Source organism: Agelaius tricolor, unplaced genomic scaffold (assembly GCF_023055355.1).
Source record: "Agelaius tricolor isolate 1412-34295 unplaced genomic scaffold, bAgeTri1.0.p SCAF_5, whole genome shotgun sequence".
NCBI classification, from domain to species: Eukaryota; Metazoa; Chordata; class Aves; order Passeriformes; family Icteridae; genus Agelaius; species Agelaius tricolor.
In genome coordinates this window covers 20622449-20766627 of record NW_027269265.1, presented here as the reverse complement: position 1 = coordinate 20766627, position 144179 = coordinate 20622449, and the positions used below count along the sequence as shown (strand labels likewise).

General features: G+C 36.1%; 1 protein-coding gene across 2 annotated transcripts; it reads right to left on the bottom strand.

Moving 5' to 3' along the window:
* Positions 1 to 33674: 33674 nt before the first annotated feature.
* On the bottom strand, positions 33675 to 136051 carry CEP128 (centrosomal protein 128). Of its 2 annotated transcripts, XM_071426688.1 has the most exons (26): positions 135878 to 136050; positions 134715 to 134754; positions 133141 to 133298; positions 131702 to 131788; positions 130148 to 130274; positions 129057 to 129178; positions 125874 to 125965; positions 125102 to 125174; positions 118058 to 118174; positions 110971 to 111057; positions 109403 to 109477; positions 108058 to 108190; positions 106176 to 106336; positions 101190 to 101540; positions 98322 to 98972; positions 94344 to 94508; positions 91339 to 91512; positions 89719 to 89778; positions 87850 to 88042; positions 66371 to 66420; positions 63654 to 63677; positions 52453 to 52530; positions 50500 to 50613; positions 46780 to 46885; positions 42560 to 42700; positions 33675 to 41390 (listed from the first exon to the last, which is right to left on the bottom strand). In XM_071426688.1, exons 1-25 carry the CDS (start codon positions 135962 to 135964, stop codon positions 42594 to 42596), a joined length of 3432 nt encoding a protein of 1143 aa, XP_071282789.1. In that variant the 5' UTR covers positions 135965 to 136050; the 3' UTR covers positions 33675 to 41390; positions 42560 to 42593. The 2 variants fall into 2 exon arrangements, with proteins under 2 accessions (XP_071282789.1, XP_071282790.1); XM_071426689.1 differs by lacking the exon at positions 131702 to 131788 and having other exon boundaries at positions 33675 to 42700; positions 135878 to 136051.
* Between the last annotated feature and the right edge of the window lie 8128 nt (positions 136052 to 144179).

Genomic DNA, 144179 nt, shown 5'->3' with positions numbered 1-144179 from the left:
TTATTACTGGAATGAAACATCAGCTTCATTCTATCACTCTCTTTGTTCCTCAAGTGTAAAATTACAAGTCAACTGAGGGTCATACATTACCATAACGCCAAAGAACAGGAAGCCTGATAAGAGCCAGAAGAACGACTCATACACATTTTAAAGGATTTTGCCTCAAACCTTCAACAACTCTCACACTGGAAAAGTAGATGCAGTCCACAAGGTTAAATCAAAGGAGGAGAAAACAGGAGAGTGGCTGCAACTTGGACATAATTTAGCAAACAGTGGTTGGTGTTTCAGTCTCCATAAGAACCATGGAGGAGACATACTGGGTACTTCAGCGAGTTTGTGCTGCTCAAAGTATTAAGGACAGCAAGAGCAGATCCCCTTGAGGGTCCTCCCCTTCAGCTTTTCTTTCAGGTGTGACATTAAGTTCTAAAACATCACTGCAGTCACACTTAGTCTTTATTAAAGGCCTCAGTTTGGACAGCAGTACATCTTCTTGGAGACCAGCTACTTTAAAACAGCTCTAACATGGTCTTAGACCACAGGGGAAACATCAGGGAGAGGCTACCCTCTCTATCATAAAATCTAAAAGCATTAGAAAGGGACTCCTCAGCCATTCAAAACCAGTCAGAAAACTAGTAAGTCAGCAAAAGAATGCATTACAGCACATATGATTTATTTGTGGCTATCTATAGATATAGGATTAGCTTTTACTATGTGTATAAGAATTTTAAACCACAGTGGTGATTGAATTTTCCCAACAACACCTTTAAGACTAGATAACACTGAACTGCAGTAGAGGTAAATTAGGGTCTAAAATTACTTGTGTCACTGAAGTTCATGCTTGGTGCTAGTGTATATGCACATGTTTGCAAATGTACATCCTAATCCTTCTATGTTGTCTGGTACTCCCTATCACCCTGAAGCCAGTATTTCATTTAGACATCGTGATCTTGGTATCCAGTATGATTTGCAAGCTTCTGAGGAAAGTTCTCAACTTCAGTTCTCCACATTACCTTGCCTTCCAAACATTAAAAAAATAATAATTTTAAAGCAGGAGGTTGAAGGTGTAATCTTCTCACTGGCCTAACTACAAATTAAAATGAGAAAGCACTGGAAAATCATGCTTTATACCAAGCCATGGGAAACAGATGAAGGTCAAATCATATCTGGAAATTCTTTCAGACATCCTGCAAATGCCTTGCATGACAATATTGTTGTTTCTGGCTGGCTTTTTCACTCTGGAAAGAGATGTGACCAGACCTGGGTGTACATGAACAGGAAAAGGTAATATAGTTCTGCACTGGCATTCAGCCAGTGATGTGCTCACATGCCCTTACTTAAAATTACACTAGATATTTAAGCTGATCCAATGGGATATGGATGCTGAAAGAAGCAATACTACATTTCACTCCCTACTATCACCTGCATGGTACCACCCAGTCTCTTGTCTCTGGAGTGTTTCTGATGCTTTTCAGAGATGTTCTGAAAAAACATCTTCAAAAATAAGCACGTGTGTTTGCTGTACCCCCTTTTGGCTTGTGGTCCTTCTCATGAAATCTCACCCTCTTTGTGTCCTTCCTCTTTTCAAATGCATCCATCCTGTGACTTTCTTTAAGGCTTTCTGCTCCATAGCCCTATACTGCTGATTATTGATAGGTTACATAAAATCTCTGTGTGCCAGTTGGACAGAGGGAAAAATGTAACATAAAAAGCTGAAGGGCCTCAGGGCAAAACTGAGTTAACCCCATGAATTGTTACACTTAACTTCCCTACACATACCCAAATCTCTGCCTTCCTCTTTTTTCTCTCTTTACTAAGGGCATTTTATTAGACTAGAATAACCTTCATGACTGCAAAAGATGGAGTAATATTTGGCACTATTCATATTTAGTAAATATTCAAGACATTGTGTTTGTTCTTTTGTGCATCTTTTGTGAACATAAGTATTTTGTCACACCTAGGAGTGGGAGCATCCAATTCTACACTATACATGCTAAAGAAAATACTATATTTGCATTACCAGACCAACTGGCAAAGTCATTCTAAAGAAAGAAACTTCAGGGATGGACACCAAATTAAATTATCATAAATAAATTCTTGCTTATCCAGTAAAAGAAATACAAATATGCAAACCTGCTATGCCTGAACAAGGTGTCATAATCAAGTAACAGCATTTGTCAGTGCCACTTCAGTATTGCAGAACCAGCTCAGCCAGTTCAGAAAAGCTGTGGGAAACACAATGAGGTCTGAGCAGTTGCAGTTACTGTGGACAATAAATGGTAAACAGCTGGTAATCTCCTAAAAACAGGTGCCAGGAACCACTAAGTTAGCTCTGGTGGCCAAATTCCTAGTAATTCAAGAAATATTTTAAATACATAATGTAAGCATTAAAATTAAAAACACATAAAAATAACATCACATACTTTCTTTCAAATAACATCACATATATACTTTCGTTCCAGATACTTGACACTTGACTGGAAGAACCACACCTAAATGTACTCAGATTCCATTAGGGCATCTGTTACAATCAGTGCCCCTGGTATACCATCAGACAGGGAAATCAAATTCATTTCATGGTGTCCCAAACATTCCAGCTGCTGGACGTGGTTTGTTTGTTTATTTTCTCAACTCGCACAAAGGAAATCCATGAAATTCTCTATTGAAGGGAAATCTTTCCCAAGATCTAGTTACAAAAAGAAACTCTCCAAGCTGTGTGTGGCCACATTCCCAGCTGTACCATTGTTCGTTAGATGTAACTAAGGAGGAGGCTGAGGATGAGATCCATGAAAAACCAATGCATTTCTCCTATCCTGGGGGCAGTTTTTCACCAGCCCTGCCCTTCCATAGATGAAAGCAATCCAAGGGCTCTTCTAATCTACACCAGCTGCTTCACCAAAGCCCCATGTTGGTCAGGACTTGCTGCAGCACAGCAAGGTCAGGTTCCCTTCTCCCTCTCCCCTGCTGCAATCTCTACATGTAAGGTTGGTATAAAGCATGAGGCAGGAAAACATCCAGCATGGGAGGTGTGCACAGAGAGCATCACTATGCCAGAGAAACCTGGCTGCTTCCCCTACTTCTCTTAACACAGCAGCAGTGAAGAGGGAATGAAAGGGAGACCAGTCTCTAGTCTCTGTGCCTATCAGATCTGTTTATTCTTACCCATGGCCCCAGCTCACAGTGGTCTTCAACACAAGTCTGCAGAAATGACCACTCCAAGACTAATAAGAATATCACCCATGAAAATTTATCAAAATTCATAGGCCACAACTCTCCCCTGGGGATTTTACTTTCTGAATATCTCAGGATTTATGAGAATCATGAGTTCATAATACACATTAAAAGCAAAATTTTAAAAAAGTATGCTAACTTAACACAATTAAACAAATATAAATGGTGCAATGGTTGAAAGGCTGGTTTTGTTCTGCAGCTATGAGGTAATCAAATGCTGCAAACCAAAGTTCACCTTGGAAATAGAGGACAGGGTGGGATGGGCAAAGTCTCTCTGGTAGCCTGACGCCAAGATTTTGTAACTCCAGTGACAGTAAAGTCATTGCTGCCTGCTTAACAGATCAGAGCCTGCAAATCCACACAGCATTAAGCATTTTTAACTCCCTGTCCCTGCAATCTACCACATCAACACAGCAACATATTTGTTACAAGGGGGGGTAAAAAAAAAAAAGGAAAGAATAAAATTAAAATGCCACCAAAGGCACTGAACTTCTAGTGAGAAAAAAATACTTCTGTGCAGAAAGTTTCCAAAGATGAAAGAGTGGGAACAAAGCCCAGTGGACCCTTGAATACCAGCAAATGATTTATCATCAAATGGTCACTACTGCTTCTTCTAAGACAGGATCAAAAGTTGTGGACATTACAAAGGCTTAGAAAAAGGCTTACAGCTCATTGTGAGATCTTCTTTAGAGTACTCAACCATATAAACTCCATCAGGAAAGTTAGCACACATGGTAAACAGAAAAGAAATTTTAAAAGGTGGGGAGAGTTAAGATTAAAGTAATTTTAAAACTGTGCAGATTTACTTTTTTTTTTTTTGCTTTCTGATGCTGTATTGAATGTGCTGTTGTATCCAGTAAAGCCCAATATTCCTATCTTTAACTATACAATAGAGAAATGCTGTTTTTCCAAAAAGTGGGAAAATCATAAACGCTACATGGTACAAGAAAATAATTCTTGCTCTTATTTGGTCATTTATATCTGTGAGGGAACAAAACAAAACATCCAGACTGGTGAATTTATGCTTACACTAAATGCAGATTAAAAGAGAAATAACAACAATAAAAAAAATTGCCACTGAAATTATATTTCCACAAAAAGTAATCTCTGGTATCAACATTTTCTGTGTTTTGCTCAAAAAAACCCCAGACTCCCAAAATACACAAACATTGAAAATTTTCATAAAGCTCTCTGGTGAAAAATTGTTGATTATCAAACCTTTGACAAATTCAAGCTTTCCTTTTCTGATTTATTTAGCTTAGTTGTTAAAAACCTTCTTCGTGGAAAATTAATATATTCACTACTACTCTGCATATGTAGCTGCTCCTTAGAGTAAAAACAGATTCTTATCAGCTTCCTAGGCTGATAGAAATCCTATGGGTGTAAGAGTCTCCAGCACTGGTCATCTCATGGCCTACCTCAAAGGTTAGGCTCCGTAGTGACATTTAGCCTAAAAGGTTTTGCTTAGAGATAGAAGAGGCAAGCCCAGATTGCATATTTAAACACTGTTCATTCCATCAGAAAATTTCCTGCCAGCATCCAAAAATAAATCAAAACCCAATCTTTATTGGATGGAATACAAGACACATCCCTTTGTATCTCCATGAGAAAGCAAAAATGCTGGATGGCCAAACTCAAGTACCAAGTTCTCATTATTCAAGAGCAGAAAGTACACTCAAGTAGGGAGGTACTGGGAGTATGATGAAATATACTGAAATTTGGACGATTTTTTTTCTAAATGGCTGTGAACTACCATAATAAGTGAAGAATAAGTCATATCTTTGAAAAAGTGCCCAAGTGAATTCCATTTTATCCAAACTGTACTGAAAAGACACAGATGCAGATTGATTCCAAATACACGATTAATATTTTTTTATTAGTTTTAATAAGGGAGAAAAATAAACTATTTCTTATTTCTATCGTTATCTGCAATAGCCTGAAGTGAATGAACACCATGGCTCCTGCCCAGGATCCCTGTTAGTCCATTTGTATATTTAAAAGTCAGTACAAGGGGGAAACGTGACAAAGCCTGAAATGTGAAACATCAAACTTTCTGCTTTAACTATTCAGATCTGGCACACATACATGCAGCTTTTACACTCCAGCTTATCCCCAGAATGCATCATAGCAGCCAAAAGATTGTTCCAATTAACACCTGCTACTATTGGTCCCAAAGGGTCATTCTGAGATCTGAGGATCTCACAGCAAAGAACAGCTTCAGCAGCTGTAAAGAAAAGGGGACTGGACCTTTCTACACAATTCTTGCTGTGAGAGGGGAGAGGTCTTCCAGTGTTTGGAAGAACCGGGCTAAAGGAAGTCTTGAGACAAAGGAAGGTCACAAAATACATTTTGCAGCACTGGAAAAGTCAAGTCTGTGATATATGTTTTGCTGCACATAATCAAAACAATTGTAAAACCTTTCAATATTAGTCAGCTTCTCCAAGTGATCCAGTCTTTGCAAGTGAAATTACTTTTTGGAGACAGAAAAAGGGCTAATTTTCCCCAAAATTTCTAAGCAGAAAAAGATGAAAATTGATCAGCCCATCTGAGACAAGATAGATGAATTTTGTTGTCCTCACAAGAGCAAAAAGAACCTTTCTCATAGCAATCCAGCTCTCTGGAAGTTCCCTAAAGTAAGCCTTCTATCTTCCCATGCTATACAACCACCAACCTGGGGAGCAACATATTTCCATTTAACACTCCCAATGCCCCCAGTCCTCCTCTCCCCTCATGGCATTCATCCTGTGGACTTTTAGTCTGCCTTATCCCACTGCTCAGTGCTTGGCAAGAAATCAGTGAGGGGCAGGGGAACAGCAGGACAGTCATGTGCCATCTGTCCATGGTATTATTTTGTCTCCTATTGATTAATGAGTCTCACGGAAGTTCCCATCCACTGACCTCCTTCAGCTTTGGTAATCTTACTTGGAGTACTTTTATGAGAATTTTCAAGCATTTCTTTTATCTTAAGGAAAATCTAGAAAATTAAATGAAAAAAAGCCATCGTGAACGCACTGTTATGTTCTTGCAGACATTTATCTAATGACTAATGTTATCCAAGTATATACAAAGTTATACAGAGGCATAAATGTTTCAAAATCTGATCCAAGTCTGGTAAACCACTTTCAAAATCAGGAAATTCCAATGGAAAGGTTAGCTACATTTGCATCTGTATTATTTTCTGTTCTTACTTCCATTTTTGGTGAAAATTTTAATATAACCATAGTCCCTTAGTCTAAAGTATAAAATAAACAGCAGATTTAAGCTGTCATGGAGTCTAAGGCTAATGATGCCACTCAAGCAAGTAAGAGACCATGGAGAGGAATTTTGTTTGTTCATACTGAGAATATTTTTAAAAAGCTGAAGGAATAAAAAAATGCTTTATAGTACAAGGAAATCAGACTCAAGTTTTGCAGAACAGCTGTGGTAAAGACCTCAGATCTGGGAAATTTCTGACTAAGAACCTTTCATCTTAAAAGTCCATTTATAACAGTGGACAAGTCTGTCTCTTTGAGCCTGCCTCAGCAGAGATGAGCTTCAGCACAATAAAGGAAACAAACAAAAAACCCAGAAGAAAATCAGACAGCAATGAACTATTCTTCAAGCATAACTGATCCTCAGAGTACATCCAGGAACCTGTCAGAACTGAACACCAAACACTGGCTTACACATTCAAGCAGGATGTCTTTACAGACATAATTCATAATTTTTAGCATATTATCAGCACTGATATACATGAGAGTACTCACTGTACTTGAAATTTGGCTCAAATACTATACTACATATGAAAAGGGTAAAGAAGAAAAGGACAAAGGGGAATAGAAGGAACATATACTACAGAGCAGTTTGTACTTAACTACAGCCACTCTACGTTTAGTGTTCAGAGCCATTTTCCAGATGCACGTGTGCCTGCAAGCAAGAGGAACTTGTCTGGTACACATGAGTACACCAGACTAGCTCCTTCTGCTGCTACACATGCAGCAACAGCCAAACCATAAATGAGACCTTGACCGATTAAAAATTTACCCCACTCAGTATTCTTAAACCACCAGTCATTTAAGTTAGATACTAATGTTCTTTAAAGGCCTGGTAAAGATTAAAAAAAAAAAAATCCAGCAAGTTACTTGCATGTCATACCTTATGTGGTACATGAACCAGCATCATCACAACTTCACGTTTTTCTCAAGGATTAATTCTCTCAGCTAAGGAAAGAAAACTATTCTTTTCCTCCACTAGTGATGTACTTGGTTACTAATGAAGCAAATGCAAAGCTAATCGAGAAGAGTGTTAAATTAAAGACAATTTGAAAGATTAACAGCATTCAGCTGTGCTGCTGAAGGGGGGGGATTATCTGCTTAGTGCCACACCCCAGCTGTGCTAATTGAAGTGAAGATCAGGAGGGAAAGACCAAGCCTAAAAAGGCAAGTCCAGGCTCTTATAACGCTTCCCTTCAACATCATCTGTTCTACAGACCTTAAAAAAAAAACAAAATCCAAACACTAGGACCAGTCTCAAATAAATTCACTCAATGAAAGTTGTCAGCCTAAACCAGTGAGGCTTTATTTATTCATAGAACATGTACAGTGTAAGAAGCTGAACTGAAAGCTTACTCCATGCCTTCTTGCCAACGGGCCTGCTCCCTGCCCTGGAAGAATGCTGGATATTTTCAGAAATAAGAACACAATTAGAAATATGAGGCATACATACATTTTCAGCATATTTATTCACCACCACCTCTCAAAACTGAGCAAGAGTCATCAACATACAGCCTGGATTGCTGTTTACACCTTCTTTTCCAAGCACTGGTATTGTTCACTCTCTCAGAGACCATTGCCAGGGGCAGGGGCAGTGGGCAGAGGGAGGGGTTGGGTAAGGCCCATTCCAAGCAATCATATGTCAATCCTTTGTCTGCCTTGTACACTTTGTTATTAGCATTTTTGCTCTTACTGTTCATTTTTTTATCTCGTTGTTTCCAGTAAATTGTCCTTATCCCAACCTGTGATCTTTACCTTTTGTGCCTCCAATCTTCCTCTCTGGCCTCCGGAAGGGGAGAGGATCAGGGGAAAGGGGGGCTGAGCAGTTGAGTGGCAGCTTGGTTTGGAGAATCTCTGTGGAAGCACTAAATGGGGAAGTACCATTCCTAAACCACAACAGACTTCTTTGATGGATTATGAATACAACAACCTGATACAGTTTACCATGATCTGATCTCAAAACTATTTTTTCTATAATTCTCTTTCTAATTATTCATTCCTTTTGCCTTCTTCCAAATTGTACTGTGAAGTCTCTAGAGGAGGACCACTATTTACATGTCTTTCCAGTTTTTTAAAAATTATTAACAAACATGCACAGCTTTTCTGAAGACATCATAACATGTCCTTTCCCTCTGCAGATTTCCTAGGCTTTGAACTCACTTCATGAAGGATATTAGTGCCTATATGACCTCTGTGGTCTTTCAGTAGTAAAACAGCTTTATCTAACCAGTGATCAAGTGGCCTAGATCAGAAGAAATTTTCCATCCAGAATTAATGAAGTTTGACGTATTCCACCTCCACCACTCACTGCTAGAAAGAGGTATAGTATTTCCTCACCACTGATGGCTCAACTGTTTGTTAGTATCTCATTCTAAACTGAAAAAGGGAAATGGTCCTGCTTCAAAATAACCCATCAGAAAAGAAGGGTGTTTTTTTCAGCCCTTGATCCAGTTTATTAAATTGTCTCAGAAAGATTTGTGCCAACAAACCTGAGAGGGAAGTGCCAATGATAGCAACAAAGTAGGGCAGCGGGTCCTCTGGTTTTTGTCCCATAGGGCATGGCCTTCTAGAATGAACTACGCTTTTTAGAAACCGATTTTAACATTTGGACAGCACTCAAGTTTCAGTGAGAGCAACCACTGAGCTTTTTTAAGCACCTGGAAGCAGCAGACAAATGATGCAACACATTCTCCTGTTACATAGCTAAAGACAAGACTAAATATTAGGTTGGGGTTGTTTTGGCCTTTTTTTTTCTGTTGGGAGCTCATCCAAAAAGAAAGCAGCAAAATACTTTTAAACTCACGGCCTTTATGTTAGATGTTTTGTTCTATGTCTTAATTTGTCTCTTTTTTCACTTTCATTCCATTTAAAAGTTTCTATGTTATAGTAGGTCCATTGTCTATCTAATCCAAGAGGCTGGTGTGCAGAGCTTTGAAGAAAAAATAACATGCTGGTGTACTCTGTCTGTCAGAAGCAGCAGCACCCTCAGAGAGTTTCAAGGCCACATAGCTGTGCTTCTCCTGCTTCCAAGTCCCATATTGTCAGGGTTTCAGTGTGCAGAATAGCACAGTCCATTAGAGAGGCTTGTGAAATTACCATTGGCATTTACTCCATTTCATTCAGGACAGTATATCAGTTCCTGATACTATTTTCACTGGAAATTCATGACACAGGAAAGCCTTTACAGAGGTGAAAGGATTTCACACATGGGAAGCTTATCTTATCTCTGCTGCTCTTCCAAACTTTGTACTATATTCCAGGAAGTATTGATTTTTTATTTATTTTTACATTTCTGGAATAGATTCAAGAGAGTCCTATTCTGAACATTGAAAGAGGTGAAGGTCCTGTATTTTATCTGGGAAAACTTGGAAGGTCCCAACATTTCACAGTATTACCTTATCACTTTGCTAAGGCCAGGGGCATATTTAACAAATGTTTCATGTTTAAAAGTTTCAGGGTAAGAAAATTATGGAAGCTAAACTGAATACATGATGTTGCCAGGTACTGTAAAATTTTTTTCTTTGCTTCTGATGGCTTGAGGATTGGCAACTTTTAAAGAGGATTGTAACTACAAATGCACTGCACTAAAGTTGGTAGCACGTAGAATGTCAAATAAATCTCCAAAAACAGGAATAAACTCATTTTTAGAAAGGTGCTTCTGAGATCTGAGTTGTAAAGAAAAATATCTAGCTCAGCTGTCTTCAATACAAAATAAATGTTAATTTACAACTGACTAATCATTTTCAAGTTATGGCAACAACTAAAAATGGTATTCATATTTGTAGTGCAAAAGTGCATATATTTAAATTACCTGAAGTACCTTCTTTTTTTTCTCTTTCATCTTCCTTTCTCCTCTAAAGAGTCTTATGCAGAGGCAGAGATGGCACAAGCAACAAGAGTTTAAAGACAATTCTGTATATCTGAGAGTTGTATCTAAACTTCTTATCCATTCCTACCTTGTACTTCAGCAGGGTCCAAGGCAAGGTAGATCCAAAATTGAAAATTGAGTATGAGACATTTTTAAATGTTTTATATTAAAACTAAATGTTTAATGTGTATAACTTCAAAACACTTATAATAGCATACAATTCTAAAGTCCTTTTTTTCAACTTTTAATTAAATGCTTTTAGAAGTAAGTATATGACCCATAGTATTTAAGCTGTAATTAACAGAAATGTAAATATGAAACTGCTTTGAATACAAAATAGTAATTGGTAGTTTCCAGTTCCTGGAGAAATGGGCCACAAAAGTCAAAGTGGGTCCAGATAGCTTATCTTCATATAGACTCACTACTGAAAAAGAGGAAACTAAAAATACACAACATATACTGAAATCTGATCATGCTGAGGACTTACAACACCAATCATCTAATGTAAGATGGTTACAAGCACATACAGTAAAAATATTTCACATTGTATTATAAGTTCCAATTATTTCTACAGCTGGGACATACAAAGTAACATGCCAGAGGTTACAAACTAATCAGAGCCTGAAGCAGGAGCAGAAGAAAAGGATCAAATTCTGCACCCCATTTTTAATCAGCAGATAGAATAACCACAGGTAAGAACCATGCATAGAACCATAGGTAAGAACAAGTACATCTCCCAGTAAACATTTTTCATTAGTTGATTTTTTAAAATGCTCCATAATTTCACATACAGAAATAGTGTTCTTAAATTCCATTGAAATAAAATTAATTCTTTAGATGAGCATGTTGACATTTTGTTCCCTTCATTTTATGTCTGTTTTTCTACTATTTGCATCTAGCAAAATTAAATCTCAGAATAAACAAAAATATTGACATGGGCCTTTTTACTTTGACATTGTAAGCTGGCAGAATAAAGCATTTTTTCTTCCCAAATATTTCCATGCATTTTTTTCAGTTTTCTTTCTCAAGGGAAGCTGTACACATCCCAGTTGCATGTCTTATACTTCCCCTATTTAATCCCCTTTTCCCACAGCTGCTTCTTGAAGCAACCAGCTAAATGTTTAAGAAAAGAAGCATGCTTCTTGAAAGCCACTGGTCCTGATCTCTCTGCTTTTATTTTCCTTTCTTTATAGTTCATTTGTAATAATATTCAAGCCACTGTTCTAGTGAAAATGCTGACTTGCTAACAGGACTAAGATCGTCCCAGCAATGGCACTTACTAAAAGAGCAAGAGAGATCCATCTGGTGCTTTGGCTGTGTGACAGTCCTGGACCTTAAAGATCTGAGTTCAACTTTCTACTCTACAGTAAACATCCTGTATGTCTTTTAGCAATACCATGAGTCTATCCAAACTCCATTGCTGGAGCATAGGTAACATTTTCCTGCTGTCCGATAGAGCCACATCAAGATGCTTGGTCACTAGAAATATATTCCTTTCCCCTTCACTGCTTCTTTCTTTTTACTTTGGTCTGCTCTACAGCCACTCCTCCTATCAGCAGCTTCCAACCACAGCTTGGAACAGCCACCATCTATTGGATTCTCGGGACAAAGTAGTACTGCACATAAAGAAAGTCTCAGAAAGCACCAGAAGAAAGCAGAATAAAATCAGCTTTTAAAGTGTGAAAGCATCCCTTCAGAAAATTTCAGTGGAGGCATGATAAGTGAAAAAATAGCACAGTAAGGTGAGTCAAAAAGAAGAAGGAAAAAAAACCATGGTAAGAAACTTGCAAAGGGCATAAGAAATTAATTATAAGCTATCATCAACTTCTGTTCACCCTAAAGCCCTAAGGTAACTCAAGATGAAGAAGGGAGGCACTAATTGTGGTATATTGCATCTTGTACCTAAAACTGCTTTGGTGCTAGGGGATGGCCAACAGGACACTGATTATTTTCCAGAAGTTTCAGAGACACCCAAGGAAGATCTCACCAATGACCCTCCCAGCCCTCTGAAATGTTAGTGGAATTTATCCTACATATTAAAATTAATGGACATGTGGATAAATACGAATAGAGAAGAGTCAACACTGTTTCTTGTGGGTTTTTTTACAGAAAATTTGTGCCTTGCAAATTTATTTAATTTCTCTGAAGAAGCAATTAAGAATGTGGACAAGGAGTATCCCTTTGATATGGTCTATTTGTATTTTCAAAAGGCATTCAGTAATGTTCCTCACCCAAAGACACTTAAATAATCTAAACAACATGGGAATGTCCTTGGATGGATAAAGAACTGCTTAGGAGATCAGAAACAGAGCCAAAGAACAAAAAGACAGTGGAGTCCCACAGGGTCTTGTGCTGGGACCTGAGGTCCTCAGTGTATTCATAAATGAATTAAAGGGGGAAGAATACTGAGGTGACAAGGAATGGTGCTGACACTAAACTATTCAAGGCAATAAAGAAGAGAGACAGTTTCAGAAAAGCCTTATGATAATGAGTGGCTTGGCAAAGAAATGGCAGTTGAAACTCAGCTTAGATAAATGCCTATGGGGAAAAACAACCTGAACTTCACATATAAACTCTTGCTCTGGGCTGACTAATTCAAGGCAGGATGAAAATGTTGAGGATTTACTAAATAGTTTGATGAAAACATAATCTGAATAATTTGTAACAGTCAGAAAAAGACTGTAGAACACCAGCAGTCATAAGAACAGGATTATCCCACTCTATAACTCCCTGACTCATTGGTATTGTGAAAACTGTAAGTAGGTCTGACCTCTCTTCCCCAAAAGAAGGAAAATTGGAAGAGATATCAAAAAAGGACATGTAGTAGTATTGTAGGGAGCCCAAACCAGAAAAACACTAATTAACTAAGGTTCCACAATCTGAAACTGAGACCATTTAATCTGAAATATAGTAGTGGTTTAAAAGATAAAGAATAAAATGTGGAAGAATTTTTAGTAAACTTTTCAATATAATAACTAGAGAACAGCAAGATGATAAGGGCTAGATTCAAGAGTATCAGAAGGAGGTACTTCTTGATCACTGTGCTGTTTAACCTATGGCCATAGAAGACAAAGGTCATGCAGGTTCAAAAAGGGAATGTACAACCCACAGAAAAAAAAAATTCATCAAAGTCTTAGAGGGATGTGTAGACTCCTGATTACTGGGAGAATATTCTGGGGAAATATCAGTATGGAATTGCCTATACTTACCTTCTCTTGTCATTGTCTACATGTACTATTTCTGGTTTGGTTTTAAGACATTCATTGGTGCAGTCATGCTACAAATTTAGAACTGCAGATTCTGGGATAAATTCTTGTTCTTATATTTCCTTCAAATCTTACCCCAGCTTCATGCTTGGCATCACAAATTAGTATTCAATGTCTGAATGCACTTTTATTGACAGCAGTGTTATACAAGGGAGCATCAACATAAGAGGGGTGGGCATAAGGTTGTTGTAGTTATAAATCTTAATAGAATATTTCATCTGGAACTTTCTCTACCTTCTCCTGCCCATTGCAGCTTCTTGCTTCCCTGAGTAGCAGTCAATACTTGTCATCTTGGAGTTTATATTCTGCACTAATTGTGGTCCCGTGCAGAGAGCAGCAGGTGGTTTCTGAACATCCCTGTCTCAGAGATCCTGGTGCAATAAGGTTCATACGAGGGAACCACTTCTCTGCTGACCATTCACATTTTGACTCTTTTGCATAACTTCTGCTTCTTTTCCTGATATGAATCCAAGCAGGAAATGTGTAAAGTAGCTGAAGAAAGTTGAGTAAAAGTGGGAGGATGGTGAACAAGGGTATTTCCCAGCCATCTGTCTAGGTAGCAGCAGCAATAATTGTGACTTTCCAGCTTTTTCCAAACAGACAGAAAGAATAAGAACCCTGTTTTTTCATTATTCCACTTTGGCAGCTTCTTCTGTTTAGAGTTTCAATTCTTAGCATTGTACTCTCTCTCAGAAGTCTGTATCACTGCTAGCACAAAGGGGCCTTGACACTTGCAAGTGATATTGCAATGCATGAAGTCTGGTAGTCATGGCTGTTCTTGGTGTCTTGACCTTCTGTCCCTCTGCTAATGGGATCTGGATAGGATCCTTCAGATCCTGTTCTGCTGCTCTTCATAGCTTTCCAGGCTAGGGAAGTAAAATGGGTGATCTGGCAGAAGGTTTTAATGCAAAAAACAAGGAACCACTTTTCACTCAACAAGTCATTACAATGGGGAATCCATTACAATTTGAATTGAGCACTAAATAAATAAATAAAAAAGGGTTCAGGAATCAGAATAATGGAAAGTATTATCATAGCTGGAAGTGTTCTGGATGCAGTTTCTAAACCACTGCTTAAGGGAAACTGAACACAGAGTTCACTCAATACATTCATTCCTCTCCAGGCCTTTTCCGCTGGGCAGTGCCACGGACAGGCTGATAAATTACATAGATCACTCCTCAGACAGGGAATGGCTGTTCACATGTTCTTACACCGTAATTTCTGTAATTGACTGATGTCTTTAACTCCTTGTCAGGTGTTAAAGAGATGAAGGACAGATTGACTAGTAAAGTAATCTTTGGCAGAAGACAGTTTGAAATCCTTGGATGCCATTATAAAAGTCAGTCATTAACGTTTTATCAGACTGGGCACTAGTAGCACACAGCAGTTAAGCTGACTGATTGATACTGAACCTAATAATATCTGCAGGGTGAAAGTGAAAGCCAGGAAGCTAAGATAACTTTATCAAACAATCTGACTGCATTAGTAAGAAAAGGTGTTTCCTACTTAAAAGAGCTAAAGGTTCTAAATATAAACATATCTGTATTTCTTCACCTAAATTTGAAATAATACACTAAACTATTTGTTCCTTTATGAACAAATTTAGGCTAAATAGTAGGGGAAAAATATTCCTAGCTATCAACATATTGCTATATTAGTATTTAGTATATGGATGTAAAATCCTTCTGAGGTCTCTGCCAGTACCAGGACTGACTGTATTCACAACATGACACAGATCTTTCCTAGGGCAGTATTGCACGACAAAAGTTTTAGCCTAAAAAAGCATGTACTGCACAGAAGATGAGAAGACAGAGAAGCAGCCAGACAAAATATTTTTGTGAACTTCATATTTAAAGTCAATTACTCCCACTGGGGCAGCTGTGCACTATTGCTCCCTGTGAACATTCAGGAAGAAATGAATAGTGATATTCAAAAATGAACTGTGATCAGTCATGTCAAGGTCTGGATAAACATCAATAGCGGCTGCAGGTACATGACGTTAAAGGCATGTGCTAAATCTGAGATATTTAGCATAAGTTCTTCTTCCCTCAACAGAAATTCATCAGTGAGCACAATCAGATCCCTTCCTACAGCATATATAATTATGTATGTGAAATTCGTGTGTTGCTGGAGACCCTACACCATGTCTTAAATGAGAGTGAAAACTTCAAAACAGAGACATGCTGAAGATTTTTGTTAGCATCAGAAAACAGTTATCCATTAGGGAAGCCAAGGGAAACCCAGAAAAAAAAGAACTCAAAGGAAATTGGCATCTTGCTTTTTAGATGGAAGGCGTTCAAAAATAAGCTTCAGACAATGGCTCTAACACCTCCTTACTGATTTTTACCAGCCAAGTAACAATTTGCAGTCACAGCTCAAAACTGTGCCTGCAGCTCTAAAATGTCATTATGGAGAACTGTTTAATACTAAAGCAAAGATGACAACTGCATTTGTCTCCACAGGACTGAATTCTACAACAATGGAAGCAGACACTGTGGTCCAGATTCCAGAATCTTATAGACTCCTTTCCATTACAGGGTATGAAACAATGCAAATTAAACACAATGCTCATAAGCAGGATATGTTCTACCAGCTACTCAGTAAAAGCTATTTTCAGCTTCAGAGTTTCAACTATTGTTTCAGCCTTGATCTTAGGTAGTATATAAGGTAATGAAGGTTGGCCTACAAGTTACAGAAAGCAGGCTGTAATTTCATTTAAATCTTCTCCACACAAAGAAAATTAAGAGGAGAGACTGGTCCAGACTCTTGTTCATTAGAAACACATCTGGATAGCAAAAGTTGTAATACCAAGTTCTTCTGCAGAATGCAAACAAAACTATCCAGATTCTGCCATACTAATATTAGTCTCCTTGACTCAGAGTTTGCACTTTTTCTGTTACAAAATTACTGAAGTAAATTTTTCTGATCTTAAAAGTAGATTGTACTAGAAGAAAGTAGAAAAGTACTACTGAAAGTACTTAGGACATGATCTGCATGAAATATAAAACAACAAATATCTCTGCACCCTGCCAATACCTCTTCATCTTAGTTGAGAGTTATCAGCGATGATTTTTCGTTCTACTTAATTGTCCTATTCAGCCTACAACCTTTAATGTGGCACAATCAGTCAAATATCAAAATTTTTATTAGCTCTATTAATGCAAACCTGAGGATGTTGAGTATAACTTGCTCAGGCAAGGCCATTGGCCATGATGACAGCTCTAGTTCCCAAATTTGTGCTGAAAAGCACAAATGCACAGAGGAAGTATGCCTTTAATCAGAGCTAGTTAGAAGCTGTAACAGTTCCATAAACTTTCTGGTAAAGAAAGTAAATGCAATTTAGAAAAAAGGTACACTAGAAGGGAAATGTACCGTATTTTCAGATTATAACTAATAAGAAATTATAATAATGGGAAAGGAACATTTGCTTCTTAACTTAGAACCTTTTCATGTTCAGTGGTGACTTCATAATGTTCAGAAGGTGGCCTGATTTTTACAGCAATCCATATCAGGGATTTTGATGCAGAGCTGGTAAAGTACTCAAGCTTTCAAAAGTGGGTTGGGTATAGAAATCAAAAGTGCTCACCAGTTATTTTTTCAAGGTTAAAGAAATATTTAAAGTCTTTCTTTTCTGTATTTGTAGCTTGAAGCAAAGCTCTTTCTTTCCTATAAATATGGAGTTGCATCACTTATGAACTGTAAATGACAGATCAGCCCTTTGAAAGAAGTGCCAGTTGCTGCCTCAATAGTAACAACTGATCCTGTTTGCAAGGGCCAGCTCTGGACTTGAACACACTCCATGTCTATAGAATGGATATCACACTTCTGACTCCGGTCCTATGTTTGGACATACAATCCACAAATGGTTAATGGGGGAGTGATTAAGGATCCCACAACAGAAGATGCCCTTCAGTTGTTGCTGAGTAGTGCTCAGAACCATGTTTAAAATCTTTATAATTAAACAATTGTAGCGTCAGCCTTAAAATCTTAAATTCAGTATCCATGAAACAGAAAAAAACACCCATCAAGAAAACACAAGAAAACAAATTCAAAAAATCTACACAATTGCATTCTCTTTCAAAAGCAAAAAATACAAAAGACCAAGAATTTTTCTTTTAAAAACAGCTGGAAGGAACATCTAAGAGAGGTAGAACCTTTCAAGCAGTAGTGTCTATCCAAAGGTGCCTAAAGAGGCACGTGGTGAATGCACATTGACTATTAGGAAGCCTTATGACAAAGCAAAATTACACCAACATGGCAAAGTAGAAAGCTGATACACATAATATGTAAATTCAGAAAAATAAAATGTTATCCAAAAACCCCAACCAACCAAGCAAAATCATCAACTCATATAAGTTAAAAAATACCATGAAAACTGGCATGCTGAAGACATCAGTGTTGGAAACAATTTTCAAAAACTAAAAAAACTTGGAGCAAAATTGCTACATATGTAGTGTAGCCTCTTGTTTCATATGAGCTTTGTCCCTTAGAATGGGAAAGTGACATGTTTTAAGCCAATTTTAAACTAATATTGCCGTGGAGACTGCCCATCTTGTGGAAGTGCCAGCCATCTGAAAGGCTGCTTGGCTGCTCAAGTACAGACATGTATTGTTTGCCCTATTCAACCATGTTCCAGGGAGCCAAACTTCTCAGAACACCACTTAAATTTGTTTCCTGCCCCAAGGGACCTTGGTTTGCTCTCCAGAAAAAATAGGACTGGCAGAATCCTCCATTAAAAATCTGTCTCAGAAAGAGTTAATATCTCACTAAAACAGAGTTGCTAACCTGAGATCATTTAAGGAAGAGTATGGATCAGAAAACATTCCAGTTTCACAGAGAGAAGCTTTCAATTTTCACTCTGAAGCCTCTAGTGTTCTGTTCCAATATCCAACCTGTTCTGTTTCTCATCAAAACCAGCAAAACCAGACATTGTTTTCATCTAGATGGTCTCAATTTTAAGAAGATTGAAAATTTCTTTTGCATTCAAGTGCAATTCGGACCATGAAAGACCAGGTATCCTCAGTTGGCATGGCCTGAGTACATGCAGGATCCTCACACCATCTGTCAGGCTTTGAATGTCATACTCATTTCCCAGATGCTTTGGGGCACTGGGAGGGCACTTCTGTGCCAAAGATTTAGCAGGAATTATATTCTGTTGTTTAGCTGGCTGGCTGATTTGCTTATTACTTCTCCCTTCAGATGGCTGTTTCTGATTCAAACCATATGCAGACATTTTTTCAACCACCTTCAGTGTCCTTCTCAAAACTAATTACTCCATAAGGCAAAAAATCCCTGCCATTTATACTGCAGTCCAAACATAAAACAGAACTGATAACAATATTCAGAATACCTCAAGCTATGAATAATGAATTAAAGTTTTGCTAATATTATGTGAAGGCATCTGAAGTCAACTACACCAATTCTGCAAACTGAGTCAGTCATCCTAAAGGATTGACTATTCCACTATAGCTATTATGTACTTAGAGCTGTGAATTTTTTTACAGAGCTTTTGAAAAAACATAAACCCAAGATGTATATTAATATTACAGAGTGATCAGCAAGAGTGGAACTGGGATGATATGTATGAATTTTAGAAGGTTTCAGGGTCAATAATAGTGAAGGTTTTAAGATAGCCAAAATTTGAAGAGAAGAAAATCTCATAATTTGAGAATAGCTTCTAGGTTGCAGCATGAAAAACTGAATTTATTGCTACTGTTGTGAGACTTCCAAAATCCTGCCTGTATGGTCAAAGAAAGATGGAACCTGGTGCACTAGATCCTGCACATGAGAACTGTCAAGGTTCCATTCTTATTGACTTACACAAATCAAAAACTGAGATTGAAAGGCTCCTCAATGGCTCAAGCAGGTATAGTCAAGATAAAGAAAGGGAATCCTAGTTATTTGTCCTTTCTGAAACTGATGATAATTTTGGAATGTACTTTACTGTGATGAGATTTCACCCTAATGTGACATCCATAAACTGAACTTTGATGCCTATCTTGCTTTCCTTTTGATTGCAGAGGGTTTACATTTCTAACTCATTTAATTTCTAATTTTGTTGAAGAGTGGAAGTTTTGCTTCCTACCTAGATTTCCTAGACTTTTCTCCCTTCTTTTCAAATGTCAATTATTATCCAGCATCTCAGAAACAAACTAGTGGATATCTAAAACATTTGCCAACAGAAACACCTTAATAAAGAAGTCACACAAAGTACAAGCTCAAGCACTGCCTAATCAGTTTGGATTAAGCACATCAGGTTTTATTCACTCAACTGGAAAACTAACATTTGTTCAGCTTGGAAATTCTAATTCTTTGTGCTTACTGGTGCTAAAAATGTGCAGTTATCTCCAGCACAGTGTTTATTCAGTACCTGTGCAAGCATCCACTGCTTGGTTAGATTAAGCTGACAGAATTCCAAAGGTATTAGAAATTCCCAAAGAAAATGTTTAAACAAATAAATCTTTAATGCTTCAGAGGATACTGTTTTCTTCTCTTCCACATTCTCTTGCTATGAATATTGGTATGCTTCTACTGTCAGTAAAGTTTTGACCCAGTCCTATTTTTTCCTTAAAATATGCCATCAAAGATGAACAATTAATTCAGTTAATAAATGCTGCTCTTCTTTTACCAGCAACACAGCAGCTGTGGGCAAGGCTGTTCTACTCAGAAAGGAAACTAAGACAAGCTTTAAGTTACCTTGCTTGGGAGGAAGTCCTGCTGCAGAAGTACAGATTATATATACCCTGTATTAGTTGAAAATCCTGTCATGCTGGTTAGCAAAGTATTGTCCTTCATTAAGAGTGTTTCTGAAGAGGGTTGGCTTGTTCAGGAGCATGAGAGAAGGTATTTTAGTGTGTAAAACAGTTAGGTTCTCATTCCCAGGACAACTCTGGTTGTTGTTTCTCGCAAAGCTTTCCATAAACAGCAAACTGTTTTGATCTATTAGTCATAATCTTGTGTTATCACTTACCTGTTTGCCAATAAACAAAATCATGTTTGCAGTGTTTTTTTTATATCTCAGCATACTTGACTTTTCACTCTTTTAGGAAGATAAAAAATAATCTAATTGTTCTTTTTCCTCTTCCTAATAAAATCAATATTTCTTCCTTAAGTAATGTCATTGATTTCAGCATGCTCTGTTTGGTTTTTGACTGAGATACTGTATTGGGTCATGTATTATATTAGGTCTTAAATCTCTTCCTTCTTTTTTCTCTGCATCTTACTCAACTTCAATTTTCACTCTTATTTTTTCAGGTCTGTTACTCTTATTCCCTTTTCTATCACTGATAATGTGAAGTTTTTTCTACCTGTTGTCTCACATATATTTTCTTGGCATTAGCAAGGACTTCTCACTTTGGTATCGTTGTTTTCATCTCTAAATTTCTTTCTGAGAACTCCCAACTGGCTCCAATTTCCTTAGCAAAAAGCACAGCTTCTAGAACTTCTGCACAAACACAAGACAATGGATGTATGCAGAGCAGACATTCTTAGGTGATCAAGATGAATTTCTGTCCTCACAAATCCTCTGTCTTTTCTCATTTAGCATCATATTCTCACTTTGCATTTGATGAATTCTTATTTCACTGTCTCTTCAATTAGACTTTTGCAGCCATCTTGCCAACAGTTCCACTGTTGACAAGTCTCTGACCTTCCTAATTATTTCCACTCTGTTTCATGCAGATTCCTATATGCATTCCTCAGTGTTTGATAGCTTTATTCTGCTTGCTGGATGTCCATCCATCCATCCATCCATCCATCCATCCATCCATCCATCCATCCATCCATCCATCCCTTCCTTTGTCAATTTTTGCTCATGCCTTCCTTACTAGCAACGGCTTCAGGATGGCAGGTTCCCATGATTTTAACTGCATTCCTCTACTCTCTTCATACAGAGAGAGTAAAGCAGATAAGACTGACTGTATTGAATAAGGCAGGATGAGAACCCATTCCAGCCCAAATCAGTGAGTGTTCTGCTTAAGAACCTGGCTCTTTACCAGTTTCTTTTTTGGCTCAGCTAAACTACAAGGCAGAAATCCCAGAGATACGTGGTACTGACCTTTTTTTCCTCTGTACGTTGTATAATCTATCATGAGATTCAAATAGTACTGTCTTAAACTGCAGAATAATCTGAAATTTTAATGGAAAATACTAGACATACTGTGATAATGGAAATGTAGCATGAATCTTCAGTACAATAAAAGTAGTATGTCCACAGAATTGCAACAAGCAGATAAGGAATATAGTAACTGATTTGTATTATGGTCTCTACACACACAGTTTCAAACTTCTGAAGTTCATTATTTTATCAGAACCACAGAATCACTGAATATTCTGAGTTGGAAGAGATGCACAAGTGTCACTGAGGAAAACTCCTGGTCCAGCACAGCACCAGCCCCAAGAATCACATCACATGCCCAAGTCCAAATGTCTCTTGAGCTCTTTCAGGCTTGGTGCTGTGACCACTTCCCTGAGGAGCCTCTTCCAGTGCCCAACCACCCTCCAGGAGAAGAACCTTTTCTCTATATCCAACCTAAACCTCCCTCATCAGTGCAGCTTCAGGCCATTCCCTCCTGTCCTGTCACTGGTCACCAGAACAGAGATCAGTGCCTGCCCCTCCTCTTCCCTGTGTGAGGGAGTTGTAACTGCAATGTTTCCCCTCAGTATCCTCTAGGCTGAACAGATCAAGTGACCTCAGCCACTCCTCATACAGCTTCCTCTCAAGGAAGCTCTCTTCACCATCATCACACTCTTTTGGATGCTCCCTAAATAGTTCAATGTCTTTCTTATATTGTGGCACCCAAAACTGCCCCCAGCACTGGAGGTGCGGCCACCCTACCCCACCCCAGTACAGAGCAGAGCAGAGCAGGACAATCCCCTCCCTTGCCTGGCTGGTGATGCTGTGCCTGATGCACCCCAGGGCAGGGCTGGCCCTCCTGGCTGCCAGGGCACTGCTGGCTCAGGTTCACTTGTCAGTGACCAGGATCCATAGTGCTGTTCTCCAGTCTCTCATTCCCCAGTCTGTCTGTACATCCAGGGTTGCCCCATCCCAGATGCAGAATCTTTCCCTTGCTGAACTCCATTTAATTTTGGTGACTGCCCAGCCCTCTAATTTGTTGAGTTCTCTCTGCAGAGCCTTCTTGCCTTCGAGGGAGTCAACAACTCCACCTAGTTTTGTATCATCTACAAACTTGCTTAGCATCTCCTCCAGTTGTGCATCCAAGTCATTTATGAAGATGTTGAAGAGTACAGGGCTGAGGATGGAGCCCTGTGGAACCCCACTAGTGACAGGTTACCGGTCTGATGTCACTCTAGTCACTGTAATCCTTTGTGCTCAACCTCTGATCCAGCTGCTCACACATCATATGATGTGTTTATCCAGCTATTTTCCTTCAGATAGTTTGTATGTAACTGTGGAGGTGAAAGTGATATTCAAGAAAACAGTAAATACTGCCAACTGCTTTAAAAAAAGTGCTCACAGAAAGCAGAAACTTCACAAAGTCACAAAGGCTGTCTGCATTAGCAAACAATACAAGTGGATCTGTAGATCAAAACAGTATGTTCTGAACATCCCACATCTCAGCTTTCTGCTTTTTATGGAATTTCATGTCAGGCTAGGTTCATTTTGGTCACTTAGAATGAAAGTGGTCATGAATATGGTTGGAAGTTGTCTCAAGGCTCAGTTCCTGCTGCTTGTGTCTCTCAGAGGCTGCTTTGCATTTGGCATGTGGAATGAAACTTCTAATTTAATTTCCATTGAATGGAGCCTTGTTCTTATACACCAAAACTGATAACTGAACTAATATTTAACACATTTATTTTAATATCTAGAAAACTATATTCACTTTACTTTGACTAGTGGAGTTTTGATCTAAGTTGTGGTAAGGTACAATTATCTTAAAAGAAATCATCAATCTCTCCAGTTCAGTATCTAGACAAGCACCTGGAAAATACTAAGAGAACCATTTGCAATTCTGACAACTGAAATTAGGGAGGGGTGGGCTGGTGGTGTTTGTTTTATTTGAAAGATTGGTGTAAATTAGTTGACTGAATTCAAGAAGTTTGTAAAGTGTCTAAAACTTTTTTCACTTTAAAAACCCACAAAAAATTAAAGGAAGCAGTAATGCTAGCTAGCATCTTGTTAAATCCTCATCTCTGAGCTCTGATGCTGTTTGTCTTTCATGCGCTCCAAAGTCTCGCCCTGAGTAGATATTTATCCTCCTTCATTCACAGATGATAGTCCACTTTGAGACACATGAGGTGATTTATAAATGAATACAGAAAAACTCAGAATGACACTTAACAGCAATAGCTCCATTTACACAGTCCCTGCAGCAAAAAAAATTTGGAAACAGCATGGGAAAGCCAATGCAATCATTGTGGTATTTTAAATTATTCACAATATTGTGCAACACAAGCATGTTACACTATATTGGAAAATAAATGGTTTTATAAAGCAGACAAAGGTGGATAAAAAGGTTTTATGCAAGATCAAGATTACAACTGGAACTACCAGTTATTCCCTGGAACTATCAGTTATTCCCTGATTTTGTGTTTTTGAACCAGCAGAAATTGTATTTCTTCTTGCAGCCTTCTTTTTTTTTTTTCCCTTTGGCCAGGATATGTGCCAATGGAAAGTCTGATCAACTTTAAAAAACAAATAGTTTTGTGTGGCTGCTAGTGATATTCACTGGCCAATTTTTAAGAGAGGTTAGTGAAATTCTGGGAGCCAAAAGGTAATCATTATTTTTTAAAAGTTCTAATTAAGATGTCAGACTGGGCAGTGGAATGTATTTAGAATCCCATGTAATTTGACTGTGTTGGCCTATTTAGATAAATTGCTTTGGAAAGACAAATAAACCAGCTACTTAAAATGTCCAAGAGGGCCAGGCTTCATTCCAGTGTTTCAAGCAAAGACTGAAGCAATAGCCTTTTGTAACTATCAGCCAGCCCAACAACAGACATACAAGTGTCAAACTCTGATAGAAAGAACGATACAAGCATGTGGATCACTATCACTAATAGAATAAACAATACAAAGTGTCATTTAACTGCAAATGCTCAGCTTTTTTTTTTTTTTTTGCCTTTGAACTGCAAACCTTTGGAGACCATATTAAAGGAAATGAACACTCAGAGTTTGAAGCACCTGAAGCTGAGACATCATCCCACATAAACCCATGGGATTATTTGGGTTTGTTTAGTTCCATTCACTAGATGTGCTACATCTGTATGACAGACCCAAGATTTAGAACATATTAATACTGTGCTATGAGTACCCTGAAGCTCTAAAATCCATACTACTATCCTTGAAAACCAACATAGAATTTGACCCAGTAATGTAGCCTTTTCATTACTTTGCACCACAAAGAACTTTACACACACTCCGTTGCCTTTTCCTTTCATCAACAGGGAGAGGCAAGGGTAGAAAGGGTTGGAAAAGGGTTTTGTTTTCTAGAAGCAGTAGCTTTCTAGCTTCTTGTCCTTGCCTGCATCATTGCAGGGTAGGTTTAGGCATGGACAGCTTTCCCAGGAGGAGGCCAATGGACCTCTTGGTAGCTTATCCCAATGGCACACTTTTGGTGCTCTTGGAGCAGCTTTTCTTTTCTGACTGCTGATTTTCATCCGCTGCACCTATGCAAAGGGCAGAATTTTTTCCAATCTTCATGATCCTATGATTTAAATGCTTGGTTGATTCACTTGTGTTTTCAGATTTTTGTGCTGTTGATCCCAACCCAGTTTCCCCTGCCCTTTGCATCTCATGTGACACAACCACAGCTCAGTTTCAGGAGCTTACAAAGGAAACTGTGAAGTTGCCAGAACAGATGAAACAAAACTTCCTCTCTGAGCTGGGGGCACAGCAAACACAGTAGTGCTCTGTAGCACTTTGGCATAGCAGCAGGGGCGTGCTGCTGCCCCAGGCACCCTTCCTGTTCTCAGGCTGTACCAGGGTAGTGGGACACTTGATTACTGTCATGCCAGGCAGCCCCAAGGAGGAAGGAAAAAGTATTTGCTCTTACTTGGGCAGACCTTGATCATTCCCTTGATTTTTTTTGTTTGTTTGTATTTTTTTGCTGCTGCTGTTGTTAAGTGGGGAGAGAACGTCTTCCTAGCTGGAAGGTGAACAAAAGAGAAGCAATTTTGCATGTCTTTGCAGCTGAAGTACCTGTTCCAACACTGCCTGGAAATTTTTTTGGGAGGGGTAATTTACACTCAATTTCTGTCCCTTCATTGGCATCTGATTTTCCACAGCTTAATGAAACAGTTATATTGAATTTTAACCTACTGCTCTTCTCTGCCTTTCTTCAACAACAACAGGAAGAATAAGGCAATATTTACTGAAAAAAAAAAAAAAACCTCAACAAGTTTCTGCAACCATTAATTTTATGCTGGAACCTGAAGTACTAAATCAACTCAACTTCCAATTCATTAATCAGGTTTAAAGCAATAGCAGCAGAGTGCTATGGCACAAACCTGAATAATCCCAAAGCCTTGGGGAACTGCAGTTCACATGACAGGCATGTATAGCAGATCTGAGCCAGGACAGCAAGCAAATTATGTGAAATATTAGATGCAGAGTAGGCCCTGGCATGGCCTACTTCCCTGGCATGTTATTTTACATAATTAAAATTAAATTCTTCATATTTCTTTTCTTTCCTTAAATAGCAAAGAAGGTTGGGAGCAGTATCGATGTTTCCTGACAGCTGTAAACAATCACAGGCTCCTGCCTTTTGAAGAGTATTTTTTTTTTCTTTCATAACTCATGCATTTGCTTCCAAGGTCTTCCTGTGTTGATTTATTCCCTCAACTGATATCTAATTCTCCTCTGTGCTTGACATGGCTGTTACTGCCAATTGCTCACTTATACAAACTGAGCAAAGCAAAATCTACAGACACAATTCAAGGCTCCTGCCAGCTTCAAAAAATTCAAAACTGGATAGTAGAATGATATCTTTCATTTTGTGATGAAAAAAGCACCACCGTGCTCTTTGTCTGTTTAGCCTACTAACAAAGACAACTTGTTAAATTATTTAATGTCATTTTTAGTGCAGATAAAGACCTTTACCCATAAATACCTAAATAGATGACTGCAGAGTCTTTCAGATAATGCAATTATCTGAAAAATAACTGGGGACCAGGACTCTTTCTGGTTTAGCCACAAGTTTGCAGCTTTGGCCAAGACACTCTTCATACCTGGAAATTAAACTGAAAATTCAAAGTAGATATAACTCCTTATCTACCATAAGAAACAAGAAGGAAGGTTTCATTACAGACTTGGCACGTAGGAAGAAAAGGTACAGAATGACTGTGAATAGTAAAACTATGAATAGTAAAAAAAAATAGTTTTGCAGAAGTACCAGCTCACTCATGCCATTCACTGTGCAAGGGGCCATTATTCTCGAGCATAATACTAATTATTTTATTTACCAACCATCTTCATTGCATCCCCAGTGTTTGGCATGTAGCATTAACAATATAATAAATAATAATTAAAACTTCATCAAATACACAATAGAGAAGGCAAGCAAACACTAAATAGAGTAATGGAGCATTGAAAAGGAGGCTTTTACATCTCATCCCCCATGTAGCTTCCAGCATCCTGCTGTGGCATTGTTTCAGTACTGAAACAAATGGAACAACCCCTGTTGAGTCACCCACATCAGTCCCTGTGGCACCGTGGCAGACACCGCTGTCAGCACCGACTTCACTGCAGAAAAGCCCCTCCCTGCCATAATCTCTCTGCTGCCTGTGGCACATGCATGGATAGAAGTAGGTCAAGACTCCAGTGGTCATAGGAATTGTTAAGGAGAAACCCTCCTCTATTCCACAAAACAATGGACTTCCCCAGAACCATTAAGTTTGAAGAAACATGGATCCTTCCAGAAAACACTTCCAGATAGGCAGAGATGAGAACTGATTTAACAGCTCGGTTGTGCGAAGCAGTGGCTGCTATTATGCAGATTAAGTTTTGTGTGTGCCTGAAAAAAAATTTAGGTTTGCATGAACTCTGTGCTGTCTCACAAAGGGCAATTCCTTTCACGCATCTAACAGGGAAGAAGTTTCCTTCCTAGCTGCAGAAAAGCAGCAGTCTCCCCACACATGCCTAACCAGAAAAACCGAACAAAATTGCCAACTGTATCTCAGAGACCTCCTTTTATTTAGGAGGTTTCTGAGATACAGTTTGCCAGAAGCTGGGAGAATAGTTTGAGGAGGCAGTGCCAGATACTTGCCTAAACTCTTGCCTAGCAATTTATTCCTTACCCATGTTGGAGGCAGGACACTGAGCTAGATGGCCTTTTGCTGTAGAGCAATATGGAGTGACACACACTTGCTCCCAGCTTTGAAATTAGTCAATTAGCTCTGAAAAGCTGTGAATTAAACTTTCTATCTTAAATCAAAGTAAATATGATATTTAATGTCTAGGAGACTGCAGAAACACCTTGTAACATGGTACATTCTGAGTAGGATTGGACAAGGTTGGGCTTGATGATCTTGGAGATCTTTTCCAACTTTAATAATTCTATGATTCTTAATGATCCTGTGTTAGAGCAGTCTGCTGAGATCCAACAAAAGATTATATGGGCTTTGAATTTCAGTAGAAAAAACCAATCCAATATGAAACTGTGAGATAAAGAGACACAGTTACAGTTATTAGTCTATACCTAATTAGTCTAGGCTATGTGAGGGAACAGGGAACATCGATTCTTCCCAACTTCATTCAGAAACTCCACTTTCAAGAAAGCAGTTTTGCTATGCCCCAGGTATCTTCTGTCCATCCATCCCCTTTGACCATCAAAATGAGCTAGTCTCATTTATTTTATTAGCCAGTCTTATCTGTTCAGAACAGCCTTGGTTTCTCAGAAAAAAAAAAGGTGTTCTCTTGAAACTAGGTTGTACCTAAGGAACATACCCTCCATCAAAGTTCATTGAATCTGTTTCATGTTGTCTTAAAAATGCTGTAGAATACAATCAGAAAATTCCAACCTCTGTTGAGTAGCTAACAACTCCAACAGATCTTTCTTCCTTGTTAAAAAATTCCCAATCCAGATGGGATCCTTGCTGCTAAAGCACTTGCAACATACTAGGCAGCCACAGGAGAAATTGACGATGAAAGAAACAACTTAAATCTCTGATTTTCCACATTATTTTTGAAGAGTGCTTTTCATGATAAAGGAAGGGTCTTCAGAAGACATAATTCTTTATTGCACTAAGAATTAGGTCACTTGAATTGGAAATTTGCAGGAGGCATAGTCAGAAAGCTAACCACATCCACACTGCATGATTATGTCACCAAACTCTGCTAAAGAATCTTACAGATGATAAAACTCATACAAGTTCTAAAAGTATCAGAACAAATTCATGGCAGCAAAAAGAAACCTCAAGGCTATCATTAACTAGGAGACTATCACCACAGGTTCAGGAATTCCATGAAATGAAAATTGTTACATGTTGGAAATGTACCCCTAAAAACCCACATCATATATTATCAAAATTCTAAATATTTTCTTGATGACTGGAGACAATTCTAGATTAGATGAAATTTTGCTTGAAATGGTAACACTCTTCCTGGGTTTACACACCCCAAAAATATTGCCTTAATTTGCATTCAGGTACTTTTCTTTTTTAAGAGAGCATTTGCATGTTAGGCAGTTTCCTCTGAGCTCTGTTCTTGCCAATAAAGTATGGGGAAAGTTGGCTAAATCAGGGGTGACTGCCAGCCAGTGACATCTGCAGCCATAGCCTCAAGATACTTCAACTCGGCAGTAATGGAATATGTGGAATGGCTGGAAATGAGCAAGAAAGGTTAACCTTTTAAGACTCACTTCGTGAGTCTTAACTGGAAAGATCCCAAAGGAGATGGAAGATATAATTTGCCCTAGGAAGGACTAGGAAGAAGCTTCCTTACTGGACAATTATGTGCATGTTAAGTAAGGACGTGATATCAAGAAGAAGAAAAATCTCCAGCCAAATTGTGACTAATTAACAGCCTTCTGGTAGAAGACCAGAGTAGCTGCTTCCTCCAAGGACAGAGGCTGGGGCTAGAAACAGGAAACAGGAAGGAGAATTAGGGGACAAACTAGAATAGCTGCCAGGGAATGAACAGGAACAAAAAATAAGTGGACAGGTGCATGTACATAGTCCTGCTGAGCAGAAGGCTTCTGTAATTGTGAGACAAATGTTAAAGGTTAAAAGACTTAAACAATTGGATGTTTGCAAAAGCAGCAGGTGCTTTGCTAAGGCCAGATTTGCACCCCCCAACCAAATGGGAGCAGAGTTTTTGTGTGTTGTGGCAAAACCTCAGATCTGCAAAGGAACAGCCCAGGTGCAGAGAGGGTGCACTCCCACCAGAGGATGATCAAAACAAACCTTAATCTTTGTTTAGCAACAATCTGGGATTTGAGCCAGGTAAGTGAAAAGGTAGATAAGCAGCAGATCCTCCGAGGTGGGAAAATGCTTTTTATCATGCCAACGTCCTCCTCCCCCCATGGGGCTCAGGTGTAAAATTTCCCTCTCCCCACCTCCCTGGAGGCACTGGGACATCTACACAGAAGTCTGAAGGTGTTCATCCCTTCTGACAAGGCACAACTGGCTCAACTATGCAGGTGTGAGAAACAGCCATCATGTCTTAGAAGGGATCATCAACCACCAAAGACCTCTCAAGTGCCCCTAACTCATTTCTGGGGCTTTCCACAAGAGAATTAAGCATGATCCATAGTGCTGCTATGCACAGTGTAAAACAGTGTAAAACTCCCCTACCAAGGCAGGTACCTAGGTGTTTCTACCTGAACCTGAATGTACTGAACTTTAGAACCCATTGAACTTCTTGTTTTACAGGCTCTCCCCACTCCCAACGGGTCAAGACAGTGACCATCACTTCAACCTATAGATATCTAAATTGCATGAACCAAGTATTGTTGGTGGACCCAGGGGTTCCTCTCACACTCTACTCTTGTCCTTTCTTTCTACTTTTCTCTTTTCCTTATGTGCTATCTTTATACTTTTATATTGTTATAGTCCTATAGACAATAACCAAAACGGCTACATACCTCCTTTCCACTGAAACCAAATTGTCCCAAAATATATAGATACAGATATATGGATAAAGATATAGATATATGCACATACACACACTGGTTATTCAGTGTTGTTTCACTCTAATGCAGCCCAGTGGATCTATTAACAAAAACCTCAGTTACCCTGCCTCAGGGGCGGGTCCTAACAAATGTTTAAGCAAAACAAAGGAAGATTGAAAGTATCCGTAAAAAAATTTTCTCCTGCTCACAAATGAGTCCTTTCTTTCAGGCTTGGTCTTAGATCAACAATATGACAGTTTTCTGAGATGCAGCCAATGATGCACAGTGCCTCCCAGATCCCCAGTAAGTATAATTTCAATCACTGCTCAGGTATGGTCTTGTTATCTCTTCTCTCATCTCTGCAATGTCCTATTTTCACCTAATGCTGAGTTCTTCCTGTCCAAGCGCCTCATCTCACATATTGAAAATTTTTCTGCCTAAGCACATTCAGTTACTCCTTGGGGAGAAGTCATCTTCCTGCCTTTTTTCAAAGGTTCCTGACCCCATCAGTCTCAAACAAACAAAGCAAATGTGACTCATGGCATGGGGATTACAAGACAAAAGGATTTGAGAAATGGAAGGTTGCATATGCCCTGAGGGTAAGATCAACAGAAGGGATGTCAAGAGAACAACTCTCAGGAACTTTGATAAAATTACTAAAAACCTGGCTACAAAGTCCAAAAATATATTCTCCTAGCCTACGTTATGCTAGCAAATTTTATTTTTTTGGTGTATGTCTGTATCCACCCGTATTTGGTGCATGTCTTAAAAGTTGAGTTTATTCTATTTCTACCACAAATATAGTTTACACTGTATTTCTACGTGGGATATATGTGGGAGAATTTTTGGGACCATCTCTTAGTAAGTCATAGTATAGTTTTTTCCAAGGGATGGTAAGGAAATCATAAGCTGCCCTCTATCACTGTTGTTGGTTGCAGGTCTATGCTAGATTCAATGTTAGATGTATCATTGCCTGTTTGGAAGTTTTGTCACAAAATTGACTATTGAAAATTACTATATAAAATTGAGAAATTTGACTGTGCTTGCATTTCGCTATACACAGACCGTTTCAAAATTCGCAGCTCCTGAGATAAAATCAAAATCGAAATTTTCAGCATTGTCTGTTGCTCTTATTCACCAGTTTTGGGGAATCTTTTGTAGACCCAATCCTGTACTCTGGTTTAGTTCCTATTGGAATTTGACTCACCAGGAGGTACACAGGGTCAGGCCAGGAAGAACCATTAGTTGATAGTTCAGTGGGCTCCTGGCTTATAAAACAAGCATAAGTTAAGGTCCACACTAACTGAGGGCCAGCTGGGACTTTCATCTGAAGTCACAGCATTTTTCTGAGACTACAACTAAAATTCCTATTAAACCAATTTGTCCACTCTTTTTATCAACCTTCTTTCCTTACCCATTGAGAAGTGCTGTTTGAGCTGTAGTGGTGTCCATTGCCAAGAGCATTAGAGATGTTGACTGACCTGTCCTCATAGGTATCCTGTCTCCTGTAGAACCATTGATGCTTCCAGCAGTAGTTTTCAGGCAGTTTTCCAGACAGTAGTATGTTCTGCTTTTAAAATTCTACTTAAGGATCACATTCAGAAGGCATCCAAAAGGAAACCAGAATAAACTACTTGTTTTCACTTGTAAAGGAGCCTGTAGGGTATTTACATCACAAGAGCTCAATTGTCAGGGCCAAGGCGATGGTGGTAGAGCCTCTGGAATTGCAGATTTAAGAAGGAGGCAAAAGTGTTGTGCAACAGCTGCTGGAAGAGAGGAATAATCATGTGTGACAGAAACAACTCTGTTATCATCAGTGAAAACAATGGTCCAAAGAAAAGTAAGTTTGTCATAATAACATAATAACTGCAGATCAAAAAACAATGGTAAATACATGCAAAACCTCTTAATTTCCAAAGGGAAGGGAATATGTAATTGAGGAAAATGAAATTAGTAAAATAATTACAGGTTTTCAGTAACTGATTTCTCAGTATATAAAGAAACTATATTTTGGCCAGCTTGTTGTGAGAAACCAGAATAAGAAAACTTCATTATATGCAATTATGCAATACCTTTTGGTTTGGTTTTACTTTGTATTTTAAAATACAAGGCTTTGTTTTCCATTAAATGCTTCAATAGAAATTTAGCTGTGTGGAACCTCCCAGCAACAATGATTTTTGTTTCATTAAACACTGTCATGGCTCAATCTCTTTGCTTGTTTAACTGCATCCCATTTCACTGCCTCCAGGGGTGTCTCTTATTTAAGGTAATAAAGAACTTACCCTGGAGTCCAGATAAAGCACACATGGATAGACCCCACTCTATGGGTGGACATGGTTCCTATACTGCAAGCAATAAGCATCTAAGGCAGATGCATGATTCTCCTTTTTACTAAAAGGAGATTTAAATTATATAGTTAGAGCAGTTCACTGCAATTTGATCAAACCCTGACTGCTTACTTTGGTCTGAGATGAAGGATGCTACAGATCCCATTGACTACAAAGCAGGATCATTTAGATGGAGGCATGTGTTCTGTCCACACTCAAGTTCAATCAGATTAATCTTGTTCAAACTCCCTAAGACACTATAGGCACAACAGCCTCTCCTAATTAAGGGCACCTCTGGAAACACAGTCAGTAATGGCCAACGTAAAGACCCAATCCAACTGTAACACCACAATACATTGCCAGATTTTTGGGTCCTAAATGGGATACAAATCTTTGACCCAAATAAGTATTTTGAATACAAACGTTTGAAGAAAACTATTTATTCTCATAATGAAACTATCATCTTAGTTTTTAAACAAATATTACAGTAGGAGAAAGAAAACAAAATAAAAAATCCAATTGCTCCTAGAGACAAGAAGAAAACTGGGCAACGTAATTCCATATCACACATCAATACTTCCACAAAACTAAAAAAGATCAATTACATAAAACAAGCCTTTACATAAGTTTGGCAATGTTAGGTAAATAAATACAGATGCCATGCATTGCTTGGAAAAATAATTTATTATGTTAGCTTAGAAAAATGACAAATTTTTATGTTATACTTTAAGTTACAAGTACAGCTAGCAACTTTGATCCTGCAAAGGTACCAGCTATCTCCTGAGATGCAATGAAGACTTGCAACCCTGCCTTCAGGAATTGCTTGGACTAAGCCCCAAGTCAGCAGAAGTGCAATGTAGTTTGATATTTTTGTTACTGCCTCATTGGCTAACATTTTACAGTCTAATTGCAGAAAGTAGGTACAAATGTTGACGTTAAATTAACATATGAACTTTCCTAGTAGAGCCTTAACCAAACTTAAACATACCTGCAGACTGTGCCAAGATTTCAGCTTGCAGCAACATACTCAGAGCACAAAAGACAGCTTTCATATACTTCGTACTGCAGTCACTTGACAAGATCTCAGCACTTATACTTTGACTGGTACTTAGGCTTTATGCATGAGATTTCATTCTGGTTTCATATTGGTATAAATCAGGCACAGATGTTCTGAAGTCAGAGAAGCAACTCAACAATAAAACTGGTGCTCTGGTGTGACATGAGGCACAGCTCATGTGTAACCAAGTATCTCAAATTTCACAGGTTGGTAAGGACTTGTGCATCAAACCAACATGGTAACAGTTCGTCCTTATACTTCTACAATGTATTGTTCCTTAACCTGCATGAGGTGTTCTGAAAATCCAGCCTGTAGACTTACTTTTATGTGTATCCATGCAATTTACAGGAAGTAATAGTCAAGAAGTAGTTTGGCTGAACTTGATCAAAAGGATCTTTTTTTAACCTAAATGATTCTAAGATTCTAGATTTTTTTAAAATTCATTACATACTTCTCAAGATAGTCAAGCTGAACTTTCTTCCTCCTTGAAGATGACACATAATGGAAAAAGTGGACTGCAAATAACTTGTGAAGCTATCTTGGAACTAAAATATCATATGACAAAAAAGTCAAAACTGGTTTTATTTTGTGAGTCTTTTGCTAAGAAAGAATACCAACAGTACTGGAATTTAGATGTAAGATGTAATTAGCTTCTCCCTACACTCATAAAAATCCCCATTTTGGGTACTCATTAAATTACTAGATCAGTTGAAAAACTGATACAAACCAAAACATTTAGTCATGACTGTGAAATACAATTGATACATATTAACAGAAGAACCATCTCTCCTTGGAGATGGCTTCATTACTTTGAAAATACTGTAGTAGACCACATAGAAGTGGATCAAAGAGCTGCTTCAGAATTTTTCAAATTTCATAAGCTTGGATTGATGTTATTCAGAAGTACTATGGTTTTCATTATATAACTAACTTTGATTTAATCTTGAAAAAAATATAGTAACCTAAATGAACTCAAAATCTCATTTCTTAGATTCTGAAAAAAATTAAAATATAAAAATGAGATAGCGTCAAATTATTCCAAGTGTTTTGGAGTTTGCTACCATATGATTTTTATAAGATCCTGTATTTTTCGGCAAGCATTTGTTGTTCAGCAAACCAACACATATTGCAGACTTGCAGACCTTCAGAATGCAATGAAAAAACAAAGAAAATATTTCTCTCCCCTTTTCTAAAACTCAGCACAAAATTGTAACTCCACTGATACTAATGGCAAGGCCTCTGCTAGCTTTACTGCAGTCAGGATTTCCAAGCATAAAAGGCAATCTTTCTTTTTGAGCAGTAAAACTTTACACTGCATGAATGTGTTTATATATATCAATGTCTATAAGAAAGAGATGTAATTATGTGGACAGGATGTACCTGATGCCTACACAGCTATTAGAAGTCTGAACACATCTTTACGTTTCAGAAATCAAGTCTGAAGGAAACTGCAATAGTTCCGGTTACTACATTAAGGTGAACCTCAACAGGTACAAAGAGCTGGACTCCTTGCTCAACACTCAAGGACTTTATCTCAAGAAATAATTCAGTATTGACGAATTTCATTCCACTATGGCTATTTCTATCAGTTAACCAATACAATAAGGTTTAGAAGTATTAAATAGACCTTTCTAAATTCATATCAGCACAGAAACATTTCTCATCCATATTATTTGTTGAAATTCTGCAGATTCTTTGTTGTTACTTTATACTATACTGCAGTGACAATAGTTGACTGGGAAATATGATGTAATATATTCAGTGTCACATGTATGAACTGCCTGGGAAATCTTAGTTTTGGAATGTCCCAACCAAAATGCTAGTTCACAAGAATAATTCTGCTCCAGTTTTAGGACACTAACTGCAAAAAACCACTGTATTTCATTCAAATGAAAAGAAAACAAAAGATTGGAGGAAAGTGACTCATGTATCAACTAACTTAATTAGGAGTCCTTGTAATGAAGTATCAGAATTAGATGGTTGAATTTTTCAGCTAACACCAAATTAAATAGAAATTGACAGCATGAGATGGCAAAACATGTTCCAGAAATCAAAACCAAATAACATATTTTCTTCTCATATGCCCCAAGGGAAAAAGAAATTAAAATCAAGTATCAGCATTTGCTAATAAGCACATATAGAAATGTCAGCCTTAAAAGTGATACACCTTCAAAACTTAAGTAATACACTGTTATTGTATTGACACCCTCACCTACAATTCAAGTATTTTTCTATTTGTTGCTTTCTTCTGGTAACGTAATACCACAGCAGAAATGTGAACATTTGAGCTATTTGTTAAAATACACTGCAAGAGCCAGTATTCCTTCTGTAGCATATCAGCTGCATCCAGTGGAATTATTTCCACTTTGCTACTCAGTGCACAGCACACGTAAGAGACCCTAAGTATGGAACATAGCTAAGTCTAAATCAAAGTCTGCAAGTCTCACATGTTAAGAGATGATATGAAGTGGGTTGATGTCTGTTGATAAACATATTCAGGAGCTTCATTTTAGTCTGTCACTCTACTGAAATTAAGCAATTACTCGCATTCTGGAAAAATTAAGTGTTTCTTGACTTTGGTACTTCATTTTTTCATATTTGCAGATATTGTTTGACTACCATATAAGAATAATTTGTCCCACTTTTAAAAACTTTTTAGATTAGTTTTTTGTTTATTTGTAGACCTCTAATTGATCAATGGACAATATACTAATGCATTCACATTCCATGGCCAGTGAGCCTCCCTGCTGATGTAGCTCACACTAAACAAAGTTTTCTGCATCCTCCAGCTCTATGACTGCACTGGAGACTGCTCCAGTGAAGACAAAACAAACAACTCCAAGGTTTCTGATGGACTTCTGACTGACATTCTGTTAGTCAAAACATGTAACAAAAGTTCTGCCAGCTCCATGATGTCTTCATGGTTGCAGCTGTTTGAGTGAAATGGTGCTGTCAGTGCTGCACAAGGCAGGGAGAGCCTCAATAAAAATGGGGCACGCACTGAGCTCCCTACACCAAAAAGCCACAGATACAAACTGTTCTCTTGGCCACCAGCAAAACACAGCTCATCCTCATCATTTTCCACATTAAATACAAAACTGTACCACTGGTGGTTACTGTGAAGAGCCTCATGCCAGAAACATAAATTGGGCCGCTTCCCAGTTCCATGCTTGTTTAACAGTGTGATACAGAAATCCTTTTGATCACATTTAGCAAATTTCAGTGGCGCTTCTCAAAAATATTTTAGGTGTCAGCAACTGTTTATAAGGAAGATGATTTGATATTAACACACTGAAGAAATACACTTTTTAATATGAGTATTTTAGGTTCTAGACTAAGCACTTAGACAGATGTCCTAAATTTTTTGTAGTCTCTTTTTTTGCCTCAAATCAATAATATTTCAGGGTTATTGCGGGAAAGTCTATCCTTTACCATTTCCTTCTACAAACTGATAGTAGAATCAATGCTGGCAATCAGAAAATCTAGATGAATGTAGTAAGAGATATTTACTTTGGCCTGTAGAATAATCTTTAAAATTAGACAGCATGTGACCTGATGTTAGTCCATTTACTATGTAGCTTTTATTTTAGTAAACAAATAAGAGTGTCAGAGTTCATATGAAAAGAGCTTATAAGAAACAACTGCCATCAATACTAATGTAATTCCATGGGAACATTAACTACCAAAATTATTGGGTAGGTGAAGAAATTATGGTATGTCTTCTGACACACTAGTGCACTTTAGATGGCAGATGAGAAAAGCAGTCTAACATCAAAACAACTCTGGTCTGAAGAAAATAACAAAGTACTCAAGAACAACTGTTGTACTTACTCCCATAAAACACCTATCAAGGAGCCATGTCCCTAAAAACAGACAGCAAAATTATCCTAAAAGAGGTATCTCTATGGAGTTTGTGTTTTTAAATGTAATAATTTAACAAAAACATGTTAACAACTGTGTTCCAAAAACATTCCGTTCCAAACAGCACCTGGTAGATTCCCAAATAAAAACACTAGAAATTTAAAAATATATTCACTGCATATTCTCACACTACAAATTTTGCCATTATTAGGGGAAAAGGAAAAAAAAAAAATCTCACTGTTTCAGCCAGAAAAATGACAGAAGTGCAACTTCAGCTTTAGAAACAGGAGAGCTATTGTTGTTAGCACATATGATAAAAGTTGGATATTGCTGGATTTTAACCACAGCAATGTCCTTCATTTTTGCCGACAACATTCCCAGAAGCATTGCAGATTTTTGAATGACTTGGTTATTGGATTCTGCCATGTTGTACTCTTGTACAGAGCACAAAAATATTGTTCAGATTTAAAATCTAATTTAGTTATTTACATAGAAAAGCAAATAAGTTCATATTCACAGCAGCCCAGACATGCTTACAGTAAAGAGTTGAGTTGTGCTAGAGTAGAAAGTACTTAAGCATGAAAAAGAAATTATCCAAGATGGAATTTGGTTTAGGGAATCACTTTCATTCAGATGTAAATACTAGCTATAAGACAGTTTTTAAGCTAAGGTAACAAGAATAAAAGTGTTCTTAAATTTTAATTTAATCATGAATTGCTTTCCATCCCTTCTACTGTTAAGTTTTCCTCTACAGCTGCTTCAAAATTCTACAATTACATCAAAATCACAGGACTTTGCATGATCTCCTCCAGCACATCCATTTTTGAGAAGGCTGTGTCATCAGCTATTGACCTGCAGCTCACATTAACTGCAGTATCAATTACTTCTGTGGGGTGACAAGGGCTTAGACAGATAAATTTGTTACTAACACACTGCAGACACAAGGAGTTTAACATAGATACTGTCAAATTCTACTGTAATAAGCCGTGCCACAAAAATTTATGAAAAAGTTTTCCTGCATGTTATAGATATGAGAATGCATCCAAGATGCAGACTTCTCATATTTAGCCATAAAAATAACAATCACCGTAACAAAAATACCTACTGATCTCCTTTCAGAGTAACACCGGCATTTTCATTCATGAAAAACCATTCAGTGCTACCCAGTGCAAAGACTATGCCTTGCAAGCCAGAGATGAACTGATATGTAGATTCCTTAGCTGAGAAATTGATTTGAGAATTGTAGTTTCTTTGTTGTATGGATTTTTCATGTATTTTCTTTATCTACTTTGCTGTAATATTCAGTAAAAATGTGGTTGAGCTTTGAATATCCAAGGAGTACTTTCACCATCACTGAAGACCAGTTTCCATCAAAAATTTGGGAAGTAAATGTAAGAAATTGCTTTTTTTTGCACCATAAAATTTTATTTTTTATTTTAATTTTGACATTTCTTCTTAGGCTGACATAATTACACAATAAAAATAAATTATTTTGTCTGTTTAGTAAATATAGTCTCAAAAGTAATTAAGTACTCTCAAGTCTGCTATAAAACATTAGAAACTGAAGGGCATAAGATTTCTAGCTTATTCATGTGACAGCTATTTGATGCTAAAATAGAGGGCCAATACATTTTTGAAAGCACAGTACTGAAGCACTGTATTTCACTGCAGCATTAAAAAAAAAGAGTGCCTGATACTGGCTTATAAAATCTGTATGTACTTAGTACATATATAAAAAATTGCCTGATTTACCAAATGCTAAACGGAACAAAGATTTAAACCATCATTTTTTGTGTGTACAATACCACATTTTTGATTATTGAAAACAACTGCTTTGGGTAAGTAATAGGTCATTAAAGGGTTAAAGTACAAAAACATCTGGCTACCAGAAGGGACAGCAATTTTTAAGATGCGAAATATACAAAAGGTTAAATTTAAAAATTTCTGCTTTTCTACTTTAAGAACTGAAATTGTGCAGAAGAATATTATTTCAGACTAATATGGAAAAAATATTATTTCTTAAACCACAAAGGGACAGTTTCACATAATGTCATGAATGGAACTTTAGCCTTCAGTAAAGAGGAAACAAAATTCACTTTGTAATATGAACCTCTATCAAAGGTGGAAGAGAGACAAATATTACATGCTATCTAGACTGCCATGCCAAGAGGGTAAACTTAAGAAAGAACTTCCTGGCTTTGGAATCCCTAAGTCTACTCAGTAAGAATTTTTTGTGAGTGTGTATGTGTGCATGGTTTGACGTCTCTTCTGTTCTTCCACTCCTTTTAGAAAATTTTATAAAAGGATATAAAACTGATCAAAACCCAGTCACATGGGCAAAGGCAAATATACTAAGCACTGAACATACCTAAAGTTTTAAAGCCAAAATTGTTCACCCAGTAGTAATTTCTGTCCTATGTAGTACAGAAGTCGATTCAATATTTGATGTAATAGTGAGGGAGATCAGACTGCTTGTCCTTAGTTTCCTAACAATATAAAGCAGTAGTGATCCTGTTTTAAGAACACATACTTCAGATTTCTAAGTTACAAGTCAGGAAAAAATGTATAAATACATAAAATGGTACGATTTTTACAAATTTTTTAGGAAAAAGAGAGGACATTATATTTCTGGTATTGCTTCTCAGCTAAGACTCTCAAAGGTCCCTTTATTTACCTACTTTCATGTCACAAAATCATTTAAACTTGGGTAAAACAGTTAGGGTATACATTTATCCATCAGCAATCCATACACCAGACCTCACTACCACATAAGGTGTTTTGAGAACATGATTTATTGCTTAATAATATATTTTAAAGTGACCTTTCTATGTTTTGGCCATAATTTGTAGGTACCATAGAGTCTGCAAGCTGCTAACATTTTGTTTTGCAATTTTTTAAGTTTCAGCAGACCAAACCAGTTAAAGTATTTTAAATGCCATATTTCCACCTCTGCTCTGATCTAATAAAAAAAAATAAATTACAAATGTTGGATCCACTTAAAGTAAGTTTAGTTTATAGTAGCTGTGGCTTGAGCTAAACACTGTTTCATGACATCCACACTCTTTGTAGAGAGCAGTTTATTTGTTGATTTTTTTTTTCTTGTTCCTGTCGTGGCCATTGAGATCAGAACAGATGGATGTGCCTGTTTTGTTTTCTTGACCCTCTGAATGAGGAGATGTGCCAGAAGTTTGCAAAAAGCCAGTGCCAGCACTACCATGCACAGCATAATGCACAACAAAAGATTAAGAAAACTTTTAACCATGTCAGATTTTTTTTTTTTAGTTTTAAGCAATTTAAGTTCATGGAAAATGAACAGAGAATAAACTCAATCTTTTTCTCATTTCTGTGTCTGATTTTGATGTTCTCAGTGTGTTGTTCTGTTTGAAATAGGATGAACACAAGGTGATTGTCAAGAAGTGCACGGTCCAGAGCACCCACTGGGTCTACAGAACACTTCATCAGACTATTGGAAAAAAAAAAAAAGTCCTCTTTTGAGATGTCACATCATGGCCTATGAATTATACCTGAGACACCTACAGTGCTAAAAATAACAGTGTTTCAGAGAAGAAATAGACTTCCTAAATATGACAGAAGTCTGCAAAACAAAATTGTTTGAATGGTGTTAATGTTGCTACAGTACCCTGGTAGCTTTGGCAAATCTTTTAAGGCACACTAGCAGTGATCCAGCCAGAAGTAGCTGAGAGAAAAATGAAACAAGAACCATCAGAAACACTTGCATTTCTTTAGACAGCAGAATTCTTAGACAGAAAATTCTTTGATTTGCTCTTTGAGACCATTGTAACGCAAAATTGTGTCTAATTTGTTTAGAATAGTGATATCTGAACCAATACAAATGAGCAATATTCTCTTTCCATAGTATTTTACAATCAATATAACACATCTTCTCCAATAGAGAACAAAACAGAATAAATAAATGAACATTAAACATTGCTTTTAAAATTTTCACAGCCACAAAGAAGTGCCGTTCAACACTCTTGATACAGAAGGGTGAGATTCAGATTCTTTGAAGTGCCTAATTGAGGCCATCTAATAAAAATGTGCTGGCCAAAAGAATAATTCTAGACAACTTATAATACATATATGCTGAACCCAAAACCAAGCTGGGTTTTTATTTGCTTTGAGAAAATTTTGTTTTATCACTTCTTTCTTAAACGATTTTTTCAAACTGAGGGACCTAAAATCACAAATGTGTCTGTACAACAGTGTATAATTATTCTCTATCATAGTAATAGGCAACTTCTGAATGTTTTTTCATTATTAATAATGTTATTAAACATAATTAAAAAACAAGTGTCAGAACAATTCCTGTATAGGGGTAAATAAGCTCATAGCAAAGATTAATGTCACAGGTATTTCATTTCACAGTATTTCAGGAATACAATAAATATAGTCTAAGTGGATTGCAGAAACAAATACAAGAGAATAGCAAAATCTCAGAAAGCCTTTGGTGTGCAAGTCACCTAAATTATCAAAAGAGTTCATTAGAGTTAGTCTTGGTGCTCTTTCATTTGAGTGTTTGGCAATTGTTGAATCATTAAGGGTGCATCACTCCTACAGCAGATGGAATTACTACTGTTCAAAACCAAATAAAAAAAGTGGAATGGAATTTACCACAGAGAAAACTGATGTGGTTTCATAACATATTCTATAGCTTTCCTCCTTCTGCTTGCAGCTTCTTTTCACTAACAGCAACATTAGTAGCATCTTCCTTGGTGCCACTTGTATCCAAAGGAACCATCCCTTTCGTAAGTGCTAGAAATAAGTCACACAAAAAAGGTGATTAAGCATTTTCAGAATCATATATTAAGTCAGACTCAATGATCTTAGAGGCCTTTTCAAACCTATGATTCTTGGATTTGGTTGACTGGCCATTAGTTTTTATTTAAAACATGTATTTCATTATATGATATTATAATTTATTCAGCAAGTAATATATTCAATATTTATAACTGAGAATATAATATTTTCTTTGTTTTCTAGAGAAATTGATTTTAATACTCTATAATACAGGCATAGCCATGAGCTTTCTTATACACAAGAAATGTAGATTCTGTTTAAAAAAAAATTGATTCTTACACTAAGAAATATTTTCCATTTATTTTTCCAGAGTTTTTGTTTAAATAAGACAAACCTCTCAAAAAATTTGTGAAGGAATATCTTTACCAAAAAAATGGACTTAAGTCACCAAGTGGCACTGAACAGGTGCTCATACAATGCCATACTGTGTATATACCTTCACAGAAGAGTACACATATAATGCTTATTTCTAAAAATATATTGCATCAAAATCCAAACAATATGAATTGACAAAACATCTTTTCATATAATGCTGAAGAAAAAAAAATCAAATACCCAAACATTTAGCAAAAGGCAGAAATTAAGGGAAGGAAAGTGGCTAGCAGCTTATACATATCCTTCTTCTAATGGCCTTCTTTATAGCACAAGCATGGAAGAAAAGTCATCCTACTGAATATCCAGAGTGCAATTTCTAACAATCTAGTAAAGTTGTAGCAATACATAACCAAAAGTTATTTAACAAGGAGCAAGACTTCACAGTTTGGTTAGGAGGGGTGAGATGTTTCCACTTTCAGAAGAATGAAATCACTGTGTTTGGGACATTGGTATAACAGTGAGTTCTAAGTATTCAGCATAAAATTTTCAGAATTGGTTCAAAGCTCTGCTGCTGTATGCTATGTCAGTGGTACCTCCTGTGGACAGTATTCCAAGTAAGGCATAAAATCATAAAGTTATTGCTTAACTAATTCAATTTGCATTTTTCTAAGTGATGATGTCAAGTGTCCAGTCATTCCAAGTTCTTATGCTTAAGCAGCCCTAGGTTTTGTTCTAGAAGGGTGTCCACAGCATAGTCATGTTGCAATGTCTTTTTACTTGTAAGTACATTACATTATTTATAAATGCCAATAAAAATAGTCTTAAGAATTTATGAAAAAGTATACATAGAGGGATAAAGACAGGCACCAGCAATACAGTGCAGAAGTTAATTGTTCTGACAATAAAGCCTACATTCAGGATAGCTTGGTTTTATTCAGCTGTGGTATCAGTCCTACTACATACCATGTTGACACAAGAGTGTTGTCCATCACAACTTATGAAGCCCTGGAATATAAATTCCCAACAACAATAGAAAACCTCTAAGACATATGGTTTCTGGGAAACCATCCAGGTTAAAGCCTCAAAGTGATGAAATGTGCAAAGAGAAAGGCAGGACTCAATGCACAAAGTTAATGCAAAGCATGTGTAACCCAAGGGACTTTCGTAATCAAAATTTCAGGAAAATACAGTGGCCTTAAAAACAGTTTCTGAGGATTATTCTTTAGATAACAACTAGTAGTGACCGGCTGGACCAACCATTTTGGTCTGATAATAATATGGACTGCAAACCACATCTAGTGAATGTTTCCTTGAATAAATTACTTTCTCATTTCAACTTCTTAATTTCTAAGAAAATGGGTACAGAAATAAAAGCGCATTCCCTCAACATATTTTAAAATATGTTTATAATGGAAAAGCTGTTATAATTGCAGAAATTATACCAGAAACAAAACACAATGTTGATGTTAATTACTTTCCTTTTAACTGCTTGTTGCATTGGCAAATTTTTGGTAAACATATTTGTATATATATGGAAATAGATTGTTGTTCCCTTATTTATATTCCCATACTATTTGTCCTTCTTTCCTCAACCAATTTTAAACTTAAATCCCACAATCTCCCTCACAAATAAGTTAAATTATAAAAAATGAGTCTGCTCTCCTTCTGGGTACTCTCCACAAGTCATAGGAAACCCACATTGGGAAGGAAGCTTCTACTATTAGTTATTGAATCTATAGTCTGTAAGGCTTCATGAGTTGAAGAGAGATGGAATGGGGAAATATAAATCACAAAGGCTTGCAAACCGCTCCAAAAGGCAAATGAAGGAAAAAAATTTCCATCCTTCTGTTTCTGAAGAAGGAGACAATTAATCACAGAAAATAGATGATGACATGTATAGGAAGATTTATTAAAAGCTACAGCAGGTTTTGGAGCAAAGATGTCAAATTATACTTCACTGTCAAAGTCTCAAATGATAATTAATTAATACCATTTCTGAAATTTAAAGTTCATTATGTTTTTGTGACTATCATGAGTGAAGTAGCAATTTTTTTATTTGCCACTCACTGAAAAATCTCCTTAATGCTAATACCACAGCAGAATTTTCACTGTCCTCAAGAACTATACCAACAACTTCAAAATACACATTTGAGTGGTGGAAATCAGTTTCAGCATAAAGAGACAATCAGTCAAAAACCAAAGTCTGTGGAATAATCCACATGTTTCAGTGCCATAAGGACTAAGTAGTGAATTGAATCACCACTGTCTTTTGTTAATCATTTAATTTTTTATTTCCAGAAAATTTAGTACTTAGTGCTGGTAAAAAACAGTTGAATCAGAGAATGAACATGCACAACTGTTTCATCAGATTGGTATTCAGATCACATGGATCCTACTTCTCTTAGAACTCCCTAAAATTTATTAAAAAGTTTTAAAGCAACAAAGTCCTAGCTTGTTTAATTCAGGTTAAGCAGCAGAAAGACATTGAAATAGTTTAGGAACACTTATGCTGTATTTTTAAGTTTCAGTAAATTTTTGCAGTGACCAGTTTTGGAATTCTTGGGACTGGAAGGGACTGCTGGAGGCCATTTATCTGAACATTCTGTGAGGCATCGGTTACTTCTTTTCTATACCCAAAACAGGTTCAGCTGTACTTTTTATTTGCAAGACTTTGACTGGGATGAGGTTTGGGAAAACAGAAAAATCAACTTTGAGTCAAGGTAAAGTGTTCCTGCATTACAGATGATACAGAGGTATTATCTCCTGTGCTTTATTCCCACTACTGTTATTCAGTATGCTCTGCAAAAAGATACTAACCCCAACCCATCGATTCTGAAAGGAAGAGAAACCAATTACCTTTAACCTCATCAGATCAGCTCAAGACTTACTGGTGAGCAGAAATGTACCACAGCACTCATAGAAAGATGCAACATTTCAAAGTGCAATGAAGCCTGAAATAGGCTTCAAGAGAATGCAACTTTCTAAATAGGTTCCCAGTACACAAACTGGCTATACTGAAAATAAATGGAAGATGATACCCTTCTGAAGAAAAGTATTTTGATATCCTTGTACTGATATGCTTAAAAACACCCTTAAAAACCTGGGGTTTAAGTTACTTTTGACACTCATGCAAAGGCGTGCCTACATACCCAATCAAGACCTAATACGCCCTATGTTTTATTGAGCATTTCTCAGCTGAATCAGAGATCCCATGACTTCACATGAACACAAGTTGTACATGCACATGGAGGTAGAGAAAAAACAGTTAAAAACACTATTGAAGTAGAATTAGTGAATTCAACTTTCAGTGAGAAAATGCTACATAAGCATGGGACTAACTAGCACACATGAAAGATCTTGGAAAGAATCCATGTTTGAGGATATCTCTGTGGTCCCTCAGAAGACCAGAGGGTCTACACAGCTTACAGAGGTATGACTTGTTAAGCAGAGATTCAGAATTCAACAGCAGCCCTTTTCTTTGCAATAGATAAACAAAATATACTTCATGTCCCAGCCAAAAAAACCCAAACAACTGTCAGTGGGATGTAATGAAGTACTTCCTAGGCAAAGACATCCATCCAGCATCTAAAACTAAAACTCAGTAGGATACTTAAGATGGTTCCAGCACTTCTGAAAAGCAGCATCTCACTCATCAAGGAAAAAAATTTTTAGAAGAAAACAATGCGTTACCACTTTTTTTTCTGTGATATAATACTTACAACCTGAACTTGAAAGCGGTGAGCTGCACAAAAAGCTGTTTTGAGTTCGCCAACTAGAATGAGCAGCCACTTCTACATCAGAAATTTCAGCATCCATTTTCACATCCTATGGGAACCAGATAAAAATAATTTTATCTGTTACTATCAAGCAGCTGCAAACTTTAACAAAAACTAGTAGCACACAGACAGGCACATGCTGTGATTTCAGACACACTCTGGAAAAGACTGATTTGAATTCTCTGAATTCTCAGTATTGCACTTAGGTTCAAATTAATTTGCTTACGAGTTTTATCCCCACTTCACCACTATAAAATGTCTTCGAAAAACTGCTTTGCCTTGAGAAGAGCACTGGCATCACTGCAAGTCTTTGCCAGTACAGCATGTTGTAAAAATGCTCTTTCCTATTCACATCACATGCACAGCTCAGCATACACCATATCAGCAGGGCAGACATCAGTGAATAATGACTTCCTCATCAATGAATGGTTCATACTAATTCCACAAGTAGTAATAAATATCAATCTAATTTCTCTGCCACTGAGGAAACTTAAAGTTCCTAGATTTCTCATGTCGAAATACTTAAAGGTGCTTTTGAATGTTTTTGTTAAACCATTACATAAAGTCTTAAGTACAATGTTACTATTTATGGCTAAACCCATACAGCATAGCTTTTTGGTGAGGAAAGTCATTTGGTCTATAAGTTAAAAAGAGAAGATAAATTTAAAGATGTCATTTAAACAAAAATCCCTGAAAAATCTCTATTAGCTCTGCAGCAAGTAGTCCCCAGTTACAATACAATCCAAAATGAGATTAAAAGCTTGGCTTGGTATCCAAATTACTCAGTTTCTTGAAATGAGAAGAAGTCATAATGAATAAATGCATCAATTCATAAAACAAACAATATTACTGCTGAATTCTTATCATAAAAAGCATTAAGGAATTTTCTTAAAACATCTTGCAATTTATCATTTATGTTGATACTTAATTTTACATTGATACATAAGATTTGAAAACTAAACAAAAAAAAATTTACATTAACTTAGAGATACAATAAGCTTTTGTTCCATCACTGAAGAAGGATTTACTCCTGTTAAGACTAATGGGAATTATACATATTAATCCCCTTATGTGCTGATGAGAGACTTAATACCTAAAGCGTTCATAACACAATAACAATTTTTAAAGAATAAAAAACGTTTTTGTCTTTCCATTCTGCTTCCAGAAATGCTTTAAAAGAAGAGTTTTTAAATAAGAAAGGTGCTTCTACCAGTACCTGCAATACAAAATGGCTTTCTTTTTACAGAAATATTAATGTATAGAATGTGCCTTTTGTCATGTGCTTCATGGACAATTACATCTGCTGTGTTTGAGTAGATGGTCAATCATCTGTGGCAGGGAAACTCCCCTAAAATATTTATATCTCTACATGAAAATATTTATCTCTAGTTTTCCTCTGGCTTTCTGCTTTGATTTTGCTGCTGTTGCTATTTTCTTTTAATATGTTATATTTATGAAGTTTTCCCCCAATTTCATCTTCATCTACTATTATTTGGCCCTTTCTTTGTTGAAAAATCAAGACTGTTGTACCTGATGGTATCCTCCCAAGCCTATGGCCTACTTTTGTTACTGGAAATCTTCCATTTTAAAACATACAAATAGAAATCATGATTTTTCTGGACTTCCAAGCAGCAGGTATTTTAAAGTCATCTGACAAGACTACAGAAGAGTAGGAAGATTGAGTAGGGACAAAAGAAATCATAAGAAAGAAAGAAAAAGATCTGCTTTTTTTTCAACTTTGGTTTAATTTTTCCTCCTTAAAATGAAAAGACTGGGACGCAAGATTAGATAATGCCTGTCTGAGATCAATGTTGGCAAGCAAGCTGAAACAAGTGTAATATAAGAAAGGCTAGAAAGAAAAACATAACAGAGGAAGAAGATTCATTTCAGAAGTAATTCCATCTAAAATGATCAATGTAAAAATTTTATAAGAAACATGGATTTTCTTATCACCTATTAAGTATCTGTCTACTTTGTATAGCAGGGGCAGTATGTATACAGTGTGAACCAAAAATATCAGAAAGAATCAACTTTGGTGTCCTCAAACCTACACTCTTCCAGCAATCAATTTTAGAGACTCCCAACTGACAAACAGAAAAATAAATAAATAAATGGCATTTGAGTTAGTTTCAAAGGAGGGTAAGAAAGGCAAGCATTAAAAAGGTTTTTTTTAGTCTAAGCTAGCCTGATCACTGAAATCAGATTAGCACCCGTCTGTTACTTGGTTTTGAACATTCTGTTCTATTTGCAGCAGCCGTGACAGCAAAGAGTACTGTATGTCATGCAAAAACCCAATTAGGCCTGACTAAATGGAAACCATTAAATGCTCTCAGTTGTCTAAAGAAAGAGAATTGTTTTGGAATCAGCTTTGTACTGGATTCTGATTATTGAGTTCAAATCACACAAGCTCAGTAAGTTCAGTCAGCTTAGTGCAATGTTATGTTCCACCGTCAGCTGATTGCATTCCACTTAGCTTTTCAATGTTTTCCAAATTTCAGTAGCTACTGACTTAGTAATGCTTGTGTGGAGGGAAAAGAAATTCAAAATACTGAAGATTATCACCAGCAACATACTGATTGTGCCTGTTTCCTCCTTTCAATTCTTTCTTACAGAAGAGCAAGATAGCTTTTTCAAGTAACTTAGTACCTTCTCACAACAGCAACTTCCTAAGCTAAAACATTCTGTATTTATTTTACCTTTTCCACTTTTTAAAAGACATGCTTTAAGTATGTCCTCATTTTACAGAAGGAAGACTGTTACATATAAGTTGGGGAACACAAACATCTTTCTATCTTTTTCATAGAGTGTGTGATCCTCAATTTGAGCTCAATTGCTTAGGGACACAGGTTTGATGCATTGCCAAAGAAACTGATTTGACTGAGTCATGTAGCAGAAATACTAGTATGATTCTTCAGGTCAGATCACTTATTTCAAACACTTGCATAAGAAATCGTAGTTCTGCTGAAGTAAGCTGCTATTATAATGACAGTGACATGACAATGAACAAGCTACTAAGGGAAAGAAAGCATGTTAATAATTGGAAAGTTGAACTCATTACAGGCAAAGTTTCTAAAGAAGAGCACTGGATTTGTATTGTAGTGAGTTAGTTATTCATGCTTAGCACTGCTGTAAGTCCAGTGAGTGACCTTTAGCAAATCACTTCCCTTCTGTTCGCCTGGATTTCATTTATGTATGAAAGAGACATCACACAGAATTGCTTCCAATAAATGCAAATATCAACTACTGAAGAATTACTACATGTAATTTATAAATTAGTCAACTTTTTTATAGGGGAAACAGTTTCTATCTATACCTTTTACTTGAAAGGACGAGAGAAAATTGAACAATTAAAAATTGCTGTAGACAGCAATTTGACAAAGCAGGTAAACACTTCAGAGTAGTAAGACACAGTAAGATACCTTTTTGTGAAAGCTGAAAGATTTTTTGGAAAGTATCCATGGCATGGGTACAATGAAAGCAACCTTTAATTCATCAAATTTCATGCCATGTCAATATACCTGCCATGCCATCAGCCATGGCAGCTATATGAAACAGAAACATTCATGCATGATTTCAGTCTGTGTTTGTACTAGGAGTTAAAAAGGTAAGGTTATTTACTGATTGAAAATAATTGGGACACAGAAGTGGAGTACACACACATACCTTGACTTGCCCAACTCTTTGCTTTGAATCTTCCAGCTGTTGCTGCAAAGAAGTCACTATGTCTTTATACCTCATATACCTCTCCTCAATCATCTCCCTTCGGCAATGGGACTCCTAGAAATTAATTTAAAGATTTAGATGATTTCATAATGTAAAAAGTAGCTAGAAGTTCTAACTATTGTAAACACAGATATCATCAAGGATTTTCACCACAGCAAGAACGAATTAAGAACTAACTTTCAGAGGCTGAACTACAGGCATCATACAAAAGCATAATGCTATGTACAGAAAAATAATGTTAAAATACATGCAGATCAAAATGAAAATGGCCTTATCCTTAATTGTCGAATGATTTCTTGTAACACTTTCCAAACTTCAGCAATAACATACCTTCTAAGAAAAATTCTGCAATGGTGGAAAATTAATTTCAACACTACGGAAACAAGCACTTGAAGAAAAAAACAGTTCTAAGGATATGGCCAAAACAGTATTTTCAACAAGACAACATAATTCACTTGAATTAACAAACCTCCTAGACAACCCGGGAGGTTTACCAAAACTTACTTCCTCTTGCCTTCTCCCTTCCTATGAAAACATTGAAGGAAGACCTTGCTAGCTATTGTACAAAAAAATCCAATATGTTATTTGCAAACAGTAACAAAGCTCCAAACTGACACCCTTCTCAAAGCTAAGGCATAAAGCTTAGCCCTCTTGAATAATAAATTATTTCTTAAACAAAACACTGTGTTGGTAGGGGCTCATCTTCAGAAAACCATATTTAAAAAATTAAGCATGATGGAGAAGGACAAAGCCCGACTGAAACCAAAGATTTTGCATTCCAATCTCACAAATATTGGCTGTTATAACTACAGCAAACCAGAAAATTACAGTGTAATTTCAGAGCAGTGTTAAGTGTGAGAGGGCAAGCGTGAAGGAGATTGCAGATGCATGCTGAGAACAAAATTTTTCTTTTAGTAGAAACAGAAGGTAAACATAAACCTCTGTCAGAGCAAAAAAGCTCTTCTGGGGATACGTGGAATGTGAAATTAAAACTATACATCTCAACAATATTGTTCATAAAAAACCCAAATATTTTAACCGGTACTTGCATTACCAAATCTGTTGATGATGACAGCAATAAAATGGTGTAGAATTATTATCTGATGACCTCGTGCAGGAACACAAAATAAATAATGCTCCAAACAAGTATGCTTTGAAATATTTATGACAACCACAGGTTAAGAAATTTTACATATCAAATAAAATGCAAATCATTATGTATTTGTTGATCTGTGGTTTAATACTGATTTAAAATTTATTTTGTGCAAGGAAGCTACAGATTTTTTTCTATTAAACCACCCATCTCATAAATGGAAAGTAACTATGGTACAGGGGTTTAGCCACTTAGCCACTGAAAATCTAGCCTGAGCCTTATCACTCTTGACAGTATGTCACTGCTACTGTCAATATACCCTACTGTGTCCAAACACATCTTGATTGGATAATGGTGCTGCAAAAATAAGTAACAAGTATTGTAATTATGTCAAAACAAAACAAAAAAGTTATAAAGATCATCTATTTCACTCATTAGGTTAAATATTGAAACAACTGGCATAATTCATTAAATTATAAAACTTTCATTTTTTAACATGTAATATCAGAATTTACCGCTCCATAAAAATATTCTGAAACAGTAATTAACACATGACCTGTTATGCCCAGTTATCATGTTTGCCTACATTATGGAGCAGTATTAATAATTAGAACTAAATTTATAACTTCAAAAAGATCCATATAAACATGAAAATAAATTTCAGTATGTTTCTGTCTATATAATACATACATATGCAACTGTAAATATCTTATTAAACAACTTATCTGTACATCATAGATATTATTAATTAACCAAAATATTTTAGAAGCACTGAGAGAGTCAAATGAAATCTTTCTCACCCCAGTATCTCTGCACTCTTCTAACAGGCTCAGTTTCTCAGGCACAGACTCCAGGTGGTTTAAAGCCACTCGGGTACTCTAAAGAACAGAACACAAGTTAAAACATTAAAAACAAAACCATTTTTTCAGCCATCTCACATATTACAAACCCCAGTCTTATTAGCATTATAGTTCAAGCTTCCTTAGTTAGGGTGTTGACTCGCCCTAAAGTTCAATCACAAGCAGCTGTGGGACTCACTGAAGCAGCCATGCCAGAGGCTCCAGCCAGCCATCCAGACCTGCTGATGGGAGATGGAGCTCTCCAGGTCAGAGGCTGCCACACGTGCCTGGTACCTCTTCATGAGGCTGGGGCTCACAATTCTTTTGCAGAAGGTGAGCTCTGCTTAAGGAGCTGATCGCCAGCTACAGGAGGAAGTGAACAGGCTACATACTGTTTGAGCAAACAAGCAAAAGACAAACTGTTATTTTCAGTGTCTCACAGTCTCAAGACTCTCAGGAGTCATGAACCTCCTCTATAGTGGAGAAGCAGATGCATCAGAACCCTGCAGGGTAATTAGTCAAAGGACTGTTAGCCAAAGGTCTGTTAGAAGGTGAAGGCTGGAAGCAGGTCACAGCATGTACGAGGAGGAAGGCTCCTCCACCTCCTCACCTTCTCTGTTAACAGGAAAATGAAGGGTAGTTGTAATAGGAAACACCCTTCTAAAGCAAATGGAGGGCCTCCTTATGCAGACTGGAGCCAGCTCACAGGGAAGTCTGCTGTCTCCAGGGACTAGAATAAGAGACATTACTGATATGGGAAGAACACAGAGTCACTGTACAGCTTGTCACTGCAGGGAGAAAATTCATGGAGCCAAAGCTCTACTGGAATTGAAGCTGGCCAGAAATGTGGAGGACAATAAAAAGAGTTTTTAAAAATATATTCATGGCAATAGGCAGTGCAAGAAAACCCTCATCCCTTTACAGGATGAGGATGGTCAAACAAGGACAGAGGCAATGGCATTTAATGCATTCTTTGCCTCTGTCCTCTAATAGAGGATGATCGACCAAGGGGATCACAGTGCACTGAGCAGAAGGACCACGACTGTGAGATGATCAACTCCCAGTCGACCCTGAACTTGTGTGGGATTTGCTGCTTCAGTTGCATCCCTACAAGTCTATGGGGCATGAAGGCATTCATTCAAGATTTCTTCAAGAGCCAGTTGATGTCATCACAAAACCTCTCTTGATATTTTTTGAGTGGCCTTGGGAATCCGGAGCAGTTCCAGATTACTGGAAGCTGGCGAACCTTGTCACAATTTTAAAGAAGGGCAAGAAAGAGGAATCCCAGGAATTACAAGACTGTCAGTTTCCCTTTACTGCCTGGTAAAGTTATGGAATAGATTATGCTAGGAGGTATTGAAAAACACCTGAGAGACAACATCATCATTGCTCACATCCGTCTTCATTTCATGACAGGAAAATCCTCTTATTATCAAACCTGATTTCCTTTTATGACCCCCTTGAGTCCTGTGTGCAGTTTTGGTTACCACACACACATATGGTATGTACTACTGAAAAATTAGGCATACCATATTAGGCATATGGTATGTACTACTGAATTACCACTCTAGGAAGAGTTAGGTTTGGCCTTAACATTAAGATTTCACATTCACACCCACCAGACAAAAAATGCAGCCTATTGCAAACTGCAAAGAACTGAAGAAGATAAATATAATGGTTTTGGTTTTGTGTGCAGAGGAAGTTCATGCACAAAGAACAGTCATGTCCCACAGGTCAGATGCCTCTGCATCTTCTCAAAGGCTGCCCTTCTATTATTTGCCAAAGAGCAAGTAAAACCAGAACTGTTTGTACTTTCTGAACAACAGTTAGTATTTCCTCCATAATTCTCAAAATCACATTTCTATTGATAAGGTTCTGCTAGTCTGGTATTCAGTCTACCAGTAATGGGGTTCATTCATCATATTACTGCCTTGGTACTTTAAAGCAAAATCTTAAAACAAATAAAATCCATCAATCCTGAAATCTAATATTATGCTGTAAGTCCTGTGCAAACCAAGTTAACTTGCTCTTAACTACAAAAGCTCCATTACTAGTTCTGGAAAATCTCAGTCTGACCACCATGAAAAACATTCCATTTAGATCCCAGAGACTAAAAGTTTCAGCCACAACAGGAGAAGAAAACTCAATGGGAGCTTCTCTGCACAAGTGCCATCAACTTTAAAAAGATGGAGGCTAGGAGTGAGGAGTGTAGAATCAGAAATGAACAAGGTAACCTAAATGAAGACACACCATCTGTTTAAAAGCAGTGATGTCAACCTCATTGTTAGTTCCTAACATTCTGGTTTTTAGGTTTTAAGAACTACTCATAACAAAAAAAGGTCAAATTTTATAAACAATGGGATTAATTTGCAGCTAACTTGGACTGAACTTGTAGTCAATATTCAGTACCAATAAACTAAATTAGATAGAGAATATGAGACTCGTTCTTTTGTTTCTGCAATTACATGTATGCAAAGATATGTATATAGATATCTATCTATCCATTTACCCACCTTGTTTTAATACAGATGACCTCTGATCTGTTCTCATAAAAAAGAACTCAGGCCCTAGGTGTAAGCCTATGCCTTAAGCCATTAATTTTTCAATTCCTTCTCTAATTTCAATGCCAAGACCTCATGTCAACATTGTCTGTAAATGAATTTAAGGAAGATGTTAATCGTCTGTTCTTCCAAAGTGTCTCCTAAATATATCCCCTGTATTTCATGCACTTTTTTGTAGTGGAAAAAAAATTAGCTGTTTCTCTGCTAATCCTTATTAGTTATGTCATTAAATATAATCCTGAAAGCAAAAGAAGACCAGCCTTTGGGTTAGATGCATGTTCAGCCTTTGTTTTTTTGGTTTTGTTAAGAATCATGTGGATAAAGAATGGTACAAGCTACTTGGATTTCTGAAAGGTGTTTTACACTCCTAAAGTTTAAATCTAACTTCACATTCAAAATGATGGGCTCTAAGGTAACCATTGCTGCTCAGGAAGCAGATCATGGGTAGTGATGCATATTACCAAGAATCTGCTAATGCAGTGCTCAGTATCAATCAGAAAACCAAAATCAACACTCAATATAATCAGGAAAGGATAAAAAAAGCCAGAAAACATAACTGTCCCAAATCATTAATCCAATTGCATCTTGACTGCTGAGTGCAGATGTAGATTTTTATTTCAAAAGGGAAAATGGGAAAGGTCAGAGAAGTTGAACAAGAATTATCAAAGCCATGGCGTCCTGTCTCCAAGTGAGAAATTATAAACACAATACTCTAAAGAATAGGACTCTTCAGCCAGTAAGAGAGATGCCTGCGAAGACTAATTACCAATTTGTGTAAAATCAGAAGTCACATAAAGATAGAAAATTTTATATGGCTTTAAGCAGAAAACTGGGCAAGTTCATCAATGAGGAAGACCATAGAATGGTTCCAAATTCACAGAAACTACATTAAGTCTGGAAGCCTTTGAACTTTGAACAGCTGGAATCAGAATGAATGAATGGGAAACAAAATACATGTTAGTCCTACTCATACAGTCTTCCCTGAGGATTTTACATGGGCCATTGTTGTAATGTCAATAGCTGGGCTAGATTGACCTTTGGTCTTGACCAGAACGGTTCTTTTTATATTGTAAAATTCTCACAGTCTTCTGAGCAGTCTTGAGGGACTTGAATAGGATAACTCACACACTAACATTTTCAGGGACAGAAATGTGTCTTTTCCATAAAACAAATGAAAATAAAATAAAATAAAATAATAATGTGCAAATAAAAACAGAAAAAAAGCAACTTTTGTTGTTAGGAGAGGTTCAGTAAGGAAGGTGGCAACGAAGAAATACATTGAAGAATGTGAGGGAAAGATGATGAAAGAGCTTTTAGCTGGACCATAGAAGTGGCCTGGTAATTATTGAAAATCACAGCAACCTCCTCAAGATGGCTCAAATGCCATACTTGTATCATTAATGACTACACTCTATTCTATTAAAAAGACAGATTTAGCCACAGATAAAACATGGACAAGGATGCTAGAAACACCTGATATAGAGGCCAATTAAGTACTGGTAAATTTTTTCCCAGAAATCAGAGAGCTGTATGCCATAATGCATAAAAATAATCCTAAAGACAGCAATCACATCTGTCTACTTCTGTATAATAAGCAACAGCAGGTACTTACCCAGTGCACTGATGGTACTGATAAGAGGAAAAAACACCCATTGTACTGAGGCAGTATTAATGGAATTTTACTTAACAGCAGTGCTCTTCGATAGACTGAGTGCTACTAATCTTTCTGTTTTTAAAATAAAGACTATTTACTTTTAAAAGGGGCATTCTATTTTTCACAGAGAATGACAAAACAAATTACTTATTTTCCATGACTTCATACAAACACTTTGATGTTTAAACTGCATGTGAACAGTTAAACCTCCTATACTGATGTGTTCTTGGTAATAGACGGTTTCACACTGTCTCAAGGGACAGATCTAAACCAAAATCAGACACATTTTATTTTTAGTCTCAAAGCTGCAATGCTAAATGCAAATAAATCAAAGCAGGTTTGTATATAGTACTCCTGAGGTTTGCCTTTATAGTCAATATATTGAAAACAGATAAACATAAACCAGAAACCAAACTTCATTGACTTTCAAGTACAGTGCTCCTTTCTTTTCTGAAGTAGGTAAAAACAAATGGCTATCTGTATTGCACAGATATTTTTCTTAAAATAAGAGTTGATTTAAGTACCAGTTAGCTAATCCCCAAAGAATAACCATAAAAAGATTAAATGCAACATCATTTTAACTGGCTGCAATGCATGTCAGCAGGCAGTTACAATTCAAACAAAAAATACAGTGTTAGAGGTGACCTAAAATGACTTATTTTTAAATGACCTTAATGTATTGAATACCAAAATAGCAAGAACAGGATGCACACAGCATGTTTAAAAGTATTCTTTGCTTTCCCTGTTAAGATCTGTAAAACTATGCACTATCAGCTTCAATCTCTAGCTCTCCACTGATAAATCAAATACTTTTCTTTTAAGCAGGTGGTTCTGCTTGAGAGGCCTGAGGTGCTCTGCTGACTTTTATACACCAGGCAAACTCCACAATAGCTGGAACATTCTGTGAATAGTACATCATATGTTGAGAGGGAAAGTTCAGAGAAAACAGAAAAATGTATTTTATATCTTTATATTCCACATATATCATGATTCCAAATATACCACTGTTTTGATGATTTCAGCACATCAAGAAGTCAAATTACCTATACAAAGGTAGGCAACACATGTAACTTTATCAAATTACAATTTCAATGCTCAATTGGCTTTTTTTTCTGTATTACATTGTTTCATGAGAGTTTCAACAAGTAAATTTTTTTTAAGCAAAAACTACACTAATGGAAAACAAATGACCTTGCTAACAATGCATTGCCAATGTCAAACTACTTGAACATTCTATTTAGATTCCAGATGTTTTTGCATGGGGTGGACCACATTTTAATTAAAGGAACTTCATGAATGCTTCCTTTCCTGTTTGCAATGACATGGACTGTCTTTTCTCTCATTCATAAGCACATGACATCCCTGTGCTAACTAGGGGAATGTTTACATGGGAAAATATTAGGAAACTATTTTATGAATTTGCAGTTGTTTGATGCATGCTAGCAGCTGGAAACATGGAGGACACTGTTGTCTTTTGGCAAGCTAGCTTTCTGTGAATCATCAGTCAGTGTTCCAAGTACTCTGGGGGTCCATAGCAGTAGTTTTTGAGAATCCATTCTTTATCGTTTACTAAGATTTTGATCAGAGACATCCAGATATAATTCCTAGGAACTAAAAGAAATATGACACAAGAAGTAGAGTGTGCAAAGTAATGCAATGTTAGTGAGAACACATTCTCAAAAGGGGTAAAGACTTCCTTGTTGCTCATCTTTAACATTATGAAGCATTGCAGGCTAAAAACCATTACATGGAATTTATGTTAAAGTTTTTTAGGCCAACAGTATTTCATCAAGCCTTCCAGAAAGCATTGCAAAAATTAAATTAACACAGCCTTCATGGGAAAGAAGAAATATCATTCAGTTTTTCAGGTGAGAAAAATTAAAGTAGAAAGAGAAGTGATTTAAACAAGGATTCACAGCAAATCAGTGTCAGAGTAGGAAAAGAATTAGGAGTTTTCCTTATGGATTTCCCTATTTTAATGAAAAGCTTCCCAGTAGTGAAAGAAAAATAGGTGTAATAGGTGTAACTGATGCCTGTGCTCCTATGGTTATACCTAGATCAAATTGGAAGCATTTAAATCTAAAATGAAGGACTTAGCAGCACTTAAGAAACATCTAGTCAATAGTCTGCTGTCAAACAAAATTTAACTTATTTTATGATATACAAACCAAACCAAGAAAAATAAAGCACAAATCTATGTCTTATCAAGTTATGTTCTGTGGAAGAACTCAGATACATATTCCACAGACTAAAGGCCAACATAATTCATATAAGAAGCAGCTGAGGGAGCTGGGTTGTTTATCATGGAGAAAAGGAGACTTGGGGGACATTATCACTCTTTACAACTGACTGAGAGGAGGCTGTAGCCAGGTGGGGGTTGGTCTCTTTCCCCAGGCAAGTGACGGGACAAGAAATTGGTCTCAAGCTGCTTAAAATGGACATTAGGAAGAATTTCTTCACTGAAAGGGCACTAGAACGGGCTGCCTAGGGAGGGGGTGGAGGGTGATCCCTGGAAGTGTTCAAGAAATGACTGGACATGGCACTTGGTGCTATAGTTTAGTTGACAAGGTGGTGTTCGGTCAAAGATTGGACATGAGGTTTTTCCAACCTCAGTGATTCTCTGATTTCTCATGAGGATCCTGTGGAAGGAACTCATAGAATCTCTCTTTAAAATTACAGTTACATGCATATACCCACTACTTTAAAAAAAAAAATGAGAACGCTGTATACTACTACTCCTAGTTCAACTGAAATAAATAATTTTAGATAACTTAAGTCTTTTGCAATAAGCATTTTCCCTGAGATTTTTACTTTCTCTAATTAAAAAAACGAAGCATTTTGGTTTATTAAACTTTGGCAAAAATGTTCTATATTTGCAACATGGGGAACACATTTTCCTAATTTTGAAAGGAACACAGATAGACCATGTAGGGGTTTCACTAGGAGCATTGCCAGCAAGTCAAGTGAAGTGATCCCTCTCCTCTAGTCAGCCAACATTTGGAGTGCTGGCTTTAGTTCAGGGTTCTTCTGTACAAAAGAGATGTACAAGAGCCAGTCCAGCAAAGGACAACAAATTTTTAAGGGACTGGAGCATCTCTCCTGTGAGGAAAAGTTGAGAAAGCTGGGATTGTTTAGTGTGGAGAAAAAAAGGCTCTGGGAGGTCTCATCAATGTGCACACGGATCTGAAGGAAAGGTGTAAAGAAGAGGGAGCCAGGCTCTTGTCAGTGCTGCCCAGTGACAAGCAGTGGGCACAAACTGAAACACAGGAGGTTCCATCTGAACACAGGAAATGCTTTTCACTCTGAGGGCTAGAAAACTAGGGGTGATTGCATTAGAAAAAACCTGAAAGAACAAGATAAACGCCAAATAGTAGGGGGCAGAGGGTGGACAAGTAGCTGGGTATTAAACAAGAGCAATAAATACGTATGCTGAGAAGATAACATCAAGGAAGAAGGGAAGAGAAAGCTGAGCATTAGGAGGAAAGAAACAGTGGGCTGCCAGCCCACAGCACACAGAAGTCACTTGGTGGTAATGAGCAGAGGAAAGGCTCTGGGAAGCCCAGCAACGGGAAGTGACACACTGGCTCCCCGATGAAAGGAAAGGAAGGGGCGAGGCAGGCAGGACAGAGGATCTCAAACTGCTCCTGGTCATTTTTTTAAGATCAAAGAATGGCTGTGTCCTGGGAGGACCAGAAAGCCTTTGATGTAATAGTAGTTTTGGCAAGACACTACAGAATCAAAGAAGAAAAGAAAGTATTAACCCTTCCGTTCAGTATTTCCTCAACATTCATACAAGCTAAGTATGAAAATCATGAAATAATCTCAAGAGCTGACAGCAAGACTTACTTATTGATGGAAGGCACACAGAGAGAGACAGAAATGAAGAACAAGCACATAAAAATGGATAGTGTCAGGCAGTCACATAATCTCTCTACAAAATGCATTTGGTATTGTTATCCTTCCAATTCTTCTTTTAAATTGGATGATAAACCATAAAACTGATGCAAATTTGAGCCGGCTACTACAAGAGAATAATCTAATAGCTTTTACATTGCTGAGCGGATGCAGACAGAAATTTGTTTTACTGGTATTCAAAACCTTACTTTCTTGAACATAAAAATGCATTACAACAAAATGCATAAATGTTCATACTGAACCGAAAATTCATATTAAGATAACAATTTTGCTGAATACTTACAGCATTACCAACATTAACCTAGATTTATGGATATTGTAACAAAAAGCTGAATTGTGTCCAGAAAAGTCTGATCCAAGTATTCTTAGAAAAGTGGTAACCTCACTCTGGGTTCTCTATTGAAAGCAACAAGCTGTTTTATTGATCAAAGGATATAGAATGCATATGTTCACTGGAATAACTTCAGGATGTGGTTAATTTCAAATTAAATTTTGCAGTCTTCTATGTCAGACTAGTACTAGTAAGGCAGAGGAACATGACTTGCAGCTTATGCAAACAAAGAACAGAATACTTTATAGAAAACCACTAAAATCCCAAGCACTGCACAGTAGCAGTGTACACCTACAAAATTCATCCTGACATCTTTATGAGAAATAAATATGCTTTCCACTGTAGCCTCATCTGAGAATACAATGCAGATTTTTTTTTCCAAAAAATCATACACCTTCCTCTACAAATAGAGCCAAATCCTGTATGTAACAACTAAACTATACTCAAGAATAACTCATTTAATTGAAAGTTTAATCATATTCATTCTCTCAAAATGTCAGACTAAATAATTGATTGCTAAAGTAATTAGGATATTTACTTGTTAATAGCTATTAAATAATTAAATTCACTTTAATTAACAGCATTAAACCAAATAAAAAAGCCAAATAAAACACATAATCTCTAGATACGCAAAATCTCAGTTTGCCTGTATCTGTTAGTTCTCTGGCACTTCTCAAGAGCTGAAGGATTATTCCAGAAAACATCTAGGTTCTTCAGCTCCTTTTATATCCACTAGTGAGTCTGTCTAACAAACCTTGTTCTTCCTCACCTTCCAGCTTCTGCTCCTGACTTGCACAACTCACTGGAGCAAGAAGCGGTATACCTATCGAATCATACAGCAAAATTGATCTGATTGCAAAAAAGAACCAAAATATCCAAAAGCTTCTTCTAAATGGGTACTATTTGTTCTCAGGCTCCTTAAGGGAGTGATTGGACCATGTGTAGTATCTTGAAGGAGGTTCATAATAACAGCACTTTCCTCTGGAAACAGGAGCTGGCTAAGGAAATAGAAGACCCAAGAAACTGCCAAGTACTGTAGACAGGAGATGGAGCTTCCAGCTCAAAGAGAATGCTGAGAGGAGAAGGAGCTGACAGGGCTCAGAGAGAGGGAAGGGACCTCCTCATTTGCTGCAACTCACAAAACCACTGAATTAAATTAAGCTATGCCTGGAAGGTTAATTCACCCAGAGCTCTGAATGGAATCTGAAAGGTTCATGTAACATTTCTTTCCCAACATTTTTTTTATTATCAAAGTTGGCAAGTTTATCTCATGGCCACTACAACAATTTTACTAGCAAGTGCAGGAGTTGGAAGTGAGTAGATTGTAGAGAAAGGGAGAACAGTGGGATAGTATGATAAACAGGTCATCCTTTTCTTCTATCTGAACAATAATTTACAAATCTTCCTTTCTAAAGTCGGAGCCATTGGAAGTATAAAGAAAGAGAAAAGTTCTAGAAAAAATAGAAAAATTTGTCACAAAAGAGAGACAGAATTTGCAAGACATTGGGGTACTTGCAAGCAACTGTCCTCTGCCTGTGTCAAAATAGCTCTGGAAGCAGAAAGGACAAGGAATTTGCAGGCAATTTAACTCATGGTTTGTGAGAAATGGATGTCAGTGGATACATGCCTGACTGGTTGTCATGTAAGCAAACCATGAATAAGAGAAGGTCCTGAACAGAATTAATGTCCTGTCAACACCTGACACAGCACCATGTGAAATGCCAGGACACTGAACATCAGCATTAGCTTCCTGCTTCCACATGCAGCACAGCACTCTAATTTCCAAAGGGCCTTTCATGACTTGAATGAAAGATGTTTTTAACAGATTGAATACATTTAAAATACATTTTTGAAATTGGAAACTGTTTTCAGAGATGCAGAGACTATCAGAAAGAATAAAGTAGTAATTTGCACAAGTAAATTTTAGAATTTATACTTGCAGCATTGATATTGTCTCAGTAGTGGTTTCTTTAGATGAAGTTTTCTAGATTTCTCGGAAAAGGAACTGTGGGCCTGATACATACAATTTGTGATATTTTATTGGACATTCCTACATGAAGGGAAAGAAGAATGGTTCCAAATTCATAGGGCAAGCTAAAACTCATTCCAGCTATTCCACCTGACAGACTGACTACCTGGGACATCTGGAAAATGCATTCACAGCATGTACAAGCATAAGGTTTTGTTCTTCCAACTTAATGTCACATTAAATTATATTAATTAGTGGTTAAAATTACGTTCCTTTACTCTTTTAGTTGCAGTGTGGATATGAGCAGATGAACTGATTCTGTCCTGCACCTCTCTGACCAAACAAGTAAGCACACAGAGTAGTCACAGAAATAATTAGATCTATCACATGGACCTCAAACATTAGAAGTGTTAGAAAAATAACATCTTTTGTATGGTAAAATCTACAACATTTCTCTTCCCAGGGATGGGATGAGGACTGAACTGTATAGAAAAATAACAACACTGAAATACATTGTATTTCATATAATGAGTACAAAAATACTGCAGTAAAGATCTACGCAGAGAGCTGCAATGCAAAATTATCCCATCTTCTCTTAAAAGTAAAATGACAGTTAAAAACTCAGAACTGCAACTTTTTAAAAAGTATATATATAAATAATGCTCTCATAATTTAGACAAATTATCAGCAATGTAATTGGGATTGGTTTGGAAATTAATTTAAGAAACTTACCATTTCTAAGGCCATAATACGTTCCTAAAAACAAAATACAAGATGCCATTAGAAAGCGAAAAATATAAACACAGTGTAAGTCAAAGAATGATGAATAGGATTAATTTTGGGGTTTTGGTGGTCTCATACATAGAGTTTTTTGTAAAACACTCACTGAGTAGGAACTGTTGTACTTCACTGGATGTCTTTATCATACTATTCCACTTAGAAAATTGCCCCAAAAATAAGAAACCATCCAGAAACAAGGTGAGAAAGGATTTTACAAAAATTACTCCACAATATATTTTTTAATTAGTGCATTAGGTTTTCAATATAGCTGATTTTACTCCTACATACCCCAAAAAATTATTTCTTTTTTTGATCATCTCTGACTGTAAATCTAGCATGATTTAGAATTCATATCATCTTAGCATCAGGCTTAGTTTTCTTTTATGCATTTCCTTAGAAAACTAAAAAGTAAATTCTATATCATTATTCTTTCATCCAGAAATAGCTCTGAATAATGTTTTATTAATAACAGGATGACATTAGTCAAACAAATAAAACAAACTTGTGTCAGTTGTAATCCAGCACAAAATACAGAGAACCCAGAATTAACTAATTTTCTGTATATATTTCAACATACTTTTCCCTTTTTGAAGTATTTTTAAGAAAAATATGAAGTTAGTAAAATCAAGATAGTACTATATCCTGACTAAGTATGGTATTTAAAGTTATTTGACAAAACATATATTCCAGTGTTTAGGTGAGTCCCCATTTAGAGTACGTGACCATTAAGACATTACAGGAACTCTTACCTTACTCAAATATTACTCAATTTTTTCTTAGGGAAGGTAGTCTATCACCTGCTAAAGTCTTTATTCTTCCTCAGAAGTAGGTCTGAGATACAGATTATTTCCATGCATCAGAACAAACTTATGACAAAAAGTATTATATTGAAAACTCAGAAATTTTTATTCTGAGATGTTTGTTCCTCCACAAAATTGCAGTGGCAAACACTCGTATTTATTTAAAGATTCTGCAATGAAGTACATACTCATTACCATAAAAAAGATGGTATTTACAGAGCTCATAAACTTCTGGTGATAATGAACATCAATTCAAATAATTTTTTTTCATTTAAAATAATTTTTTTTTCATTGAAAAAAAGGTCTTAGAGTGAGGATGTTTCCAATGATAGAATAAAGAGTGTTTTCAAAATGACTCATGCGTTAAATAAAGTGCATGATATAGTTGCCAAATTCTAAAAGTATAATAAACTCTTACAATCTCAGCAGATAATTTTCTGGACTAGCATCTAATGTATTAGGAAATTTACCATGGATAATTTATACACCACTTGACTGTGAAAGCATGGATATCTGAAGGGAGAAAAAACTGTTATCAAGCATTTGAATATGAAAGAACAGCAGCCAGAGCACTATAATTCACACACTTAAACAGAACTGCCAGCTAGGGAAAGGAATAAAGCAATTTAATCAGGAACATGACAGGCAGGCAGGCACATAGAGCCATGCAAGACACTACTATGATGCAACTTCCTGCAGTCTAAAATTACTCCTCATTCAATCAGAAGTAATATCATTAGAACAATTTGTCAACCATGAAACTTCACATGAAAGCAGATGCAGAATTGCTTCACATGAAAGGAGATCTTTTTACATTGATGTAATTAGATATGCACCTGTGTAAACTGCTTACGCAGACAAGCTCTCAGCCTTGTTGAACTTGAGCTGCCAGAAAGCCAGGCCAAGATTTTTGTTACAACAGGAAACAGCTGGATTGGTGTGTTGTGCAACTTCTGGGTCTTGCAACTTGTCTCTTCTTACTGGATCAAACTGTTTGTACACTAACTTCTTTGATACCTCTAGCCCTCAAAATGCTTTCTATTTATTATATGAGAAGAGAAGGCTTATCTTCAAACAAAATCCTATGGTCAAAACTGAGGTCAATACATAATGTCATTTTCCTTATGAGCCTTATCTTCATCAATTCACTCACAAATGTCCTGCTTTCAATACACTTACAGAACGCTGACTCATTGATACTCTTCATATTGCATGTAAACTTTTTTAATGTTCATATTGGGTATTGTTTGTAGCAATTTGTTGTTAAAAATTAGGTTTTTTGCTTTCTGTATTCTGAAGAATACACACATTACCCTCCCTCATAGCCTCCTGAGCCTCACAATTCAGACATTCCAGCCTGTTTTTGCTTTCTTAGTCATTTTAAATTGAAAGGAGTATGGTTTCTTTGACTGCAATGCTTAAATACTATTCCAAAGCTGAGCTTAGGGTAAAAGTTTTTAAGCACAAATTTAAAGTGCTTAGCACAAACAACTTTACTGCTAGATGACATACAATAAGGATTTATAATATTGTATCAGGTCCTAGCAAATACTGACTGGTCCATTCTTCCTCAGAAAGGTGACTATGAACATTTAGTGCTTCAGAGGCTTTAAATACTTACTTGGAATACTTTACTTTCAGTTTTATTCAGTTTTACAAAAGAAAGTAACACAGCCCAGAGAATTTAACCCAACCAATGAAAAAACTCAGCAGTGAGTATTACCAGCTATTAGGTCTGTATTTGTCTGCATATATTTCCAAATCTGAATTTAAGCTATAAGGCGGTTCAGAAAATCATAATGCTGTAATACAATATGTTTAAAGAAATTTAACAAAAAACGTAGCTAGTTAATTGAGCAGAAAATATACCTGGAGAGCTCCCATTTCTTCTTCTCTTCTGTGTGTCTTCTCTAGTAGCTCTGCAAAATGAAAAATGCAACTTGTAAATTCAAATTCCTGTCTCATGGCCTGATCAAAAAAGTATTGTGTAAAACAGTCATTGAGTTTTTTATTTTACAGATTTCACAACACCTCTTTTCAGCTGATCAAATAATAGATTAAAAGTGTCAGTGATACGATTGTTTTCAAGCATGGGCTGTTGAAGTGACTAAAAAACAGCCTCAAGAACACAGTTTGACTGAGGGGAAAAGAGCTTTAAGATTTACAGATAAACTTTTCTATCCTGAAATAAATCTTCTGGTGCATTTTTAGAACTGAATGAAAAAATTAAAGATATTCTGCCTAAAAATTAACTAAAACTGACTGTCAAAGCAATGCAATTGTATATGAAAAGTTACTGTAGAACACTGCAGACTATTTGGACTCACAATAATTACCTCCTCTCACTAAAATGGAACAATTTTGCTAAGGAAAATAATTCACTGTGACAAAATATTAGAAAAGTTTCTTACAGTCTCTACAAGATAAAATCCTAATATCTTGTATCATCATGTGTGACAATTATAGACATTGGCACGTATATGCACATACGTAATTTTTCATATTAGAAAATATTTTTTTGGAATTCTGTGGCTTATGTCATGAGTTGCTTTTCCTTTTTACTTCATTCACATAGTTTTATGATTAAAATCATGTTTTTGATAAATTGTAACATATTTAGAATTCTGGGACCTTGAAGTTATAACCTCATAAAGAGCAGGAAAAACAAAAAAACATGCTGCAGGCTTATGGCTATTTCAGCTATCAGAAGTTCACTCATAAGTTTTGCATGAGAAGAGCATTGCTTTATCTAAGCCAGAGACTGACTTTGAATTCAGATATGCTCCAGTTTGGTAGCAATTAGGAGAGTTATGAGACAATGAAATTGCCTTGACAACGTCAGAGGACTGAATTCTGACTGTCAATTTCCTCAGCATCCTAGTACAGAACTGCTAACTGAAAGTATCTGTGTTTGCCTCCATAAGAAATAAACTTTACTGATACTTGCATAGTTCATAAAGATAAGCTTCAATGATTTACAATAGTAACTACAGAAAATATTCTGATATTAATTTGTCATTTTTCCTTTGTATCTCTGATCTTTTCTTCTTCTCTTGTTATGAAACCTTCCTGTGAGCACTCCAACCCTCTTTTTTCATAGCTTATTATTAATTTCTGATTGCATGTGGATTGAGACTTATTTCCAAGCACCAGTCCTTTAAGAGATGTAGATACCATGTAAAAAATTTTACTTAGTTCTTTCACACACTGAGAGATTGACCCGCTATTATTTCTTCTTAACTTCCATGACACTTTTTCCAAATCCTTTTTTAAAATTAGTAAAATTATAATTTCTTCACTTTGTTTGGGTGCATCTATGTTTTTCTGGATTGTTCTTTGGTATGCTTTTTCAGTCCAGTGATCCAACTGCCACATAAATTACTGTAGCCAAATGCACTGCCATCAACATTAAACAAAAATTTGGGTTGAAAAAGTAGCTGCCCTGTATGTTTACTTTGGGTATATTCCAGTATTAGATGTAAGTTGATAAAAATTTGTATTATAATACAAGCTTTAAAAAAAATTAGGAGCAGTGAGTAAGTTATAAGAAAAGGGTGGGAAATGAAAAATTCATCCCCATGTCCCCTCTGACCAAAAACCCTCAATTATTATTACTTTGCTTTATTTTCATTCTAATGTAGTAATTAAAATGTTACTGTATAGGCATGATTGTCCTAAGTGAAAAGGTTGCTATTACAAGGTTCCCTTCAAACATCTTCCACAAATGTAAAATAAGTTGAACTGATTTCTGCTAACAGTCTCTAGATTTGAAAGCTCTGCATCTCAAATTAGGGTTATCTAGAATCCATTTACTTTATCCTACTCCTGCCCAAATCAGTTGTCCTGCAGGACGCTTCACAAAACTCTGTCCCTGGAAAGGCAGTTCAAGTTGTGTTAACTGACAAAATATACACCTGTACAGAGGCATCCTTTATGAACATATATTTAAAAATCAAGTTCTGCATTTCAACTGATGATTCCATTTAGTATTCCATGTAAAATAATGACATGTTTTCTCCAAAGCTGAAGTAAAAAAAAAAAAAAAAGCCATATATATTAAACAGCTATACAAAAAGTCAAGTCATATATAGCATATTATACCATTCCTCTGGACATCATTTATCATGACAGAATAACTTTGCTTACTTGATCTGAAGAGCTCTGTTAATTTATTTTATCATTTGTACAATACTTCCCATATTTAAGTTCTTGTGCAAACTTAAATATATGTTTTATGCTTTATGTCATGCGCCAGAAAATAATGTTGCAATAAAGTTAAGACAGAGAATGCATTGTGTCTGCAATGAGCAGAGCAAAGATGGTCACTGGCCCTAGTGGAAGCTCCTTTCATCCATCCTATGAACAGCCTCCAAGTTTTTCCAATTCAAATTCTGTTCATAAAAGAAGTTGCACAGTGCCATGGGTTGCTACAACAATCCTGCTACCATCTTCTTTCAAGGCTTAATGTAACCACAGGGTACTTGGGGATTTTTCAAAGCAATGCATCATTATTCTCATGGGGCACAGAACACATCGATTTATAAATTTACTAGAAGAAATAGCATTATTGAAAAAGGAACCTTTAGGCATTGATGGCTCTTCTCAAAAGATGAATAATACATGGGAAAAGACAACAAGAGAAATGAGATGTAGAAACAAAGATATTAATCAGTATACTCCCTTTTTATTTCTAGCTAAATATGAATATTGCAATCCAATAAGGAACTATAAGCTAAATCTATTAAAAATCAGATATATTTTAGATGTTTAAAACTGCACAAAATCAGCAGCAAGCTCAGGACATTGTCTGTAAAATTAGGGATCATGCTTTTCTGCAGCCATACAAAAACAATTTATTTACAGTTCCTAAATTCCAAATCATGTAAAGATTATATCTCACTGAGCTATGCATCCGTATACACCGAGTGTCCTTGAAGTTACACTACAGTGACTTAGATGTGACTAATCAAAGTTACAGGAAAAATATAGGTTATGATTTAAAACATTCTGTCAGAATCATTATCTCTTACAGTTTTCCTGACACTGAACCACCACAGTATGTTTCAAAACACTGCAAATACTAAGCTGGAGATAAAGATTATATATTCCATCATACCACACTGACAAGTGAGGAAAAAAGGGTTATTTTAAAGGATTTTTCGCACACAAACTCCCCAGTTGTAATTTTTATTGCTGGTGAAAAATATCAGCAAATAGATTTAGGAGCAGATATTTATTGATTTAAATGAGTAAAATGCAACAGTACTACCTTATTTATCCTAGGTGATCCATTAATATGCCATTAACTAGAATGTTAAAACTCTTTTATGAACTAAAATGTTCAACTCCTTTAGCTTTGTGCTGGGTGTAACAAAGGTGGGAAACAGGACACTGACATTATAATAACAGGAGCATCAATTTTTTGATTTCAAACACTGCATGACCTGCCATTTTAGAAACTGAAGATAATGATAGACAACATTCCTCTTCACGTTCTCAGAGAAGATTGACATGCCAGAGAAAAATCTACAAATTGGACCAATACCACAATTTTATGTTTATCTTCTTCTAGCCAAGGAGAATGCACAAATACAGAAGTGCACACAGAGTCAATTCTTATAGCCATAGATATCTACTCATACAGTGAGAAATTCTAAAATGTGATTCAGTGAGGTGATGAATACATTCACACTACAGTTCAATTTTGAATTCATAGGCAATATGCTGTAAACTATCCTAGATATCTTCAGGCTACTGGTAGGTCTGACTGAATACTCTCACCTCTCCCTAGCAGTTGCAGATCACACAGGAAAATAAAGAACAACTCACATAATACAAAAAATACAGCTACCGTGTGGCACTAAAGCAAGAAATCCAGGTTATTACCAGAAAAGAATGGCAGCTTGGAAAAAAAATTGTCAGCATAAATTTTGCATCATCAAGCTAAGAAAAGCTCTTCTCCAAAACACAAGTCAGGGCTTTCAGTTATATATTAGTAAAACTATTTTGGATTTCCCAAAGTTTGTAACCCTAAACATTAAGGTTTTAAGTTATATAAGTTATATAAGATATCAAACTCTTGAGAAGTCACTTAATTAGACACTCTGATCATATTACCTTTAAATTTGCTTTGATCAAAAATTGTAAGGCTTTTTTATGTCAAGTTTTCCCATCATTCTCACTTCAAATACACAGCCTACAGCATTCACTCATTGTTTGGATATACTTCCCACAAACCTGCTGAACAGATACTGCAGCATTCCTGTAGATGCACAAGGCAGCCAAGCAGGTTTCCATCAAGTATGAAGGAATTTTCAAGCAGCTGTATATCAGTTTCTCTCAGCTAGAAATTACTTATCTTGCTCACATCTACACAGCCAAGTTTAATAACATATCACTTACAAGTTCTTCCCTTCACACAATGAATCTGACATGAAAGCCCTATTTTGGGGGTGAATCAAGATATTTCTAGCTGAACCAGTGTAACCAAAGTGTTTCACAAGATAATATATATTAATTCATGTCCAGTAGAGGCAGAACAACTGTGGTTTTGCCCCGTACTAGCTTAATAACACAAGATACTTGGCCAAGTTGCTGTAACCTCTTCTACAGTCCAAATATGATTGCATTAGAATAGTTTGTCTGAATATGAGATTAAATATATTAAAAAACTAAACTATAAGGTTACCAATCAAAAAATTTTAAGTCCCAATGTGCTGCTTTTTAAGAGGCCTTTATCAAAAGAATGAGAAGGCTTTTTTCCAAAAGCTTACATGAGATCTTTTAGTTCTATTCCTGGCTCCCCTCTATTCCTGGGAAATTTTCTGTGCTTCATTCAAACATGGCTAAAGAAAATATTTCTCTATCTTCTGACGTGAAGCTCAAACAAAGTGCACGGAAATCCATGCAAAATATTCCTATGAACTTTCTTATGAATACAAAAGGTGACGACAGCCCAAAACTTCACTATGTCAGCAACTGCCTAAGGTATGAGCTGGGAGAGAGAGCATGGCTATTATATTTGTTTAGGACCATACTGATTCCCAACTGAAATTAAAGTAGGAGGAGTATGAGGGAGGGTTGTGAATATAGAAGCAGTTAACACATCTTGAAGCAGCTATAAGCATTCTGTTGTTTTGCTTTGAATGACATTTATGTACCAGTGGACATGCTGTAGAGAATTCCAGAAGTTCCTGAGGGACCTTGGGGCTTCTAGTTAAAAACAAAAAATCACTAAAGAACAACTTCCCAAAACAGGCATCACTTCCTAGATGCTTTAGTAAGTTCCAGTAAGTTTCATTAGGAAACAGTTAGTGACACAGACAAATAAGTTTAACCTTAAAGTGAAAAAATAAAAATGTCTCATTCTGGTTCAAAGACAATTTCATTACAAAAACGTGTTCAAGGCAGGTCTTCTAGCTCTGTGGGGCTGAACTTACAAAGATGTGTATACCTATTCATCATCAAGTTGTATATTTATATGTATTTATTGTCCATAAATAAACATACATATATTAGGGCAGCATGCTCATGAATTTTTTACCAATGGGGCATGCAATCAACAAAGTTTAGAGACTAGTACTCAGTATTTAGAACCTTTGAAGAATCTCACTGTTGAAGTAAGCAGACTATGGCTGGCAGTTAGCATTCAGAATTTTTTTCAATAAAGGCATTTAGTTTTTATAAAGCTGAAATGTTTTCTAGCCTTTTACTCCAAAATTCTTTCTCCTTAATACACCAAGCAGCATACATCATAACACATGGAATTGAGAGGAAAAAAAGCAAACTTCAAGTAAGAACAAGGTCAATTGAGAAGGGTGTCTATGGGAAGAGAAACTCTGGTAAGAATGAGGAAGAGAAGAAGGGACTAGAACTATTTACAGTAAAGGGACAGAATGTGTGGCTTATCATTCAAATAGAGGCTCTCCTATGAGCAGAAGATCATATCCAGCATATCTGGATATGTAGCTTTTGAGCCATAAATGACTGGCATAAACTAATCTTGAAGTGCCAAACACATCTTTGTACATAAAAGAGGAACAGTCTGTATGTTAATACAAATCCCTACAAAGATTTATCTAGAATTATGAGTGTCATCTCCAAACAGCTGCCACTATGAAAAATTAAGAGGTGGTAACCCAGGTATTGCTTGTTCTCTGAAGTAGTGTCCAAATAAGCAAGCTGAATTACAGACAGACAAGAATCAAGGGTCTCTTCTAGAATCTAGAGAGATGTTACATCAGAATTAACACAGCTGGGATAGCAATAAAGGTATTAACTCGCAGTAAGTCACAACTGCAGAGCTATAGAAAACCTTCTGTTTGCATTATTTGCTCAACTGTTCTCTACAGAGATGTAGAAGCATATGAAAAGCTAATAAAGTCAGACCACTGGAATTTCAGTTTTAGGCAGACTCATTAATCAATCAACTTGTCTCAGTCTTAGGCAGCCACTTTTCCTTGCCAGGAATACTAAATCTTCTACATCAGTGTCCTTGCACTATGGATCTTAACCTGCTTCACTGCTGCAGGATGCCACCACTGTAGCTTTTCTTATTGAAGCCTTTACTAAGCCATGATTCTACTGACAGAAAAAAACCACTGCAGGCTAGAATTTTCTTTATGCCTCTATTTAACAATTTCTTTAAAAACTCATTTAAATACACATATTTCACACTAAATTAATAATTTAGACAGAAGAACTTTCTTGACTGAAAACAAGAACTTCAGCTATCAAGAATGATACAACCAAAAAAAAAAAAAAACCAAAAAAAAAACAAAAAAAACCAAAATATGAACAAAATCATGGAAAATTGATCTAGTAAAGCAAAAAGTTTATCTGAGCAGCGTGGCTTCTGCCATGAAAATTAAAATGGGATGTACCAAATACCAAAAATGCAGTTGAAAATTTTTTTCCCATTATGTTTAATTAACGGCTTCGATAGCTGGTTTGGAAATGGCTTAGGAGTTTCAGGATGCTGACATTTTCGGATTACAAATTATCTAGTTATAAAAACTGTATCCACAAATCTGTAACCTTCTACCAGAAGGTGTTGGTTGAATCTATGCTCAAATTAACAATTTAAACAATATTAAAACACCCCTAATAATTGCAAGTTACCCTCCTCTTGTAACATCCTTTGTGTCAACATTATGGTTTTTCTTTCCATTGAACATGCTTAAGGATAAAAAAAGGATAAGAGTACAGCAGGAAAAGCCAGCATTGTTACTGCCTATGCCCTCCTGGTACATGAGCTAAGGAACATTGTAACTGCACTTTAAACACAAAATCCAAACCTCAAACAGTAACAATGGCAAAACCCCTCCAGTCATTAGAGATTCTGGATTATGCCTTTTATTTGCAGGCAAAAGAGCAAAATGTTTTTAACTGCAAAACAAACTTTCCTCATGGCAAAATTTTTAGTACCATTAAAGGTAGTAATAAAATATTAATTTAATTTCAGTCACCAAGACAGTATTTTCAAATTTCATCTTGCTTATCATCAAAGGCACATATGCCAGAGACAATTTGTTAACACACATACACATGGTATTTGAACAGTTAAACACTAGATTTGGAGTATGCTGCCATGCTTTTTTTGGCTACTATTTATTGAAACATCTATCAGAAAACTCCAGCTCTTCTTTCAGACTATCATTAGAGTGGCATGACTTAACTACAATAGCAGAAGTCTCTTTTCAGTTATGACTATACAGAATTTCTTATGAGGAAAAAAAGATTTAAAACCCTAAAAATAAAGATAATTGAGGAAATAATTGAGATTTACTGCATTTAGAAATTATTCTCAAACAAAACACAATAGTGACATTCTGAATTTCTGCCACTAAGCATTGTGTGACGATTATTAATGTTTCTAAGGCCTTAAACGTCAATTACTTGATTATACTTCTAGCTGAAACTGTTACCAAATATATAGGTATTGATTACTCATGCAACAGTAACATAGCCAACCAGTGCTGGAATTGAGGCAATAATGTTCCTACTAGAAATAAATCTTGAGAACAGACTTTAAAAAAAATCTAATATATAATGATTGTGAATAACACTTCAGATTTTACTTCACCAATTTGGCTGAGAGGCCATCAATTTTCAACCCTAACAATCTAATAGAACATTTATACTACAATGGAATTCTTTACTAATAGTTTCAAATAAGCTAATTTGGGTACTAATGGCTATGTAATCATTCCTTCTTCGTGTTCCACAGAAACCAGTCCAACCCAGCTGACAGGGTGAGCACCAACTGCTCCAGTTCTGCCAGATGTGCTCAGATCACATCCTAGATGGCATTTGCAGCTGCATTTGGCAAAATGCAGGGAGGTCACTTTGCTCCCTGCCTCTGGTTGTGCATTGCTCTTGCTTACTTTGTCCTGCTTTGGCAAAATGACAAACCTGGACCTCCATAAGGTCTTAGTTCATTACAAGAAGAACAGCATACTGGCAAAAAACAGACAGTCCTATGTGGCAAATATTGAGTAATATATGATTATAGAGGGGTCCAAGAGGAGGAGACATGGAACAAGGGATGGAGAAAGTTGACAGGAGTGAGACAAACAGAAATAAGCATTCTGCCTTTTGTCTGCAGTGATATTAAATGTCTCCATGAATGGAAAACTGCAGTTTGACCCACTAACTCATGATTCACTTGGATTTGTGTGTGTAAGCTATCATCACACCTGTCTGTAGCACAGATCTATGCAAGGAAATTGACAATGGCTTTTTCTCCCATAGCTTTGGTTAGAAAACCTATTAAATAACCTGGAAAGAAAAAAAAATCGGCATTATATAAAATAAAAAATAGTAAGAAATGTCTGAAAGCAAGGTCCTCATAATAGTTGACACTTAAAACAGAAAATGCAGTTGAACACTTTTATCACTGCATGTAATACATAATTCTTATAATTCTCTCCTGAATGAAGAAACATTTCCTTTCTGATAATGAATAAAAGTTTCCAGGAGCACAAAGAGAAAGAAATTGAAATGTAATTTGTTTTCATTTACCAACTGCAAGCTAGAAAGATAATTTGTCATTTCTTGTTTTAGAAAATTATGTTGATATGTTTATGGGCATGGTAGCTATATAAAAATCATGGTATGGCATATGTAAATGACAAACAGGAAATTGAATGCCACTTGCTCCAGTGAGCTCTCTCTTAATATCCTAGGATTTTCTTATTTTGATGTTTATCATCCCAACCATATTTATGCGTATCAGCAAATTTCCTTTTGGCTACATCTGAAAGACAGCTGCAGATCTTAATGCAAATACATACAGAACTGATCTTGGCCTATCAGCTAAGGAATGGTCAATGATTAAGGGTATCCAGGTTTTTGAAGCAGCTAGTGCAGCTCATTTGAATTGAAGTAACTGGGCCAACCAAAGGAGGCCAACAGCTGCAAGACAGAAAGCGTTTCTAGCCAAAGTCACTTGTTACTTGAGATGAGTAATTCTCCCAAGCCTAGAAGTGCATTTCTTAATTGGGCTGTTTGAAGATCAGAACTAAACAATCAAATTTGCAATGTTCACAGCATAGGAGAACAGATAATATGGCAAGCTCAGAGATACTGGTCCAGAAATTAGGTTTCCCTACCAATCTCAGGAAAAAAGGAACTTTTAAGCAGCTTGGATGTTTTGTCAGAAGAGTAAAGCATACAAAAAGCACACATCCTATCTCCATGGGATTCCTTGATAAATGCTGTAAGAAAGCTTTTAATTCTACTAGATGGCCCTATGTACCACTAGGACCCAAACAGCTTCTGAGAAAACACTTACTTCAACCAAACATACATACACAGAGGTCAGTATGTCTTATTGACACCCAAGAAAATGCAACTAGAAATTATATAACTGTCTATTACACATACTACATAGAAAGATGCAATAAACTGAGCTGGCAATTATGAAGAAAGCCGTAATAGCAATGTCTACTTGTCATTTTTTCAGCTGCAGTTAGGCTTTAAGTTTATTCCTTGGTGAGACAATCCTGTTTTTGTACTGTCCCACAGTAACTGATGATATACAACTGAGACTTACCAGCTCAGCTGGCAAACATTTTAAGTTTCAGTGAATGGCAGATTTTGCTTAAGATCTAAAAAACTATTTTGAAAATTACATTATCTAAATGCACTAACTTATTACTCCTTCTGCGTAGTCAATTGCAAAAATTTACAGTAAAACAAGTCCAGTAAATTTTTTCAAGAACTTTTTATACATTGATTTGAGGAAGAAATCTCTCCTATATTCTAAAAGAGAAGATAATATTAAGAGGAAAACTACATATATAATATTATAAATGAATAGCAACATCAGAGTTTTTTTCTTTTCTTTCTCTTGTGCAGTGGAGTATGTGTAATTTTCAACTGACACTTGACTTTCCATTTGTGATCAACAGAATTTCTGGAGACTGATCACAAAAGACCCAAATTTACACTGCTGATTTAACTGATTTAAAAGGTAAGAAGGCAATTATCTCACAATGGAGATTACATGGAGAAATGTATATTAAGTATGAGCAGTATAATAAATGTACTAGAAAAAATTTGTTATAAAAACACACTGAAAATCTTATCACAAGGTTGATAAGAGCTGCAAATAAATTATGCTTATTATAGAATTGCTTATCCCATTCTCCCAACACTACATAATTTTGACAGACATATTCAAATAGTAATCAAAGAAATGGCAAAATGACTGCCAAAATCCCACAAAAATACCATTGTAAATGGGAGATCACATTGAGTATTCTATATACCTAATCCTTTACCTATTTACATTACAGTTGCACATCTGTTTAATCTCAGTAATGCAAATGCAAGGAACAAACTGAATTTTGCCAAAGTATTAAAATATTTGGTATGTTTTTATATAATGTCTCTTGCAGTACGCATTATAAGCTATGTTGGCAAACAGAAACTTGCTGGGGCATCATCTCCTAGGTTAGGCATGGGAGGTACCAAGCAAACAGTAAATGTCCTTCTCTGGAAATGCCCCTCATGTATAACTGCTATGAGACATAGGTTATAATGTGCATTGATCTGCTCATGCCTCCTGAGAACAGAGAAAACAACAAAAAACTACTCTCTTAATATACAACCAATGTTGAAAATTCATACTGTTTATGTATGGTTTTTATATCCTCTAGCCATCTTTTCAGATGGCTAAATTTCTCTTCCCTTGTGTCTTTATATTACGTATAACAAAATAAAATCACAAAAATTAAAGCTCCTGAGACCAAAAGTAAAGGTTTAAGCCTTAGCTCTAAAATATATTTTGTACTATGAAAATATGGTTCTAAACCTTCTTCAGAAAACAAGAAAATAACCAAAATGAAAATCTAAGTCTGCTTTTCAGAAACTTTTTTCTACCTCTTACCCAGAAGTTTGTATGCTTTTCTGTGGCTTCTCTAATTTTACCTTTGTCTAGTATAATTTTCCTTAACTGCAACAACATTTGCTGCCAGAATATTCTTTGACAACACCTTTTAATTGACACAAGGAAATTATCTTTTTTCTGTATGACAACCTACTGTATTAATAATGACAATAAAATACAAATCATAGACAACCTTCAGTATCAAAGTAATATTTAAAATTAATCATGCTGGGTTTCTCTACTCTGTCAAACTTTCTGACAGCATCTTTTCCAGACCTACACTTTATACAGTATAATGTCGCAGTGCAACACACAACTGCGCTTCTCCTCTACACACTTGATCATCAAAGTTAATTTGTCCCAAAGCACTAGCAAGATCAGTAACAGATATTTTCCCATTTAATAAAAACTTTGTTTACTGTAAATGTGTGTCCTTCTGCTGCCTTGATGTGTATTTTATACACCAGCAAATCAGTTTACTTGAGCTGAAATACACTAGTATTACAACTTCTTCTGGAATAAACTCTTTCTTTTGGATCTCGTTAGCTCTGCTTAGGCAGTGCAAACAAAGTCTATAGAGCAATTTAAAATAAGGCAGTGCAAACAAATCTTTAGAGCAAATGAAAAAAAACAGTCATCTCTTACAGGACACAGATTAAAAACAGTGCTCAGGAAAAAGAATAAAGTCAGATAATCTTCTTGGAACCAGAGTATACATGCAACTTGCACACTATACTTCAGGGCACACATCAGATGAGAACAGTACATGAGAACAGCAACAAATTTTAAGGTACAAGACACCTGATACTACTTTTTCTTGACCTGGTGTTATAAAATATTATTCAAATTGGTGATTCAGATGGAGAAAGAAACTACCCAGCTTCTGATGACCACACACATTTACAGAGCTTATACAGCTGTCCAATACTATTACACTACTACTCAAGTAGGTTAGATTATTACAAGTTATTGAATCATCATCAATAAAATTCCCAATGAACAAAAAGAAATTAATTATGAAAACCTTATGAGTAGCAACAAATAGAATGCTCAAGTTCAATCACACTATATTTGTACATTATCACTTCAGGAAATATGAGACACTAATTTTATGAACTAAAAGCATTTTATGTTGCCATTCTTATAGTAAGAGCAGATGAACAAATGAAAAATGCATAATCATGCTGCTGAATGGCCCACATAATCATACCATTGATTCTCAATTACAGTAAGGATGGAAATTTTCATAATTTAGTAGTAATAACACTGCCTTTATTGTAAATAATTATTTGGAAATCAAAATTCTTTCCAGATAAAATTACAGCAAGACTGCAAAATACTTACATTAATCAAGTTATTTTAGAAGTCACACACTGAAGTGTTTTAAGATCAGATCAATATAAGAGTTTCAGTGTACTGTAAAGACCTTCGATTTTAAAATACAATCATTCCTGAAACAGCCAAAAAAGAAATCTTAGAAAGCTTTCAGTTTTTATTCCCCTCATCATGCAATATTCCCACAATATCAGAAGCCAGCCTGAAGATTTTATACTATATACATCTTGTATATAACATACATATATCAGAAAGGACAGAGTATTTTTGTATTTTCAAATTTGAGATTTTTTTGCAACAAGTTAAAAATATTTCAACCTTAAAGTTCATATTTTATCCTACTGTTGCTTATTTTCTCTGTTTCACTGTAATAAATGAATAGTGCATGGTACAAACTCATTAAACCAGTCTGTGTAGATAAGTCTCATTGACCAAGGATGAAGTATTAATATTTCTCCAACTTTTAAGAGAATAAGTATGTATATAGTAGAATACTCACATTCCACTCTTACGTAAGAAGCCACTTTAATAAAACATAGCCCAACATACTTATAATCCCTTTAATACACTTGAGAAACATCAGCTCAACATTCCCAACAGCTTGGAGAGGAAAGTCCCTTCTTCCTCAGACACGAGGATGGCACAAAGCTATGCAAAACGAACTCACTCCCAAGTTCCATGACTCATGGCTCATGTCTTTACAAAAGCAAGGCATCTGAAAAACTAAGTTCTCTCCCAATTTAAATATGCTTCTGCTAAAAAATAAGCTGGTTTGAAATAGGCATTAAAAACTTTATAGGGTAAACTGTGGATTGCCAAACAGCTGTAAGCTCATTGCATTACATTCAATAGCATCCTAACTTAATTCTGCCCTTTGAGCTCTTCCTTAATAAAAATGTGCTCCATGGATTTTAAGCATGTTGCATTAGAACAAAATCATTTCACTAGGATTTTTTCATTTTATAGTGTGTCTTGCAAGAAATGGTATACTGTCTGATCATTTGATTTTGCAAGTAGAAGCAGTTTCCCATACAGACAACATTCAAGCCTTATTTTCAGAAAATGCTGCTCCTAGAATTTCAATCCAATCAAGAAAGTAATGTTCTACAGCCAAGGCATCAAATATAATTAAAATCAGGAAGACAAAGGTTTTGTCCTGGCAGCTGAAGTACATACAATATTGATGCAGTATGTACATATGCATGAAGTACATACATATATATTTCAACGACTCTCTTTTCTTGGGTTTGCACTTCGTCTCTTTTTTTAGTGGTAGGCACCTCAATTCACCAGGTATACTAAAACAAAAAAAAACCAAAAAAAAATATCCACAATAAAATCATAAGTGTTAGAATTCTGAAACAAAAAGTAAGGTGATAAACTTTACATTTAAATGTTTTTCACTAAACACAGATTTACATACTAGCAATATATATTGTTGCACAAAGGTACTGGTCAATACTCAAAAATAAGTACTGCAATATGAACATGTGTATTTTAAAAAATAATTCTCAGAGTAGAAAGGTGGTGTAGAATTAAATCCAGCTGAGGAATAGGAGACCAAGCTCTACCCTCAGTTCTCTCTTTTTTTTTTTTGGTACATAACCACGAGCAGTCACATTCTCTCTGACTCAGATACTGTACCTGTTTAAGCAAACAAATAAAATTTTACAGCAACAATATTTACTAACAGTGCTTAATGACCTGCAACTCAAGTCCTTTAAAATAGGCAGAAGTATCCAAATCATGCCCTTGACTATGTTATGGCTTTATCCTAGAGACATAATAGATGCAGACAAGAAAAATACTGTGATATTCTCTGTCCACTCTAAAGAAGATTCAGATATATGTGCCCAGTATTATGTGTCTGTAGTTTTTAAAAAACTACATAGAGGAACCTGTTACTTAGTAAAAACAATTAGTAGCTAATTGTTCTAATCACTCATACTATATGAACTGCATAGTTAATTTTCTTGTCTTGCTTGGCTCTAAAACATTTTTAAGGATTTTCCCCTTTAACTACAAAATATGTAAAGCATTTAAAAGTACCAATCACGTTCTAATTTTCTTAAAAAAAAAAAACAAGAAGGGAAAAAAAGATGTTAGATATAGACATTTATTACCCTGAACATGCTGATCAGAGTAAATATCCAACCCAGGAATTTGTCATATTTAACCCACTAGAAGGAAAAAAATGGGCAAACAGATTAAATTCCACTTATTTAATTTAATTTTTATACAGAAAAATCCAAAACCAGCTAGACTTCCTTTTTTTTCCAAGAATTCACTTTAAATGTATATTCTGTAATTAAAATTATTTTGTTGTATACAGTCAACATTAAGAATTGGTTTTACTGATGATCAATTCTTCTCAAAGTGAGGAATTTTTTGGTATTGACAAGAAGTTCCTTTATCAAAGTGAGGAATTTTTTAGTACTGACATAGCACTTAAACTTCAATTTTCCAAATACACCAGAGCATTAGGACTCACTTTAGAAAAAAAAGGATCTTAGATATCTTGTTAGCTGAAAGGATAGAAAAGCTTTTAACATAGCAATGAACTACACTGAAAATCATACTCTATTACAGCCTGAAAAATTCTAGGCAAAACCAATACAACAAGCACTGATTTTGAAAGACATTGAATCTATGACATAGAAAGATGCAAGATTTTGAATACTTCTTTAATTTCAAAAACTTTACTATACCAAATCATAGATAGCATTTTTTTTCATTTCTGTTCAAATTTCAAACATGATTCATTTGTATTTTAGACTAAGATGGTTTTGACCAAAGGAATAGGCACAACAGGAGAGGAACATAGAGCCCTTGCTTCAGTTTTATTTCCTATAAGACAGCATATTATTTAAATAAACTGACATCTCTTCAGATATTGATGAGTTTCTTCAGGATGTCATTGTTACCTAAAGAAGAATAAATGACAGATAGCATGCTTCTATTACATACTTCTCAGAAAAATACTGAATTCAATATAAGTGTGCAAGTGCCTATGTTGCTTGGAGTAGAGTTTTTTTGGTTGGGTTTTTAAAATTTAATAGCCGTAAAATGGCGATATCAGTTTGGTATAGAAACATAGTACATAACCTAAAAGCATCACAGCACCTTTCATATTAATTCAAGGAGTCCTGATAAAGCTGTACAGTTATTACAAGATTCTCTTTATTACATAGTGTTAAATCACTGTTAAGCTGTTATTGTGCTTATAAAGAGTCCAATGCCATCATTTCAACAGCTGTAAAAAAACCCAAAAAACCACTAGATCATAGAACACCAGCTATTTTAGCTTGGTTTAAAGAAAAAAGTCATAATTCACAAAAGAAGGAAAAAAATGAAATAATATATTTTAATTATTTAATATACACTGAGTCCCCATCCCCCTGGTTACTTTTGTTAATTTTGGTTTAGTTTCTGGTATGTGCAGGTAAACCAAGAAATAAATCTAAAAAATATAGTCTCTTACTGTTAATGAGCACTACAAACTCACTAACTTAAAGGACTCATCATGCTTTCCACACCAAAAAACTGTACATAAGTTTCAGATAATCATCTAAAGTATGTGATTTAGAAAGAAAAAAGAAATCAAAGGAAATCTTAAAAACATCTTAGGTACAGTTTGATCCCATCTCTTACCTTCTCTTTTTTACAATGGCAGCCATATTTTTATGAGTGCATAAAAAGATAATGTCAAATGAAAATGGTTCCAGAAAACAAATAAATAATTACAGCAATGCATGTCTATTTCCAGTTTTCCGATTTAAAAAATTCCACAGGGCAGGATTTCTAAATGATTTGGGCTTATTTCCATTCTTCTAAGACTCTGAACGCAGGTTCATTTTGGCAAAGTTTAAAAATAACTTAGAAGTCCTCCCTCCTCCTTCCCCCATCACATTAAAAAAACCAAGCATTATTTAAAGGGCAAGAACACTATTAAGAAGAAATAAATTATTTCAACAGGAATGATTTTCAACTTCATGAATTTTGAAGCTCACTATGAAAACCAAGTACTATGAAAAGTTTCTCTGAAATCCTTCAGATTCCTTCCTGTATGTATGCTTAAAAGAGTGTTCTCTCTAGTTGATGCTCCCATCCACTGTTCAATAAAAGATGACCTGAAAATACCTTGTGATGTTTCTTGTCGCCACAGAAAGGACTCTTGTTCATACAAGGGCAATATCGTGCAATATATGAGAAAAAGAAATTTAATAAAAAAGAAAGGATCAAAGCTGAAAGGGCAGATTCAGGCTTAAAGTTGTCTTCAAAACAGCATATGTACTTTACTATGTAATAAAACATAGTAGGTCATAATAGAAAGATTTTACACTGTTTTGATTTTCACAGGTTTCCAATCTCATCCCGTTCCTCAGTTTAATAGCAGAGATTGCTCAGTGTCAGTATATTAACATTCAATGTACTATACTGTTTCTTATTTTAAATCTTTACTCTTTCTGCTTTAGTGTTCTGTGCTCAAACAAAAATTGGACTTCCTGACTTAAAACAGAAAAAACAGAAATATAATTTGAAAGATTAGGTTTTGTCAAAGCAAGGTTTTACCTACATTTTTAATCTACTTTAATATACCAGGCTCTTTTGAGTTTACATTATCCACAGCAGTTGAATAACAGATAATCCTGTCTGAGCCTAACAGAAAAAAAAGAAATCAAAATAAACTGATGTCTTGCTTCAGGAATCACTTCCCAAAATCTTCACAAATTTTACTTGTTTAAAGTGACGAAACTAAAGGTAACTGTATGATTCATAGAGCTGACACCACCACTAAAACCAGCTAAAATATAAGTCTTTCAAAATTGGATTTTTGTATCCTCAAATATAAGACAATGCACTATGACAAATGCATGAGTGATAAACTCAATACATAAAGAAAAACACCACACATTTGCCCAGAACAGTTTTGTACTTGTGACAAAGGCATCTAACATTAGTCTATCACAGCTCAGGACTACAGCTGTCAACTTCCTAAGCTTTACTTAGCAGTATAAATATATATATATATATATATATATATATATATATATATACACACATAGCAGTACAGGTATAAATGTTATACTTACATAAGAGATTCTAAATATACAATAATTCAAATGTAATTGTAGAGCATTATTTCAGTAGACACTGAGAATTGATACAGAATACGTCCTGCATCACTGGGACTTGGTGTAAAACAGTTTTTGCAGAATATTTTGAGATAAATTAAATCAGTCATGTAAATGCAAGCAATGCACCTCCTCTTCTTACATCACTACAGCCATACTAACATTGTTTCATTAAAAAAGGAACAGATATGGTCTTGCCAAATATGTCAGGTCTTATTTTGCTAAACATTTATTTGTTGACTGTCTGTGTCTTCCCCGAAGTAGCAGTATATTATCCTAAAACAAGAGAACTGTGCAGACTTCATGTCCACCACTATATAACATATTATGTCTACCTATGTACATGTCAATATATTCCAAGATTTTCTTGGAAAGGCAATTAAAGTATATCTGAGATTATAAAACCATTGGGTCCACCCAGGATCAAATACAGACTTTCACTGATTTGAATGATGAGCTTTTCAGACTACACCATCTGACTAGATCATATAGAAATACAATAAATGAAAGAAATTTGTGCCAGGTCTTGGGTACAATTGCTGACAATGGCATTCAAAAAAATAATAAAAATAAAATTCTTGTTAGCTGAACTAATTTTTAAATTGTTCTTAAGAACACCATGACATGCTCAGTGATTCCAGAATGCAAATTAATTTCTTAGTTAAAAAACGGGAACTTATGTATTTTATTTCCTCAGACCTTTGTCTATTTCCTTAACATATGAATGCCTAGTGCAATAAATTAGATTCTAAGACCAAAATCACTCCAAGATGAACACAGAATCCAGGTTGTTACTGAAATATCCCATTGTGTAGATGCTAGATAAATACCTTGTTAAGTAGTGAATTGCATCCAAAGTACCAATCTGCAAACCTGAAATCAGAAGTCACATCCTCTTCAATTCTTCTGTATTTATAAATATTGCTAGACTTCTGAATTTCTAAACTTACCATCATGATACTCTTATCAAGAATAGAAGACAAATGTAGCTGATCTTGAAGCATCTCCAGATAACTATGAAACTTCTGCTACTCTGTAAACAATCCTGAAACTCTGTGCTTCACAACTGCATTTTGCTTCATTCATATTCTCTCATTGATGATTCTCTGTGTTAGCTTACTTGTATTTGTCAGGATTATACCACATGGACAGCCAGTTCATATCACCACAGGTACCACTGTGATAATGTTAACACTTCTACAGAGATTTGTAAGTAGGTTTTAAAACCCTACAATATCCCAGCTATTTACAAATGCCTTGGTGAAGAGAAAAGACAAAAAAACACATAGTTAAAAGTTTTAGTAAATTTATTTAAGCTAATAAAATTTCCTTAAACATGTTCATCAACAAAGCAATTTAAATATTTATGCCACCTACTTTTGATATGTCCACCATAAATCTCTATTTTTATTCTTTCTCCCCAAAAATCTCCATGAATAAATTACAACAGATCCACAGAAAGGAAATTAAAAAATCAATTTCTTGAGAATACAATTTCTCTGTCTCATTTTCCTAAGTTTTGATTTATATGAACTTAAATTAATGGACTATTTTCAGACTATATCAGATACTTAGATAAGTGGTTTGTGTCGGGGGGGACAGTCAACCACATCCATGGATATTCATGGTTATCACAGAATCTGATAAAACGCTCCATCTAAAATCCACATCATTGCAACAGAAAATATTTTCATCCATTTGATCAAATTTGACTTAATATCTATTTCATTTAGCAATACCTTAAAGGATACTTTGGTGTTGAAAAAAATAAAGTGAAGGGCTTTTTTAATCAATTAAATACATTCTGCCTTCATTTGCTTTATTCCTGTACCTGGGATTTGCCTGTAATTTCATTACTGGGTGCCTTAGTATTGTGTAAATACTTCCATTTTTTATGTTTAAGTAAGAAAAGCCAACCAGCATTCTGTATCCTTAATTTAAATTTTTTATCATTTTGATGGATTGCTTTCTCCTTTTGGCTTAACACCTTTTTTATGCTTTTAGCTGTGTTTTCTTTTTTCCCTCTGGGAAAGTAGCTTTTCCAAATTTCATGTTCAAGTCATTTATCCATTCAACTATTTACATGTTTACATTCTTGTATTACTTGCCTCATAATCAAGGCTGGGCTTCTCACTCAGTATGTAAGAGTATTCGCTCCAATTATAAAAACAGTCAGACTCTGTCTTGCACCCTTTTTTAAATAAAAACCCCTTTTAAACATTTACATGTATCCCTTAGTGAACGACAGTACTCAAAACTCAGATGAACAGATATGCATTCCATTATTTCTCTACCTTCTGCAACTTCTGAGAAATAACTGCTTTGGTATGATGAAGGTCATAATTTTCAAATTAAAAAGAAAAATCTAAGCTGACATGACTGTAAAACAAACCAATTAATTCACATGGAGATTGTAAATCCATTATTCTTGCATACACTCTCACATGCACTGTCATGACATGCACATGTCAAAAAAGATAGAAATAAAATAAAAAAAAAACCCAAGTGATGTACAGTATCACTGCTCACCACCAAGCAATGTCCAGCCCCTTCTCCAGCTGTGATTGGCTCCTCCCAAACTCTCCAGTGTTTGTACACTGGGAATAATAGTCTAATACATGGAATATACCTTTGCCAGCTCCCCTGGCCTGCCCATGTTCCCTTGCAGTTATTTGTACACCATCTCACTATTAGAGCATGGAAAACTGAAAACTGCTTGACTTAGATTGTAACAACTAAATCATCAGTGTGTTTTCAACATTACTATCCATATTAGAACCAGAACACAGCACATTTCAGCTACTAGGAAGAGAATTAACTTTGTTCTTGCCAAAACCAAGCAGTTTTGTTTTTTGTTGCAATTCACAAAATGTTTTCAATAAGTCAACTGCTAGAAGCTGTAACTACATTTACTAAAAGTTTCCACTTATCTGAATCTACATTAATCAGCACAAAGTGACAATGAACAAAATAATGAAAGAGAATACTTATTCTGCCCAGTTCTATCAGTATGGAGTCCTGAATAAAGGCCGGAACAAGATTTCTGAAGAAAATCTAAAAGGTGACACCTTTCTTCCAAAACTGAGGGAACAGAATACAATGAAAGATCGTACCATGACACAGTGAGCTATGCAATAGCAGTCTAACTCAGACTGCCTCAGATTCTTGTATAATCTCTTTTTGCCCAGGTCGTGCAATGTCCCAGATGGTACAGCTAGGAAATCATTTCTCTATCCACTGTGCATGATGTAAACTCGTGTGTTACTCAGCCACTGTATGGGTTTGAAACGTAGCTAATTGCATTTGCCTTTTTTGTCAGCAAGGGAAAATAAAAAACCACAAACAAAACATTATTCTTGGTTGGCACTAGCCCATTGCAGTTTGAAATAATTAGTTGATAAAATGACTGTGCCATGGAAATTATAATTAATAGAGTATTAAATTCTTTATCCCTTTTATTAACAAAAAAGGAATCCGTAACATACCTCTTTTTTCTCTGTGAACTTCTTCCAAAAGTTTTTCCTGGTTTTTTATCTGTTTAAAGAGAGACTGATGTTCAGTCTCCTTTATCTGTGTAAAGTGCTTGAGCTGTTCTCGGCTCTGCAGCAAGTAGCATCGCAGCTTTTTTTCCTTACTTTCTCTTTCCTTTACCTCCTCACAGAGCCACTGAAGCTTAGTCTACATTTAAAACAAAAGGTACAATAAAAAGTAAAGAATTCTAATAAAAATGAGAGGACATAAATGTTCACTGACCAAATGATCTTTGGAGTCACAGATTACTCATTTGTAGCTATCTGAACAATAATAACAGAGGGTATTCAGATATATTAAAAGAACATAAGTTGATTTTCAAGAGACCCAAAGGACATATTTTGGTTGATAATTATATGTGAAAAGTGATTTTCTTTTATATTATTTTATTTCTTTTAAATCAGAAGCATGAATTTGCTAGGGTAGATATGGAAATTCACATTGAATTAGTGCACACATAGACACCAAGAGATAGGCCTTCCTTTCAGAGTACCTTTTTCTCTCATTTTAATGTTGGCAGAATTTAAAAATATTTCCCCTTTCTAAAAAAGTGACATCAATCCTTTCTAGTCAGCAAAAGTCAATATTTAAGGTTCTCAGAGGAGAAAAAGATCTCATTGATAAGACTGTGATCAATTTAGTAAATCTAGAAGTGATTAAATGGAATACAATATGGAAACTTTCACACAGGATTTAAAAACAAAAGAAAATAGAAGTGGCACTTTAAGCAGTCGTTCATTCTAAACTTCCCTCTAGCAGCTAAACAAACTTAGATTTGCAAAGTATTAATAGGTGGTCTTTGAAAGTTCTTTTTAATAATATGTCAGTGTCACTTTTTCAAATGAAGAAAACACTTCCTCCGTAACATTTCTCCTTTGATTCCAATCTTATTTCTGTTATCTATGGTGGAAGTCTTTCTTGGTCTACAAGTCTTACACAGACCACATGCCATGAATAATCTCTTACATGCAAACATTTGCAATTTTTTTTCCTTAAGTCAATTCTCCTGTGGCTTTGACCTTTCTATGTGAAGCAAAACCACCAGTTGTCTTCCACAGTTTGTGATCTATTTTAATCATGAGAAATTTACTACTTTTAAAAGATATTGGGTAAGAAGTGTGCTATGTGTATGAGCTAAGGGAGCTGGAGGAAAGCTGCAAAATGAAAGGCAAGATTTATGAGTTACAGTCATCACCTCGAAGATGTTCTCAAGCATGTGTGCCCCCATATTATAGGATTTGAAAGATTCAATGGGGAAAGAAAAATCGTTCATTTTCCAAGAATCCAATCTAATATATTTTAGAGTGAACAAATACCGGCCTTATTTAAAATAATTTCTAGCCTTGTGATAATGCTGTAAGAGAAACTTAACCTGCTGACTAGAGCATTCTCATGCTTTACTCAAAAAATTTGAACCAGATCTAAAGGCTATCACTGCTCTTACTTCAATGCCTTTTTTTTTTGTGAAAACAGCATTGCTATTTATTTTGCTATAGAGATGGCTATTTCTTGTTAATAGAAACATTTGGAGAATTATTCTATCAGTTGAAATAAAAGTCTGGAAATATCAGAATAATTGCCAAAGGAATGCTTTTGTATTTTTTCTATTACCCTTGAAATGCCATTTTAAATGGACTTTTGACTAAACCAGATCCATCCATTCACAGACTCACCCCCTCACTCAAGTGTAATATAGGGTTAGGGCTGAAAAGGACCTTAAGTCTAGTTCCAACTCCCTAATATGTGTAGGGACACCTCCCACTACATCATCAAATGCTGAATATTAGCTTACTCAGTAAAATTTCAGGAGGTTTGACCATTACCTTTGTTTCTGCTAACCAGCGATGAGGATCATTCAGTACTGTTGGTGTAAGGGTTATTGCCTATGAAAAAGCAGGTGACAAAGAAACAGACATAAAACGGAAATTAGGCATAGAAGGAAGAAAGTCTTTTCTGCTTACTGGAAATTCATCAAAGAAATACATTTCTTATCAAGGAAGATTAAGCCTAGTGCTTGACTTCTCTCAATACAAATATTTATCCATCAAATTCCTCCTGCTTACCCAAGTTGCAGTGGCAACTTCTTGAAGTAAATGGTGAAGCTTTTTAGAAACCTTAGCAATACCTGAAGTACTAGGCAGAGGAACAATATTATAAAAGAAGACGTTTATCTTTAAAAAAAATAAAATTTCATACCAGGACCACAAAACTAACTTTTTTTTCACATTAACTGTCTAGTCAAAAACTCACATTCAGAATTGGTTTAAGTTGGCCAGCAATAAGAAACCAAGTAGAATTGTATAAACAGGGATCTGCAAAACCTTATCCAGAAACCAAAAAATCTTCACAAGGTGAGCAACAAGTCCAAGAAGGCATGGTTCAATGATCCAAAATCTGGCAATTACAGCAGATTATAAAACTTAATAAAAAAAAAAACCTATCTGTAAGGATACAGAGGAGAAAGCTTGTTTGTCAAATACATTTTCTTAGAATTCTCATCTAGTTTTGTGCTGCAATACCCCAACTCCATGTATAAGTGGAGAAACGGTGTCAATCGTGAAAAAAAAAAAATCTATTTCAAAAGCAGCCCAGTCAAATGACCAAGAGCTACAAAGTATTTTCTGTTTAAACAGCAAGACACAAAAAAATATGTAATCTGAATGTACTCTGGGTTGTAGCTAAGGCCAAAAAGCCACTAGGTCAAGCACTTGTAAGTGTGGCGACAAGCTGAGTCAGACAGTCTGTTCTCACTATTCTCAGAAATGTACAATGTTGACTTAAGAGGATCAGTCATGTAGAATCATATGGAGGGAGCAAGACTGGTTTCTGTACTTGGGGAGCAAATGAGAATGCTCAGAAGAAAAGCTACAGGGAGACAGGGGTTGCAGGAGAAGTAGCAAAATAAAAATTCCAGCAAGCTACCAGTTTCCTGAAAATTTGAGTCTGAGTTTTCTGGATACAAGGACCTGCTCCTCAAAAGAGGAGGGTATAAACTCTTTCCATTTTCAGTATTCAGTTCTCTACATAAAAAAACAAAGCATCCAAGTGATTTTTTTAAAAAAATTTCTTTCATTTTCTCCCAGTTTTAAAAGCATTTTAGGCCCTTCTTAAGGATTTCCCAATTCTAGGAACATGGCCTAAGAAAACCTACCTCAAAACTTCGGCTATTAAAAGGTCCTTTCACAGAAACAAAAGAACTATTTCTCAAAAAAGAAAAAAAAAAAGGAAGTAGTACCAACTAGTGCATGGACAGTCCTTCATAGTATCCCATAATACATAGCAACGTCCCTCTGTACCAGCTAAATACCCATAATTCTGTCAGAATGATTATCTATGCAACAGTGAAAACAATGCATGACAACAAATTTTTGATAAACAATTGATAAACAAATTTTTATCAAGAAAAGAACAAAACCTGCAGCACACTTAAAATTTAGAATTACTTTGAATTTCTCCATGGAGTCCCGAGAAAAGATTTCACAAGCAGCATCAATTTCACTTCCTATCATGGAGAGAATGGATTGCTGTTCCATTTCTAATTGACGTAGCTGATCTTTAAACTGCAGTCTGGCCTCACTCATCTTTCTCAAATGATCTTCATTGCTGATCTGTTTTTCCTGGAGTGAAAAAGGAAAAACAAAACAAAGTTAAGTAATTGCATTAATAATACATGTCATCAGCCATGTATCATTCAATCTCATAATCAGACCATACTCAGTCATGCTAAGTTCAACTGCTTGCCATGGAAAAATAATACCTTCTAATAGCACTTGTAAGTTCCTCCCTTGGTTCTCCTCATTATCCTGTAAATCAGTTATGAAGAAACTTCTACCAAATCCAAACTCAACAATCATAAAGCCTATTTTCAAAGTCAAAAATAGATGTTCTAATACAAATCTCCTCATGAGTAGAAAAAGAGCCCAGACTAAATACTCCCATTATTATCTTTTGCCCTGAATCTGTTGTAGGCATGTAATCTCTACCGTCAGAAGAGAGATCCCAGAAGGAAAATTTTATTGCAGTCAGTGTGCCCTCCAAGGAAAACTACTCAAAGAATATCTCATAGGAGAGTGAGTGGCACTGAGGAAAGTGTTTTATGTTATCAGCTAATGTCAGAAAGTTGATTAAATATATTACAGGTTTCTAAAATTCAGATTATCTTCTTTTATATCTATGATAGAGCCACCATAAAATCAAGCAAAACTGCTGCTAGATTATACAAAATATTGAATTATGCATTATAAATAATATAGAAAAACCTATCCTGTAAGTCAAATGGAAACACACCTGTCTGCTGCTGAGATCAGGAGGATGTAATGCAGCAAAGGGCAAACACTTTAACTGTGAGTTGCACCAAGAATGGTGAGAACAGCAAGGATTTCAAAAATTTATTAATTGTGGACCTCCACAATGACAAGGTACAACTGTTTGAAGTCTATTTGCTAGAAGTCTTCATACACTGCTCTTATGAGACACCAATGCAGAGTTAGGTAATGTCTAACACCCAAGTTCCATGAATGGGATATATATGGAATCACAGAATCATTCAGAGTCCAACTAAAAACCCCATACTGCCAAAAACTAAACCATATCCCCGAATACCATGTGTACATGTCTTCTGAACACCTCCAGGGGTGGTGACTCAACCACTTCCCTAAGCAGCCTGCTCCAATGTCTGAATACATTTTTCCTAATATCCAACCTAAATCTCCCCTGACGCAGCTTAAGGCTATTTGCTCTTGTCCTATCACTTGCTAATTGCTAATTAGGAGACAAGACCAACATCCACCTTGCTATCTCCTTTCAGCAGGTTGTATACATATATACGTATAGGTGTTTATTTCTACTAGCAAAACAGGTGTTTTAATGTAGGTGGCCTACAAATGTGAAACACCAATACTTGATAAGCAGTCTGATTTTTTCACTTAACTAGTACAAAAATACTTGGGACAGTAGTTATTCAAACTGAAGAAGTCATAAGATTTTTTAAGATGGACAGATTCCAGTATTTCTGTACTATAAAGATGGGTGTTGAAAGATGGGAGTTGAAATAGTAGTTTTGACCTAGACTAGTATTCTGAAAGCAATAAGGTTGCACTGCATATATTACCAGTATCTGTATTCTGTTACCCCACTATTCACTGAATGCATTCCAACACATCAAAGTTCATTCCCAAAGATCATGACTAAAATAGAACACATAATTTTATTTTTTTATTTATCTGCTTGATTTTCTGAATGTGCCAACATTCATTATCATTCTACATCCAGAGCTTACAGGAGAAAAAAAGTCACTAATGACTCAGAAGTGCACAGAAGGAAAAGGAAAGAAACCAACCATTATGCTCTGCTCCTTCACCTTTCATTAAAAAAAAATCTAAGCTAGCTATAATACCTGTGCCCCTTTGAATTAGAATTTGCATTAAGAACAGAATTTTAAAAGTATAAAAAAGCATGGAAAAGAAATAAAATACTCTGTAACAGAATAAGCTTCTGCTGTGTTGCCACAATTGTATGCTAGCATGAGGTTTCTGAAGAGGTAATATTATTTCCCCCATCCTAACATCCCTTTTGACAATCCACAAAACCAAAATAGCAACTATTCTTTTAAGTTAACCATTAATGCAAGCTAATAGAAGTTTCCATCTGCCTTTACCTGCAAAAGTTGAGACCACAGGATTGCATGCTTAAAACCTTCTCTGATCTTTTTCAATTTAGAGATAAAAGATTATTTTGATTCAAAAAGTGTCTTCCCAATATTAGGTAAGGTTGGAGCTAATACACAACAGACTACAGAAGCCTATGTACATTCCTATAAACACATTTTCTTAACGATAGATATTATACAACTAAAATGCCAACATAGAAAAAACACATTTTTGAATTTTCATTTTAAGTACTTTTTACTAGTCTGACAAGTTGAGCTTTTAAACCACTTCCTGATAGTTTAGCAAGCTAAAGAAATGCCAAATTTAACATTTTTCTAACTCTATACTATAAAAGAAAATCCCATAAAACCAAAAATCCTCCACCCCAACATTACTTAGAATTTCTTTTACTATGCTTACATTGCATATCTACTTCAAATTATTTCTAAATTATTCACAGTTCCACTGCATCTTGAAGAAAAATATGAAGAAAACTAGAAGTAGCTGATTAAACATTTGTTGGTTACCTACATTAGACATCAGGCAAGTAAAAGGATTTATATTTCTAGTCCTAAATCATATAAGCAAATCTTTGGAGGGATACCATTCATAATCCAGCCAAAGCATTTTTGTCTTCTTTCATTCATAAAGAAACCATGTACTGTGGCACAACTGGGTGTATTCTTTAATACATACAGGCTCGGGTTTTTTAGGTTTACCATCTATTTCTATAATCCATCATTTATATTAGGTATTTATCAGCAGAGAAACAAATCATGGTTAAAATCAGTTAATTTTACCTTTTTGTCCAGTTCTTGTTTTACAAACTCACATTTCCGTTTCAGTTTTATATTTTCTTCCTCATTTTGGGTTAATTCTTCTGTCAATTTATCACACTCAACTTTTATTTTTTCCAGCTGTCGACACTGAGCCTTGACTATGTTTTTCTCTTCTAAAAGTTCCATCTGATGGTAAAGGGGAAAAAAGATTACAAAGTTACTGTATGGGTTATTTTAAAACACATCCAAACTCTAAAGTTTGATATCAGTGGAACACTATTGCCAAATGATAAATGTAAAAAATTAAATTAAGTTCTACTAAGTGCAATTACTTATCTGAACATGAAAAATATGCATCACAAAGTTGCAGAACCATACAGGGCTTTAAAAGCAGAAAACAGAAGTCTCAGGTTCTTCATTTCAGCTCTGCTATGCTCATCAGCTTACATCATCCTGAGAAGCCTAGTATTTATGCAGCTTTTCCATTACTAAAATAATTTGGAATCAGAAAGTCTAAAACTCATTTAATTTCAGGAACCAGTGCTAAATTTATATCTGCAAGGAAACAACAGCAAAGATTTAGTATTTTTAAGTTCTAGATTTGTGTGGGTTTAGTGCTATTACTTTGTATGATTAATGCTACTCGTGAAACTTTGCAAAGAAAAATGAAGAAAACATGTAAGGATCTAGAAAGCCCCAAAACAATGAGTAAATAATGTATATTTGTTTCCAGTGAAAAAAATAATTGACTGAAAATGAGAGATTTGAGAAATGCTCCACAATATCTAAAAAATTTTTAAAAATACAACAAAGAAGCAAATTAACACACACATTCCTCAAAACCAGTTTCAGATTAGATAACGTGAGGGATGCAGTTAAACAAAAAAATAAACTTGGGAAGTAAATTTCTTTCTGAGGAAAAGCAAAAATTCTATTTCCCAAATACACTATAAATATATAAATTCTTCTATGAGGAAGAAGGGTAAGGAGAGAAGGTTTATGAATTAATTTAGACACTACATATAGACACTAATTTAGACACTAAACAGATTACAAAAACTCTTCCAAAGAACAATTTGAGAAAGAACTTTGGCATTCACAGTCTACAAAGATTTAAGACCACAAAGACAAGCCTACAATGCCCAAAACATTTTCTGTGAATATGCTTATAAAAATCAACTTTTCAGTTCCTACTAAAAGTAATTGCATTATAACATCTATGCAGATGGAGACATTTCAAGAAAAAAATCCTTCACCTATATTACCCTTGAGACACAGAGAGAAAGTCAATACTTATTAATGTCCAGTATGACAAGGTAGATATGACTATATTTTAATTGATCTTTATTGAACCCAATTTTAACATTTAATACTCTTGGGGGAAAATGAGATGACACAATTGGAAAATGTATAGAAAACAGAAATTTAATTTAAAAAGAAATATACACATATACACAATTTAATATGTATAGATACATACCTCTATAAGTTTAGATTAAAGATTAATACTTCAAATACTTCCATACTGTCAGGCAGCAGGAAATTTTGTATGTTATCATTCTAACAAGCATGTTTTTAAAGCAATGTTTTAAAATTAGGTGACAGATCCAGAGTTTCTGAGCACAAAGCCAAATGGGGATCACTAAGCAAACCACTTGATTTCCTATGCCTAGTGTATCAATCCTTTTAAATACTAAATAAGACATCATAGAGCATTGGTTGGGAATCATTTAGGATGTTCTAAGAGAAACCAAATTAAAAGTTTAAGCATCAGAACTTCAGTAATGAAACAGCAAGATCCTTCTTAACACTGGTATCTCAAAAAACTCTGTTTTTCTCCAGTTCTCTTCCATCATACAATATTCTTACGGTACCTTCCCTCCTACCCCAAAAAATCCTTAACTAAATTGTTTTTCAGTCCAGTGCTGCACTACAGAAAACCAGGCAAAAGTGGGGAAGAAAGTACCATACAGAGTAGGCAAGAGAGGAAAGAACAACTAAAATCAAAAGTCACTTCTTTTTACAATCTGTGCAGAAGTTAGTTCTCTAAATACAGAACTCTCTACCCTTGATTTCCTGGAAGTAACTCATAAATGCATCCTCTTTAATTTTAAGGCTTTGGATTCTACAAATATATTAAATTCCCCTTCACTCCTCAAGTCTCCCTCAACCAACCTTTATTTTTAAAGCTTTAACTATTTTTGGACAGGATATGTATATTCCTTTCCAAAAACAGTTACAAAGGTTGGACACAGCTGAGGCATAAATAAGGTCAACTATTACTGTAACAGTAAAAGACAACTGGTTGCTAGCCACAAAATCTTAGCAGCTTGGAAAAAAAAAAAATAATAGGTTAAAAAAACCCAACTTTTTCTGTTGGATTTCCCCAAACACTACTCTAAGAACAAAATACTTAAAAAAAAAAAAAGGGGGGGGGTAAAAAAAGATAAAATGTATGTGAAGTTTACCTTACTTTAGAAGAAAAGTATGTCCATAAAATTGAAATCCAAATGCAATGTAATGATGAGTTCAGACAAAAAGTAACCAAATCGCCTGCAGGATGACATGTTCTCATCAGATCTTCCTAGAGACGCATGTGATTTTCTGATTTTTTTCACTTATAGTCTCTTAATTAAGAGAATCTTGTGCATTATCACTTTGTATACTTCTAAAAAATTTGCCTACCCTAATATCTTAGAAAATTCATCTCCCTCAAACCTTCTGCTCTTAAAAAATATATTTAGGATTTATGATTCTGGGGAAGTCATGGAACTGTAAATGAAATATGGAAGTGAATTTTTTTAATACTCTGTTTAGGTTCAACAATCAGTAAAAATAAAAAGGTCCTAACAGTAGGATTTGCTGCTTCATAGAAAAACACAGTCACAATCAACTTATTTTTTCTTATTTGCATCCAGAATACACTTTCCTTCTTCTCACTTGATATCAAATGGAAACTCTTAATTTCAATGTCATTGCTAAAGAAAAAACCACTTTTGGATAGACCACTTAAATAACGATGTACACACTAAAAATTAGGTCTACAATGTTAAGCACTGCTGTCAAAACATTTGATTTTAATGATCCTTCTACTAACAACCACCTAGGGGGGGTTTTATTGCTTTCTTCACTTAAAGGTTCCCATGTTACCAATTGTTTAAGAATTATTATCAAGTCATGAATGATACATTACATAACTAAACACTAGTCCCAACACAGATCCCTGAGGAACACCACTCATCACTCCTGTACATCAGGACTCCATCTGGACTCTGAGCCACTGACCACAACCCTCTGAATGGGACCATTCAGCCAATTTATTATCTATCTAACAGTCCACTCACCAAATCCATCTCTATCCAATTTAGAGAGAAGGATGTTGTGGGGCACTCTGTCAAACACTTCACAAAAGTCCAGACAAATGACATCTGTAGCCCTTCCCCTGTCCCCTGATGCAGTCACGCCATCAGAGAAGGCCACTGGGTCGGTCAGACACGATTTGCCCTTGGTGAAGCTGTGCTGACTGTCTCAAATCACCTCCCTGTCCTCCATGTGGTTTTAGTGTAGCTTCTAAAAGGTTTTGTTCCATGATCTTCCCAGGAAAAGAGAGAAGGCTGACTGGCCAGTAGCTCCCACAGTCCTCCTTTCTACCCTTTTAAAAGATGGTGTCCTGGGATGACTGTATGGTACAATGCTTCCCCTTCCCAGTCACTTGGGACTTCACCTGCCTGCCATATTAAAACATTACAGCATCATAAATTTCCTTTTATTTTGATCATATCTATTTTACTATTTTTGAACTAAGATTTTGACCTAAAACTGGTACTGTAACACTTTTACCCTGAACTTTAAACTTTTACAATGGCTTGCAATAATATGTGTGTTAAGTGCTTTAAAGCCCATGCTTTATTACCTTCATCATTCAGTAGCAGGGGCTGTGTGTGGGGTGTGTGGGAGGAGGGGGAAAAATCTGACATTGGAATTCTTTCCAATAAGTACCTTTAGCATTCTAATCTGAGCCTCTCCATCATCTTTTTCTTGTTTAAGGAGTTTCAGGAGCTCTTGAACATTTTGTTCATGTTTGATTTTCACATTTTGTAACTCTGATCTAAGATCTGCCAACTCCTGTTGGTGAACTTCTCTTTCCATCTTCAGCTGCCTGTTAGCTGAAATCATCTCTTCATGACTAGATTCCTGCTGTTTCTGGAGGTCTGAGAGGTTCTTAAGTAATTCCTTTTTGGCTTTCTCCTCTTCTGCAATTCTGTTTGTTAGTTCCACACGTACAGCACTTAAATGTTTCACATCTGCTTGCATTTCTAGGAGTCGTTCTTGGTCTTTTTTATGAAACAAGTTAATATTTGCAAGTTCTGTCTTCAAGTGCTCCTTCTCAGCTTGCATTTGCTTTTGTAGAAAGACTTGCTTTTTCAACTCATTCTCCAATTTTTTTACAGTACCTTGAACTTCTTTGATCTCTTCTTCAAGAGATACCTGGTGTGACTCCATTTCATTCAGTTTTACCTCTTTACAGTGAAGGAGTTCTTCCTGCTGGGCTCTCTTTGTAAGCACATCATTCAGCTCTTTCCGCAGGTTTTCTATTTGATTTATAGCTGAGAGAAGCTGACTTTTGAGATCATCTTTTTCTTTAAGGGCCTAGGAAAGAAAAAAAAAAATCCATTCTGAAGTAATTAAAGACAATTGTTGGAAGGATATCCTTAGACATCAGGAATGTATATGGAACAATTAACATATGTACGTGAAAATATAAAATTTTTGCTTGCTACGAACTCAGTTCAAATGTACTCAGTGTTTCTTTAAATTTACACACTTTAGATCATGTGCAATCTCAAACTTGGACTTGTCCTTAAATTATATAGCCTTCTAAATAGGGATAGTTCTGTAAAATTTCAAACTACAACCTATAAGTTACTTGCTTTGAGTATGTTTTCTACATTACATAATTTAAAGAACATATGTTTCAAAAGATGTCAGAAACTCCACTGTCAAACAATATTAAGGACAACCACATGGGCAAAACTTCAACCAAATTATCCCAGTAACTCCAAAAGAATGAAACCTAAACAATCTTTGTATAGCATATTTTTTGTCTGCCAATATTTCAAAAATCTCAAAATTGCAAGCTATGATTGCAAACCAATTTTGAAAATTTTCCATCAACCCTTTGAGGTCTTCTAACAGAAATCAAAGAAAACAAACTGCCATTTCTTCCTTTATTGTTTTTACAGATTTTTGTCTCAATTGTTAATTGCCTGCGTTTCAAAGCTAGTTAAATTATGTTCATCTAGTTACCTCAAGTTTATACTAAATGCTGCATCTAGATTGATTATATCCCTATAAGTAAACTGCTTCCAACTTTATACTGAGAACATGAAACATTGTTTGTACTTTTTTCTCCTTCACAATGACACAAAGTTCATTTGATCTCCTATATCTTAAAATAAAGAAGCTTTCTTCACCAGACAATTACCTCAAACCTGTTGGCAGGATGGTCACCACTTTAAAAGTAAAAACAAATACTGACAGTATTTCTTAAATGGAGCTTAAGCCAAAGTTTAACCACTGCATTTCGCATGTGCCACATAAAAAGAGGTAAAATCCATATTAAAGAATCTTACATAACAAAGAAAATTTTAACATGGAAAGTGTTATCAAGTGTCTCTACAAAGACCAGCCTATGTGTTTACAAGAAGAGTGATTCCAGAACCTTTTTGGGAACTACTGCTTCCTATTCACAATTTGTCTCTACTTTTTGCTTCTTATTTGTCCATTTGATAGACACCAATGATTTTTAAATGATTCAGGTTTTCTTCCTCTCCTTACAATCTCCATTTTCTTACACAAGACTGACCAACTTCTTACATGTTTAAGAATCTTACTTTCCCAGACAAGCACTAGGGCTAACAAATACAAGATTACTATAGAATGAATTGTTGGAGCATGGAAAAAAGAAATAATAATAAAAAGTAAGGAATATGATAGGCAATAGGAGAGAAATAGCAACACCAGGAATCAAAGTTTAGTTTTGCTACAGTTTATTAATTTCAACTCAGTAATAGCCCCATTGTGACTTCACCTGTGCTTTGACCATGCTTGTATTCATGTACCAATCTCAGAACAGATCGTTGGATGAGAAACAACACAGGATTAATAGACATCCACCACTGCATCCCATTTAGCCCTTGAAAACCTCAATCTTTGAGCAAAACAAAACAGAGGATGGAGCCCTCTCAAGCCCATCACATTCAGTAACTTAAACTGGATGGATGCCATGAGAAAATACGTGAAAAGAGAGTATAGCACTGTAAAACAAAAGCCATACAATATGACAGACTGCACCAGCAGTGCATGTAAGTTAAGATAAATGCTCACAGCATAGAGTTAAGCACTGTATCAGCCACTATAGAAACAAGCAACTTTTGACCCAGCCACTGGAAAATAGACCCACAAACTCATTGCCAACGGAATGGTGGTTTCTACCATTATTCTGATAGAGGATGATAAACATTAGCATTGATGTGAGTGCTTGTCCTTAAAACAGTGTCAGCAACTGAACAAATAATTCTTTTAAGTCAAAACCAAAAAAAAACTATGTTTTTTCCTGAGAAACTCTAGAGGAGAAAAAAAAGAGGAATAAGTGGTCTGCCATACTGAACAAAGACAAATGAAAAACCCAGAAATGTTACACAATCAATTTTCAATTTGATTTTTTAAAGAAAAAGTTCTGAAAATTATACAGAAGAGGTCCAGAACTTAAAGCAGAAAGCAGTTTAAGTCAGTTTGCATATAGACTCCTTCTCTTAATTTTTAAAACAAAGGGAAAGGGTACCAAAAAAAATCAACAAATCTTACCTGACTATTCTTGTCCATCAGTTCACTGATAGTTTGATTTTGCTTTTCTACCTCACGATCCAGTTTCTTACACTTCAATTTCCATTGGCGGATGGTTTCCTGGGCTCTCACCTTCAAATCTTCTCTTTTTTTCTCAATCTCCAGCCTGAGTGCCTCTGAGTGCTTGAACTCACTGAGATACCGTTCTGCTTCCTTGGTACTCTCTTCAACCTGTTGAGCTAACTCAGCAGACTGGAGTTCAGTTTGTCTGCGTCCACTCTCACAAGCCTTGTAGCAATTCTGTATCTCCTTTAGCTGATCCAGCATTTTTTCCTGCTGCTTCTCCCTGTTTTCCAGGTCAGATGTTAACACCTGGAATCATCATAGCAAAATACAAACATTCTCTAAAGATATGCAGTATGAAACTTGATCAAATAACATAAAGCAACATTAAATCACATTTTTATTAAATATGAACAGCATAAAAGATCTTCTTGACTATCAAGGAAAGTCCTGTTAGCTCAGAGAATTTCTCCCTCCGCAAGGGTAAAGAATTCCAACACAAGACATAGAATACATACTACTCAAGTCTTTCTGCATTTGTTCCTCTTCTAGTTGTTCTTGTTATTTTTCTGTATTTTGAGATCAATCATTGGCTATATATTACACACTACACAAATAAGAAATAAGTCAAATAGTAAGATATAAGGAGATTAATGTAAACAGATGAGAGGAAAAGAAGAACTGTTAAGGAAAAAACAGCAGTCACCACAACAACTGGAATTTATAGTTTATGAGCTAGTTGTTACCCAGTTTTATGCTGGTTGCCTTTATGAAAACAATGTGCTAAATAAAGGTATATTTAATAGCATTGAATACAAAGAGAATACAGCAGCTTGGTAAATGCTTCTAGAACAAAGTGCAAAGATGTTTGAAAATGTAAGAGGCATATATAAGCCTTTCAAAAATTAATTAAATTGAAAATACACATTTTAAAAATAAAAGATTCTGTATTTCTCAAATCATATTTCTCTGAACAGTCTCATAAGAAACTCAGGAATAATAGTGTCCATACACATTCTGAAAGGACATGGTCAGAAATCAGTTTTTGAAGGTACACTAGCAAAATTGTATTTTACTGAGATCATGATGGAGAAATTCACATTAGTATTCTGCATTTTGGGCCTATTTAGACTGCTTTCATACCATTCAGCCTTTTCATTATGAAAGATAAATTTGATAGACCTGATCTATAGCCAGTCAAACATATTATCAAGCCTCAGGGGATTGAAATACCTTTAAGAGGATTAGATTTCAGAATGACTGAAAAAAACCAGCGGATGTAGCCTGAAATAAACAGACCGCAATTCAGAATGGACAAGGGAAAATTATTTTATCTATGAAAGATTGGTCAACTTTACAGATGGATATAGAATGACTATTTAGACAAAGATACTTCCACAAGGTTGGGGGAAGGAGGGAGACTTGGGTTTGTTGGTAAGGGCTCTCTCCTTGTCAATTTGTTAGTTTGGGGGTTTTTTCTCTGTCCAAACCAGGCCAACATCTCCTGGGAGGCAGCAAATTGTACCAATCTCATTGAGATAGTATTTGCTGTACTAAAAAGATAACCAAAACAAGCTCATAACCTACAACTAGCAAAATTTAAATCAAGACAAGCTAAATTTCCAATGAAAACAGATTAACATACTTCTTTAAAGACAAAGATTTAAATTGAGTACAGCAGAAGTTAAAAATAGCCTCATAAAATACAATCAGATATTACATTTACCCTTCCACAGATTTTCTAAAATGGGTCATCATTTTTTCAGTCATGATTACACATGCTATTATCACTTCCTATTTCATGTCTTTCTGTAGACCATAGAGGATGTCAGAGTAAATTGATGTAGTACTCAACACTACACCATTAAAAAATAGTTATTTATATATAATTTCCCCAGAGTACACACTTCATTAACAAAACTACCGCTCCCACAAACTTTTTAATGAAATATGAGTCTAATCTTAAACACATAAAATAACGTTCAATTAACTGTAAACATTCCCCTTATCGTGTAGAAGTAAATCAACCTCCAATTTATTGATTTACAGTCTAATAAAAAAGAGGAACATTTGTTTTAGCTATTTACCTCGATGCAACTAATTTATCAACACGAACTATTTGCATGAGGAGGAAAACTGGATTTTGACATGGATGTACCAATATAAAGTGACTTTTAATGTTTTATTTTTACAATATGTGTAAATAAGATAAACCTTAGCAAAGAGTTTGCACTTTGCTTGAAAGAATTAAGCCAGCACAGACCCAACAGTTGAAATCAGGTAGAAAACAGCATAATAGCAAGTCAATATTTCATGAAGCCAATGCTGTAAAGCAAGAGGATAGAGAAAGTACCTCCACACTCTGTTTCTATATCAAAACAGGAATCCCAAATGGACTGATCTGTACTTTTGAATTCCTAGTTATGTGCGATAAATGTGTATCTCTGTGTTAACATGGGTGCAGTTGCCAAAATTCTTTCTAATTTATAAGGGCTTGCACTACTGGCATTTAATTGGTTAATAGCTTCATTTGTAGAGGAAAAAGTAAAAGTAAATTTTAGTGAGAATACGAATCAATATTTATCAAACTGAAAGATTTATATTACTGAAGAATTCTAACATTAATTAGGCATATCGATAATTTTCCCTCAGAAAAACTGAAATATTTTAACAAACTGCTGACTGCTGTACTAGACAATACTATAAGAATACTAACAACCAAATCCAAATGAAGAGTAATTAGTAAATCAAACAAGTTTCCAGGCTAAAAGAGTCTAAAAAACTCTAAAGAGTCTAAAAACACTTACACAGAAAGTAGGGTATAGCATCTTTGTAATTTGTGCACTTTAATTATTTCTTAGTCATAATAGTTAAATCTTAATAGTTAGACACAACAGCCCCATATCTATTTGGCTTCATGCAGAAAAATGAATTTAAGATGATTGTAAACATTTGGAAGATAGCACAACCACTCCCTTATGTAAACTAGAGTAGCTGAAATAAATATTACATTTAAAATCTAATTGAACTAAGATTGAACTCACTTCTAAACATGAGCTTAAGAATATGTTTTAACCTTTTTCATCCTGTCCATTTTACACCACACTGTGATTTTATGGCAACTGTAGGGGGCTAAATGTACAACACACACAACTCAAATTGTTGCAAACAATGATATTTTAATAAATCAAAAGAAATTTCTAATATCACATGTACATCAGAGGCAAGTTAGATTCTCCCCAGTAAACAAAGATAAATCACACCCAAGTCAAACATGACTGGTCACTTCCAACTGGGAATCAGACTATCTGATAGGAGCAGCTGTCAGAACAGGCTTGACAAAATGCTTTGTTAGTACACAAGTTTAGAAATTCACATCCTTGCATTCCTTGATGTCTCATTAAAAGAAAAACACACTAGCTATTTTCCTGTTACTGCCCCTGTAGGAGAACGGCAGTGGGAAGCAGATAAGAAGTACAAAGTATTTTCTGTTGAGAAAATGAGGGAAGTCAAAGATTTCTAACTCAGAGAAATGACAATGACCCCAACTGAGCACTATTGCATGAGTATTTTCAGGGCAGGAAATTAGTATTATAAAATCATTCTGACCCTTAAGAAAGCATGTTCTACAAGCAGAAGTTTAAAATAATTGGGTTTATGCGGGTTCTTACCCCGTTAATTCCTGTCACCAAAATAATTAGTTTCCCAGGCACAACAAAACCAAAACTCAGAATGTTTTCAGTTACTCATGGGTTTTATTAACCAGCTAAAATACAAATGCTGATGGACACAAGGAAATGAGTTCTGCTCATCTTACCCTCTACAGAAACACTTTAGGTTCTCTTAAACCTATTCAATAACCAAATTTCATAAAGCATGTAGGAACATATTTTCAGAAGGCCATTTTTTTCCAAATGTAATTTGATGTATTAATTTGATTTAAATCAGAAGAGAACTGACAAGGTAAAGGAGCAAGAGAAGTAAACTGAAGAGTATAGTCCTGTAAATCTATGAAGACAAAAAAATCAATTCCTGCATTTGAATTTCCAAAGATATGCAATATCATTTCATAGATAAGTACCTTCATTAGGAAAATACATCCAAAATTCCTTGCTTACAGAATGCCAAAATACAAGCTGAACAAAAAGTGAAATCCTTGGCTACTGAAATAATACACATGGTTTTGCAAAGACTTTTTCTCCTGACAGTCACAGCAGACAGAAGAAAATTGTTACTGTTCAGCCATTCTACTACCAATGACAAATCTAGGCAAGAGCAAAAAACACAGAAATTCCCCATTTTAAATAAGAAGGCTACTGCCTACTTGGATCTCATTTTATGGTCAAAGTCTTCTAACTAAAATTCCCGTACAAAAGGCTGCTCTCATCCTTCTCATAAAGAATCACATTAAACATTATGATATGCTTACCATAAAGAAGACTACTAATACTTATGATTATATTACTATATTGCATTTAATTACTAAAAAAAGGGAAATTGTGACTTACTTTTTTACTCTACTACACTCTCTCATAGAACAAGGCATTTCAATTTTTAAAGTTGAACTTCAGTTCTGAGGAATGATGGAATAGGGAATAAGAAAGTAAGTACTACCTTATAAAAGTAGTTCCAAAAACCATTATTAACAGTAAGTGCTGATAAAATCAGATCAACTTTTCTTTGCATATGGGAAAGAGAAGTAATCCAAACCATGGAATCATGGGCAACAGCAAATACCTTTTTTAGTATTACATGGGAGAGGAAAAAAGTTGGCAAATTCAAATCACTTTTCGAAGTTCTTCACACAATAAATAATAAGCATGACTGTTACTCTTAGTTTTAAAGGTCAATCTCTAATCTGATACATCACCTAATGTTAAACAGATAAGAAATTATTTTAAAACAAAAATGCCACCAAGCAAAAAGCAGCAAAACCCAACTTACCTGTATGTGCATCACAAGCTGTGCTTTCTCCTTGTCCTTACGCTCTATACATCTCTTCAGTTCTTCTACCTCTGACATTACAGCATTATGACTCAGCTTTGCTTTAAGTTCCAAAATATGTTTCTCTAGATCTTGCTTCTCTCTCTCATATCTTTCAGCTACTGTAAAACAGCAAGAACAGAGCAACACATTCAGTAGAAATACCAACTCATGGTAAATTAATTTAATCTCAATTAATTTTTGGCAATTTGTTTCTCCACTTGAGATTATTCTACAACTACTGATTTTCACCAAAATATCTGTGAAAAATTGTATACCTGTATCATAAGCTAATAACATTTTAATAACAATAAAACAGTACTTTTCCATCATTTTATAGGGGTTTCCACTCTTCCCCCTGCACACAGCTGCTCCCCTCAAATAAAAAGCCAAACAAAACAACAAAAGCCGCAGCAAAACTGAATAAAATAAAATAGGATGGAAGAAACAGTGGGGAAGTTCTGGTGTAAATGAAATTTGGCCATCACTTTCAAGGCCAAGGTTTTATCTCACCAGAGTAATACCTCCCAATTTGAAAGTCACATTATCTGTGAATTTTATGTCTGAATCCTGAAACTACAACCAAAGATTTTGATAAGAGTAAGCTATAAATTCTCTCAATCAGAAATTCAAAGGTCTTAAGCCATAAATAACTACTGGAGACAAAAGGAAAAAAAATCTTTACTCGTCTTCTTCCCATATATCTTTGATGAAACAGGAATAACACAGCAAGGTGAAACACAACAGCAAAAATTATACAAATGTATGCATGTATTTTAACACTTACAGCACATTAAAATTTTCCTCATATTTTTACAACTGTTTTGATTTAGAAGATGAATAGGAAAGTTAAAATATGCTTTTATTAATATGAAAGGCATATTGTTCCAAATAAACTAACTTTTAAGCAGATACATTAACATGACTGGAGAAAAAACTATTGAAATTATTATTTTGCATTACAGTTCTGAAGCTAAGCCCATTTCCAGTGCTCTGTATGAGGTTTGTAAAACATGGAGTCAGAGTCCTATTTTAAAAACCAAGATATTTTTGTACTTCAGCTTCTGAATTAAGAAAATATGTCATTAGCCAAACCAATTAAATAGTCCCATAGACACTGGACTCTAGAATAGAGTCACTATTTCTCTATTACCTTGAGTAAGACATTGCTATGCTAATAAGGAGAAAGATAAAGACTTTCTCTAATACCTATGTGATTATGTTTGAAAAATTTAAATACAGATAGATAACTAGCAATTAATTGAAGACCTTGCTAAAGTGGTAATTTAATATGCAATTATATCTCGAAATTGTTTAATGCATTTGTCATGTAAATAAAACTATTCTAACTCTAAAACTCTAACATAGTGCAAACAGAAGCTCTGACTGCATCATACAGAAAAATTTTCTAAACCACTCAGGAACACATAGCTTAAAAATTCTACCAGAAAGTCATCAGCCTTATAAACTACCTCATCAATGACTCTTGTTATCATTTTCAAGATGGCAGAATTCAAACTGCAAACGGACTGAAATGCCAGTTTTCTGGGAAATTATTACTTAAAAATAAAACACGTTTTTCTTCTGTAAAAACACTATTCAGTTTGCTGAAATTGTCTCATCAGTTTTAACCACACAAATCAAAATATTTTATCATAAATTAATTGTCATTGCTATTTGTCTGTTAATATTCAGGTGCCAATATGTATTAACTTAAATCTGAGGAATTAATTGGCTGGTTTTGTCAAAACAATAGAAGAATTAGACTGCAATTCTAAGATAAAATTAATATCCATGCCCACTAACTAGCTTGCAGGTCTCCAGTGCAAAATATTAGCTGTACCTGCTCTAATTCTCCTGTCATCATCTTGTGCATCCTGATAGCTCTGGCGATGCATAGCAGCATAAGAGATTTGATGTTGCAATTCTACACGGTCTTCTTCTGCTCTCAAAAGCTGAGAACGAAGATCCTCAATCTAAAATATATGCACAAGCATCAAAAGTTCAATGAAAAACAGAACAAAAAACAAAAATAGCATACTTCTATTAAATGGTAAAAAAATATTACACACAAAAAATATTTATAAATACATCTTGAGAGTACTGCAGATGGAAAACAAAAAGACAAACTACTTCCTAATTACAGGCCACAAATTGATTATTCAAAATTAAAGGAAACCTTTTCATTTATGTTGACCACAGATGAGCATTAATTTCTCTAGACCAAACAAAATGCTATCATATTATATGTTGCAATTGTCTTTTTTCATAGTTAGTGAAAATGTCTATCCAAATTTAATATACAGAATGTTTTATTTAAATTGTGCTTCTTAAAAATACAATGTATTTATTCATAAGAAACACAGAAGTCTTCACATTTTTCCTTTCTATCATATATCATATAGACTTAAAAAGATGACAACATGTAGGAAAATAGTGAAAATCCAACGTGCTGAAGTTGAATTGAAGAAAAATACCTCTAATTCATATTACTCTATATGTCATTCACAATAATTTAAATTCAAAACAGTAATATACCTAACTCAAAACTAGTATTCTGCTAGATACACAAGACAAACAAATAATGCTAAAAGATGAGAATGCCAACTGCCCCTTCCCTAGTTATTTCAGTCTTTTTATCCAGCCCCTCCAAAGGAAAGATGTTTAGGAGAAAGGACTTGTTTCTGAAGCTATAATCCAAATTCCTACAAATTTTAAGTTTAATCATACATGCATCAATAGCTATTGTTTAAAGCACACTTTAGATACTTTTTCAGGTAATTATATACTTTTATTGCATGTTACAATGAACCAAATACCTCTAGGTCATTGATTTATCTGATTTCACCAATTACAGCACATGCTTTGCAGAACAATGATCACTAATATAGGAGTAGTTCTAAAGCATATTATGAAAGGAAATTTCACAAAATGTGTTTATGTACTGAAAACATACCATTACTATCACTACTATAATTAATACATATGAACATATACACGTTTGGAAAGCAGAAAAGTATAACGAGCTCAGTCCACATATTATACACACTTAAACCTGTCTTCCTATATTTCATGCCCTCCTTCATAAAACCATTTTATCAGAGTATGAGATAAGAATATTAAACAAAAAAACTCAGACACAACCTAATATGAAAACCTTAGGATTTTTACCACACTAAAGCAGTTACCTGATGCAAAAGAGCTTCTCTACTGCCTTCAGATTCACTCAACTTTTTCCGGGACTGCTCCAATTCCTGCTCAAGCTTGCATTTCAGAGGATGATGAAAAAAGAAAAGCAATGTAGGCATCATAATATAAAAGTGTATTTTAACATTTAATTTTGACATAAATTCATCCATATAAGCATCTATCTAAAATGTGGTATAATATACATGGTATTTTTATCTGTCCAAAATTTTAAGCAAACCTTCATTTTTACTAAATCCCTGCAATATTTATTTAAATTTAAATTACATAAAGGGAATTTTACTTACAGTCTATAATTTTTCCATAAATACATAAATTTATTCATAAAGATATAAAATAATTCATATCACCCAAAACAAAAGAAAAATCACAAAAGTAAATTTTTACTGGGTTTAAAGTAAAAAAATGGAAGATAAGTTTTAACAAAGTTTCAAAAATATTGTCCCTGGATTTGAAACATACTTTCAAACTCAAAATTAATAATGACTTCATATTTTAGGTCACCTTTGGTAAACAGTTTATTCCTAGAAGTGTTAAAGATGACACGCATTGGTAGAACTGTAATAGGTAAAATCTGTGGGGTTTCTGTGTTGTGCAAGATGATGTATTTGAATTATTCTGGAAACAAGATGACTAAAAAAAATTGAAGTGCCCTAAATTTAATAAAACTGAAAGTTTTCCTAAAAACATAATATTCAAAATGTGTAATCAGAAATAGTCATCAAACCGATGATCATGAAAAAGAAAAAAAAGAAACGAAAGCAAAAGCTTCAAAATATTTTTTGACTTCTTCCATAAATAGTTCAAAGATCCACTTGGAAATAAATAGAGGTTTTGACAGCAGAAATTGTTATTGTTGAGATAGCAATCTCAAGGAGGATGTTGAAAGCCTGGCAAATGGGCAAAGTAAACAGGACCAACATTAAGGGAACGAAGAGAACAACATAACATAAAACACTGCACTACAGAAAGGCTTAACATAAAGGGGTATACCTTTGAAAGATGCTAAACTTGATGCAAGTGGAAAAAAAACCAGGGAAAGCATAATACAGCCCTTGCATCCTGCTAGAATAGAAATATAAGAAATTTTCTTTTCTATGAAAAGAAAGAGTGAAATATGGCAACAGTTCAGTAAGAGTAAGTAATAATAACTATGGTGCAAAATAACCAGCATGAGCTAGTTGCAGGGATGAAGAAAAGCTGCTTTGAGCTGCTGCAAATAAGAAACAGCAGACTACATACAAATTCAGAGACAAAGTAGAGAAAGAAATCAAGGATTATGCCCAAGTTATAAATCTGTCTGCCTGGCAGGATGGAAGAGTTATTAGAAGTAACATATTATAACTGAAGAGCTTTGAAGCAGAGACACAAGCTGAGCATAGCTATATTCACAGTGCCTCTGATGCAGGAAAAAATCCCACACCTTGAATTCTTAAAGAGTAAAGAAAGTTTTGTTCTGCTGGTTTCTCAGAAAAAGGAAGCATATACTGTAACAGATGACATTATACGCTCATTTAAAACCAAACAAAAAGGAAAAATTAAGTCTTACCTGGTGCTTTTCGCTTTCGTATTTCACAAGTTTGTTTCTCACGAGCTCTTCTGTTTCATCTGCTTTAACATCTTGCTTCCTTAAAACCTTTGGAGGAGAAAAATATATTGCAAACATCATCACAAAATTTACAGAAGCCATCATTCCAAGGTTGTTAAAATAAAGAATTTTAAAAATCTTAAAAAATAAAAATTTTTAAAAATAAAAAATTTTTAAAATTTTTAAATATAAAGAATTTAAGAAAGAAGATCTAGACAAATGCTTTCTGTCTGCATCTAATACTTCCATGTAAAGCCAATGTATATTGTTATGAAAAGCTAAATATAAGTTCATGCATACATAAACACACCCATGCAGAGAACAGGGACAAACACAAAGTCTAAAGCAGCACTAACATCCTTCCGATGTATAGAGCTCCAGACTCTCAAGTTGACCCCAAACACCTTTAGATTAAGGTCTAAAAGGCTCAAGAGATCCCCTACAGACTAGCTATGCACATATCAGAGAAAAAGAATATATTCTCCAATATAAAGTGTGCATGTTATGAAATTCAATGCTGAGTTGACTGTAGTCTTGACTGTAGTCTTGAACGTAGTTCTTGACTGTAGTCAAGAAAACACTTCCATAAGGTTGTGTGAGAAGTCAAAAGCACAAAAAGGACAAGGCTATTTTTTTCTGAATCTGGATAGATGCTTAAAGCCATAGAACTACAACTGAATCAACTGAAACTTTCCTGATCAATAATTACCAACATTGATGTGGCCTTCCTTGACAACAAGAACAAAAAATAAAACAATTCCATGGGAACTTTTCCCATTCCCTCTGAGACTGAGGTATCTAAAATCACATTGGGTCATTTTAAATATCACTTAGAAACATCAGCTGAAAGAGATCAGTAGTCATATACTGATAATTTGCCATGAATTTCTGTAACTGTTTATAATCACAGTCTTTATCTGCACAACATGACCAAGCATTTTTCACACTAGTCACAAATCAATTAAATAGGTACCTGAGCACAAATCCTTTACTTTCATCCCATATCTTGAAGCATAAGTACGTCTATTCCTTTCATAATTACTTGCTAAAACAACAACAGAACAACAAAAATGCATAGCCTTTCCAGAAAGAAATTTCTTTTTCCCAGTCTGTCATTCCCAAGCAGCATTTTCATTTTACATTTATGGGAAAATCTTATCTTCTTTGAAATCTGCCCCTATAAATTGTGCCATTTCATTCAGTTTTGAACATTTTCTCTTCACTGTACACTGAAGAGCAATTTCAGTGTATGAAAACAGAATACAAGATATTAATCAACTTCAGTGAAGCCAGGCATTCAGCTTTAGAAGTTTTGGCTTTAAAAGCATCTTTCTGGAGAAAATAAATGGCTTTATATACTTACAACCTTACAACCTCACCTCAGAAAACCTAAGGGTTTCAGTACAGTTTGGATTACTCTTCTGCCTGAACAGCTTACATTAAAATGTGAGACCATGGAAGACATTAATCATAACTATGCCACTGAAAATATTATGCCACATAAAGAGTTATACTTAGTCATACTGATCTCTAATCAGATAATAGAAGACTGTAACACACTTACTTTCCTAAGTATTCAGTAGACATTTAAATCTATCATTTCAGTCAACTATAAAACTCAACACTGCACACATTTTACTCAAAAAGGCTCCTGAGAGAAGTCCCAAAAAGCAACATGAACAAAAGTCTAAGATATCTCTTCAGCTAATACTGTTTTGCACTACCCAAGTTCATTGGGTTTTTGCTTTGGTTCACGTTTTTTTCTTTGTTTATTTTTAATGACCAGAAGTATCGGTTCAGAACAGCCTACTTGGAATATGTGATGTCCGTTAACTGCAGTCAACCATCAGTTTTACTAGCAAAATTAGAAGCTTTGCTATAGACAGTCAAATTTAGGTCAACTTTATTTTTGGCACTAAATTAATAATTAACATAGTACCAAACGCACACGTTCTCATGCACAAATTTGGCTAGAGAGGTCAGAATCATAAAGAAAATATTACAGCTGGGCTGGAGTCAGGAATACTAGTAAAATTTTCAAAGATTATTCCTGCTAAAAGAAAAAAAATATCTCTGCATCAGTAGCACATCCTAATTCCCAGAAGAAACCATGGAAATAAATATGCCATTTCAACTTCATTGACTGATATTCAGGCTATTAAATAGGAATCATTTCAAACAGAAATGCATCCTTTACTATACTGATACTATAAATATAACCTTCCATTTTATTTTCTGCATATTGTAAAAATAGCCCATAGCCATTTCATTTTAAGGAAAATAACAGCTCATATATAGAGATATAGATAGATACCCCAGAGTCAAAATACTGCAAAAAAGAAGTAATGTTACAGTAAATGAAACATACTACATGTGCACTGCTTGGACTGTGAAACATGCATTGTACCAGTAGATGCCAGGTAAGCAGTTAATCAAAATGTCATAGGGCAATGGAAACATCTGGTCATGCACAGCCAGACAAATGTCAGCTGTTACTGACAATTCAGAAATCATACAGGTAAAAGTTAATTCTGTGTTTTGCCTCCTTTCTGTACTCTTTTTTAAATAATTCTCTCTTGTTGTTTTGGGCCACACTCATTTTTTCTCCACTAAAGATCACTATACAGGCTTTCTCTTGGGAGGGGTAAAAGAAAAAACCAAACAACACATGTAAAGATTTAACTGATTCTTTGATTTCATTTGCTGTCCCCAAAGAAAGGGTTGAGGAAGTCAAATGTAAAAAATGGGAACTAGGAAAAGGATGCTAAGGACAGCAGTTCAAGCACAGACTCCTCCCTGATGGCTTGCAAACAGCAGGCAGACACTGCCCAGAGAAGCTGAAGCACCAAGGAATGGAAACAAACCTACAGTCAGCAGGATCCTCCTACCAAGATCCTCCTCTGAAAGCATTCGTGTCCAGGTTGGTCTGTAAGAGACTGACGAGGCTGATGAGGCCTTGGAGGAGGCAGAATATAGGAGGCCACAGGAGACAGAGAACTTCCATGTACAGAGGTTTTCACAGCATGGCTTTGGGAAGGACCAGCTACAAGTTCCACTGCCTGCTAGGTGGTCAGGTTTAGATGAACTTTTGATTTGACCAAAGAGGGCAATTCTTATAGGTCTTTATAAAGAGCTCACTAGCATAAGACAGCATTAGAATACAAATGTAACTGGTATACCCCAACTGAGCATACCTCTTCCATATACACAGAATATCTATTGAACCCCAAAACTTCAAAATTTTAACTTACTGCTTCATAGATTATTTTTTCTTATACATGAGGGAAACTATGGGGATGATTGTGAAACCACTCAAGTTCTCAATCTTTCCAACATATGATAACCTTTCAAGAGCAAATCATAACATTTACAGCAACTTAAGCCTACTAACTTTTCATAGGGTTTGGGTTTTGGTCTCAGTTTGGTTTTGCTGTATTGTTTTTTCTTTTTAAATAAAACCAGACTTTTTGAAAGCTGTGTACAGACCACAAACTGAAACTTGCTCTTTCAAAGTGAAACTGATCAGTGAATGTTTCATACTATCACAAACATACAAACAGAACAGCTGGAAGCTATAATTTAAAGCAAGGCAAAGATGTACCCCATCCCAATCTGAATGAAAATACTTTCCCTAACTTGCTACATTAGTGATTAGCATGACTCCAAGAGTGCTACCTAAACATAACATCCAGGCAGTTAAAAAGAGACTAGCTAGCTATTTCAGTGACAGATATGAGACTTGCTCCTGCTCCAAGCAAGAGTCAGATTCAAACTACAATCAAAACAGAAACCATTGGCCACAGATGGCATAAGCACAGAGCCAAAGAGCAAGTATCAACAATGCACTAAAATATCCAGGTGGCTCAGAGCACAGATCAAGTTTATGTTAGTCTAAAAAAATCAGTGATAAAGATATGCAAAAAACAATGTTCAATAGGACTTCTGACCATCAGTTTACCCCACCCTCTGTCCACCAGCTTCTTGCAGTTTTACAGTATTTGCAGTGGGAGGCAAACAGAGTCTAAGTGTACAGTTGCACTAGGAGAAAGTTAAAAAATGCTTCCTGGCCTACCCAAGTTGCTAGCTTAAGACATAACTGCAGTCACTGCCTTACCACAGTCAGTGGATTCAAAAGGTTCTACAATGATGGTTCTGTTTACCTAAAGCATGCCAAGCATGAATACATGGACACATTTCACCAAAGTCCAAGAAGCCAAGCGGAGAATTTTGTAAAGCCATCCAGGACACTCAATGCACAGAAAAGAATGCAAAGAAAAGGTTTTTAAGAATGATATTTGATCTTTTTTTAGAAAATAGATGTAAAAATGCCAACAAAAGTAAGATGTGATGGTGTCTTTATATTAAAAAAAAAGAAGCACTGAAGAATCTCAATACAGTTTTCATTTACACAACATATGCACTTGTAACAACAATTCACGTATATAGGTCAATACCCCTGGCAAGAAAAGAATATTTGTTCTTCTTTCTAATCAGAAAAATACTTATATCAGGAATATAGAAAAAATTAAGATATACGATTTGCATGTATTTGTTTGCTAATTGCTATTTTCTAATTTGCAGTAATTGCTGATTAAATGTACCAATACACACTAAGGTAAAAGAGACATAAAATGTGCAGAAAATAGGTTTTCTACAACTACACACAGCACAGACAGGTTAAAGATTCAAAACAAAAATACAAATTTAAAACTTAAAGATAAAACATTTTATACATCAAGCTTTCTTAATGGCCAGTATACATGTATACATCTTCCTGGTTCATAATCAGTCTATGATTATAGTAATATGTAATACTACAATGCAAATAAGAATTTTGCACATTATACAAAAAACTGAGAGAAAAGACAGACAAAGGCCAAAAAGACAGAGAAAGACCAAAATAAATGTATCATGTTGTGTTAGATCCTGTAAATATATAACTTAATAATTGCAATTTAGGAAGGTGATTCTCTTAAGACGGTAAAACACTGACAAGTAGTGGTCAGTTACAGGCACTGCACTTCACCGAAAAAAAATAGCATTTAATCTTTACAAATGTCACACAATGTCTTAATTAGAGGCAACTACTGATCACATGCAAAAGTAAAATTCTATTTCATTCAAAATCTGTAATAGGCAAACTAATGAAAAAATTCTATCACTCAACAGCCACAAATGCTTTAAGTAGTATTTCTCTGTAAATCATTCAGGCCATATTAATGACAGGATTTCAAAACTCAGTCCAAACATTACGCTCCTTTCCAGTTATGTTACTTGGGAAGCATCTTGGAGAAATTAATGTAAACAGAAGTAGACTTCAATAGAACATTATGTCTGTGCAATGATTACTGCAAGACTGAGGCCACTGTCAGAGTTTAGAGTCTATCTAACTCACTATTTGAATTACAAAGGATGAGAAACAGAGTAACAAAATAACAAGCTCAAAATTATAGAGAAACATGTTTCATCCAAATAACAATTGTAGCAAAATATTTATTTACTTTATTCTCACTAGACTATGCAAAAGTACACAAGGCAGTTCAAGTACATTTTTTCTAAAATACAGCAACTTAAACTGTATTTTAAAAAGGAGCTCCTCAGGAAAAATAACTTACAAAAGTGAAGTAGAATTTACAGAAGAAACTAATAAACCATCTTAATTCACAGCTGGACATCTTAGGGGAATAGAAGGTCCAGGATGTACTTAGTATTTCTTTTTGCATGAAATTCAAATGATGAGCTACCAAGAATAATAGGCACCCAGCCTGGAGGCTCATGATCACATAGACTATGATCATTCATATGATCTATGGAAGATCATATGAAAATTCTTTGAACTACATTTGAACCCATTCACTTGAGTTCAAGTTTTCTTTCTAAGGAAACTATGGCAGCGTCAATGTATCTTTAGAGAATATAAGACATCATCCCTTTAAAAGGATAAAATAAGAATGTTCCATTCTCCAGATAACACTATCCAATCACACCAACGCATTAAGCATTCCTTCCCCAGCCTGAAGACACAACTGAAGAATCTAGAAGTGGACATAGGTATATTAAAGAGTGATGAAAACAGAAATTCAGTACTCTAGTTCTTTTCACCCAGTAGGGCATGAACTGGAAAGAAAATGAAACAATAAGTCTTTCTGAAATACTGGCAGAAGGATTCCAAGCCTTTTGATAAATGTTACTTTTTATCTATATTTTAAAAAAAAGCATATCATCTTCTAAAATATGACAGTCATTAACAGTTTCTAGCTTACATGAAATACGTAGCATGAGCAAGGTTCCTCAGTATCACTGCACAGTATCAAGACTTCCAAAAAGCTATGTTGCAAACACTAAGAGTAAAAACCAAGGAATTGCATATTTCTGCTCAATTATAGTATCCTATTTCACAGATAGAGATAACATTGCAAATCTTAAGTGGAGTGAAATAAAAAGTCACACTATGTTAAGACACAGATTTTTCTAAACAGAAGTAAAATCAAAAAAGTAAGTATTTTTCATATGTTTTCTAAAACAAGAGAGAAAAAAGCTAATAGCTGTCTCAAATTTTTACTTATATTCTAAACATTTCTATTTGTCTCCTAAACAGTATTTTTTATTTCATCAGGTATTGTTGAATAAAACTGAAAGCAGTGAAAAGTTGTCTGGCCACTACAGCGCTTTAGATTGCTTGTTGAACTAAATTAAAGTGTTCATTTGCATGAGCAAGCAAAGTTTATCTTTTAGAAAATAAAATCTTTTAATTGAAAAAGCCCAGCTAATGACTTGCTTTTGTTTGCTTAGGTTTTCAGGAATGGCATAGTGGGTAGGTTGTTAGAAGATTTGTGGCAGTTACCAAAAAGGTCTAAATATTGTCAAGACAATTTAATGAAGGACAGAGACTGTTCTTGGTATTATCTGATCAAAACAATGTGAGCTGGACTGAGTTAAAACATGTGCCCAAGATATGAGCACTTCTGCCAATTTGACAGGTACAGGTTTACAAATGCAACACATTCCTAACTAAATCCTAAATTCGAGGGAAGCTTTTGTTTCATACCTCCTGTAATTGAAGAGACACATGGCCCAGCTGGTCCTGGCGCCTTTCTACAAGCTGTCTTTCAGCACGCATTTCTTCTTCTATCTCCTGAAGTCTCCTCTCTACTCGTTCTGATACCTTCAAAAGGAAAAAACTCATGCTGTAGAAAATCAGTGTGCCTTTTAATATTTGTGAAAATATCAAGGGCAAAAATGTAAGCAGATTATGGGGCAAAATGAAAAAGAGAACATAATTTGTATTTTATTAAAGGAGATTTAGAATGGTAGAGAAAATAACTAGTTATAGCAGTCAGTATTCAGGCAGGGAACCAAACTGTTATCTTGCTGTTATGTGTTATAATGTTATATATATATATATATATATATATATATATATAATTTTATATGTATATATAATGTTATGTTATAACTGCTATCTCTGTTATGTGTACGCATATATTTTTCTCTACAGTGGTGGCTCTACTCAAGGGTTGAATATCTCATTATCAAGGTTAGAGCAGCCTAATGTGAAGCTGCAATATGGAAGTCTTAGCTTCTCTGTCACAAGCCTGATTAACCTCTGGAAGGACAGAGGTTTCTGTTTTTCTGCAAAACAGACCAATGTTTGCCTCTTTCATGATCCAAAATCTGTGAGTAGAAAGTAGTAAACAAGAACTAAATACATGAAAATAAGTGTAAAAACACAAAATAATTACATCACTTTATGCTTTTTTCCCAGTATTTTGTGAATCCATGTAGAAACTAATACAAACAACAACAGGTGTTTATTAAAGCAACTTGGATTATGAACATAAAACCTCAACCAGACTAGAACACCTAGTGAATTGCAGACGTGAATTACTTCACTTTTGCAATTCAAGCTGCTAGCAGACAGCACCCTCTTGAGGCAGCAAATTAAATTTGTTTTGTTAAAGATTAGTAAGAAAAACATTTATGTATCATTTCCTCCCTACCTTAAAACTAATTATTTTAAAACACTAGAAAGCAATATATCCATTACCAAATTATAATTAGACAGAAAGAGAAAGAAATAAAAAGAGGAAAAAATAAAACACCATTCAACTATTAGCTTTTGATGTATGTAGAGGTGAAAAGTTTTCATCTTTCTCTGTTAAGCACACTTCTACTAGCACTAGGCATATGCACGCATAGAAAATTTTGCCACAAGCAACACAACTTATGTAGTAACAGAAACACAATCAAGGCTACACTTATGATCTGGGCTTCACAAGGCTTAATGAACAAAACACTTTCTTTACAACAGAATACATCTCTCAGAAAACACTTCTTGTTTGTGCAGCCAGATGAACAGTCAGCTTACAGTCTGGAATATTGCATTTTTTTTTGCCTAAAACCATCAGGAGATGCCAGGTACTGCATCAAACCATACTTTTTCATGAAGCTATGAAAGCTCTGCAGCCATAATCCAGAAAATTTGCTTACTAAAACCTAATGTACAAAAAAAGAAAAAGACCACATCACAATGTTTGCTTTGACAAGCATCGCTTAGCATTACTTCAGAATTCATAAAATACTCCACCTAACAGAAACAATGATACTATGTAGTAGGAACAGAAAATAACAGTCATTAAACTTGTTATGCTTTGCTGAAACCATGGAAATAAGCTGTCATCTTTTTCCCCATACATATCTAACATAAAGAAATTAAATAGCAATGTTTTAACATTTTTTGAAAAAGTTTTGACTATGTGCTTCTGAAGACAGAAGCTTTCTCAGCTCCTCATGCACCTTTTTCAATGAAGCACTTTTTTAATAGCTTTAGTGCTATTAAGCACTGATTTAGAGCAATAATTATAGTGCACTATTAAGAAAGAAAACATACAATTTTGACTTGACAGAAGATTCAAAAGTAACATCACCCCCAAAGATGACATTGCAAAGGAGAGTTCAGTAACTTTTTCACTGTCATGGGTCTAGCATGCACAGCAGATAACATGACAGAAGGCAGCAGTAGACAAGCTTTAGATTCCTGTGAAGTTCAGATTTCATTACAAATTATCACTCACTCAGAACAACTAAGAAAGTAACTTTATGAGGTGATTTGCCTTGCCTCTGACTTCCTTCAACTCACTCCAGGATACAACTGTTGCATTATTTCTAACAAGGTACTAGAAAAGATGGATTATATATCATATTTGTCATGGAAATTTCAGCTACAGACATAATCCTCTTTAACGAAAAAAAAAAAATTTAAAACCCCACAACCAACACAAACCACCAAACATTTTGATGCTACTTATAACTCCTATTTGTTTCCCATACTTTGTATATTGGTATGGTATTGGTAACACCTTTGCACTTCAGCAAGGCTTTAATGTCCCACGAGAATTATGTTCCATGTTTTTGTAGCCTCTATGACTTTCCCATGATTGTCACAGAGCCTGTGGCATACAACAGTAGGGATTAAAAAAAAAAAAAAGAGAAACAGTAATTTATTAAGTAGTACTTGCAGAGTAAACTTAAAAACATACTTGTCTTCCTTTGGCCCAAATGACCCTAACTCAGAACAACACCTCTACCATGAAACTATGTGTCTTGACTTCTGAATGTTATCAAAAATCTTAGTGCTTAGTGTAGACAAGGGCTTTACCAAAGGACAGTACAAAGATTATAGAGGCTCTACACAATGACATGAAATACTAGCACTGAATTACTGCATTCAGAATATATTAGAATGTGATTTCAAGCATGCACTTTTAGCAACAGACTATCTGAATAATAATGATGATACTAGAGCTGTGTCTCCACTACAGCTTTCAGGTAGCTTAATCTGCTTTCATGTATTTTGCTGCTATCAAAAAGCTCTTCCCCTCCCCCACAATTAAACACAAAGAACAGAATGTCCTTTGAAAAACTAGGGTGACATTTAAGTCATGCAGTTAAATATAATCTCATGGAAGATGCTGGATGCTTACTGTACAAAAAGCACCATCCTACTTATTGAATTTCTGACCTGTTTTTCAGCTTTCCACTGTTATTTCTAGTGCAAAAGTCCTGCTAATAGAAATCTATTTCAACAGATTTTTGCTGCTGTTCTTGCTACGACCCATTTTATCATCAATGCATGCTTGAAACAGGAGTATTAAAATCACAAAAGACCAAACTTTTTTTCAGAGATACAACTTTAAAAATTGTTAAACTTTTCCCTGATGGCAAATGATAATATGTGTTCCTTTTAAAAGTCACCCGTGCATAACCAAAATTCCTTATTCCAGATCTTCTGAGGAGCAGTTCATTATCTGAGGAGCCAATCCTGGCTCTCTGAGCTATCATAACCACAGTAACTCCATGTAAGACCCATTTCACTTGACATTGTCATCTTCTTCCAGAGACAGTCTACCATCATTTTATAACAGCACCATCTCAATCAAGCATCTACTTAATTTTAACTAAACTGTGCTCTGATGAAGTTGCTTTTTATGTATAAAGATCAGCATCTTGTGCTATTTGAGATGTGCATCTATCCAAGCAATGGCAACAAAATATCCAAGAGGGCTATCTTATATAACCATAAAGTAAGTAAATGTTCTTTCAATTGCTTATATGCCTGTCTAGCAATCATCCAAACCCTTTTCAAGAACAAAGGAATCTCACAAAATGTCTAGGTAAAAAAGAGATTCTGATACAGAGAGTCGCAGAACCAGAAAGGCTTTTTAGCAAAACTGCACATAAATTCTCAAGTACAAGGTCATGAAGAGTGCTTGACTTGAAACAGGCATCCAACTATGCCTGAGTCACCACCTTCAATGTCATCTGTTTTTTATATTGGCATGGAAAAGCTCTCTTTAGACATAAAATATTGTGCTTTGATTGTGATGTATGAATCCTAAAGTACTCAAATGCAGCATCGAAAAGGCTCTAAGAATCATAAACCCTTATAAAAATAAATCCTGAACTAGTGACTCAGAAGAACTGTAGTGACTTAGACCTTTATCATCACACATCTACATACAGGCAATTTTCAAACAGGACCAAATATACCAAGCTGTAAGAATTTAGATATATGTCTCTAAAAAATAAAGGACTTAAGGACACTGAACTGAAAAGAATGTTTCTACCATGAGCTCATCCTGTGAAATTATCAAGATTTCAAGTTGACAATTTATTGCCAAGAATCATACAGCAGAATATAAATACAAGGATGGCAATGCTTGAGGTGATAAACACTCCCAAGCCTAAAGGCATTAAGGATAAAAGTTCCCAAACAACTTTGCACAAGGAAGTTTTGAGAAAAAAGGTATTTTGTCTTACCCAACTCACTTTCACCAATGACAACCAATTCTGAATTAAGCAATCTCATTAGAAAAATTCCTAAATGCATACACATGCTAAAGGATGTCAAATATGTACAATAACAGACCCTAGTTTCTACATGCACTCTAATCTCATGCATGCTTTGCTATGCATACCATGAGAGTTATTTTTATTTTCAATATCCATACTAAATTCCCCTTTTTTGCATTTACCTCATCTCACTGATTCTGCCAGCCTCCTCAGGTAATAGGAGATCAGTAGGCTTTGAACAAGGGCAAGGGATCCACACCTAGGATTGGAGAGCCCTGGCAAAGCAGCAGTGCACAATGTTGCTACCAGTAGGCTTTTTAAGCGGTGGGGAATTGGCTGGACACAATAGTGCATTAAGTCAGAATTTTTTGGCCCGAAAAGTAACACTCTGAAAAGACTCTGAAGAAACTGAACAACCTCCCAAGTTAAACTTAGGGATGAAAAATTAGATTTAAAACCCAAACAAATAAACACCCTACAACAACAAACAAAAAAACCCAAGACAAAACACATCAACCAAAACACATATACACAAAATAACCAAAAAACCGCAACAAACCACATCACCAAAAAAGTGGCAGCTCCTCACATAATATATAATCTATTTTGAGAACCCCTTGCTATAAGACAAGATCATAAAGATATGCAAATTATAATAAACACTGGACAAGTCTCAAAAAAGAAATCCACAGAGGGATTATTTCTCAGTACAGAAAGCAGACAGATCACATCCAGACAAAGAAGCTCCTAACTCACAGGTGATTAGACTTGTATTATACAAAATTATCATTAGATGACTGTCATATTGTACAGTAAACTTCCACTTTTTGGGCATTTATCATACATGGCTAGATCCTTCCTAATGACCTGTTTCTTCTGCAAACTGAACCACAGCTATTCTTCTATCTTTTTGAAGTCTTTGAATTAGTGGCCTTTTTTATTTTTCCCCTTTTTCCTTTTCCCCCCCCTCTCCTCTTTCCAGTCTTCTTTCCATCTGGCTTTATGATGTTCTTCATAAAATCAGTAATCATCAATGAGCAGAATATTCCAGGTGAATTCTTACTAGTCCTACACATAAAAATCATCCCATTGCAGCTTACTGCAGCATTTGTGTCTTCACTAAAAGAATATCAGTAAATATTTCAGTTTTCATAGCTTTATTGCATTATAATGTTCCCTCCCAATTAAGAGACTTACTCTTCTGATATTGCCCTTACCATTAACATTCTACAGAAGACTTCCTTGTTATACCTCACCTCTCTCATTTTTTACTTCTCTCAGGTGAAAAGTTGTAACTTTCAATTTCATATCTTGAAACCCTACTTGTTGTATTGCACTGAGTAGTGTAGGAGGTCAAAGAGCTAGTTATTTCTTTCATTAATGAACAGACAGGGGATGCCTCCATTCCAGAGGATTGAGGAACATTTGTTTCTCTCATGCAATGGCACTGAACAGTTGTAATGTAGCCAGCTGTAGCAGCTATTTTCTTGAGAACCACCTTGGTTAAAACTGAGTTTGCTAATTCCTGGTACATGGAAGAGAAAAAAGTAAGTATACCGAGAAGTCTGCTACAAGAAAAACACAGCATTTTCCAAGTATCAAGAATTCTTTATTAGATAAACTTACTTTATCCTACCAGGCTACTAGGAGAAATCAAAATTAACATTCTAACAAAGACAATCCCATGATATTTTTCTACAAAGGCTGTCAAGGCAAGTCTTCTTTCCCTGATGGACCCTATCAAGACCATAACTGGTACAGATAGTGTCTCTTGAATCAATCTCCAAATTAATCTAGAAACTTGAATTTACACAAGGATTATTAAGTCTGCTGATACCAACAAGTGGTCCATGCCAACAATATTGTTATCAGTGACAAACACATCACTACAGCCCTTGGCATTTAGCACCAATTCATGCAATTTTAGAGCAAGATGAATTACCTACAGGAAAATATGCATGTATAACACCTGCTCTGAAAAGTCAGCTTTGCTACTAGTATCACAGTAAATGCTTACATAAAGCATACACTCAAGTCTTATGCATCAAGAGCTACCTACACGATTCTCACCTACTAATTATTGGGGTGATTCTCAACTTCTCTTGTTCCTACAGCAATATGCTGTTTGATTTCGATCTCAATAGCAGTTCTCTCTCAGATTTAAGTAGCATAGAGTGCAGTTAATCTGCTTCCAGCAGATACAGGAGGCAAAAAAGACTGTCACGGCTGTCCTGCCTCCTTTGCTACATTTTGTCAAGAAGCCTTTAGAAAAGAGTACAGCCCAAAGAGACTCCTTTCATTTTGCTACACAGATGATAAGGACTGAAAAGAACAGGGAGGGAGGGATGGAGGAAGAAGAAACAATAGTATTTATCATCATAACATGGGAAAGCTTGTATGTTTCCAAAGGGATCTTCAACAATTATAAGCATTCAAACCAATGTTCAAAGTTAAAAAGCACCTTTCTCCAAGGCTGTGAATTTTGAAACAGAAAAATTCACAATACACGCACCCGTAAAACACTTGTACTTAAAACAAGCACCGAAATATAAAACTTGTCTTGCTGATTTCATTATCAAAGGGTAACATTTCAACAACCTATAGCAGCCCAAATAAGATCATGTTCAGATATACATATCAGTATGCCACACCAATTACCAACAGATACTTTAAACTAGAAGCCCACATCTTGTTTAGAATACCAGATTTAAATAATCCTTTTCATGTTAGTCACACTCACCGTTTCTTGTCTTTGGGACTCAGTGAGCTTTTCAGACAATTCTTCTAGAGTCTTTCTTAATTCAGCATCAGTCCTTTGCAGAAAAATATAAGTAAGACAATATTCTACAGTGCAGAAGCTAAGTAGTACCCATGATAATTTTAAGCAGCAACAACCCCCCCCAAAAATTTTTTGCTACCTCAATTTGTTCTACAGCCTATTCATAATACTTTATAGCATAATGAGAAACAAGCCTCAAGTGGAAAATTCATGATAAAAAGCATTCCCATTTCTCAAGTGAAGAAACATGAAGAGCATCTAAGTATCAGCCAGGTATCAGGTCAACAAGTAAAAAATTATGGACACATCTACACAGTCCTTTTGAACTAGGAATTAACAGTCTAACTCCTGTTATTGCTGTAGAACAAAGCACCACATGCTGAGGAAGTATATACGTTATGGCCTGCAAGAGAGCTTGCCCTGAAGGGACTCAGTAACAAGAACAAACTACAAGCAAAGCTATAATAAAAGAAATTCCCTAGACCTTGTCATTTTTGTGCATATATTTGAAAAAGCTGAAGAAAGCCCCATATATTATACAAATTGGAATCAGTAGGTGTTATTAACATTTATAAATACTGCAGAAGATGACATAAAACAAGCAATTCATAATCCTGCTTTCATCTACATGTTGCACAACCACTCATTCTCCCCAAAATTATTTTCTGAAATAAAAGAGTTTAAGAATTTTTTTCCACACTGTTCTCCCCATGGAGTTTAAATCTGTTTGTACCGATTTCTTCTTGAAAGCTCGCGACTGATGTCATCTCCCAGGCGAACTTGTTCACTGCTGAGATCCCGAAGAGACTGGTGGAAAGAATGCAGCTGTAAATGCAAGCACACTAATTATTCCAAGGCTTAGGAACCAGTTTTTCTGTGATATTCCAAAAATACATATCTACATGTATACACACTTTTTAAAATAAAGCAGATAAAAATAATCTAAAAAATAATAAAACTCCATGAACTGTAGTTGAGCCTGGATGACTGGATGAGGCTAATGCACTTCTATTTCAATGCACCCTTCACAATACTTGCTCATTGTAGTTTAACTTTCAGTACTTTATTTGCTAAACCAAGTTTCCTAACTACGTTTTTTTTCTGTGGTTCAGAGCTTAGACACTATACCACCTCTTTAACTTAATGCAAAGCAAATTGAAATATCTGAACAAATAATGTTCAGGAGAGACATATTTCATGTTAATAGATACTAGTATTGGTAAAACAAAGTTCTGCCCAGCTAGATATGCTACTATAAATAGATTACATAGGAACTTGAAATGAAACAAGTAGAACAGTATAATGTATTCAGGAACTACCAAGAATAGGTATTTTACCTTGCCCAAGACTTTACTTACTCTTTTTTCAGACCTTGGAAAAAAAAAAAAAACAAAAAAACAAAAAACAAAAAAACAAAACCACACATCTACTTTCTGAAAAGTACTTTCTGAAAAAGGATTTTTTTTCTGAAAAACCTCCCATTTTCCCCATTCAGCAGGCTCCTAATTTATTATCAAAGTTTTAGGGAGCAAATAAAAAAATGAATAGGTCATTCATTCTTCATGGGACAAAAGTGACAGTTAATCCATCCTAATGCAACCTATTGCTGTCAACAATTCCATGGCCAGGATTATAGCTATGAAAAACCCTAATTTATAATATTCCTTTGTTCTGTGTCCTAGATTTAAACCTGGATCTTCCACAACCAAGCTGACTGCATTCAACATTCAGACATAGGCACTACTAGCTCCCCTGTGTGATTAACCATAAATTCCCACCTGACCTGAGAGACTTTGAAATAACATGTTGTATTTTCAAAATGTATGTGCTAAGGAGGAGAGGGACTTAAATGTGTTAAAAGACCATTTGGCTGAAAAATTACTTCAGCCAGAAAAAGTCAGAATGGGAATAAAGAGACAGTGGCTGCAGAAAAAAGAAAAAGCCACAACTTTACTTAAGCAGTACAGCTTTATTTCTGGTGTAACTTCCACCTATTATCATGATCAATGGCTACTTCCAGTTCATCATTCCTCAAAGCACTATACTCTTCTTACAAAATAGTTAATGAAAATGAAAAGGCCACATTCACCCACTGAAAAGCAAGAATAAGGAATAATCCAGCAATTATCCTCAAAACCAGAAAAAAATGCTATTTGCCTACATAGTTACTTAATATGAAGAACTCTGTATGCATTGCAGGAACTCCCTTGAATAAAATTTCCAGTGTTATTTATAGAATATCTAGAAATAATCTAAAATAGTCTAAAATCTAAAATAAGGATTTTGGATGGTTGGGAGGAAAGATTTCCATATAATTTTATTTCCTTCCAAGGATTATTTTCTACACTTACCTTGGGAGAGGAAGGAATGGGGGGAGAACTAAATTGAAAAGACAATAAAACAGGGTTAAATAAAAGTCTAGAATTTCTATTGTTTCCCAAAAAGTCAGCTGAGAAAACTTGTTGCAGTTAAGTTTAAACTTATATGGAAGCTGAGACTGATTTAATAAAGTCAATATGAATACCTTACAATCAGCTTCTTTAATATTAATCTACACAGATTCACTCAAGCAAGTCTAGCCACCCTGTCTGAAGAAACAAAAACAGGTAGTGAAATCTCCTCTCTACCTGTAGGATAACAGAAATACTATAATCTTATCCATTAAGGTAATTAATTTACTTTTTCTGAAGTCTGCAAGCAGATACAGGTTAAGGGATATGAAAATTACCTGTGACACACACATCTTCTCCTCCCATCATCTCCCTGAAATACAGGTTCAAATTATCCCACCCACAGGTCAGACCAAGAACTAAGAACTACCTGGTTCAAAATCATGTCAAGCTACACTGAACTAAAAGCAAAAGCACTAAGACCCTATACCATTAACTAAAGCAGAATAATCCCCTTCACAGCCTCGCTGAACTTCAGCACAAAGGTGAATGTTAACTGGCTGGAAGGGACCTCTGGAGGTCATCCCAACCAAGCCCCCTGCTGTGGATACTGACAACCTGGTCAGAGAGAGGAAATCCCAAGAATTGTTCTGGGGAGTTTTGAGAAGACTGAGAGAAAGAATTAAAACAATCTTGCAGCTGCGGTTTTGAACAGTTGTTTTGCCATGTTTACCAAAGGGTGTATCCTTAATTAGCCAATCATGTGAGGTGTGTTGATTAAAGGAGCAATCAGGTCCACCTGTGTCTGAACAGTGTATAAAAAGGAATGGGTTCCTAATAAAATTATTAGTCTCCTGAAGAGATCTGGAGTGTGTCACTCATTCATCCGTTCCTGATTCAATTGTGACACCCTGCCAAGGGAGGGTCACCTAGAAAAGGTGACACAGGAACTTGTCAGGTGGGTTCTGACAGGGAAGACTCCATAACCTCCCTGGGCAGCCTGTGCCAGTGTTCTGCCATACTCACTGTAAAGCTCTTCCTTACACTGAGGTGGAATTCTTGTGTTTTAGTTTATGGCCATTGCTCCCTGTCCTGTGACTGGGCACCACTGAACAGTCTGGCACCCTCCTCTTGACACCCATGTTAGAGATATTAATATGCATTACTGAGATCCCCCTCTCAGTCCTCTCCAGACTAAACAGGCTATTCAGAGATTATTTTTCTTTGTCATTAGACAGCCTAAAAAGTAGGGAGATTATTTTCATATTTTACTTTTGATATCACTACCATCTGCATCTTTTTCTCTATAATGGTTTGCATGAAACTTCATGAGAGATACAAGAGGTGACTGCCGAATGAAAAAAGCAGGTAACATTGAAAGCACAAATTATAAGTGAAGCATTCTTAGCTGCATCTTCAGAATCACCTCATTTAATGTAAAAGCAAAGAGTCTTTGAGACTCTTGGACTCTCAAAGAGCAAACATACTGCCTGTTTGGAACAGCAGCTCCCATGAGTGCTCTGTACCTGCTCCACATTGTCTGCCTCACTGACAAACCGAACACTTGCAGATCGAGACCTTCGGTGTTTATTGCCCTGTGAGACTCCGTAATCCCTGAGAGGAGAAGTGGGCAGGAAGTGGTGGTTGCCTGCAGGAGATATGATACAAAAAAAAAAAAAAAAAAAAAAAAAAAAAAAAAAAAAAAAAAAAAAGCAGGAAAACAAAATTTTGTATGGGAAATTTTTCATTTTGCTTCACAAAAAAGGTTTATTTCTTCTTGACAATATCCTTCTAGGTCACCTTACAGACATAACAACTACTGAATTACATATCATGCATATATGACTCTTAGCTCCTCCCAGGATTCTTCTTCACTTTAAACATATCTTACCCATGACATACAGGTATTCCAGAAAGAGGAATTCTTTCTCCAAGGAGTAGTTTTTCCTCAAATTTTATCTGCCCAACCAACCACTTTTTCCTCCACATGAATCTATCAGAGCTTCAAACTACCATATTTCACAGCTTTTACATAGGAATTAAATGTTTAGAGCTTTTTACTAAAATACATTAAATACTACCTCTCAAAGGAATACTCCTCCCAAACATACCTCTTCCCAAAATATAATGAATTTTATGAGATATACAAGGAAAAAAACCTACTCTTTTGGGTGTCATAAATAATTTCTGGTTTTTTATTTTCCACTGTTTCCAAACATCCATAATCTCATGCATTTAAAATGTAAATTCCCTTTTTTCTGTGAAGCAAGCTTCAGAAGCTGCAATACCTTTTGGATTTAGCTTTAACTTGTATGTACCTACAAGTCATGCAGTGGAAAATTAATTTCCTCAGCTGAAAGAATCAACATTTCATTTAGATCTCCTGGGATATCAGCAGAAAATACTAACAGAAACACAAAGCTGGAAAAATTTACCACATAAACAACTGCATACCTTAATGCAGGTCTCCCAAATTTCTAAACTCAGTTTCTTTGAAGTAATCAATGATGACTTTACATAAGACCATCTCTACACATTTTTCTTGATTTCCTCTTTGCATAACACAGCTATATGACATAACTCAAACTTGAGTATTCAAGCCCTTTAAGTATTTTACCTGATGTTCCTTCTCCATCCAGGTCACTGGGATATAAGCTTGAGAGAGATGCACTTCTCATTCCAGAGCTTCGTGTTAGTCGCTGGCTCCTCAATTGACCTATAGATTGCTCCAGTGTTTCTTTCAACTACAGAAAAGTTATAATTTATTGAAATGTGAACACAGACTTGTTTTTTAAAAAGCATGGAAAATATTATTTATTTAAAAGTCATTAAGAGAATAAAAGCTATTTTTAAGCCAAGTACAGCTATGAATTAATAACAGCTTTTCTTCAATATCTCATATATCACATTCCTGTAATTATAGCAAAACATGCTTCCAACACTGGCAGCTTCAAATATCAAGTTTCTTAAAACAGTGGTGCACCACATGGTGCACCACCATGAAAACTTAAAAGTTTATCTCCTACAACCAAAATAAGACCTATTTGCCAGCAATGCTCATTAACAGTTCTGCAAAATTCAGAAAATAACTTCCAAGAAATTATTTTTTACTGGAATTCTTCCACCAGCCCTACCTGGAATGAATGTTACAAGGCTATCAAATTTCCCTAAGCAGCTTTACAGAAACCTCTATTTTTAGAAGTTTTACTTCCAGGAAAAGGAAGCCATTCCCAATTTAAGAGTACAGAACTAGCTATATTCAAAAATTAGTTCTTCATTTTCAAACTTACATCTCGTTTTTCTTACAATTGTATTTGTTAACTTTGGTTCTTAGCCACTTGCCTTGTTACACCTTCATTTGACAATCCACAAAATATCAGTTTCTAAAGGTTCTCCTTTTTCTAAGACAAGCTTGTATACAGTGGTTAAATTGATGCTTTACTCCTGCAGAATTATGTGGTGTTGGATATCTTTCTCTGAAGGAAACAAGCTTTCTTTTCTACACATTTGCTTCTTCACTACTCTCTCTACCGTCACATGTAAAATATTCATTTCATATATATCTGTTTTAAGGCAGCACCTGCTGCAGCTCGTTTGTAACCAAATTGTAAACCTCTCTTGCCCTAGCAGCACTAATTTTGTCTTCTCTAAGACACCTGTTTTCAAGTTTGTGGAAGTTTGAGTTTTGAGTTTCTAAAATGAGAAGACTCATTTTAGAATTTTCATCCTTTCTGCAATTTAGAGCAAGCTGGTCAACAGATCCAGAACTGTTGGTGAGTGATAGGAAAAAAATCTACACCAGTATGATCACAATCTCATTCCCTGCTGTAATTCAGCTTTTATCTTACCACTTCTTCCTGCAAAAGAAACCAGTTCCCTAATATTCTATTTCAGCTACACATCTTGTACTTTGCATAGTACTATAACATAATCTACTGGGTGCTTATAAACCGGAGAAGTAATGAGCCTACAAAACCTGTCAGAATTTCATTACACAACATATTACTATATTATGATTTAGCTTGCTCAAATAAATATTAAAAGATTCTGTTCACAGCTACTTAACTCCTTATACTGTCCATTGATACCAAGTTTTTTTTACCAATACCAAGCTATGAATTCTAGTAATGGAAAAGACCAAAAAAGTAAAGATAAATTGAAAGTTGCTCACAGTTGTTATTGCTTTGGTTTGTTCCTTGTTGTATTCTCTGTATTGTCCTAGCAAATGGTCAACATGTCTTAGATTTCTGTTGGTATCCTTAAATAAAAAAGTTTTAGATAAAAAGTCAAAACAGAAACCTCCTCTAATTAAACATTACAGTTGTCTTTATTCTTACTGATTTCCAAGATTAAATTGAAACACAAATGCTTTCTAAAGGGTCTAAGCATTCAAAATCCTATTCAAGTAATCAGAATCTGAAGGGATGGCTAAAGGGAGGAAAGTGAAGAGGAAAAAAAAACAACCAAACTCTGTAATTTCAGTACAACAATAAGGCCTCACCATCAAATAAAAAGTTTTTTTAAGTTTCAGCCATTCTGTAGAAAAAACTTTTTAATCCAACAATCTTAACATTACCTGCTTGTAGAACAGAATAGTTAATCTGAGAAATAACAAGTTTTTGAAGGTGAACACACTAGGTAAGGTCACTGCATGACTATTTTCTGGCCAGATAAACACCTGGATCAGATGGAAAATCTGCTGAAAAGCAGTCCACAAAAAGCAAGTAGTTTAAAATCAGAATTTCAGAAGAGCAGCTAGAAAGAGGTTTGACAGAAGCAGAATACCAAAGAATCCCTTTTAAAAAGCAGCCAGACTGTATTCTTCTTATTATATTATTTCCTAGATTGATGTTTATTTTCCAGATAAGAAGTTTTGAATTTTAAATTTACCATTCTATAACGATTTTTCTCTTCTCATATATTAAAAGGAAAAAAAAAAATTGCTAGCCAAACAATAAGTAATAAAACATACACCCACCCACTCCAGATATTCAGAACTGTCAACTAAAGAAGAATGGGAATAAATTCTCCAACACTAATGGTGTCAGGATAGCTAAATGTCTCCTCACATTTGCAAAACAGATATTCCCTCTGCACTCTCCACTTTTTCTTGCTCTCTTACAAGTTTAGAAATAAGGCTTCTCACAGTGCTTTTTCACATCTAGAAAACATTTGAAATGTAAGCTGTCTCCCGAAGGAATTGACCACTTACATATTTATCAGAAATTTGGAAATTTTACGCAGGACAAAGACAACCAAGACAAGTCTGAAACTTTCTGCTAGAAAATTTCATGCCTTTTGTGAGAATCTAACAAAGCTGATTTGCCCTTACTCATTTTGCTAACTTTATAAATAGTATTCCCCAACACATCATTGTTTTTAACAACATTCTATTACTGTCTGAAACAGCAGCTGTATAAAAGTGCAACAAGCCACACACTTTCAGCTCAAAAGCAGTATGAATTATTTTCCAAACCATCTTTGGTTTGCACAGAAAGCAATGTTTCCCATCTGTACAGTACACTCCACAACTTCAGAAATGAAAATCTGACCCAGTGTTACAGAAATGCAGGCACTACAAATACTTTAAAGCTGTATTTTGTAAACAACCTGCAAAGTGCTTGCTAAAGTATGGATCTTCTCTGTAACTTCTTCAGCACCATAGTTCTGAGCTCTGCTGTGGGATGCTCTCAAAGGCCGCCTTCCAACCCGAGCCGTAAATAAGTTGTCTGAATCACTGGATGAATCTGCCATCAGTGTCTTGAAGCCTAGGCAGGAAGACCAGAAAAATTAATGTGTGTTAATCCCTGTCTGTAGCTGAACAGTCTTGCACAACATTCCCAAAGTAACTTCATAAACTCAGATGACATTTGCCTTTCTGGTTTGGGTCAGCAGGAGGTACTTTTGAAGCAGATCTTCCAGCTGCTCCTCAGTTATTACCTTTGTCCACACTATGAAGCAGGGTCAAGATGCAGAAGGCAGAACCTCTTAGGAGCAAATTAAATCAAAATATGCAATCTCACTGTTTCCAAATGTTCAGTACCCATGATCAAATCACAGCCCAAAGCAAATTATTCTCCCCAAACACAGAGTAGATACATCAATGTTTTATCAATCTTCCTGGTGTTTTATCTCACACTACTCACTAAGCTGTCTTCAGAATGGGGATTGCTGAATCTCAAGGACAGCAAGATAGAGGGAAAATAGGTCAACAATCATCAGATGGGTGAAATTATTAAAAACTACAGACAGCTGTGCCTAGTATAGTAAAATCACATAGTAACTGATTAAAATAACAACCCTCAAAAGGTAGGTTAGATCAAATTTTTTTCTTAAATTACACAGTGCAGTAGTTTGCCTTAAAGTCATGGAATGACTTGGTGAAAGAAGAAATAGACTAGCAAACTCTTAAACCCTTGCAGTCAACAAAAAAAGTCACAGTAAAGATGACATTCTTCTAGCCATGAGAGCTGAAATTTCCAAAAGAAACCAGGGATGGATTCAAATCTTTTATTTTATATGGAGGCAACTTGATGTTTTTCCAAGTCTTTAATTTTCAAAAGGTTGCAAATTTGTGCCCCCCAGACTTGGATAAAAACCTTTCAAACATGAAAGAAACAGCAAATCAATGTGCTCAGTCTGTGCTCAAGTATATCAGTATTCCTTCTTTTACTGAACTGGTGAATTTACCTCATCTTGCCTCTTCTTACCTCACCTCACTAAAGCACATTTTTACCAACAGTATCAGAATTCATTACTCCAGTGCCTCACTCTAGTCAGCTGCAATGAAGTCTTAATGAGACTGAACAAGAATAAACACTAAACACTGGGAAACAGAAATTATGGGATATTTTCAAAGACAAAGAAAAATAAATAAAACACTGGCATAAATAATAACATGGAATAATATTGGCTTTACTGTAATTTGGTTAAAAAAAATCAACAAAACCCAATAAAGAAGTAGACCCAACCATAAAAGCCCCAACTACTGAAAAGAAAAGACTGGAGGAAAAAAAGGAAATAAAGATTTACAGCAGGAAAGATTAATGGCTTTATTTTCAGCTGTCCAAAAATAGGCCCATTAAGATATATACTAGCCAAAGCACAGAAGAAAGTTCAGTAATCAAAGTAAAAATAAAAGAAAGCACAGGATAAAGAGTACATTTTGTCTGAAGAAAACTTACTATTTATGGTTAAGCATTCCTCTTTGTTCTCATGAGCAACCTAAAAGGAACCACAAGTACTTTTAAGGTGAAGAAGTTGTTTCACATAAGGCAATATCCTCATTTTTAAAGGAACTGCGCAAGTTTCATTTTAGATTTAAAAAATCACAAAGAAGTAGAAATTTGTAGAAATATTCCATATGCACATCTGCCTATCAACTGAAACAAACAAACAAACAAAAAGCTAATCACTTTTTCCAAAAAGCTACACTAATTTCAGCACATATGACCTACTCGACAGTAAGAGTCATTTGGTTCTTACTGGTTTTTAGTTCTACCCAAGCAGATCATAATCTTTGCTGAACTGATGAAAAGCATCAATACTCGGTATTTTCCTTTCCTGTAAGAAGCAGAGCATTTTAGCTTCACTGAGGACTTTTTAAAAAGTCTGTCAGGTAAGAAGTAGAGCTGACAACCTCAACATCAAGCTCTTCAGCTCAAGTAAACAAAGGATAAAAACAGCGTACTCAACCTGATTATTCCTCAAGTGTTTTATTTGTTCAGCTCCACACAGACTAATCTATCACTAGGTAACTAAAGGAATGGTTGAAGCCTTATAGCTAAGACTGAGCACGACGAAAAAAAAAATACAATCATTTCAGAAAGGAACAGCCTGACACCTGAAAGGCCCTTTCCTTCAGTGTTTATATTTGAGGCTAGAAGATAGGAAGGTGATCCCATATGGTGATATTTCACCATCGTGCCTTCAGGGATCAGTACCCCATTTTATTATCAATTTGTCACACCGTGCTCCCAGCACTCTTCAGCAGCACAACACAGAAAACGGTTCCTTCGCACTGTAATAAGCAAGTAATGCCCTCGGGGAATCCTCCCGGAGGGAACTTCACTAACACCCGACTCCAACTCTGAGTCTCCTGGTTCTTTGGCCCAGACAGGAGCCCAGAAGGGCGCCGGGCACGCCGCCGGCCGGGCCTCCGGAGCGCCCCGAGGCGCCCCGCGCCTCCCGCCGCCGCTGCCATCTGCGCCCGCCCGCGGCGCTCCAAGCCGGACAGCCACCTCCCGCACACCGCCCTGGCCGCGGCCCTTTCCGCATCCCCAGCCCACACCGCACAGCGCTCCGAGGCGAGACCGCCCCGTCCCCGGGCACCTTCCGCCCGCCTCACCTCGCCGCTATGGCAACTTGAACTAGCCGCCCTGCCGCCAGCTGCCGGGGCCGCGGGCCGGGCGCCGGGCCCCCCGCAGCGCTCCATGGGACACCGAGTCCACAAGCCGCTGGCCCGCCATGGAAAACGCAGAGTGTGGGACTTCAACTCCCGAGAGGCCTTGCGGCGGCAGCGCGGCGAGGGCCGGACAGGTCCCGCCTTGCTGGGAGGCCGCTGGGCCTGCGGAGAGCGCTGGTGGGAGGTTCCGCAAGTGACCTGCTGTTTATGAACGTTGTTTTGTGAAACACTGAGTTTTTACAAAATACACATTGGCGTTTACAAACGTGTCAGCTAAATGACTGTGAAGAGTAGAAACAAAAGCTGTTGCACTGGTAAAGTCGGCGAGTCTGTTCCGCTCCCGAGCAGACGGCTGATAGGCTGCGTGGGGAAAGGCATTGAGCTACCGAGAGCAGCTGTTTCTTACAAGGAGGCATCTCCCTTCCTGGTTCTTGGCTTCTTCCTGTTTCCTTAAGCCACGCATTTCCCTGCTCCCAAATGTTGTATCCATTACCCTTGTGTGCAGTAAAAACGACCCGGTATTACACACCGCTGCTCTGACTGGCCTTGAAGAGAGAAAAGGGATAAAGAGTGCTGTGACCGATTACAGGGAATGTCTCCTGGGCCTCTGAAACTTGGGCAGAGCTTGCAATAGGCCAACAGTCACTGGAATGTTTGATCACCTATAGGTGAGTGCTCCAGCCAAAGATAAATGCACTGCCCTGGTAGTTCATTTGGCCCAGCACACTGTGTTCGTCAGTGACAGCAGGATATTGAGAGAGAGCACATGAACCTGGCTACATACTATGGTCTAACCCTCTGTAGTTTCTTCTGGCATCTGCATTTGTCACATCAGAGCTCATTTGTAAGAAGGCTGTTTCCTTTGGTGTCTGTTTACAGGCCTGTAGACCCTCAGTTTGTATAATTCTGTGTGCCTTCCTGACCTCCTAGCAATGATTTCTGGAAGCTTACTTCTGAGTGTGTAAAAAGTACTTTATTACTACTCTATGGTTTTGCATAATTTAAGGGCCTTTGCTGAAGACTGTGCTAAAGGCAGATTGAAAATCTAAATAAACTGTATCTAGAATTCTGTTGACAGCTTCAGAAGGTTTTCAAAACATATAAGGAACATCTGTCCTTCAAAAAAGCTGTTCTGATTCTTCCTTCAAAGAGCATGCATACACAATCATTTTATTCTTCCTAGTAGTTTATACTGATGTACCCACTACAGTTGTCAGAGTCATATTTTTGGAATTGTCTTTTTGAAGCTAAACAGTATTGTGATTTGTTTGTTTGTTTGTTTGTTTACTTTTGTCATAAGGATGTTAAATATGTGCATAAGATTGCTACAATACATCTTCAGTTTGGAATGAGGCTGATGAGAAATTATTTAACTGTGCAAAACAAACCACTATACTAGACGTAATTATTAAGAAGTTGTTTAACTTTATAAGAAAAGAACCCTTTTATTTTATTAGATGAATTTGAAAACATATATCCCAGCATTCTTTTATCTGAAGTGCTGTGTTAGACAGTAACATGACAGTGCTTACATTTAGAGAGGCCAGCATGGTCTTTCTACTTCAGGTTAGTGCTGCTTGATTAATGCTGTTGTGCCCCTTGACTAATACAAATATATAATACCAATACAGATCTTGGCTAAAACCTTAAAAAGAAAAAAAGAAAGATTATTCTGAGGCATTACATTACTGCATATATATAAATAAATGTGTATTAAGTCTGAGGACACATACCTTAAGGGTAGAAAATCCAGAAGGACTATAACTTTTTTTTAAGCTTAAATTCAATTTTTTTAAATTTTTGTATTTGTCACCAAGGATACCATTTCATGCTATGCTACTTGTCCTCCATGACAAGTCATTATTCACGTAGCTTTCAGGAAATTGTTTCGCTATTTCTTTCACAAGGCTATCAAAAAAAAAAAAAAAAAGACAACACAAAATAAATAACTGTCCTACAGATTCATCTTTCATGGCACTCAGAAAATGAGTTCTTTTATGAACAGCTATCATAAATGCATAAAAGAGGAGAAGCACCATGTGGTAGATGAATTGTCACCTAAGTCAGTGAGCTTGAAAGCCATTTTTTATTTATGATTGTTGTAATAAACAGTCAAACTCTTCTCTTAAACATGCTGGTCTCCTTATTAAAGGAAGTATGTGCCATGACCCAAGTCAAAGAAAAGTGCAAGATCTGTCTGAAGTCTGAATTATGAGGGCAAATTCATTTTTGCTAGAGGTTATTTCTAAGCCTGGATGCCCATGCAAGAGAGGCAGACAGAGCAGAATGAAGTCAAAGATGGCTAGAAAGCTGACATCAGATGAAGAGGCAGGGAATGTAAGCCTGAGGGAAAAAAATATACAAAGAGAGACGTAAGTTCAAAAGTCCATATGCACCCATGGCTGCTGAGGTAACTACTGACATGATAAGGGACACCAAGATAATTAATTTCTCCATTGAGGAAAAGCTGAGAAAGCTGGGCTGTCTAGCCTGGGGAAGAGAAGGCTTGGAGGGTCTCCTCATTGCGTGTAACTACTTGAAGGGAGAGTGTCCAGTGACGGGGCAAGAGGCACTGGGCACAAACAGAACAGGACTTTGTGTCATCATCAGGAAACTCTTTTCAGTTTTGAGAGTGACCAAACACTGGCACAGGGTGCCTGAAGAAGCTGTGGATCTGCATCCTTGGAATAATCAAAAGCCGTCTGAGCACAGTTCTGGGCAACCAGCTCTGGGTGTTCCTGCTTAATCAGGGGCTTGGGCAGATGGCTTCCAGGGTCCCTTCCCATCTCAATGATTCTGTGACTCAGTGATTCAATAACTCTTTCTGTAGTCAAATATACTGCCTGAAAACAGCTCTCATCATTCTTACCTAAATTGCTTAAGGCCAAGAGATAGTTTCATCTTGCTCTTCTCTCTGAGCACTCTTAGAATTGACAGCCTCAGTACCTCCTCTTTATCCTGCAGCCTACTGGGTATGTCAATTTTCACAGTTTTTCATGGATTTTTCTTACAGTAAGGAAAAGCACAAGAGTTCCTCCATATCCCATAGCCATAAAACTCCAAAACTACCTTGAAATAGAAGACAATTTTTTTATACAAACATGAATCTTCAAGAACCTAGAATAAAATTATTTCATATAGCTGTTCAAACACTTGATAAATGATGCTGTGTCAAAGCAGTGTGTCTAATGTATTTTTTTCTGAGAGGCCAGAAATTATTTGCAATACTGAAATAGAAACAGGTAGGAATTGGCATATCTTCCAAGCATCTAGTATGGCAAAACACGTGGATTAGTCAGAAAAAAAAAAAACCCACCTAGTCTTTTAATCTACTCTTTACTGATTTTTTTTTTCCAGTTTAAACATTTCCTTATGCAGATGTTCCTAGATGTGGCTGTTGATACCTGGTGATCTATGTGGAACACTAATTAGACTTAATTGCTTCTTTGTTAGAACATGTTCTGGTTTATCTGATTTGTGTATAAACCATAAAAGCAGTGAAAGAATAAGTGAGAAACCACATCAAATCTGGCAGAGATAATAATGTTATTTTTTTCAGAAAGCACCACAAAAATTAGGGAATTTGGAGCCTTTCAGTGCTTGAGATCATATGTACTAAATAAGAAACTGTGGCTGTCGCTAGAGGGAGTGCCTGTAACAGTGGAAAAAATGCCTGCCAAGCCTTGCTGTGTTTAAATTAATAGGAACATGCAGGGGTCTCTGAAAAAGAGCCAGGAAAAAAAATCTGCAATATACAGTGATTTAAAAGTGACTTTCTTTCCTATATGTTTATTTGAATCAGAGCACAAGACATTCTAATTAATAGTAAGTAATAAAAATTACTTAATTTCTCTAGCCTCAGGGCATACAGGATTTTGCATGTCTGTTCTTAGGATTATATTTATAATTGTGGATGTACACTTGTTGGTGATACTTTTAATACATTAACTGGTTTTAGTATATAAAAGAGACACATTTATTAATATTCTACAGGGCTGAAAAGTTGCCAGTCACTCTAAGCTGCTAGATGCCATCATTTTTCAAAAATGATGTGATCAAAACTATTGATTATTGTTCTTTTTTACAGCTTAAAACAGTTGCAGTCTTAACTAAGCTAAGCAACTGTGTTCTATCATTCCTTCAGTATAGGTCATGTTTCTAAACCTACTATATTCCTTACTATCCTGTCAATAATCCTGTTTGTCTACTTCTTGATGATAAAGTATTCCAGACAATGCTATAAATGCAAAATGAAATTGAATAATTGCAACATATTTCCATATTTGTGCCATGCAGGGTGTGTCTTATTGCATGTAGCTACCTGTATTTTTCTATTTAGAATTTACATTCTGATCTAGAGTTCAGAGGCCTCCCTAGCCTGGGGTTATCTGTAGATTTACAAATATACTTTTAGTTCCCCCATCACTGGGCCTGTTCTTGAAAAAGTTGAACAGAAGGACTGGGAACTGACTAGAAGAAGCCAGAGCATGGCAGTACAAGGCTAGCAGCTCCCTCAGGGCAGACACCAGGAGCCATAGAGGATCCTCCTGGAGCAGCAGAGAGGGCCTGGCAGCCCATTCCATTCCATCCTACCCGCCCTGCGAGGGGCTGGGCTGCTGGTGGCTTTTGGGGCAGCTACAACCCCAGGTACTGTCACCTCCTTGGGGAATCGGGACAGGCTAAGGCTGGGCCAGGATGGCAGCCTGGGTGTCAGGGCTGGCATAGCGGGGCCCATGAACAGGCAGCCAGCCCCTGTTTGTGTGTGGTGGTGCTGGGGCAGGACTGATAGCCCTGGAGGCTGATGCAGTCCTGGGTTTTGTGCAGAAGATTTTTTTCTTTTTTTTTTTAACTATCCATGCCATGTCCCTCATATCTTCCCCTCCAAGTTGAGTCTTCCTCCTTGACTTTTTCCCCTGCTTTTGCAACATCTGTGAGTTTAGTTTTTGCATGTTTTGGTCCTTTGCACTGCAACTCATTTCCTCACAGACCATTTTTTGAAGACACTAAATCTCCCGATTTTCTGGGGTTTTTTGCTTTTTTTCAATTGCATTTCATTTGATCCTATCTCATTTCCAGAGTGTTTGTAAGCCTTTCTTTTTGGGGTCACAAGATTCCATTTCCCTTCCCGAAAGGAAATGAAATTTCCTTTCGGGAAGGGAAAGGGAATCTTGCGATTTCAATGAGGACCAATTGGGCAGTCTGTGGTCCATGTCCCTGCACCTCATGGCATCCCATGCATTTTGATGGCTTTCACTTTGGTGAAGATTCTTTTTCTTTTTTTCACTATCCATACCATGTACCTGGTCGCTTCCCCTCAAAGTTCTCTGTTCTGGTTTAGGGCAAATTTGGTAGAGAATCTCCAAAGGCAGGGGGGGCCCTCCAGTAAGCAAACACACACGGCCCCTCCCCCCAACCGGTTCGAGAAGAATTCCTCAGAGAGAAGTGGAAAGAACCTGTTTATTTAACAGGCACAGCACCCCCAGTACACAGAATGAACAATACTGGATGACACCACTCTGAAAAAGATGACAAATTCAGAAAGTCTCTTTTGGGGGTGGTCGCTCTGTTATCAGTCCCTCCAGTGCTGGGGTAGCTGCTGCAGGCCACAAGGTGCAAACTCTCAGTGTTCCCAGGTCCCAGTCCAGAGCAGGTTCAAGTTCTTTCCAGAAAGGAAAGGAGAAACAGTCCAGGAAGAAATTTGGACTGTTTAGCTGAACTAGCTAATGAGCGGAAGCAAGAGCAAGCAGAAGTGAAGCAGAAGGAAGAGCAAGAGAGAGAGCAAAGCAAAAAAGCAAAAGCAAAAAAACCAAAAGCAGCACAAGCTGCTGCCCTGTCTCTGTGTCCCGCCAGGCTGATAAGAAAACCCAAACAAAATTTTCACTCTTCAGAGCCAGTCTTAAAGGCACAGAACATAATATCCAGCATAAACAGAGCACATGAATGGGGATACAAGCATCATAATGTCATCATAGGACATTCCACCCCTTATCCCCATATCATCAACATACTACCACACATCATGCATTTATTCACACAGAATTTCCATCTGTTCCCCCAAGATTTACAAGCAATACCCATCATGCCCTCATCACATCCCCACACTGGACCACTGAATCCAGGCCCTATACTACAGAGCTGCAGGATTCCCCCCTTTCACTTTACTCACTCAAAGTTCCATCTATCACTTGCCCAGGCCTTCAACACTTGCACATTTCCTTCTGTCTCATGTCTGTATGGTTTAATGTACAGGCAATGGCAGTAACATCCAATGAACAGTGATATTGTATATCATTCTCACCCCACAATCAGATCTCCCTGAGGTACACATCGTGTTGTTCCATCTCTTTGCATTATCCACCATGTGCAACCTGGTCCCTGAGCAAAGACAACCCCATGAATGGGTTTGTCTGTACTCAAGGCAGCATTGACCCACACAGTCTTCCCTAACAAACCTCTGACACGTACCACTGGGACTTTATCTCCATCTATTACATTCAGGGACTCAGACTGGGCAGGACCTGCTCGTTAGGTGGAACCTCAGCTGTTACTAACCAGGTGGCCTTTGCTAAATGCTGCTCCCAATTTTTGAAAGATCCCCCACCCAAAGCTTTTAGCTGGGTTTTTAGTAGTCCATTGTACCTCTCTACTTTTCCTGCAGCTGGTGCATGGTAGGGGATATGGTACACCCACTTAATGCCATGTTCCCTAGCCCAAGTGTTGATAAGCCTGTTCTTGAAATGAGTCCCATTGTCTGACTTGATCCTCTCAGGGGCACCATGCCTCCAAAGGACCTGCTTTTCAAGGCCCAGGATGGTGTTCTGGGCAGTAGCATGAGACACAGGGTAGGTTTCCAACCATCCAGTGGTGGCTTCCACCATGGTCAGCACATAGCGCTTGCCCTGGTGTGTCTGGGGCAGTGTGATGGAGTCAATTTGCCAGGCCTCCCCATACTTGCACTTGGACCATCGCCCACTGTACCATAGGGGCTTCACTCGCTTGGCCTGCTTGATGGCAGCACATGTCTCACAGACATGGATAACCTGTGAAATCCATGGTTAGAGATCCCCCTCAGTCTCTTGCCCACTTACAGGTGGCATCTCTGCCCTGATCGCCTGAGGCATCATGGGCCCATCGAGCTAGGAATAACTCTCCCTTGTGTTCCCAATCTAGGTCTATCTTGGACACCCCTATCCTTGCAGCCTGGTCTACCTGCTCATTGTTTTGGTGCTCCTCATTGGCTCTACTCTTGGGGACATGGGCATCTACATGGCGGACTTTCACAGGTAGCCTCCCTACCCTGCTAGCAATATCTTTCCACTCATCAGCAGCCCAAATTTGTTTTCCTCTATGTTGCCAGTTAGCCAATTTCCACCTCTCCAGCAAACCCCACAGAGCATTGGCTACCATCCATGAATCAGTGTAGAGGTAGAGCTTTGGCCATTTCTCTCTTTCTGCAATGTCCAGGGCCAGTTGAACGGCTTTGAGTTCTGCAAGTTGACTTGATCCACCTTCTCCCTCGGTAGCTTGTGCAGCCTGTCGTGTGGGACTCCATACGGCTGCTTTCCACTTCCGGTTCATCCCTAAGATGCGACAGGAACCGTCAGTGAAAGAGCATAGCGTGTTTCCTCTGGGGGCAGTTGGTTAAATGGAGGAGCCTCTTCAGCCCGTGTCACTGGTTCTTCTTCTTCATCTGTGACACCAAAATTCTCACCTTCGGGCCAATTTGTAATTACCTCCAAAATCCCAGGGCGATTCAGTTTACCTGTATGGGCGCGCTGAGTGATAAGAGCAATCCACTTGCTCCATGTGGCACTGGTGGCATGGTGAGTGGAAGGAACCTTGCCTTTGAACATCCACCCCAGCACCGGTAGTCAGGGTGCCAGGAGGAGTTGTGCTTCTGTACCAATCACCTCTGAAGCAGCTTGGACTCCTTCATAGGCAGCCAAGATTTCCTTCTCTGTGGGAGTGTAGTTGGCCTCAGAGCCTCTGTAGCTTCAACTCCAAAATCCAGGGGTCAACCCCGAGTCTCCCCAGGCACCTTCTGCCAAAGGCTGCAGGACAAGCCATGGTTCCCGGCTGCAGAGTAGAGCATGTTCTTCACATCTGGTCCCGTCCTGACCAGGCCAAGGGCTACTGCATGAGCGATCTGCTTGATCTGGACAAAGGCTTGTTGCTGCTCAGGGCCCCACTGGAAATTGTTCTTCTTGCAGGTGACCAGGTAAAGAGGGCTCACAATCTGACTCAC

Coding starts and splice junctions, on each gene's coding strand:
- CEP128 (XM_071426688.1), bottom strand. CDS start 135,964: ATGGAGCGCTGCGGGGGGCCCGGCGCCCGGCCCGCGGCCCCGGCAGCT. Junction 108,191..109,402: donor GAGAAGCTCTTTTGCATCAG/GTAACTGCTTTA, acceptor CATATATTTTAG/ATTGAGGATCTTCGTTCTCA. Junction 63,678..66,370: donor AAGAAATGGGAGCTCTCCAG/GTATATTTTCTG, acceptor TTTTGTTTTTAG/GAACGTATTATGGCCTTAGA.